Raw genomic sequence first — 144179 nt, forward strand, 5'->3', positions numbered from 1 at the left:
TCCAAGAACACTGAGTACAGACTCGTGTTCTTTTGGAGTCTGGTCTTTGGAGTCTGGTTTTGGGAGTCCAGACTCTCGAGGATGCAGGACGGTCTTTCTGGTCTTGTGACGTCATCACATCAACTGTTCTTGCGCATGAATTTACTCAAATTATTCACTGTAAAATAATTTACAGTGGAGTAGAATGTGTTGCGGTGTTCACTGTTGTTTGGCGTAGGCTACGAATAAACGATAATAAATATACAACGTCTCGTAGCTTTCCTGACCCAGGGTCGCTACAATATGAAGTTATGAATCTTAACCCTCAGTCAAATTGACGTAACGTTATCTTTTAGTAAATAATAAACTCGTTGTGCTCTTTAGATCCTCAAAAACCTAATTATATCTCATGTTTAGCCGCTACGGAGACGTCAGAGACAGCGGAGCATTTCAAAAAGTCCTGCCGAGATCAGGCTTCTCTCGGCGGCCACACAGCGCGCTGACTGCCCGGAGCTCACTGGTCCCGCGAGCAGGACCTCAAATCTCCGTCGCATATCCTTATTAGACTGAATCTCGATAAACCGACCACAGATTTGATGCTTAAACAACTAACTTCTCGGCTGAAAACATCCTTAAATTACATTCCGTGACTCAACAGTAGTATTTAGAATGTACAGACAAGAATGCAAAATAAACGCTGTTCGTCTACAGATCCAAGTGCTAGGGATCGATTGCTTCTGTCTTGCTCCCTGACTTGACCAATCCTGTTCAACAATGAGGTTCGGACCGCCCAGCTCATTTGAATATACGGACACGTAAATGTCACACATAAATAAATGAAGAAATACATGTGGACACATAAATAGAGATATAAATAAATGAAGAAATACAGAAATGTAGAAATACATTTATTTAATGATGTCCTGTTGAGTTATAACTTATATATATTAATTGCTGTATTTATTTCTGTATTTATACATTTATTCTTGTATTTATTTATACATTTATTTAAGCATTTATATATACATTTATTTAAGCATTTATTCATTTATTCTTGTATTTATTCATGCATTTATTTATTTATACTTAAGTCATTTTGAGTCCTCCATAGATTGGATGGACGTCCTCCAGGGAAAGCCAGCACTGCTCTCCATTAAATAGCATATCATTGTTTAAAGAACATTTATGGGCAAGCACTTCCTTAAGCAACAAACTGCTCTGTGGATTGCACATTTTGCATGTGCACGGTCCATTTTTTTGCCTAGGCACTCAGATGCACACACAAACGCACAGGTATAACTTAAACACTGTAGATAACAGGATAAATGATCAAGACAAAATCAGATGTCCACAATAATTAAGTTTACATCATCAGTTTAACGTCTGGAAGGATTTGTGGGTGCTTACTGGAGACATCTTATTAATGAATTTACAGAACATCTATTGCTCATTAAGTATTTAATATGTTATACAAATTTAAAAAACAAATGGATATAAATGTACTTTCTTATCATTTGTGATCTTTACTTCTACCTTCTACGCATTACCACTAAGAATCATTATAACATAGCAGTGTTACACCAAACGATGTATGATGAAATGAGAAGCGACATAATTTACACCAATACGAATCTGTGAGTGTATTAGATCGCTTGACTGCCTGCTATTTACTCCCTATTCAGGCGTAATAATTAAGCCTCAGTTCTCTTATCTCTTCCAAAGCCACGTGCCATTAACACATATGCACTGCCTGCATACAAAGTGTGAAACCCTTCCTGACTGCTGAAATACTAAAATATCCCAACTGCAGCGCTGTATTTTACAAGGATACTTTTCAGCTGAGCTTTAATTGTCAGGAAGGCTAACAGTACCAAAGATAACTGCTTCTCGAAAGAAATGAGATGCTAATGTATTGCTGGCCATTCAAAATAAATCTACACGGTGCTCTTTCATGCAGATGTCAGGCACGTCAGCAAAAAAAGGAGTCCGTTTGAGGAGAATGTGCGCAGGAAGCCTTTGGGCAGGTTTGCTTTGACATCCCTTAATCCCTCAAGGCTTGTGTGGTCAAAAGGGTATTACCTAGAAACAAAGAATTTCATTCTGAAAGGGCATGATTTAGATATCATCGTCTGGGCCCTGGGTGCCAATCAACTTTAAGAAGTTTAAAGAAAGACCCCTTGTTTAGCTCCACCTCGGTCCACTACAGCTACAACTCTCGATCTCTCACACTTACATATTCTGTCAAAGAATATCTTTCTGTCAGCCCTGTTCCCACTAGTCTGCTTTACCTCCTTGTTTCAAAGCATAGGCCTACATATTCTCTTTGTTGAGTGGCTCAGCCTATCGACTTCTGACATCAAAACCCTCATAGTGCATCCATAATAAGTCAAAAGGCCAGCTTCAGAAGGTTATACCACAAAAGACAAAGGGTGAAAGTGCATTGCGAAGTGAACAATTCATATGGAGAGGCACAAATGCAAATCAAACACTTGTTGGGACAGGGACGTGTTACACCCAGACCTTCTGGGTAGTGTTCACTGTCTGTTTCTGTTGTGTTGTTTGTCACTCACCGTGTCTCTCGTTTCAGACTCCTCCCTCCTCGTGTGCCGCCCTCCTGTGTGATTGCAGACCCCGTCCTCATTGTTTCCACCTGTGCCTCGTTTCCCTGTGATAGTCTGTGTCGACCCCTTGTTCTGGTCCAGTTTGTCTCTAAATGTTTGCAGAGTAAAGACCTTGGTTTTTGAATCCGACTACCTCATCTTGAAGTCTGCTTTTGAGTCCTCTCCCCGTGGTTCCCAGCCATTACCTAACAGGACGTCTCTTTTGTCTAACCGGACTCCAACAGACTGCGAAGCTTATGCCACAGTAAACAGGAATTTTAAGTCGGGAAGACTTGTTTCAATCTTCTGCATGCATTCTGACTCAGACCCAGCAAAGACTGACTTAGTGGTGTAAATTGTCACTATCGTGTAGTTTGAGAGAGGAATAGCCTGCTGTTTAGAATCTTTAGGATTGTGACACACCCTAATCTGTTGTTAATCAAGAGGATATCTCCATTGCTTCTTAGCCTGATAAAAATATTCTATGTATCTGATGTTTAACAAGATAGCATTCCCCCTCAGCCAACACTCGGTGATAAATGTCTTAACCTTAATATTAACCCGGGACAATGCAGAGATGAAATGCATCAGGCTGCAGGCATGGTGCTGAAAGAATGCTCAACAATATGACAACATCATTAGGACTTCTAGCCAGAGACACCGTCTTTGGTTCTGCTCAGTTCAAATGAGACAGCTAGAGAAAATAAACTGACCAAAACAGACACAATTATTCAAAGGCTGCATTCAATAAGTCAGCTCTCTATTTATCTATGACTTGAAGGTCTGTTTAATATGTCAGAGCCTTCAGTTATCAAGCTTCTTTTTTATGGAACCACCTTCAGTCCGGGAGGCAGACACAGTCACCTCATTTAAGAGTAGACGTAAGACTTTCCTCTTTGATAGAGCTTATAGTTGGGGCTGAATCAGGTTTGCCCTGGTCCAGCCCCTAAATATGCTGCTATAGGCTTATAGGCTGCTGTGGGACATTTTAGGATACACTGAGTACCTATTTCCTCTTCTCTATCTACTTTTGGATGAATTACTTTCTGGTACACGGCATTCTCCCTCCATTGCTGGCTTGGAGGTAATGTAATCACAAAATGAATCGAAATGCAGAGCTTTTGAATCAGTCAGAAGAGAAGAAAGGCTTTGAAGTCGTACAGTTAATATTGATGAGAGATATTTTGGATCATTAGCAACAGAGATTTCACTTCTTTCTTTTATTTTGCATCAGCAAGGTCAAATGCCTAAAATGTCACACGTAGCTTACATTTTCCAGTAGCTTGATGGAAACACACATATAGGGCAGAAATCTCTAATGAACAACATTACCTATATTATGAGCGATAATAAAAATAATTGTAATAATTAAAAACAATCTAAAAATAGAAATGAGGAACAAAGAAGTGTCACTAACAATCGATGATGGGGGGGGAAACAAATCTCAGTGTTTTTTAGCGTGGATGTGTGATTGCTAGACTAAATTAAGCTTAATTAAGCACTACACTTAATCAAACATTTTAGTTCTGTTGACATGCAAAAGCTACTACATTAGAACAACTTAAAGTAAATTGTCTGACTCAGAGCAATATGAATATGAAGCTGGAGACCACTGCTCAACACATAGTTGTATAATCCTGGTAGCGCTCTACGCATTGTACTACTTGAGCAAGTTACTTTGCCAGTGTCTCTTGCGATCTGGAAACTCTCTGGGCAAGCGGATCTTTTTGAAGTCCTCAATGCATTTCTTTCAGTGGCGGGCCGTGCATTTTCTATCTAGGCCTTCAATGCCGTCTTACTACAGCTGAACAACCTAATGTAAGATATTAGTTCACCAGTGTTCCGGTGCGGGGCTTTTATTGTGAAGGAGCAGACGGAAAAAGATAAAGTTGTCGTGTTTCTTGTGTTATTAAGTAACGTAAAACCCTCAGTTACACTGAGAATTCAGAGAATCGTATCGTACATGTATATGTATATTTCTATCGATGTATGTGTGTGTATTTATACACACACATACATCGATATAAATATGATGAAGATGAAAGTTCCTGTTTACCCAAACACATGACACAATTAATGAGTCTTTTCAATATGTCCCTCTTGTTCTTCACCTGTTCATTGTGCAGCGCCGTTGCCGCTTGTTCGTTGATCTGTAGATCTGCTCCGTGTCCCCAAAAGTTGTCAAAGCACCGATGCTTGTAGGTGCCGAGTCGTACTCTAGTGTCTCGTTGCTGCCTCGGTTAGACAACTCAAGTTTGCAAAGCCAGTGTGGCTCCCAACACCAAATCGATCACTTGCAACAGGCATCCCCAGCAGTCCGGTGTGCAGAGCTTCTCGGAGCCTGAGCCATCGGTAGCGCTCGTAGTTGGAACTTTGAAAGTGGCGAACGAGCCCCTGTCCCGCCTGTGACGGGCTTTGTAGCGTCGGCATCGGTCTTAAAGTTCGTTGAGAATGGCCTTATAATTATATCCTCGACCAAATCGATATCTTCTCCTCCTTCCGCCATTGTGGGTTGAACAAACAGCTTAGTAGTACGCGAATTATTTCGTTTATCAAATTCAGTTTCCTAGTTCTGAGGTTCTGCATCTACCTGCCCATAGACCCCGCCTCTCAATATTGGTAATCCAATCAAAAGACGTGCAGCACTCCGCCTGCTCGCTGCTCCTGTGCCGGTTCCGGGGCCTTCTCGAAGGCCTAGAGGAGCCAACTCTAAAGCTGATTGGTTGACACAACATCGTCATTCCCATTCACTTGAAGCTACCAGCGCCCGCAATGTTGATTCTGAAGGCCTAAGGGCAGATTTTAGCCCCCTGGCAACACACGATGGCTGAATATGATTGGATAAAAGATCAAAGATAAAGACCAGCCCTCCAAATCTCAACCTGGCGCTGGCAGCAGCGCAACCTAGAGGAACGCTATGAAATTAAGAGAAAAACTCTTACTGTGGGAAATAAGTGAATACATATTTGTGGGCAAATATATTTAGAAAAAAATATATATTCTGATGATGTTTAGGCCAGCAGAGAAGGCCTTGCTGGCCCTGACGGCCCGCCACTGATTTCTTTAGATCCTCCACAAGAATCTTCTTCTCCTCTTCCTCCTCATCCAATCCCGACTGGGGGCCACCGTTCTCCCGTGCAGTTGGCCGCGGCAGCGTCTTTAGGTTAAGGGTGGTCGGACGCTCGGGGCTCTCAGCAGGAGGCGGTGTTGAGGGACTGAAGCTAGAAAAAGGTTTGACTGGTGGTAGAGGTGGAAGCAGGATAGGAGGTGACAGAGGTGGGAGGTCGGGGCTGTCTGCAGCAGGAACATGTGGAGGAGGAAGAGGATGGTCCAGGGGCAGTGGGTTTCGTATGTCCAGCGTTGTGATGCAGCTGGTTCCTGGATAACCTTTGGTTTTGCTGTCGGGCTCCACTATGGATGATTCAATATGAGCAGCATCAGGTTGAGAGGTCACCCCTTCAGTGAGAGCTGGGGTGTCAGAGGTCGTTGTCTTGGAAACCACTGATGAACCACCTGCAGCAGGAGAAAATAAGGACAAAGTGTGTACATAGTATATAGTTTGTCTTTTTTGGGAATATGCTTATTATTTTCTGAGTGAGATTTAACAAGGACGATCAATGCCACTCAAATGTGCGACAAAAAATATGAAGCTCCAAGTAGTTTACAGGAGGGGTAAACAATAAGCCAAATTAGCACAGAAAAAGGTGCTCAGCAAGAGAGGAAAGGAAATGAGAGATGAAAAGAGTGTAGGACAGTTGTATTTAATTTCAGAATTACCTTGAATGTACATAATCGTAGAAGGAATATTATCACTCAACGGATGGCGTGGAACCTCCTGACTGAAGTTTGACAGGTCATTTTTTATCTCATCTCTGTGTGAAGACAGAGCAGGTTTCTCTGGTGCGAATTCTTAGAATGGTTGGAGTGGCACATGCACATTCTGCACCTCTTGGTATTTGAAAAACCCTCAGCAATTTTAAATGGGCCTCTCTGTCTTTACAAACAGCCCACTTGTTTCTCTTTCCTTTGATTTCCACTGTCTATGGTAGACAACCTCAGATTGCCTGAGCAAGTCACAACAAACATAAACCATGTCCACAGTGAAGTGGATACTTTGCTCCTTTTGTCTCTTTTTTTGGCCTTCCAATTTGCACTAATACTGGGTCACGGAGAAAACAGTACAATTAGAAGTCTCTTTATGTGTTGTAGGTTGGATTTTGAAAAGGCAGCCAATCCCAAATCTGACCATCACGTACTTGATTGTTGTTCATTTTCATGCTCTCATGTCAGATCCATTTAGGAAAATGTTGACTTCCTCTGGTCATGTCCGCTTCATAAACAATAAACATTATTCCAAGCACAGCCTCTGGTGGAAAGCGTTACGGCTGCAAATGTCGAAAGGAAGATATTTGGAAACTTGTTGTTGTTGTTGTGGTATTTCAATCCGGGCAACGAACTTTCAGAAAATGCTCTGTGCACAGAAACATACAAAAATGTATCCACATGAGGTTGGTCTTACACCAAGTTACATGACCAAGCTATTGCCCATGCACTCTCATGAAGTACATACAATGGCAGTACATGGAAATACACATGCTGAGATATTCATGTACAATATGCCACACACAACCCAAACATACACACACAGACACACACACACATGCACTCAAAAAAATATACATTAAATACAACATGAACCAGTTCAATCGGAAATGAAATTTGATTTATTCACATTAAGTCTATTTAATTGTTTCACTGGATTTAATTCGATCAACCTGAGGCAGGCACGGGCACACCATTCTTTCATCCCAGAACCAGCAAAGCAACAGACCTCGTGCGGATGGAAGGACCGAGTTTGGTAAGCTTTTTATCCATTTTAGTTAACTAGAAACCGATTATTAGATGTCCACATACTTAATGGGTAAGAATAGATTTGCTGTAATATAAGCGTTTCTTTTTTCATTAAGGCGAGTTATCTAGCACTGTAACTAGCACTAGCTAACGATTTAGCTAGTGCTAATGATTTAGCTAGCTAACTAGCTGGGTAACCTGGCTGGGAAAATAGTCATGAAACACCATAAATATGCTATGCATTGCTTTCACAATGGTATCACAAATCCCTTGTCTTATGTTGTGCAATGGCTTGTGCCCTTAGTATTGTGGCATGGTTTACGTCAGGTGGCTAGCACTAGTTAACGACAATGAGCTCTGCCAAAGCACCTAGCCTCCCAAAAGGAGCAACCACTGCAAGCCTGGAGGAAGAAAGAGTTGCCCTCTTGACCGAGGTGAAAAAGAAGAACAATGAGGCTGTGATCAAGGGCAAAATGCATCAGACCTTCTCCTACAGGCGACAGGAAGTGGTTCAGGACATGCCAATGGTAGCTGAATTCCAAAACAGATGGCCTGCCCTGTTTACAATGAGCGAAGTAAGTAAGTTATATAACAATTCAAAAGTTAAAATGTTTCAGTTCTCAATTCATTATCTGATGAATAGTTTACATTCTTAGTTGTGATGAGGTGTACCCACTTTCCTCTTCCCCCACAACCTCTTTCTCACAGCGCTTTGAGCATCTTATTAATGGAAAGGTTTTTTAATGCAATATATTATAATAACTCCAATGCTGCCTTTTTCTTTGTTACTTTTCTCAGGTTAATGCAGAATTCATGCGGATCACAACTATGCCTCTACAAACCAAGTTCATGGCACAACTTGACAGATACTCAGCTGACCTAACCAAGCTCTTCAGCAAGAGAGGCGGGACTGCTGGAAAGAAGATTAGACGCATCATGGAGAGGACGCCTCAGGTATATGAACTTTGCCATTTAGTAGTTGACACTGTAAGAGCCTAGCCTGTCCAAACATGGAACACGGAAGGCAAAGTCGGGGTTAAAATGCAGAGATATGTTTGTTGCACGAAGACAGGTAGGCATCTAAATAATAATAATAATAATCAATCACTTAAAGGTAATAACAGAGCATGAATCAAAACAACTTGTTTTTTGTTTCTTTTCCAAATTCCTTGATTATATGGTTCCTTGTTGTCTAATAAATATGTTGAATCGCTCTAATGTATGTCCTACCTTCTAATTTCTTCGCAAAATGATATTTAACTAATGTTTTTGTAAACGGCGATGTTTACTTCAAAAGTAGAGTTGGATACCTTCTTAGTCAAGCTCAGTCCAGTGTGTTGTTACCATCTCCAGGAAACAACAGCACTCCAGCTTAGTCCTCTTTCAGTTCTTCTGCACAAAAGACAAGTTGGCCTTAATAGTGAGTTGAGAGAAATTCACCAGCATGATGGTCGGCAATTCATAATAGGTTAAGCCTGATATCTGCTGTCCCCTTCCGCAGCTCCATGTGCCTCCCAGGTCTTTCTCTTCTTGCTGGCTGCCCTGGTACCTGCCCTGGCACCTGCCTTGTTTTTTATGGGATAGTAATCATAGATATTCTCTGTTAAATTGCAGTGTGATGACATAAACTCCAGACGAGAACGTGTCCTAAGAAGCCTCTGTGTCTACCTCAATGAGGATGATGAAACTCTCATCAAGGAATACATGGTAAGTAGATGTTATTTCACTCTGGTCTTTGATTACTGATCCTACTTGTTGGAATCTTTTTAGTATTTAAGCGGCACTCGGGTCAATTTGTGGTTTCTTGCCCATAGAACCGCAACGTGGAAGAAGTGGACATAGGGAGTCGGCCACCATGGGACTTCATGTCGTTCGGAAAGAGGGTGCTGATGCAGGGGAAGAGCCTGAGCATGTCGGAGTGGTGATCGAGGGTGTGGAGCTGCTGAGCAACCTGGGAAGCGTTTCTTTTGGATTTTCCATGCTTTTTGGACTGATTTACTGTCTCAACATGAGCTACCCACAAGGGCTCAAATTCACATTTGAGTTCCTCCAGAAGGTGCTGATGAACTTGGATGGCAACAATCTTTCTCCTAAGGTTCAAGCACTTAAAATTAAGATGCTCCAGTAAACTCACTTATAGGTCTGAAGGCCTCATGTTTTGTTTTACATTTTATTTTAGATCTTAAAGAGCAATCAGGATTGTCTTTTTCTCTCTCTCCACTTAAGGAACCAAAACAAACTTTAATTTGTTTTGACATTTGCTCATTAACAATATTATTTGTGTTAGATAGTGGTATATTAAGACAAATCTTGTTCATGGGTCAAGATCATTCCCTTTCACTGACGCCTGGTGCTAATGTTCGGTGGTCAATATTATTCCCTCACTGAGGCCTGCCATTTATTCCAGAAGCTTCCAAATTGTGTTCATTTAAGTGGTATGGCGAGGCAAAAAAAAACTGAAGAGTTGTGATGTTAATAAATGTTTGACTTTAATTTGACATGTGTGGCTTTTTCAAAATATTAGGATCATGTAATCTAACCAAATACATTGGGTTCATGCATAATATATAAATAATAATAATATAAAAGTGTATATTATTATTATTAATACCTGAGTAAGTGCAATTTAATTGATTTAATGTTGAGTTATCTAATTTAGTCATGTTGAATGAACATGATTAAGAAAGATGGATTGAAAATATTAGGTTAATCCAAATACATTGGGTTCATGCATAATACCTGAGTAAGTGCAATTTAATTGATTTAATGTTGAGTTATATAATTTATTCATGTTGAATGAACATGATTAAGAAACATGGATTGAAATTTGATTTTTTTACATTCGAGCTATGTGATCAAAATAGATGGAAAATTGTCATGTAATTGAAATGCATCCATTTTAACTTTTGGGCTTAAATATTTGTTTGAGTGTGTGCACAGACATGCGAAGACGCACAAGTGCCTCTTTCGCTCTTGTCATAAACCTTCTTGTATAACTGGAAAAGCTGGTTGTGAGAATATTCTCCCACTTTCTTGGCTTTTTGAATACAAGTGTGTGTATGTGTATTTGTGTGTCTGCGTGCGTGCATGTGTGCGCTTGTGATAGAAAAGGGCCTGTGTGTGAGATTAAGTGAGTGTCGTCTTGTGCATTTGTGCATTCATGTACTGTATGTTTAGGTGTCGGTTTGCGTGTGTGTGTATGTGTGTGTGTGTGTGTGGGGGGTGGTTGTGTGTTTGTGTGTGTGTGTGTGTCATTATATTCTGTGCATGTACTGGCATTTGAAAGAAGGGCAGATAAAGACATTGAGAAAGAAAGAAGATGGGGGATTGGCAGGCACATGTTCACCACTGTGTGTGTTTGTGCCCTCCATTCATTCAATGTCTCTCACAATAAATACATGTTTGAGGGCCGCCTGGACGTAGGAGGTGCTATTGGGGCTTAGTAGTGTCGTAGGAATAATCCACTGGGGGATGGGCTCCATGTTTTCCTCCACCACTAAGCCTTGTGGAGGAGAACAGCGAAAGAGAGCACTCAACCCGTTTCCCCGGGCCACTTCTCCAGGGATATATGCAAAAGCCAGAGCACTTTCTTACACATCCTCTGCTCTCTCTGGCTCGTTTCCATCTGTTCAGTGTGACACATCCCTCCGTTGTCATCATTACTGTTATTAACACTAATGTACCACTGTTGCCAGGGTTTAGCACCTCTGTCACAAAATGTCTCCTTGACGGTGTGCAATGTCTTTTTTAACCTAACCTTCTCATTGGTGTATTATTTGGTTTGTGTGTACTTTTTAGATTGGTGCAACATCTGTGTGGAAGGGCACTAAACAACCTTGTTAGCTTCATTGTTGCCACTGACAGGTATTGTGACCAAGGAAAGGGGATACTGGCAAACAAGAGGACAGCATCATCTCCATGGTAATGACAAAATGTTGTGCAGGAGTCAGAGCTACATGTATGCATAAAAATGTCTCTCAGGCTGAGAGGAGCCTTTTAGTGTGAAGTTGAACGTATACGGCTCTATCCTGCTGTTCCAAAGGGAGCTCACGCTCCATAGTTTCAGCAATTACTGCATGTTCTAATCTAATGACCTATTCAGCTCAGATATCTCAACATCTGCTTTGTGAAATAGCACCTAATGACAAAGTGGGCCTCACCTATACTGCCTGCATTGTCTTGAAAGCAAACAGGGCTGTAATCAGAGACACAACTACATTATTCTGACTAAAAGCAAAAGCACAGTCACAATCACTGGAGTGTGCACACAAGTCTCTGAGCAATTACATATCAGTCCGGGAGGCAGACACAGTCACCTCATTTAAGAGTCGACTTAAGACCTTCCTCTTTGACAGAGCTTATAGTTAGGGCTGAATCAGGTTTGCCCTGGTCCAGCCCCTTGATATGCTGCTATAGGCTTATAGCTGCCGGGGGACGTTTTAGGATGCACTGAGTACCCATCTCCTCTTTTTTCTCTCCTTAAGGATGAATTTTCATCTCTCAATCACACGTTACTAACTCTGCTTTCTCCCCGGAGTCCTTTTGACTTCACGTCTCATGGGGTCATCGGACCCTATGAGACGGCATAGATCCTATCTGCCTGATGGATCATCGAGGTCTGGATCGTGGAATTCCTGCTCCTGACTACGCCATTGTCCTATTGAGACTCCGCCCACTGTTGAGACTCCGCCCACTCCTCCTCCCCACCGCCATCTGCCTGATGGATCGTGGAGGTCTCCATCGTGGAATATGCCTACTATGAACTATTCATACACTCTGTCACATTCATTGAATGTATTTAAACTCTAAATCTGTCCTTCTGTACACATTACATCTATTGCACCTGTCCATCCTGGAGAGGGATCCTCCTCTGTTGCTCTCCTGAAGGGTTCTTCCCTTTTTTCCCCCCTGAAGGGTTATTTGGGAGTTTTTCCTGGTCCGATGCGAGGTTTTGGGGCAGGGATGTCTATATGTACAGATTGTAAAGCACTCCGAGACAAATTTGTAATTTGTGAAATTGGGCTATACAAATAAACTGAATTGAATTGAATTGAATATCTGTCAATCTACATAACGTAGAGGAAATGCGTGACATAAACAGCTGAAGACCCGGGGATCCGCTGAAAATTGTGAAAAGCAAAACCAGGGAGAAGAGGTTCGAGGAATGAAAAGAGAAATGAGAATTATTTGTGGTTTGAAAAACTCTCTTATATGATTTTTCTATTTGCAGACTTGCACAAATCTACAATCTACTTCTTGTCTTCTTGTCCTGCTCATTCGGCTGCTCCACTTTATCTTCCCCTGCTTTAAACACCCTGAGCTTCAACCACAACACATTACCAGCCTGACTAAGCGCCCTAAAGCCCATCCTGGCAACCCTCAGCCCTGCAGAGTCTGCAGCCCCCCATGTAACCTGCTTCTCATCTCCTGCAGGATTTCAGCAAGGGTCCAACCCTGCTCAGGACTGCAGCACTCAGGACAATTCTGCCTGTCCAGATTACTGATAATTAGAGGGGTAGATTAGAGCCCAAGTCTCCAGATGGCCGTGGTGAATGCTGTCCTATAAACAGAGTTGACAGACACACTGACAACTCACTGCTGAAAGCAAGACACATTCGATCAACAAAGACAAAGTGACTGCTCGCGGCTTTGTTACATTGTTTTCATTACACTGATTTACTGTGTCATATGTAACTTTAGTGGAAGGCTGTGTTGATTTGTTGTAATTTGACACTAAACCTTATTAGCCAACATTTTATTTAAAATCTCTTCAGCATATAAAGATTACTTGTTCTCCCTCCGTCAGTGATTGATGGCTTGCAATTAAAACGCATCAAATTGGAGTAATTTATGTCAACTGCAAAGAAAGAAACTGTAGCATACGCTATAAACAGATTATGAGCCAATAGGCCACAAACATAAACGCACCAATTTCTAAGGCTAAATGTATTTATACATATGAGCATACAGTGCTCTGCTGATTACTGATTAACAAGACATAATAATATCCATACAATAAAACCATAGATTCAAACAACATAAAAACAATCCAGAAATACAAATCCAGAAATGTAAGTAATTCAATTCAATTCAGTTTATTTGTATAGCCCAATTTCACAAATTACAAATTTGTCTCGGAGTGCTTTACAATCTGTACACATAGACATCCCTGCCCCAAAACCTCACATCGGATCAGGAAAAACTCCCAAATAACCCTTCAGGGGGAAAAAAGGGAAGAAACCTTCCGGAGAGCAACAGAGGAGGATCCCTCGCCAGGATGGACAGGTGCAATAGATGTCATGTGTACAGAAGGACAGTAATGCATGGTTTCCCCTTACAAAGAACCCAAAGTTGTAATGACATTTCTGGTGAAGACATATTATGTTGACTCGCTGGCTTGCAATTGTATTTTTTAGGATAATAGTTAACAACATTTTTTTAAACTATAAAAAATACAACTTTATCCTATTCCCAGTGTGTTTTTCATTCTTGATATTTTGGTCTTGAACATTTTAGTCAGCTACAAATGTCTTTTTCGGCGGTTGGCTGTGTTTAGCTCTATCCTCTCTTCACCTCTGCAAAGAAAACGAGATGGCGACAGCCAAAAGGATGGCCAAAATGTTAATCTCAAGGATTTCAAACAGCAGTACATAAACAATTGGGGACGCCACAGAGACAACATCAACCCCTTATATACGAACACATAGAGGCTGTGGCTTTAAGGGATAAAACCTGTGGCAAATAAAACGGTTCTCCGTAGAATACTCTTGATGGATGGATTTTAGATGAAATCCTTTGAACAAAAAAAGGTTCTTTGTAGAACACCTTCATTAGGTTATTGACAGCACCCTTAGAGGGTGGACACGTTCTAGATAGACCCTCTTGAGAGAGTTACGAGTAGAACCATTAAACCTTAAAAAGATTGCGGAACCTTTACAAATGGCTCTATCGGGAACCATGAAGGGACAAGCAGAAGAACCCTTTATGGTTCTAGGAAGCACTTTTATGAGTTTCGCTCAGGAAGTTCAACTGTCTTCTACTTGTTTCCTAAGTCAGTTACTGCCACGTTGCTCAATTAGGCATTTCTCTTTTTCTCGGTCCTCTTACCCTCTTTTCTTTTTAACGCTCACAAATACACATTCTCTATGGTACTGCCTGTGAGGAACGTTGCCAGTTGTGTTCTCCTCCTTTAGCTGCTTTCCCTTTAAACCCTAGAACTTTAACTTCCCTTTAAACCCCTACAACTTTTTGAAACTCTGACTCACTCCTTCAACTAATCTCATGTTCCCTCATTCCCTCATTGTATTTCCACACATCCCTCATGCTTTCTTCTGTCACTTATTCTTTCTGTCTTGGACCTCAAAATAGAAAAGAAACAATTGTGTAGTCAAAGAGAATAAAAAGGGGCAACATGGAGAGAGCGAGAGAGTTGCAGATGCAGATACATCCATGTTGTACACATCTGACTCCATGGTTGTCTTACTATAAATAACCCAACACACAATGAGATAGAGATGCCCTGACCCACCGCTACTGTACTCTGTGCATTGTCGGCATACCATGTTGTCGTCAAGGACAAACACAGTAGGGCTCGAACTCCCATATGTGTCCAATTAATCAGACAAAAAGCATGCAAAGCTCTCTGCTTACTTTCACACATAACATGCACACATACATTATGTCACATACTGATGGAGAAAGTGAGGCCTTAGGCTGCTGCATGCTCTCTCCAGTTAGCCATTACATGCTCTTATGGGCCAATGCTATTCCCAGGTAATTAGCAGCAATAATGCTTTTCAACACAAGCGTGGATTTCTCCTGTCTACTGCTGTTGAGAGAGCATGCGGGATGCAAAAGGCTTGTGTGCCTGCTAATGCCTTTTTAACTGATCACAAAGAAGAGTGAAAAGATGGCAGCCAATTAGATCTAAAACCTCACAGCTCCGAGTCATTAGCCTCGCGCAGGAAGGCTGGTGCACATCTCCCAGCAGCCTCCCTCCCTCTGTGCATGTATATGTCTGTGTATAGAGAGGCCTACTGCCGGGTCAGCATATTTGTGAGACAGAGAGTGCAACTCGTTCATTACCCTCTTGGCCCCCATACCAAGCCAGCTCTATCCAACACAACGCACACCCAAGCCAAAACCCCACCTAAGCACAAACACCACAACAAGAAAATCAGAGCCAAAATATACTGACACACAGATTCAAAAGTCAACAAGAAATCAGGGAAGACATAAACAAGTGCAGAGCCACAGATGGTTGCAACAGAAACAGCAGAAACAGCTCATCTGATAGTCCGACCGATCTCAGATTTTGAGAAAATTACTCACTGTGGCGTTCTGTGCTGTCACTCCAACTCATGCTATTTTAAAAAGAGACTGCATTCAGGGAACCTGATCTGGTTATATTCTATTTAAAATACACAACTCACAATTCACCTCAATATGAGGATGATATTTTTTTTCTGTTGGAAATTATAGATTTTCCCTTTTTTTATGTAATCAAACTCAATATTAGTCCCAACCATACTGAGTAATCCCATGGTTCTACATCCGTCTGGTTCAACTGAATCCCTCAGTGTTGACAGAGCACACAATACAGCAAGTGAGGGCTTTGCTTGTCAGGAGCGTCAAGCACCTCTCTGAATAACAGAACATTTCACATTGCCCAGGAAGAGAGATACGATGAGAACCAAATCCATCCTAGTGAAATAATCTCCCACTCTTATCTAACTTCTACCTGGTTATCTGTCTCACTGTCTCTCTGCTTTCTTGCCCCATTTTCCCGATCCCTTTGACATACATCCGTTCCAGTTCTCCTCTGCTCTCCACCTTTCTTTTTCCAAATAAGGGAAATGATGACCCAGCTGGCTACGAGACAAGGCGGTCATTACAAGAGAGGAAAGGCTTGCCATGTAGAGTGACAATAGCACCACAGGGACACGACGTAGGTCAAATCACTGCCTCAAGGTAGAGAGAACAGCCTTGTTCTCTCATGGTGCATTTCCTTTTGCTAGTCATGGCAATATTTTCATAATGTATTGCATGTATTACCTTGTGGTAGGAACACAAAAGTATATATAAAACAAAATAATGGATTTATTAAGTCGATTGTGTGCTGTGTGGTTATAGCTAGTAATGCAATCTGCTATTTAGAGGGTTTTTTCAAAAGCAACATTTCAAAATATCTTTATTGTAAGACTTGGATATAACAGGAACACCACTGTTGACACAACTATAACCTGCTTCTTGTTTGGCACACAAAACAGTGTGGTACACTTTAAGGTTTCACAACAAAGTGTTTAAACCCAGCAGCATTTTCATCACAGCCTGTCTCGTGAACCTCGTTGATGCTTGTCACACATCTATTACTGTGAATGTTGAGTCTCTTAGAGACTCATGGAGTTAAAGAGTGAGAGCGGTTTGGGACACCGATGGCTGAAATTTCACACAGTAGGTGTGTTTCTCCATGCCTGTGCAAATGACATAACTTTGGGCTCCCGATAGGTGTGCTGGAGGACAGTGACTGAGGAACTTTGTCTGTGACTGTGTTGGTTTGGACTGAAGACACACTGCAGGCACAGTATTGTCAACAGGGATTCATCACAACATGGATGACCTGCAAATTCCTGTTGTTAAACTCTGACAAAACTGAAGTTATTTTACTCGGCCATGAACACCTCAGAGATCAATTATCTGGTGATTGCCCTGGCATTCAACACCACTGTATAGAATCTTGCTGTTATCTTTGATCAGGACTTGTCCTTTAACTCTCACATGAAGCAGATCTCATGGACTGCATTTTTTCATCTACGTAATATTCCAAAATTAGACACATCTCGTCTCAAAAAGATGCAGGAAAACTGGTCCACACGTTGGTTACTTCTAGACTAGATTACTGCATCTCCTTATTATAAGGCTGCTCTAATAAGTCTCTTAGGTCCCTCCAGTTGATCAAAAATGCTGCATCTCGTATACTCACTAAAACTAAGAAGAGAGATCACATTACTCCTGTTTTAGCTGCTCTGCACTGGCTCCCCGTAAAACCAAGAATCACATTTTAAATTATTCTGCTCACCTACAAAGCCTTGATTGGTGATGCTCCATGATATCTTAAGGAGCTTGAAGTACCATATTGTCCCACTAGAGAGCTGCGCTCACTAAATGCGGGGCTACTTGTGGTTCCTAGAGTCTTAAAAAAAAGGATGGGAGCCAGAGCCTTCAGTTATCAAGCTCCTCTTTTATGGAACCAGCTTCCACCTTCAGTCTGGGAGGCAGACGCAGTCACCTCATTTAAGAGTAGACTTAAGACTTTCCTCTTCGATAGTCTTATAGTTAGGGCTGAATCAGGTTGGCTCTGGTCCAGCCCCCAGATATGCTGCTATAGGCTAATAAGCTGCTGGGGGACATTTTCTCTACTTATGGACATTTTTTTGATAGAGCTAGTTAGGGCTGAATCAGGTTTGCCCTGGTCCAGCCCCTGGATAATGCTGCTATATGCGTATAGGCTGCTGGGGGACGTTTTAGGCTACACTGAGCACCTACTCCTCTTCTCTCTCTACTTTTGGATGAATTTTCATCTCTCCATTGCACATTACTAACTCTGCTTCCTCTCCGGAGTCCTTGTGACTTCACGTCTCATAGGGTCCATTGGACCTGGCTAGGTCTGATGCCATGGCCCTGCTGATGCCCCGCCCACTCCTCCTCTCTACCTCCATCTGCCTGATAAATCATGGAGGTCTGGATCGTGGTCCATGCCTACCACCAACTATCCATACACTCTGTCATACTCATTGAATGTGTTGTAACTCTGTAATGATTCCTTCTTTACATATGACATCTATTGCAACTGTCCATCCGCGGAGAGAGATCCTTCTCTGTTGCTCTTGTGAAGGTTTCTTCCCTTTTATCCCTTTGAAGGGTTTTATTTTTAGGGAGTTTTTCCTGATCCGATGTGAGTTCCTGGGACAGGGATGTCGTATGAGGCAAATTTGTGATATTGGGCTAAACTAAATAAACTGAATTGAATTGAATCACGCATTCCAGAGGGCAACAAAAATCATCTTCTTTTAGTCTGACCTGAAGCTCATTCAGGCAAGACTGAGATAAGGTTTCAGACTCTCAAACTAAGCTAATTAGAATGTGCTAATCTCTTGGTATAAAACTGCCTCATCTAGATAAACATAACCCTGGTTGTTGTCAAGCGTAAAGTATGTCCACTGTTGTCATTGTTTTTTTTATAATTTATTTTTCAATGACAACAGATATAAACCAAACAAATCTTATGAAGCCTAAACAAGTTTCAAGATGTTTTACTCTAAATTGTAACTAGGTCAATTATTGGCAACATAAGTGTTTCGTAAGCTGCTTTAAAATAGGCTGCCATACATATGCATTTCCTCATTTCTATCTCAGCTCGACCTTTTTGGTCAATTTGTAGAAAAACAAAAGACCAGGCTCAGTAGAAAAAGAGAGAGAAAATGTTTGGAGAAAAAGTGTGAAAGCAGATGGGAGGGGGAGAGAGAGAGAGAGAGAGAGAGATTGTGCCTGAGGTTAGAGTGTTGAACACTTAATATAAGTAGCTTTTGTGTCCAAGGACATATCCTTGAATGGGAAATGGTAAGGCTTAAATTTGAATTGTTTTACTTGTGATTCAGTGGAATTACTGCTGAAAATAAAAAAACGGACACATGGTGAATACATGTGTCACTTTCTTTCTGGTTTGTATTTAATATAATTCAATACAGAGAAAACATTTAGTCATGAATGGAAAATACAACCCGAATAGAAAGAAAACATCTTTTATTTGACAAATCCACTTTGTTTATTCGCTGAACACTTTATTTCAGTGGTCTCTGGCTGCAGCGACACACTGCAGCAGGTCTAACATATGGACTCAGATCTAAACAGCACTTCATCACACTGAAACACAACATTAACCTTTCTAGACCGTTTCAGAATACATTTATTGTGACTGCCAGAACAACAAGCTGGTAGCTTATAGAAGAAATCCTGCACTGTGCTGCTCAATGGCTGTTTCTCAAATTCATCCTCTTCTTCATAATCTTGTTACAGCATCGACAATTGGGATATTTTCATAACTCCCGTCTGCACTTTCAAGTCATCAGCTGGATTTTGTGTGCCTTTATTTTGTATTTTTGTCTGAGGTAGGCTATATGATGTGCAGGCCTGTCCTGAGGCTGTGTCTGGAACAACCCTTGATCATAACTTGCACCTAAAGTCATACCGGCTTGCCATAAACTGCCCTCACAGTGCCCTTGCTCCAGGAGAGAGAACACATTGGGCTTGTCTGGCTACGGCGTAATCCTACCTGTTCTTGTGGTTATTCACATCAACAAATATTCAACAGCGTAAACTAATACCAAACTGGGTATTAAGAATAACATTATTGTTTAGAGAACACTCAAAACATTATCCGCTCATGTGACTACCACATTTTTCTGGGAACAACATGTCGTTGTGGTGTAAGCCTCAAGAAGCGCTTCACAACCTAAATGCTCCTAAATATTTTATTGAGCAAAGAAATGTCAAAGAAGCATGAGTGAAACAAATAGAGCAGTGGGCTGTGAGTGACGTAACAACATTTCCTCCGCCCTCCCAGCGAGAGTTATTAAAATACTGAAAGCTCTATTGCACAATCAATACACACAACTCATCCGGCAACCATTTTTTCTTTTTTCTTTCTGTCCAACCACATTTTGTGACATTTGAGATTACATTGTTGTTTGTCAAAGCCTGCTGCTTGTTCATTTCCAATCAGCCTATTTTTGAGAAGGAGACTCCACACACCTACAATCTACTTATCCCTTTCAAAATAAAAAGCTCAATGCATTTTCCTCGCTGTCCATGTGGCTGTATTATCATAAATCGTGTTCACGCATAACAGCAGCGGAACAGATTACTACTGTACTGTAGAAACGACTGTTCATAAGTGCATGGTACTGGACACAAGAAAAACTGAATTGTGTTACATTTATTTTCTATACTTGGGCTGCTCACGTCCCTCAAGGCTGATAAGATGTCCAATTATTTGGTAATTTAGTTCAGAGAAGCAGGAGAGAGTCCGATCTGCTCGGGTGAGCAGCCAAAGTATACTGTACATCACGGCCTCTCTATAAAGCCCTTTAGCTTACGCCCTTTAATAGTCATGTAGACACACCAGGGTGCTTATTTAACAAAATTAGCTCTTGGATACAGTATTATGCTTCACCTAGGCAGATACAATATATAGAGTACAAAAGGAGAAACGTACATAGAAGGTATCAGTCTCTGCAGGAAAGGCTGTGGGGTCGCTGTGGTCGAGGACCAGGAACTACAACTAGATGGCGCAGTGGTTTAAACAAGGGCCAACCAGATTCGACCTATAAAGAGTCAGAGCAGCAGCTGGATACCGTCTATAGGATAAAAACTGGCGAGGCTGCAGAGAGATGGAGGGGCACAACATCTACGGTACATCTACTGGTGCAGGAGCCATCAGAGAGAGAAGGACAGGATGGCTGGAGGCTGGAGGGTGGGGTGGGGGGGCACTTGGAGACAGGGTGGGGGACCAGGGGAACAAAGCCGGTCTCACTCACGGTAGAACACATATTCAGTGTAGCTGGTCCAGATCTTGTCGTCCGTCTGCTCATGAGCAAAGGCGCAGGTCCCTGTGGAATTACAGGCCACCATATGGAAGCCCGCATCCGCCAGCTTGTCAAAAGCCTGCTCCAGAAAGGTGAACTTCAGATAGTAACGGGACGTGTAGCGGTCAGGGGAGCGGTCTGGGTCACGGCTCTCGTTCAGGGTCTCCCCAAACACCTCTTTGACCAGAGAGGTCTTCCCACACACCATGATCCGTGCCACACGGCGGAATTTGGCATCAGTTTGGCTGTCACGACCCAGGGTGTATGAGCCTCGGTAGCCAATGGTGATGAACCCGGACCGCTTGGTGTCCATGGAACTGGGGACCAGGCTGGCACAGGCAGCGGCTGCAGCCCCCAGAGAGCCAAGGTTACGGGACGTGTCAATCCCTGGTGAGGAGTCCTCTGGGTCGCTCTGACATCCCTCGTCGCCAAGGGAGTTCTGCTTGCTTATTTTGGGTGCCAGTAGCTTGACAAGCTCTGACAGGTTGAAGAACTCAGCCTCCCTTTGCAGTCGCCCGCGCTCAGGGAAGTGGTCTGGTAGAACTAGTTGCTGGTCCCGCATGTAGTCCAGGATGTAACGGAACAGGAAACCATCACGGTCAACAAAGAAGCGACCCTTGGTGTCCCTGGCCAGTCCTTTGGCTGACTTTCTACTGAACATCTCCCACAACAGGGAGTCTGGCACACTTGTGAGGGTAGAAAAGCGGGTTATGTACACCTGACCACCAACATTGAGCTCTATAATCTCTGGGAAGGGTACTTCCTCCCCAGATATGCCACTGTCTGGTAAAGCCATGGTTTATTCCTGCCTCACAGGTGAAATTAAATGCTGCTTTAAAATGTTTTATCTCAGTGGCAGTGAAATTTCAAATGACAGGGGTTCAAATATGATTTTCAGTGGAACCCTTTACAGTGGTTGGTGAGGCCTGTTGCTCAAAGATTGTAGGTCCTGCTGTGTGGATCGCCCGCACACTTGGTATGCGGTCAAGAAAAGCAGACAAATAAAACAGTCTCACAAACGCACCCTTTATTCTAACTACGGATTTTTCCAATAATCACTAACACATAGCGCAGAGTATTTCAGGCAGCGTTGAATGGAGCGGGTAATGTCCACGTCCTTTACGCGCCAATATATGTGATTAAGTTAAATTCTGCTTTTGACACCAGTTCTGAGCAGAAAATGGACGATTGGCACAACTGACCATAACGACTTATCTTTCTCTAATTTCGATCGGTTGTCCTGCCGCAAACAGGATCAGGTGGCCCAACTTCAATTAGGCAATCCATAGTTGGTGATATCTGTGGGGGTCCCGCAAACGAAAAGCCACGTGACGAAGAGGATGGTGCCAAAGTAGTGAGAGAAGAGGAAGCTGTATAAAAATACCTCCAAGGTTTCCATCACTTGCAGGTCAAATTCGCGCGAGGTGGTCAGCTATTCAGTCCCTCCGCTCCTCTTTCCTGTCAGACTGTCCTGTCTGCTGCAACCTAGCAGAGGGTACAGCGTTATCCACTCCAGTTAGCCACGCCCACGCGCGGTGACGCGAGTCCGCTGTGATCCAGGTCAGAGTATCCTGTTTTCTTAGACGGGTATAAATGATCAGGCGAGGTCCTTTACTGTATATGCTTAAAGACTGCATGGGTAAATGCGTTCTGACCATTTTCCTGAAAGTTTAATTATAATAGTTGTCTTAAATAAATACATAATGCGATAGAATCCATTCAAAGAGAGTCTCATTTTTGGAGTTGGTCCTGTAATTGTTTCTTGGAGTGAATGAACAATGAACTAAGAAAAGAGTATCAAACTGGCTAAATATTATAACACGAGAGTCTCATTAAAACCAAGCGCTGACTTCGAACTGGGTTTGCATTTAATTTAGATGCGTTTCATTTTGGCAACACATTTATAAATTAGTGCAGTCTGGCTCTAAGAGAAGGATGGGATAACAGTGACATCTAGTGACTACTCAGAGTTTTTTGTTGTCTTCCAAAGCATTAACGATGGATTCTCATCAGATATTTAGCAAACATGTTGCTATACGCTAATATTCTAGTTAAAGCCCCCCCACCCACCCATCCACTCAAAATGTGTCGTCTTACTTGGATGTTTTACCATCAATGGGCGGATTATGCATGAGTTTGATGACAAAGGTCTGTTTTCAAACTGAAGGGAAGTGCTTAAATCAGAGTTAAACACGTGTCTGTATGAGCATGATATGAGTCATTGAAAGTGGATTGGTGGACAATCGTGTTCTAATAGGCCCTTTGCACAGCTGCCATATGACATGTCATAGCAGAGAAAACACAGGTGTGAGTCACTGTGTATTCTGCCACATCAAATCCAGCGAGCGGTATTGTGCATGCATATTTAGTTATCAAGCTCCTCTTTTATGGAACCAGCTTCCAATTTCAGTCCGGGAGGCAGACACAGTCACCTCATTTAAGGTATAGACTTAAGACTTTCCTCTTTGACAGAGCTTATAGTTAGGGCTGAATCAGGTTTGCCCTGGTCCAGCCCCTTGATATGCTGCTATAGGCTTATAGCTGCTGGGGGACATTTTAGGATGCACTGAGCACCTATCCTCTTTTTTTTTTCTCTCCTTAGGGATGAATTTTCATCTCTCAATCACACATTACTAACTCTGCTTTCTCCCCGGAGTCCTTGTGACTTCACGTCTCATGGGGTCATCGGACCCTATGAGACGACATAGATCCTATCTGCTGATGGATCATCGAGGTCTGGGTCATGGAATTCCTGCTACCAACTACGCCACTGCCTTGTTGAGACTCCGCCCACTGTTGAGACTCCACCCACTCCTCCCTCTCTACCTCCATCTGCCTGATGGATCGTGGAGGTCTCCATCGTGGAATATGCCTACTATTAACTATTCATACACTGTCATATTCATTGAATGTATTTAAACTCTAAATCTGTCCTTCTGTACACATTACATCTATTGCACCTGTCCATCCTGGAGAGGGATCCTCCTCTGTTGCTCTCCTGAAGGTTTCTTCCCTTTTTTTTTCCCCCTGAAGAGTTATTTGGGAGTTTTTCCTGGTCCGATGTGAGGTTTTGGGGCAGGGATGTCTATGTGTACAGATTGTAAAGCACTCCGAGACAAATTTGTAATTTGTGAAATTGGGCTATACAAATAAACTGAATTGAAATGAATACCGAGTCCTAACAGGGACATCATTAATGTTATTAATTAATTAATTAGAAGAGAAAAAAGCTTTTTACTAGGGTACCACTGAGTTGATACTCAAGTTCCACTTACTGGCTTTTGGAAATCCTTTTTCAGGTGGAGTTACATCAAATGACACATCCTATAGTCAAAGTGCAAACACACCAATAAAGATCATTGAGGAGTCAGAGAGACCTGCAACAGACGGCTTGCCATGTATGCTAGTATGTCTTCCCCTTTTCTCTCTTCAGTCATGTGTCGTCCACCATGTGGTCCTTTCTCTGACTAATTGGCCAATTTTGCCCATCTCCCAAGTATTCTGGCACTGATTTCCCTGAAGACCTCGCAGTCTCCAGCTGGCTTGCAGCACTTACAGCCTTGTCGTCAACAATCTGGCTCGGCCCACTCTGGTTATGTGGGCCACCGCAGGATCTGGGGGTAATATGGCAGTGGTGTCTGCCAATGAGTAGAGTCAATGATTACTGGAATATGCATGAAAAATGTGTTACGTAATCTCGCACAGTTCAAAACAAGATAGCCAAAATATAATCGGGTTCCAAAACCGTATCTTAATATTAGAGATTATTGTCAACTATTAACCCATACCAGTCATTAAAAATGCTTAAATTACTGAAATATTTTTTGGTGGAATCCCAGCACATCAACGTGTGACCCCGGATTTTTCTGTCAGTTTCATCATTCTAATCGCATTCAGACAATAGCTTATTAAGCCTCAGAAAAATAGACAAATGACTACATCAAACAAATTAGTTTGACCTTCTGCGGAGACTGGATTATCTTTGTACATTTGTCAATTTTCATCACAGAGATGGCATTCAAAGGCTGTTAGGTGTGCATGTGTGTTGATGCTCCACTGATCCAGAGATCAGCCAGAGAAGAGGCTTAGGAGAGAGAAAGTGGTTCGGCATACTCAGACAGGAAATGGGAAAATGTACTGAGTGACTGTCACTGCTGTTGCTAAATCGCATGTATTCAGAAAAAAACAAACAGGCACACTCATGCTAAATTCTTGGATAAGTGCTGTGCAAATTGAAAAGTGACTGGGAGGATTTTATGGTTACGTCTGCATATTGATCTCTGTGGTTCCTGCTGACAACTACAATAGTTAGTGATTTCTGAGATATTTGGTGCAATCCACAAACAATTAAATGGTGTTTTATAAACATAGTTCGGATCGAAGGCCACGCCCCATACTCAGCCAATCATCCGAGCCCTCAGTACTTAAGCACGTCGAACCTGTTCACTCCCTCTTCGTCTCAGCTCCGACATCCCTCCCTCCCAACCCCATTCTTGTCTTCCTATTTCTCTCCTTCAGGACTACAGGAACAATGGGGGACTCTGCACCGCCAGAGCTTCAGAAGAGACAGCCTCCACCCACAAGTCTCCACCCCCGCCGTTCCCTCTAACCACCAGAAGCCAGCAGTCTCCAATCGCACCCCTCCAACCCGCTCTTTACGACCCCTCTACCCTTCTCGTTCCGGCCGATAATCATCCCTTCATTCTGTAAACTCATATCACTATTAGCGTGGTCTTTGTTAGTGAACAGGCGGTTGCATATTTTTGGTGTTTGCAGTGTCCATGTGAATTCATCTGGACAGCCTCATTTTCCTCAGTGGGAGGTATCACATGGAGGCGCAATAAGACACGGCTGCAACACATCTCAACTCGGTGTCAGTGTGTAGGAGGAGCCAAAACCCTGTGAGCCTCCGTGAAGAGGATGAAGTTGTTTATTTAATCGACAGCAGTCACTCTGAATGATGAACAACACACATGAAATTAAAGTGGACATTTAACCTGGAAGGCCGCCTTGCCTCAGCAGCCCCCACACACACTCCAAACTTTTGAATAAAATCCATTTACTCCACCGTTGCTTTTGCTCTTTTTCTATGATCACACCCAAACCATGGAATAATTCAGTTTGTTTCCTCCTCCTCCTCCAAGGCCCCTCCCAAATCAATCACTGCGGTCAAGCCAGCCTCCACTTCGAAAAACAGTCAAGCCAGCCCGCCGGATTTTTTTCAGTACACGTATATACCAGGCATTACGGTACGAGCGTGTGAAAACTGTCTTCAAAATAAGAGCAAACTTCCGGTGAACGTGATTTGACGAAATACGCCTTTAAATACAGATGGTGATAGATTAAACTAAATGAATGGTTGAAAAATCATGAATTGTATGAATGATGAATTAAAGAAATGAAAGAAGGTAATTATTCCAATATTGCGATATTCTGATTTAGAATGTCAAATTAAAAGATATAGAAAATCACATTCATGCGCAAATGTGTCTAAATTCAGAATAGATTTAGAACGAAATGGTGAATAGTTGCAAACAAATTTCACTTCTGATTCATAGTAGAGCACCTCAAGGCGTCGCCCAGAGACAATCAAGACATTCTGACCATTGGTTTCTAAATGAAAGCACGTCATGAAGAAAATAATATTAATATTGTTCCAATATTTGACATTTCGTTAAAGCAGCATTCTAGTTATTGGTGACCTCTGCTATGCTCCTGATTATTTTCAGAAGATATTACTGTATGTATTGTCAGGAAATGCAAGTTAAATTTGGCTAAAAATAAATATTGTTAATATGTTTCTAATATTTGAATTTTCTTTAAAGCAGATCATTACAAGTCTTGACAGAAATGACACTGCAGACTTGTTATTGGTGACCTCCGCTAGGCCCATGATTATTTTCATGAGATATTACTGTACGGATTGTTAGGAAATTAAAGTTAAAACAAACTAAAAATAAATATTATTAATATTTTTCAAATATTTGACATTTATTCAAAGCAGATCATTACAAGTCTTGACAGAAATGACACTGCATTCTAGTTATTGATGACCTCCGCTAGGTCCATGATTATTTTCATGAGATATTACTGCACAGATTGTCAGAGAATTCAAGTTAAAGTCAGCTAAATAACAGGACCTCAAGTGGGAGCTGAACATCAGCTCCATCACGAAAAAGGCACAGCAGAGGATGCAGCTGAATTCAACCTGCCAAAGACCATGATGGTGCACTTCTACACTGCCATCATCGAGTCCATCCTCTGCTACTCCATCAACGTCTGGTACGCTGCAGCCACTGCCAAGGACAAGGCCAGACTGCAACGCATCATCCGCTCTGCTATGAGGGTGATCTGCTGCAATCTGCCGTCCCTCCAGGACTTACCTGCTTCCAGGACCCTGAAGCGAGCAAGGAAGATTGCAGCTGCCTAATTAAACCTTTCCTGAAGAAGCCCACTCTGGATCCAGAGGTGTTGGCTAACTACAGACCGATCTCTAACCTCCCCTTCCTCTCTAAGATCCTTGAGAAAGTGGTCGCAAATCAGTTGTGTGATTTTTTTACATCATAATAGTTTATTTGAGGAGTTCAGGATTTTATTTACCTTATATATGCTTCCTTTGGTCGAGATTATCAGGAAACATTCCATAAACACCTCAGAGATCAATTATCTGGTGATGTGGTTTCTGTAGATGGCATTGCCCTGGCATCCTGGCTGTAAAGAATCTCGGCGTTATCTTTGATCGGGACTTGTCCTTCAACTCCTTTAGCTGCTCTGCACTGGCTCCCCGTAAAACCAAGAATCACATTTAAAATTATTCTCCTCACATACAAAGCCTTGATGGGTGATGCTCCATCATATCTTAAAGAGCTTGTAGTACCATATTGCCCCACTAGAGAGCTGCGCTCACTATTGCGACTACTATTATCACTACTGCGCTACTTTTGGTTCTTAGTCTTAAAAAATAGGATGGGAGCCAGAACCTTCAGTTATCAAGCTCCTCTTTTATGGAACCAGTTTCCACCATCAGTCCGGGAGGCAGACACAGTCACCTCATTTAAGAGTAGACTTAAGACTTTCCTCTTCGATAGTCTTATAGTTGGCTCTGGTCCAGCCCCCAGATATGCTGCTGTAGGCTAATAAGCTGCTGGGGGACGTTTTCTCTACTTATGGATGCATTTTCATCTCTCAATTGCACATTATTAACTCTGCCTTCTCTCTGGAGTCCTTGTGACTTCACGTTTTATAGGGTCCATTGGACCTGGCTGGGTCTGATGCCATGGCGCTGCTGATGCCCCGCCCACTCCTCTTTCTGATGTCAGTGGGGAGCTCATTCCACCACTGAGGAGCAACGACAGCAAACAGTCTGAATTTCGAGTGATTAGCTCGAAGTGAAGGATTTACAAGTCGATTGGCTGTTGCCGAGCGGAGCGAACATGCCGGGGTGTACGGTTTGACCATATCCCGGATGTAGACGGGGCCCGATCCGTTCGTAGCACGGTACGCAAGAACCAATGTTTTGAAGCGGATGCGGGCAGCCAGTGAAGAGAGCGGAGGAGCAGAGTGGTGTGGGTGAATTTCGGGAGGCTGAAGACCAGTCGAGCAGCAGCATTCTGGATGAGCTGCAGAGGTCGGATGGCCTGAGCAGGTAGACCTGCCAGGAGGGAGTTGCAGTAGTCAAGGCGTGAAATGACCAGAGCCTGGACCAGAACCTGTGCCGCCTTCTGAGTAAGAAGAGGACGTATTCTCCTGATGTTGTGCAGCATGTACCTACAGGAACACGCTGTCGCAGTGATGTTGGCCGTCAGGGAGAGTTGACTGACTAGTGTCACCCCGAGGTTCCTGGCAGTCAGGGTAGGGGCCAACACAGAGCTGTTGAAGGTGGTAGTCAGGTCATGGGTGGGGGAGCCTTTCCCTGGAAGGAATAGTAGCTCGGTCTTGTCAGGGTTGATTTTCAGGTGGTGTGCAGACATCCACTGAGAGATGTCAGTCAGACAGGCAGAGATTCGCGCCGCTACCTGTGTTTCGGACGATGGAAACGAGAGGATCAGTTGGGTGTCATCAGCAAAGCTATGGTAGGAGAAGCCATGCGAACGAAGGACAGAGCCGAGATAATTAGTGTACAGAGAGAAGAGGAGGGGACCCAGGACGGAGCCTTGAGGAACCCCAGTAGTGAGAGGACAAGGATCAGACACAGATCCTCTCTAAGTTACCCGGTAAGTGCGGTCGTTGAGGTAGGATGAGAAAAGGGAGAGTGCAGTGCCTGAGATCCCCAGGTCCTGAAGGGAAGAAATAAGGATCTGGTGGTTCACTGTGTCAAATGCTGCAGAAAGGTCTAGAAGGATAAGGACAGAGGAGAGAGAGGCTTCTGAGCTAGCAGAGTGAAGCTGCTTAGAGACAGCAAGGAGGGCAGTCTCTGTTGAGTGTCCGGCCTTGAATCCAGACTGGTGAGGGTCAAGAAGGTTGTTGCTGTGGAGATAGGAGGACACTTGGTTAAAGATAGCTCGCTCCAGAGTTTTGGAAAGAAAAGGAAGAAGAGAGACCGGTCGGTAGTTGTTGACTTCAGACGGGTCGAGGGGGGGGTTTCTTCAGGAGAAGGTTGACTCTCGCCTCCTTCAGAGAGTTAGGGAAACAGCTAGTTGAGAGGGAGCTGTTAACAAGATGGGTGAGAAAGATAAGAAGGTCAGGAGCAATAGCCTGAAGGATGTGAGACGGGACAGGGTCAAGGGGGCAGGTGGTCAGTCGAGCGGAGGTCACCAAGCTAAGAACTTGATTAGGAGATAGGGGGTGAAAGAGGAAAGAGAGGGGGACGAAGAAGACGTTGGTGGTGATGGAGTGATAGAAGATGGGTTATTAAAGGAGCGTATGTCATCTATCTTGTTTGTAAAGTAGTCGACAACGTGGCTCGGCAGAAGGGTGGAAGGAGGAGTTTTTTGGGGTTAGAGAAGGAAGACTGAATTTTGGTTAGGTAGAAAGAGCTTTTGGCTGCAGAGATAGAGGCAGAGAATGAGGAGAGAAGAGATTGCTAGAAGAGCAGGTCGTCCGCTTGATTCGATTTTCGCCATTTCCTTTCCGTCGCTCACAAGGTGACTCATTCGGCACGCACCGAGTCAGACAACCACGGAGCCGGAGAAGACTAGTGAAAATGTAGTCAAGGTGGTTGCCGGCTTTGTTAGTAGGAGGGGAGGGACTGAGTTAGAGGTCAAAGGAAGACAGTAAGCGTAATAGATCACATGATTTCTCTGTCTGGATGTTCAAATCACCCAGAAGGATGAGCGGGGGGCCGTTTTCCAAGAAGTTCAACAGAAGGACGTCTAGCTCTTCCAAGAAATCTCCCAAAGAACCAAGGGGACGGTAAAGAACAACAATGTTTAGCTGAACCAGATGAGTAACTGTTACAGCATGAAACTCAAAAGTCAGTGGGGTAAAAAGTGGAAGCGGGGAGAGAGATAAACACCATTTGGGTGAGATGAGTAAACCTGAACCTCCACCCCGACCAGAGGGTCTGGATGTGTGGCTGAAGGAGAAGGCAGAGAAGAGAGCAGCCGGGGTATACGTGTTGTCTGGTGTGATCCAGGTCTCAGTGAGAGCCAGGAAGTCAAGTGACTGCTCGATGGCGAAGCCAGAGATGAAATCGACATTGCGGTTGGCTGACTGACAGTTCCAGAGGCCTCCTGTGACAAGGTGCTGGGTGTGTGTAGAACGGGTAGGAAAGATAACAGAGTAGGGTTTCGGTACATGAATGAACGAGTCCTATAGTATCTACGAGTTGAAATACGGACAGGTGTGGAAAGCAAACGGTGTAATACTCAGCCACCCCCGAAGACTCCAACGAAAGACTCCTTATGTCTTTATCCTCCGAGTCTTCGTCCAATGAGTCACGCTGACGCTAAAGAACTGATCCGGTTATGGACCCGCTAATTGCCCGCTAATTACCTCCAGCTGTGTTAGGACCTCCCCTAGTCTGTCGGTATTCAAATGACTGTCAATTGAAACCAGGTGGCCTCAACAACAACAGGAGCTGAGCACTCCCCCAATCACTGGAGATACAGGTGATAGGAAACAACTCTCCACCAGGATAAATCCTAAAACAGTACAGACTAACAATCTAGCAGTTTCAAACAACAAATACAACAGTGCCTTAGCAGATAAAACTAATTTAAAGAAGATACTTAGCCAGGATCCAAGTAGTAGTCTCGCCTCACATGTAGAAATGCACACTTGCAGACATACTCCTGAAGGTTTCTTCCATTTTTTTCCCCGTGAAAGGGTTCTTTGGGATTTTTTCCTGATCCGATGTGAGGTTCTGGGAGAGGGATGTCTATATGTACAGATTGTAAAGCACTCTGAGGCAAATTTGTAATTTGTGAGAATGGGCTATACAAAATAAACTGAATTGAATTGAGCCTCTTCTTTCAAGAATAAATACTTTAAAGATAAGTTTTAGTTTCTCAATATTAATTATTTCTGCTTATTGAGACTTAACACCTGGTAGGGTAACATGTTGCCATGACAAGAGAAAGAAAAGTGTAGAACTTCGAATCCGTAAAGTTGTGTATTTTGATACATCGACAGATTGTCAGTGAACTAGATATCTTCTTTCTTACTAAAGTTAAAATGAATACATAATGTGGCGTAATGTAAAACGTTTGTTAAACGCATACTTATGTCTGATGCCTAACTTGTTATTTTCTATATCCAATGTGACACATGCCAGAAATGGTTCCATAAAGAATGCCTCAACATGGACACTGAAGGCCTGAATAGAGCCAAGGCAGGCAGCAGGAGCTGCAGTTTGCGCCCTTAATTTCCAGAAAAAAGATATCCATCTATGAAACTATATATTCAAAATGTACTAAATAATTACTTTAGTGTGATTCTGTAGTGTTTTAGGAAACACAAAGAAGAACATTGTAAGAATGCTCGAAAACATAACAATTAGATACCACTAAAACGTTTTAGGTTTCTGAAACATAAATTATCACATTAAGATAAGATATTAAAATACTTCTTATTTGGGTCAGAGTAATGTGACAACTAAACAAAAAGAATGAAGCAGTATACTCACTATGGCATTCCATTAAAAAACTAAATTAAATGTCCTGGAAAAGTTGATAGTTTGTGACAATATACTGTTTTCTTTCTAATCGAATCTGAAGTTAGACATAACTTGCCTCATGAATTTATTTGAAGTCAGCTCATAAAGGACATTTTGACGGGCTTTCATTTTTAAATCAAACATCAGAATTTCTGTATTCTCACTTATTATGCATAGTCGACGCGTAATAAGTGGGATTATTGTCAAGGGACGTTTAGAATTAAGCCAAATAGCACGAATCGGGAGACTGAAATGCAAATAAACATGTTCCAACGGGAACAAAACTAGCAGAAGTAGATAAAGTTAATCTTAAACACTAGAGGGCTTGGGTTGGAGAACACAAGACAATCTGGCAGAGGACAAGTGCAAGTGAGGGGCCCTAAGTAGACAGGGACTAATGAGGGAATGGGCAACAGGTGAGATGGGCATGATGACCAGGTGAAGGGAAGGAGGGATTGACTAGGGATTGATCAGAGGCAGGTCAGAGAACAGATGAAGGGAGTTGGACCGACGAGATGGGAAGCAGGATCTGGAACGACATGATAGTTAGTGAAACAGCTAGACAGGATGAAAACAACTAATAAAAGGAAGGTGTGGAGCTAAACTGTTACAGATTATGTAACTATGGGTTATTTCCTTTCTAATCTAAAATTAGGCAAATAACAAGATTGCAGTGTCATTTTTGTTAAGATGTGTAATGATCTAATTTAAAGAAAATCCAAATATCAGAAAAATATTAATATTTAGTTTTAGCTGACTTTAACTTTCTGACAATTTGTACAGTAATATAACATGCAATTGATCATGGGCCTAGCAGAGGTCACCAATAACTAGAAATTATGTTGTAACTATGAACCATTTCGTTCTAAATCTATTCTGAAATTAGATAGACATTTCCGCATGAATCTAATTTTCTATATCTTTTATTTTGAAATTCTAAATCAGAATGTCCCAATATTGGAATTTGTACCTACTTTCATTTCATGGATTCATCATTCATGCAATTCATGATTTTTCAACCATTCATTTAGTTTAATCTATCACTATATCTGTATTTATAGGTGCATTTCGTCATATCACGTTCACCAGAAGTTTGCTCTTATTTTGAAGACAGTTTTCACACACTCGTAACGTAATGCCTGGTATATATATGTGTAATGAAAAAAATCGGGCGGGCTGGCTTGACTGTTTTTCGAAGTGGAGGCTGGCTTGACCGCAGTAATCAATCTTATCCTTCCTATTAAACATAAAATATAGACAACTTTTAAAATGTGGTTCCACATTACTCAGCATTTTCTCTTACTGACATTTTTCATCGCTATTACCAGCCCTGTCCGAATTTGAAGAGAGTACAATCAAATGGCAACCAGGGGTCAATATATTATCTAATTAAATAAATGTGTGGTTTGTAGATGTTACTTTTTGTAATCAATGAAGTTTTAAAATTTTCCAATTCTTTTTTTTACTGAAGACATTTTGTCATTTCACATTAGGAAAAGGTGTAAATGATAACATCAAATAATGATGCTATAGTTTGAGGGTCCTACCACTGCTTTGCCACATATATATAATATACATATATTATTGGCTGACATTATTACTATCTGTAATTTAATACTGTATCCAAAACTGTACATATTTGCACCTTTCTTAACACACTACCATAAGAAAGAAAACATAAAATAAAAAACTAATGTTTTATTTTAAACAAATGTTGTCCTGTGGGACGGAGACATCAACAACCAGACTGATAAGCAGAGCTATGACAGAACGAGTATGAGGTCCTCCGAAAATTGGCTGAAACTCACTCATGTGCATGTAAGACCCAGAGCAGACTCGAGAGCGGTGCATCTGTGACAGCTCTCCGTGAGAAGAGTATGGACTGTTGCTTTTGCAAAGCTAGTGAGGCTCTAGTCTAGTCTCTCTTTCAGCCACTTGAAAGACCTCCACTTGTGTATGTATTGCATCTACTTGTTGGGTTGGACTGCTCTTAATGTATCATTGCATTTGGAAAAAAGGAGTTAAAGTCAAAGTGGAAACACGCTTTAGTTTTTCCACCTGTGGAATCTTTAAGATTTTAGTATCAATCTCACCCTTTGGCAAATAAAGTGGAAAACTAAACTGTCTGCTGGGATAGTACTAATATTTTGGTTGTACAGCTCAGCCTCCTCACACACTAAATCCTACATTTGTGCACAGATGTGTTGGAGGATGAGATGATATATACTTTATGATGGTGATAAAGCGGAATTTTGAACGAACAAACAGCTTGTTGGCTGCCATATTCCACTTCTCAGGTTGACTAAAGTTGTCGTCACAACAAATGTGTGGTCTGTGGCTGTGCTCAGAACTGATGAACTTACTGCGACAACTAAAATGCTCAATCCAGGTATTACAAAATAAGCAGCCTTGCTGAAGCAGTTGTAGAAAAAGCAAATTTTTTAACTTCCCAAACAGGACGATTGAGAGATGGGTGCTTCATTTTTATCTGCCTGGAGAATTTCACTGGTCAAGATGTACTAACGAGCATGGAAGTCAATCAAATGTGTCTAAACTATAATTCCGCATGATGTCCAACTTTATCGGCTTATAAATCTACTAAATGAAATAACAATGTCTGTAATAATTTTATATGAATGAAGTCCCTTCCTCTCAGGTGAATTTGAGAACAATCGGTGATACAAATGTAAAATCACACTTGACAACTCTTCAACGAAATACAGATTTACTATAAACAACCGCCTTTTATATATACAGGACTGTCTCAGAAAATTAGAATATTGTGATGAAGTTCTTTATTTTCTGTAATGCAATTAAAAAAACAAAAATGTCATGCATTCTGGATTCATTACAAATCAACTGAAATATTGCAAGCCTTTTATTCTGATTTATTGCTGATTATGGCTTACAGCTTAAGAAAACTCAAATATCCTATCTCTAAATATTAGAATATCATGAAAAAGTATACTAGTAGGGTATTAAACAAATCACTTGAATTGTCTAATTAACTCGAAACACCTGCAAGGGTTTCCTGAGCCTTGACAAACACTCAGCTGTTATAAATCTTTTTTTTTACTTGGTCTGAGGAAATATTACAATTTTATGAGATAGGATTTTAGAGTTTTCTTAAGCTGTAAGCCATAATCAGCAATATTAAAAGAATAAAAGGCTTGCAATATTTTAGTTGATTTGTAATGAATCCAGAATGCATGACATTTTTGTTTTTTTAATTGCATTACAGAAAATAAAGAACTTTATCACAATATTCTAATTTTCTGAGACAGTCCTGTACATATACCTGTGTTAAATGGTGATACTGACTGGGTCTTTACGATGTCATGGAAAGATAATTCCTGTTTGCGTAAAAAGATAATTGTATATTTTACCCCACCAGTAGTTTATCCACAATCAGACTGAAAGAAAATATAGACTACGGTATACATAATGCGGGGGATTTTTAATATATACCATAATGAATTTCATGGAGACAGCATATGTGCATACTTTAAAGATTAATTCTGACCAATGACTTCAAGGGAATAATCCAATGTTTGGGATTGGGCTGATTATTTAGGACTGCAGGACAAGGGTCTGGTAAACGTGTTAGTGAACACAAACAAAACACAAAACCAGATTACTTTTCCATAGAATAAAACAATAAATGGTTGACCACTTCAATGTGAATTCAGTTCTGATGAAGTAATGGATCGTGCTTGAGATAATAATCTTTACCAACTTGCAAAACTCTGTAGTTGTTTATTATCTAGGCTTTCTGTTTATATATATATATACACATACATATATGATATATATACACATGATATATATATACACCGATATGTCTATATCTATATATATATATGTACACACACGTAATTAAAATATATATAACAAATAATTAAAGTGCTTTCTACTGACTCAAATGCACAATCTCAGAGAGAAAGGTATTGATACAGCATGTTTGAGTTAAAAAATCACTTGTTTTGGGATTGGCTGTGTTCATCAGTGTTTAAGGGGTGAAGACCAACAGATGTACGGCATGATTGCAATCAAATTGTTAACTGATCAAGCACACCTGTGCCATAGGTAACATTACACATATCCAACTTACAGTGGGAGTCGCAAAGCCAACCATCTGTCAAGTTCATAGACTAATACACCTGTGAACTTTCACCACCATCATAAAATAAATAAATATACACTTTTATTAATCCCCAAGGGGAAATTAGTTCTCTGCATTTAACCCATCCTTAGTTTTTAAGGAGCAGTGGGCTGCAGTGATGCGCCCGGGAAGCAACTGGGGGTTCAGTGCCTTGCTCAAGGACACTTCGACTTGCAACTAATGGGGAGAGCGGGGATCGAACCCACAGCCTTGCGGTTGCAGGACGGCCCTCTTACCCCACTGAGCTACAGCCGCCCCCATAGCAGATACAATAGTAGCCATCTGAGTCAGAAATGTACTGTGTACACAAAAGGGATTTTGTTTCCTATTAACATACCAACCGCACCATTTATCGTCATTGGACACTGCTGAACTGATCAGAAAAGGTTTCTGATCTAACTTCTAAGACATATTGAACAGAACACAGTCTATATTATACATGATTAATTTAATAGAACTCCAAGTGTTCAGACCTGGCAGGAAAATCCAAAATGATGGAAGTTAAACAGTTTGATTTATAAAAGATCTTTTTAAGGTGCGTAATGCGTCAACATCACTCAAAACCATTTATGAACTCAAGAATGGGCCAACCCCTAAAAACCAGATAGCATTGAAAACAAATGTCAGGATAAAAGCTGGTTGATAGGGAAAAGAGATACTAGTTGGTACTATGGAGGTAAACTTCTCTGGTGCTCATTTCACATCATCTGAAGAACTGGCATGACGTTCACAAAGCACCACTTTCTGTTTTACAGGACACAGTCATCATCTTGCAGCATTTCAGCTGAGTGGGTATAAAAATATAGACATTTGAGACCCTGAATATATGTTCATATGTGATTTTCTGCAACAAAACAAAACACAATTTACAGGTGTCCCACTCAGAGTACACACTGTCTATTTTTAGTCTTCACCCCCCATCTAAAACGTGTTCTTGCATTACCCCTGGGGGAGGGGGTTTACACCCATAACATCACAGAACACACAACGGCAATTATAATGGTGTCGTCTTCATTAACAGCATCGGCGTCATTTTTTTGTTAATACACTAAAATTTACCTCTGGGTTTGTGACACAGATTTAGTCAGGAAAAAGGAGTGTGTTTGTGGCCCAATGGCATCACATCAACATGTCTTTGTGATGCCTGGCTATGTGCTGGCTTTTCTCCGAGGGCCTCCTAAAGCCCTTGGTGCAGTAGTCGCAGCGGTGCGGGTAGTCCTTGGTGTGAATGGAGATGACATGGCGCTTGAAGCCAGAAGCGTCCGTACTGTTATACTCACAATACTGGCACTGATAAACTTTTCTACCGCTGTGCGTCTTCATGTGCTTCTTCAGCTCAGCGGGCTGCCGGAAGCCTCGCCGGCAGCGCTTGCACTTAAAGGGGAGGTCCTTTGTATGCAAGGACAGGATATGGCGACTCAAAGTGAAGGTGTCGGAAGCGTTGAAGTTACAATGACGGCACTGGTGCACCTTGTTGCCCTTGTGTGTCTCTGCGTGTTTTTTCAACTCCGAAGGCCTGTGAAAGCCTTTCTCACACACATCACATTGATGGGGGAAGTCCTTGGTGTGAACAGAGATGATGTGTCGTTTCAGGTCACTGGAGTTTGTGCTCTTGTGCTCACAGTGTGGACACTGATGGGTCTTGTGGCCTTGCACCATCTCGATATGACGTTGGAGTTCCCGTGCATCAGCGTAAGCTTGGGGACAGTGACTGCACTTGAAAGGCAGATCTGCGCCGTGCTTGCTCTTTATGTGAGTCTTAAGGTTGGACTGATCTGCACAGCGGAACTCGCAGTGCGGGCAGTGGTAGGGCTTCTCCCCTGTGTGGGTCCGCATGTGCTTCTTAAGCTCCGATGGATGGCGGAAGCCTTTGGCGCACTCGACACACACATGTGCAAAGTTCTTGCTGTGTACAGCCAGCAGGTGACGGTTTAGTAGGCCTTGTTCAGCCGTCTCATAATCGCAGTACTTGCAGTGATGCAGTTTGGGCTCTCGGTCCTTGACGATCAGCTTATCAGAGCCCAGGGGGCTGGACTCGTGGTAGCGGCGTGTGTACTCGCTGTATTCTGAAGAGCGCTCATTGTTGTGACTCAGCAGCTTGTGACTCTCCAAGTGATTATGGAAACTGACCTTCTTGTTGGTGGTAAAGTCGCAGTCTGTACATTGGTACTTCTTTTTAAGCAGGTGGTCCGGGTGGTTCTTCATGTGGCATTTGAGGAAGCCTCTTGAGCGAAATTTCTTTCCACACAAGTGGCAGGGGTAGACTGTCAAAGGCATACCGTCTGGTCCAATTATAACAGCTGAAAGAGATGGTTGAAAATGCTGTTAACCTTTTAAAAATGTTAATTTATCAAATCATGAAGATTTTAACATCCATGAACTGTATGCTGTTCATACCAGTCTGACACTGTCGTGTATCGCCTTTCCTCTTTTTCTTAGCTTTGGGTTTGAGGACACGGTTGGCACCCAGCCCCTCTCGGATTTGAAGATATGGTGTAGCAGCTCCATTCTTCACCTGATCAATGGTATTACCTGCAGACAGTTCAGATTAAATTATTGGCAGGATAAAAGACTCTACTCATGCTAAAATGTATTTGAAAATATGCTTCATGCCACTGCCATGTACATGTTTTATATTTCAAGCCATGACATCTGCTGTACTAACTACCCAGACAGACAACAATGTTTTGTTGTTGAGTAAATCAAAGAATGCTGTACAGCAGCCCCCTGATCTCCTTCCAACAGTCAAAGACTGAAGGGCATTAAGGAACATACTAATGTCATCATCCTCATCTTCATCACTGTCGTCCTCATCGTCCTCTTCTTCTTTTGGATGGTTCTTGACTGCCATGTAGACCATCTTGTCACGGCCAACTCCCAGTCTGCCTGATGATGCAGCTTCCAGGTCAGGATGGCCGTTTTGGTAATCATCCTCAGTTATTACCTCTGTTCCACCTGGAAAGAGAGAACATGACAATGGAATCAAAGCCATGAACTTCATTCATTGTAACGCATTAGTTGCATCTAGTCTAAATGGGTTAGAAGAGCGGCATCTACTGAAATTATTTAAATGATTATACTTAAAGTCACTTGCCTAAATCGTCATCCGCTTCAGCTTTGAAAATGTAGACTTTGATGACCTCGGAGCCGTCCTCCTCTTTACATTCCTTGTCGTCCATTACCTCAGTGCTGATCTCCAGGGGAGTATCTCCTATGTCCAGCTTCTCTCCCACCTCATCCACTAAAGCAACATAAATAGCCACAGTTATCAAAAATTAGCAATAATAAAACATGGCATTGCATGAGAATAATTTGTATTACTATAAGTTATCATATGGCAAGCTGTCTTACAGGAGATCATGAGGTAATCCTCAGAGCTGCTTCTTGCATCATCATCATCGTCATCTTCCTCCTCCTCCTCCTCCTCCTCGTCATCTGTCTGCAGGTGAACAGCCTCAGCTGGCAGTTGTTGGTGGATTATGGTCTCGGAGTTGGCCTCGGTCACCATTAAGCCTTCTGACACAAGCTGGTGGTCCAAAGTGTTGTCCTGGTGCTCAGACAGTAGCCTCGCCACAAACACCTGGTCTGGCATGTTATCATGGTGGTGGTTTGAGTCCTGGATGAGGTCTGAAGTTAGGACATGATGATGATGATGGTGGTGGTGATGATGGTGATGATGATGGGGGTCCAGATCTTCCTCTATTGCAACCTCTGTGCCCAGAATATTCTCAGGCATGATCACACTGTGTTCCGAGGACACCATGTCTTCAGTGGTCATTTCATGGGCTTCTACGCCCTGAGACTGCATACTTTCAACGTCTATCTCCAGGCCATCAACAACCTCAGCTTCCAAACCTTCCACTTCCACCTCTTCCTCAAGGCCCTCGACAACGTGAGCTTCTAGGTCCTCAACATCCACCTCAGTTACCAGGCCCTCCACCACATGCGCCTCCAGACCCACCACTTCCACCTCACCCTCTAGGTCTTCGACAATATGAGCCTCCAGCTCAACCACCTGTGTCTGTAGCTCATCCACCACTTCTGCCTCCAAGCAGTGAACATCTGCATGTAAGCTGTCCACCACCTCAGTCTCCAGTTCTTCGACCACCTCAGTCTCTATGCCTTGAACCACCTGAGTCTCTAGGCCTTCCACCTCAAGTTCGTGCTCCAGGAGGATGCCCTCGTCCGTCATCACATCAGAGAGAAGCATACCCTCGGGCACAGACACCACAATGTGCTCGCCATCAATGTGAGCCAGACCCCCCATTCCTGCAACTGTAAACACAAGACACAGAGCAAGGTGTATGACAAAGAGTTTCAAGAAACAAACTGAAAAGTAATGCTAAAAACAGTTTTTGCACATTCTAGCTACAGCAAACGTATTTGAAAAGCGTAACAAATGTTTGTGAAGGCGTTTCATTTTAATGTTGTTTGTATGCTGTGAAGATGTGAGGTCCTGGGACAGGGATGGCGTATGTGTACGGATTATAAAGCCCTCTCAGGCAAACTTGTAATGTTGGGCTATACAAAATATACTGAATGTCAGACTGACCTTTTTATGTCACTGTGACTTTATTATTTAGGTAGATGATTCAGTTAAATGGCATTTACACTGTCAACTTGGCAGCTGTGACGGTGTAGGCGTGTGTCTCTCATCATGGTATACAGTGATTACATGCTTTTAGGCATTTACAGTTTGTATGTATGACCTGTAAGCTTTAGCTTTACTTGTGGGGTAATGTATCTTGGAATACATTTTGTAGTGAGATTATTGGTTCGCCGTCTCCCATTTTACCACCTACCAAAATCTTGCATGATCATAGCGTGGGGCATCTTGAGCTCCTGAGTGTGCAGCTCCAACACCCCTCCTCCTTGATCCATGTCTTCACTGTGGAAAATACTGAAAATTGGAGTGTACACTGTGTTAACCGGTTTCTTGACCTTTGTGCATTACTGAAAGGTCAAGCACCATCTAAAAAAGCCGGTATTGAATACATACCGTCACATTTGATGACAAAACCCTTGGAATACAACCAATAGGATAGTTGATGTCCTTCATTCCATCAAGGTAAAATAATAAATCCCCCTGACAAAGAAAACAAAAATATTTTTTTTACTCTTAAGCATTGCACTGCATGAGAGAGAAGTTAGGTTGTGACTTCTTGCAACTTGACTTCTGTGTGTAGTAATAGTTCTACAACACTTAAGTGTTGTAGAACCATTACTACACACAGAATTTCTACAGAGGCTCAGGTTTATAATAAGGACACTGGTGCCACCATAAATAGTGGTCTCTGTATGAGAAACCTTCAAACACAAGGCAGAAGAACTCTGTCCGTTGCCACTGAGAATGGGGGCAGTTTTGTTGTTGACCAGTGGCTCCATCCATTGCTTATGAAGAGTACTACAGGCAGCTTCAACCTGAGGATATATAGCCAGACACCTGGAGCTGGTTGAGTCTGATGGCTGCAGCCCAGCCGAGACAAAGAGCTGTCCCGCTCAGTGTGCAGGAGGATGAGCTCGCAGACAGCGGGTCTGATTGCTCCTAAAAGATGAGTCCTGCATGTTTTTAGGAGAGGATGTGCATTGCCGTCACATGACAGCTCCAAATGAGCCAAATATGTAACTGCCTGCAAATATCTGCAGTGACGATAACGGTCCCATGGATATATTGCATTACGGTGCAAGTCATACGGTGCTGCCACTTTTTTAGTTTAAAAACAACACCGTACTCGAGACTCTGCATGAAACTACACATGCTCCGAGTTTATGGCCGCCAATGAAAGTACCGCAGACCTTATGCAATGCAAACTTAGGCGGCTACCGCCCTCCACCCACCAGAGCTAACTAGCAAGCGAGCTAGAGCTGTTCCTGTCAGCGCCATTTTGTTTTAGCATAACTGCTAATTCAAGGAACGCAACAACCGATATTATACAACCAAAGCAATCTCTTCGTTAATTCACTAATACAGCTATTACCACAAGCCACAACCCACTATGCCTTATTTGATCCTTTATCTTGCATTGCCGCTCTGTTTTGCGTCACGACGGTCGGCCGATCGGCTAGCTAGCATGCTAAGCTAGGTGAAGCCGCTCGTGCCGCATTATCTTCCATGTTGTTTTTCCAAAGGGCTGAAAGAGGCCCGCTACGGCCGACTAGACCCTTGCGTCTTATTCCGCATGCCTTTCTAACCGACTTAAATTAATTTTACCTGATAGCGTCGTCTTCTGACTCTATCGGTGTTTCTCCCCCTTCTCAGTTTTGTCTGTTATTGTTTATTTTTGACGGTAAGCTAAGTGCGGCCTGCAGTTTTGGATCCCCGGGCACCCTTTGCTAGGCCTCGGCCAATCAGCTTGCTTCCCGACAAGCAGAGGGAGGGCGGGGGACAGACAATGCGTGGCCTCGTTTAGCGCTGATCCCTTACTATTTGCGTCATGCATAAGAGAGCAGTTACATGAACACAAGCTTTCTCATAATAGGAACATATCTACGCCCGGGTTTGAGACACATAATTCAAACAGTTTCACATCAATGATATATTTTGTAATGTGGTTGCAGACTTCACTAAGACTTTGTATGCACGGATGAGGCCTGTAGGCCATTTTGTCACAAGGGGTGGGGTAGTCGAGATTTGTGAGGCGTTTGGTCATGCACCCAGGAAATATCCGGGAGATGCTGATCGTACTGCTGCTTCTGCTAGTGCTGCAGATGGATTGCAGTGTGAATAAATGACCCGTAATGTCAACAGACCACAACTCGGCATGCATGGATTGTATAAAAAGTAAACAGAAATGCAACTATAGTTTCAGGTCAGACTTTATTATTAATTTTCATTACAGCGCCTAATTGTCAGTAGCACTCTGCATGAGGGTGCATAGCTGTCTTAAGGCACAATGCCTTAGTGTAGACACATTTTCTTCATTACAGTGGTATTCAAAAGCACACAAATATTGATATGCAGTAAAATTGCCTGCAAAATGCAGCACCATAACAGTACCTTTAATGACATAAGATTCTTCTGGAATTGGAAAGAGTTTTGTAGCTAAAATGCGCATTGGTACAAACCATATTTACCATTTTTTGTAGTGTGGGCAGTGTGGTTCACAGATGTTGCATTGCTGTGTAAGCGAAGAGCAAAACACGAGTACAAAACAAATCTAAAGATAATCACAGGATGAACCAATAAAACATTCAGAATTTCACACGGATCATATTGCAGTTACATAAGGATAATAAAAATAAAAAAAATCAAGCATGCAATATTCAGCACCTTGAAAGAGTAGGAATGCACACAGAAAAAGAACAAACCACCTATATCTTAATTTAAATTGCCTTCATATCAATTTAGATCAACTTCACAGGAACAGTGATACAACCCTTAATATTCCAGCAGTTTCTCACAATTACCATAGAAAAATAAGTATAATTGACACAAACAAATTTTCTGGAAGCTCAAGAGTTGGTCTATATCACAATTCGAGTGTGCATGTGTGCCTGCCTAGACATCCACTTTGTGTGGGTTGACAATGTTTCATGCGAGGGAAAGGGATAAGTCTCGACTAGGATTCCAGTGCAGCCCAGCGCTCCATTCTTAAATGGGGACCGAAAGGATGTACGACCTCACAGTGGCCGTGTTCTATAAGAGGTAAAAGGGAAGAGTTCAGGTAAGGGTTGCAGCAGTTGACATCCTTCATCTCCGGCCAGGCTCAGTAACAGCCATCTTTCCAGGATTCATCTGACATTTTAGTCATGCCCAAAGACCTGTCAATAAAATAGAATTAGTCTTCATTCCAGAGCCCAGGTATCAGATTGTGATGATCCAAATAGCATAAAAGCAAATTTACCATTATTGAAAAGACATTTGACTAAATTTCTTAACATTCCTCCACAGCTTTTCGATTGAGCACTCACCTCCTTGGGGGCTGTGAAAGTTTACTCCGAGTAGATGCCTGTCCTCGGCCGAAGGCAGACCTCCCTGCCCCACCGGAGGCTCTTCCAGGTATGTAGGATCCGCCATTGGCAGAACCTGGTGACTGGACTCTGCGGCCCCCTACTGCAGGCTGTGCTTGGATAACAGGCAGACATCTGGAAGGCTGACGAGCAGCTGCCATAGAGCCCACAGGAGTAACCGCTTTCACTGGAGTTCGCAGGGAGAGAGGTGACTGGCCACTGCCCCGCAGTCGACTAGAAGCCATACCTTAAGTGGAAGAAAGGCACAGTGGTACAATAGCATCTCAACCAGCTATTTATTTCAGACAAGGGAAATTGAATACATGTTTTTGATGTATACATAAGATGAATGTGCCGATCCAAACCCTGTGTGTGGCATGTAGGATTTGTAGGTAAGCCTTTTAGGAGCAGCACTGAATTATCAAGAATACATTTGGAGGTAACAACTGGAATAATCATGTGAAGGGCCAGTTGACTGTTCATTACCTGGGGTATGTCAGGGAAGGACAAGGGCAACATATGGGATGGCTTATGGAACTCCCAAGTACTTGTGAGCCATACTGTATAGTATATAGTATGAGTTTGTCATAGATTACGTGACTTGTTAGGGTGAGACGGTCAAGGTTAGATCGATACATTCATTTTGATGTATTAGTATCTATAGGAAATGTATCTGATATCAGCATGTCCATCAAAGACTTGCACGTTGAGTTTATTCAATATTTATATTCAGGAATTTTCTTTTGACGTGAAAAAATCAGAGCATGTTAGATTTTTTGATAATGCCACTATATTATGCTTTTTCTGTTGTTGCTTACTGCATTATATTTGTATTGAGCACATGACAACTGATTGTAAACATTACTATTAGTCACCTACAGCTTCTTTTTTTTTCTATACATTTACAATGATTGCATTACTGATTTTTAACTTTCTGTTCGCATTTGTATTTACTGACCCCAAACTAAATGCTAAAACATTTGTGAAGACAATTTTCCAAAAATGTTGAAACCTGCATTTAATCTTTTTGTTTGTTAGCAGTCTTAACATCATTTGTCAGTGCACTGCTGCTTTTCTTGGAGCATTACTACTATCAGTAGATTCATGTATAAAAGTAAAACCATTGCCAAGTATATGTATCGTATCACCCATGGGCAAGAAACAAGAAACTGGGGACCTACTGACCACTGTTGAGACTCCGCCCACTCCTCCTCTCTACCTCCATCTGCCTGATGGATCGTGGAGGTCTCCATCGTGGAATATGCCTACTACGAACTATTCATACACTCTGTCATATTCATTGAATGTATTTTAACTCTAAATCTGTCCTTCTGTACATATTACATCTATTGCACCTGTCCATCCTGGAGAGGGATCCTCCTCTGTTGCTCTCCTGAAGGTTTCTTCCCTTTTTTCCCCCTGAAGGGTTATTTGGGAGTTTTTCCTTATCCATTGTGAGGTTTTGGGACAGGGATGTCTATTTGTACAGTTTGTAAAGCACTCTGAGACAAATTTGTAATTTGTGAAATTGGGCTATACAAATAAACTGAATTGAATTACTCATAAAGACAACTGCTCAATATCACTAGTAGTGGTCACATATTCCATAAATTATCTTTAGGATGATTCTTCCAGAATATTGTTCAAATCTGTGTTCATGCAGAGATTCGAGAGGTTAAGGTGGTAGGCTAGAAGTGACACGACAAAGGGCTATAGACAAGGCAAAGGAAGGTGCCATTATATTGGATAACAGGTGGGGACCAGGCGAAGAGGGTAGGGTTACCTGTGGAGGGGGAGTGAATCAGGTGGGACATGCGGTTGCCAGAGCTCTGGAGGTTAGCCTCCATGCTGCGACTGTTTCTGACTGCCTCCAGGGAATGTAGGCTGGTGCGGGGAGCCAGATTAGGCATGCTGTGCCTCAACTCTTCTGGAACCACACATACAATACACAATTAGCAACATCATCATGTGGGTCATTACAGCTTTGGTCCAACAAAAATCTATGATGGTCACTCTGATCTTCTAGACCGAGGGTATGACTGCTGAATTATTGGCTATAGCCTACCCTCACTCTTGGCAAACGTAAGCAGGTCTGCACTGGGGCCCTGGAGGGATCGTCTTGGTGCTCTTGTGCGTGGAGCCCCGAGTCGGCTGCTGTATTCCTGACCGTGATTGGAGGTGGAGGGGGACAAGCACCGGGGCGAACCTAACGGCGAAGGGGTGAAGCGATGTTGTCGCTGGGGCACGGAGCAAAACTCGTCCTCTTCGTCTTCCAGGCTGTAACTGTCAAATTCCTGATCGCTGTGGGTGCCACCCCGGCGCAGGGACTGTAGCGAGGCTGTGGAGCTGCGGCGTGATGCAGATGCTGAGCTGCAGGCATAATCCTGCCTCAGACCTGACACCAAAGTTATAAAGTTAAAAAACGGCATATACAGCCAGCCGTGGAATTTAGAATTGGGAAACACAATGTGACATGTGATGTCCAGCACAACGTGTGCACAAAACCTCTACTCACTCTCTTCCTGTAGGCGAGCCATGATCTGGACATCAGTGAGATCCTGCAGCTTATAGCCCATAGAGATGGAGTCATCGGATGTGCTGAGCTCACTGTCTATGGAGGACTGCGAGCTCAGGGCAGAGTGCATGGTCGTGACACCTGTTGAAACACAATAGGCACATTTTATTATTATTTATTAGACAAGCTGTATCCCACAAATGAAAGGGAACAATATTAATCACACTTAATATGACTATTTTGGGCAGAATTATTTATAATTCTAAAATAAAAGCAGAAACTGAAAAAATATTATAAATAAAGGCCAGGGTAAGGAAATGCGGAAAAACATTTACCAAGGCCGGTATTATAATAGTTACAAGCTCTCCAGATGGAACTTAACCTGGTCAATCTGCACAACCACATGATTGTGCCAACAAATGATAAAACTAGCTTTCAAACCAGGATTGCCAAACAGAAAAAGGATGTCAGCCCCCAAAAAATAATGTCTTGATTAATGGGCCCCTCTTTAAAGCCATCAAATGAGAATGAGAAATGTTAGACCACCTATGTGGGAACTGAATTGATCAAAAAAGATGTCACACCAACTTGATCTGCCAGACTCTGCTTAGGAGATGATAGGGACCGATCGATCAGGTTCACACAATGGTATTATCGCCTTCAGGTAACCAGGCAGTTTACACATTACAAAAAGATTTATGAAAATAGTTTTAAAAGTTTGGAAGTAAAGGAGATCAGCAGCTCAATTGGTCCCAATCAGCTGAAGGTGTCTGAGGTACTCACCCCACAAATTTAGATTTAAGTTCAATATTCACCAGGTGGATACGCATTTTATGTAAACTATCAGACTGACCCGGTCAATATACAAATTTAAGGTGTGACTATTTGCGAATCACATTTCGTATATGCCCAGAAAAACTGTGCAGGAAAGGCGTGTCTGTCTGACACAGGCCTATCTTGCACATAAATAGGAAGTTACATCATCCAGAGGCATTTGCTTATGTAAAAAGTCTGGGATTAGATAGGGTCACCACCCACAAGCCAAGCATTTACATGTTCATGCAAAGATTTGAAAGTGGATTCAGAACAACATCAGCATTGTTGATCTATGCACAAATTGCCAGGGAAATGTGAAATAATGTGAGGAATAACGAAAGAGCAAAGTAACTAACAATCACCACAAAGTCAAGATCACCAGCAGAACACATTTCACACAGGTTAGTCGCATTGCCTAAAAAAGTCCCGAGATGCAGACCCCATGTACATTATCACTGAATATCTTCCAAAGTATACCAGTGTTAATTCAGTTTATTTGTATAGCCCATTTTCACAAATTACAAATTTGTCTCAGAGTGCTTTAAAATCTGTACACATAGACATCCCTGTCCCAAAACCTCACATTGGATAAGGAAAAACTCCCAAATAACCCTTCAGGGGGAAAAAAGGGAAGAAACCTTCAGGAGAGCAACAGAGGAGGATCCCTCTCCAGGATGGACAGGTGCAATAGATGTCATGTGTACAGAAGGACAGATTTAGAGTTAAAACACATTTTACAGATGTGTCGTAGGTGATGCATTCATGTGTTTACTATCGGCAACCTTTGTGATGCAAGAAGATACCAAATACACATTTGTCTTTTCATGACAAATTTTCTTTTTTCTTTTCTAAATTCACTGCTGTTCATCGGACCATCATTTAGTCTGTGATGTAATACTCCAGTAATAAAATGAATAGTAAACAAAGTCTGCCTGGTAGAAGTAAAAAAATCAATCTAACTTATCATATGTTGAGATTTCTTTTTAAAGTGCAGTATATGCGGCACACAATAAACTGGGTAAAACATGCAAAAAGTCTTTAGAAATTACCATTCAGATCCCAAGAGAACAAATTGTTATGCATTAGTGCACACATATCAACTGACCTACATCCTCACAATAACTGGAGTCAATCCCACTGTTGTGTCGAGCAGAAAATGAGGAGCACATTGTGTTAATGCCATGCCATACCTGAGCTGCCACAGGTTAGTAGGGATTTGTTAGTTGATTTGTGGTACCCAGGAGAGATCAGGCCTGAGCCTGTCGAGCCTGCCTCTGCTGAAGGGCTACTGTACATGTTCCTCCATCGTGAAGCTGCAGGAAACAGAAGAGAAGAGATTACTCACATACTCACTTCTAAAAAAAAAGATGACATTCTTCAATGCATTGTTTGTTTTACTAACATGTAGAATTGTGTTTATGTGAAACTGTTTATGCTGCCCTATTGACCAAGACTCCCTGGAAGAAGAGATATTGCATCTCAATAAGACATTCCTGGCTGAATAAAGGAAAACATCATATATATATATAATAAAGGTATGGTTGAAAAAACGTAAATTCCATTCAAGGGCCCCATTTTTTTGTAGAAAGCGGTAGATCCTGTGCGCACATCTCTCAACATGCACCAGCTATTTTGTTTCTTGTAGGTGCAGAAGCACACCTTCAACAACAGGTCACACAAGACAACAGGTCAACAAAGGAAGAATCAGACCTCCAGGAAATCATGTTGTTGTCTGGGTCAGTGAACATCATCCAACACAGGAGCTAGATCTGCTGGCAAAGTCTTTGCAGCGAGGGCCTCACGGTGCAAAAAACTGTGCGTAACATTAGGGCTGCAACTACAGATTATTTTGATAACCGATTGATCTGTTAATTATTTTTTCGATTAATTGGGTAAAAAAAACAAAAAAAACTGTAATTTTCAACCCTTTATTCAAAACAGGGTTCATACGGTCATGGAAAACCTGTGAGTCATGGAATTTTTAAATGGCTATTTCCAGGACTAGAAAAGTAATTGAAAAAAATATAATCCCAAAATGTTTGGAAAAGTAATGCAAATGTTTTATATTCAAATGTTAATTTACACGGAATATATAGAGCGTATTCACTCACGTGACCACAACAACCTTTGGCGGCCATGTTGGGGTCCATGCAAGGCATTGTGTTGCTTTATTTTATGCCGCTCTTCTTTAGAAATGACCATTATATCCTGAAGGAGACACAATTTCAGTTCAAAGCGGTGTGCCTTGTGATTATGGTACTGTGCCTCATTGTTGGATGTGGGACTAATGATTCAGAATATGGGTTTATCAGCTCAACAAGACGGGCTATTACTTCAACTTGTCATGCATCTACTTCGGCTTCACTCGGCGTATGAGCGTTAGGACTGTTCTCATGTGTTTCTGTTGACACATCGGGTTGTGGGCACGTTTCCATTGACACACTCGTCAACAATCTCTTTTTGCTTTTTCGCCGAGCGAAAATCAATGTCTTTCACTTGCACAAAAAGAACTGTGGATGGAAACTTGGGAGGAAGCCATGAACATGGCAACTCCGTCGGGCGATCTCTGTGATTCATTTCACGGTAAAATAAAACACTGGCTACATGGGAACAGCACTCAGCACGGCCAGCCAAACAGTCACTGCTGGTCCTGAAGGAGCTGGAAGCGGCTTCATCCAGACACTCGTCCTGGAGGCGGAGCTGTGCGACTACGGATCATATATGAACCCAGACACGGGGCACTTGATGTTCCGACATTTGTGGTATTTCTACAACAGATATAACGCAGAAATAGTTGTTAATGTCCCATGGTCGATAGCGGAAATGAAAACTGTTTTACAGGAATGTGACCGGGCTATGTGCTGGTAACTAGGGGTAACTAGCGAATTAACCACAAAGTGTTGAGCGAGTAAAATCAGGTAAAAAAGCGTTGCGAATAATCAATTCCAACCGCTGAAATCTGTCTTTGGTAATGCAGAAGGACATGAGGTTGCTGGGCTCTCGCATAATCAAACAGCGGACACGATAGCCAGGTCAACTTCTTCTGACATTTAATAAGTGGACCCCAAGATGGCGCGATTGAGATGCTGACGTCACGTGAATACGCTCTATACTGTATGCGTCATACGTGTCGGTGAGGGGGCGTGGCTTATCTCCGTGGAAAAATATTTTCTGCCATCCGCCAGGGAATGAATAACCACTTTTTCTACGTTATACTTCTTGTGGAAATGCCACACACGTCGTAACATCTAACGCCCTGGTGTCTGGGTTCATAACATCACCTGTAGGCGCACACAGCTCCTTGAATGTCACTCCGACGATGTGAATGACTTCCGCTTCCAGCGCCACGAGAGCAGCAGCAGCCAATTAGCTTCACTAATGGAGGAGCAGCTCAGCGCTGATTGGCTCTCACAACGCAGCGTTCTGTCTGTCCTCTCCCTCCGCTCCGATAGTTTCTCCTGCGCCACTCTGCGCTCAAATCTACTTTTTTTATACTCCGCGATTTATTGAGTGCCGTAATAATCGCACGACACAACGAATCGATAATGAAATTCGTTGTTGCAGCCCTACCGACAATGGTGATATTAGATAATTTCCCACGGCACACCTGATGATCTCTCACTGCACACTGGTTGAAAATCACTGGTCTGGGTGATGTGAACACACACTGCACCTCAACACTGCAGCCAGAAGTAGAAGTTGTGTCTTACTTTTAAGAGGAAGAAAACATATAAATAATTGTTTGGTTAAGAACGTTGATACGATTTGCCCAATGCAATGCTTTTATAAGTAATAATGTTTACTGTATTTCATTTAGAAAATGATGACATTAAATAAAAATGTGACAGCAGCATTAAAATCAAATAAGACCTGAACGGATATTTTTATTTTTTAAAATAGCTGTGAGGCACATTACTGATGAACTCCAGTAATCTAATGTCTCCTACATAAATAGACAGAAGACCGAGCTATAACCGACCACTCATGTGTAGAGGTGTGTGGCTATTTTGTAGCAGCCGGATTTATTAAATAAACACAATGCATGGCCGTGTGTAACAGCACCTTTTCAGAAAGCTTTACCAGCATTCCTGGTTGAACAACAGTAATGCACAGTTTGATGTCCAGGGTAATTACAGGTGCAGGTGTAAATTATGTATTTTTAAAGCTTTGAGAACTAACAGTGGCATAAGTATGTGCATATACTAGGGTCAAGTTTAGAAAAGATCTTTTTTTAAACTCACTTTTTAAAGTCACCTTTACTCTGCTAACCATTAAGTTTACTGCTAACCATGGAGTCTCTATGCAGAAAGGCAGTTTCAATGCCAGCTGCTGCCTTTTAAAAAGGAGAGCAGACCTGTGGAGAGAGGGGGGGGGGGGGCTTGACTTCATGTGGTCATTCAGCCCTGGTGTGAATAGCTCTGTTGTTCCGGTTCTGCAGTGTGCAGGAAGTCGGAGCTGCGAGCAGGGTAAATAATATGTGTATCAGACACAAACCTCTGTCCACATGTAGAGACGCACACAGCCCGGACACATTTACTGAGTGCTCGGACTTTGTCATCTCTGGAGGCAGCAACATGTGACCAAAAGACCATAACATACAATAATCTTATCTTGAAAGCCATTTCAAATTTGTTATAGTTAATTTTAGGGCGTATGGGAATAAATACAAATACAGCATAATAAATGTTTAAAGATTGAGAATGGAAAAATGTACGTGTTCACATACTCTGGTCCAAGCGGCTGATCAGGGTTCGACAAGCAATTTCTGTCTCGGGGCTGCGATGGTCAAGAGCTTGCCGACACCACTTCAATGGAGACTCTGGGCCTTGATCGTCCATTTGCTTTTTTGGTGACACGTACAACCTGTAAAGAAGAGTGAGACAACGACAAAACAATGACAAGATGCAAAAGGCGATTAGGAAAGACACAACATAGGATAGGTGGGGCTGACCACAAGCAGAATAACTCCGAACCTCTGAATGAAACACTGTGAAGCAGAAAATAAAGACCTCACAAAATAAAGAAAACAACCAAGCTGGTTTGTTTAAAGTTAATGACATAATCCGATCAAACAGGGAGTGAGCAAATACTTTATGTAATACATCTTTCAACATCTTCATCACAAACATGACTGCGGAGACAAATGCTCATTGGCCTCATTTACATCCGCCGAACATATAAAGCTCATCCTGTCATCACGGGCCAGTCAGGTGGACAAATCTGAAAATTACTATTTTAAATCTAAAGTTGTATTTGGAAACAGCTGCCACAAACCATCACTTCAACAAACGACCAGCCAATGCTCGATTTTCATGCAGCCACACATGGTCGCCATATGAACTGTGATGTATCCAGTGTTTCCCCAGTGAGAGTAAACGGCAATCAGTTCACCACAAGCTTTGAACTGGCAGTCACATGGGCAACCGATTCCCTTTGAGTTTGACAAACAAAGGCCCGGACTGACTGGTTCTTGGCCAATCAACGACAAATCATCTTCCCATTGGGCAAACACAAAAGCAACCATTTCCCACTGGAATGAGCAACAAAACAGAGCAATAATCAGGTCACACATCCTGCCAGTGAGCTCAGCCTCAGTGTGCGTTTCATTTCTGCTCAATCAAAAATAATAAAAATAAGTGTTTTTTATAATATTAAAGAAATAAGTAGAGCAGCATATGTGTATGAAGTCTACATTAATGTATGTATGTTCTATATTTTTACAATTATTCTATATATACAATTAAAACGAACCCTATAGTATTGATTGTACAGCTATCATACAACAGGTGTTTTTCCTTTCATCATGAAACCAAGCAGTGCCCTATACAGCGATAGGATGGATAACTTATGTCGATGCTGCAACGTCAGGTTTATTTTGCTTGTCTGCATCACTGTGTGGAGAGTAAGTCAGAGGTTTTAAGGGTAGGCTAGGGTATGATTTAAAAAATCAAACAGGAAAATTACCAGGATTTAAGACCAAATTAATCCTGGTCCAATCAAGTATTTAAACTATTTTTTTTAAATGGCATTCTTTTTTTGCTTTCTCAAAAACATCAAACAAGACCTCCTGAAGTTGTTCTCAACTCCAGTGTTTCTGTCCAGGTTTCAGCTGGTCCCACAGGGGGGGCCCTCAGATCACATGCTGTGCGATCCCACTCAAAACAGTTTAGCCATGCAACATCATCTAGCCCAGAGGAGAGCAGATTAGAATATGTCGCCGGCCGTTAGGATTACAGGATTTATTGGCTATGATAACCGCCCAAAGCACATATGGTGTGGCTAATGATGCGAAACTGAACATAAATCGTGAATGGTCTGACTTTTAAGCTGCTAAAGTAACCACCAGGAACACAATATGGTACCTGTTGGAAGCAGTGCAACATACACAGAATAAACAAATATGCCTCGACTTGAACTTTTGGCATGATGTTAACATATATTATTTGTAATTAACTGTAATAATTGCCCATTTTTGTGACATTCTGCCAATAAAACTGGGGGAAATTAGCAAAGTTCAACTTGTCCAACAACAAACCGACTTTTTATAAGCTTCAACCTGGCCTGCATTCAGGAATGAACTAATGCAGATATTAGTACATTGTGTAACGAGGCTTAGTGAATGAAGAAACATGCCGGGTCAACAATAATAGCAGCAGTGAAGGGACGTGAAGTAGAGGTCTCCTTGCTTGGACCACACTGGTCTTCAAAACGTGGTCTTCATTTTGAGCGTAACACCTGTAAGGTTTTAAGACAGCATTTGCACAGTTGGGACGTTAATGTGGCGATAAAATCCATCCACCGAAATACTAAAAGCGGGCTTCTTTGGTAGTTCCGTCTCCTGGACCCACTTTGCCACGATGACACACCCAAAGAGACTCACACGGCAAAACAATACCTGCCTGTCGTGTCTGGTAAAGAAAAGGCTTTGTGTTCTTCATTACCTGCCAAACGGGTCGCACATAGGTCACACAAGTCTGACAGCGCAGAGTAAATTTTATGGGACAACAAAACGTCTCTCACTTTAGTCGGCACGGCACGTCAACGGCTTCTGAACTCATTCTCTCCGGCTAGCTGCCCATTTATTTTACGCCTCCTTGTCAGTCCAGTGCTTTTCTTCTCTCTTCCAAAACACACACATTTCCTCCCAATTACAGTAAATATTTACTTAATGGTAAAAAATGTTTGCCAAAGTTAAGCAAAGCTCTGAAAATACAAGAAAAGACTCCTTGATTCTGTGGATAAGGGGAACACGTGGGTTGTCTTTGCCAAGGATTACCTCTAATTTTAAATCCAAATAACCTACTGCTACAGAAGAGTGCATACTCACTTCCTGTAGGGGAGGAACACAGTTCTAAAACAGAGGTTAAAATGAAAGAGCGCAACTCACTCATCTGGCTGAAGGGCCTCCTCTACCTATACACAAGAAAACTCAAAATATGGCATCGCTGTGGCCTGTGCTGACATAAATCTACTTCCCCTGAAGATACCTCTTCAACATATTATGATTGACTTGCTTTCTCTCTCACATCTGCAAATGTTAGGATCCTGCAAACTGATCGGTCCAGCACTGATATCTCACCCAAACAAGTGGGATAGGGGGAGACTTATCAAAAAACATGACCAGAGACAAGCAGTTTAGATAATAAAACGTACCATCTGTCTTCGTCCCCTACGTCTTCACACTCATCCTCCAAATCAAGGACATCCAGTTCATCCAGTGCAGTTTGGTCCACCCCTGAGTCGCTCTCTGCAAGTGTTTCTGACTCGTAACTTTCCTGAGAATGGCTCTCTGGGTTATGGGCTGCCCCATTACTGCAGGTCAACATGAGAACATCCCCACATGGACCCTGGTCCTCCTCTTCATCCTCTCCCTCCAGCCTGTTGGCCCTGGGCAGAGGGGACATGTCTTCACCACTGCTGCTGCTGTCCTGAGTGGGTGACAGCTCAAAGTCTGCTTTGCCCGGCTTGCCACCGTGCTCCAATCTGAGGTGGGAGTTGGTCACCTTCTCGCAAGTCAGCCTCTCGCTGATGTACACAGCGTCTGTGAGGTTGCTGTTGCTGCTGACTCCTCTGAGGACGATAGTCTTGCTCCCCCTGTTGCGCAGGGTTTCGTTCTGGACCTCCAACCTACGAACAAGCTCCTGCAGCTTTCGTACCTCCTCCAGCTCCCCCCCTGCATGTTCCGGACCCCCTTCTTCTTCCTCCTCCTCCTCAAACCCAGGCTCGGAGCTCTCCTTGAGGCCAGTAGGACTGCCATTGTCAGCCTGGGGGACCACGCCGGCACTGTCCGGGACCACCATGCTCCTTCTCTACCGGGAGGAAGAGAAGGATTATAATGTACACCATGACAACACACCACATGTCTTCATATTAACGCATTGGCCCCAAGCTTCATGGGAGCTCACGGTATGTTGCCGACTACACCTTTAGTGACTGGGCACTTATGAAACAGCAACTTAGCACTTGCTTACTGCAGCAAAACAAACATGAGTACTATAACTATTATTTCGATACATCGATCAGATGAGGAGCTTAGGACGTGAATTACACGTAACTCAGGTATCAGTTCGCCACTTGAACATTAACGTTACCTTAGCTAACACGAGGCGATTTCAGCAAAGACTAAATTTTCATCTAACGTTATTTACATTACACAGAACACCTTTTCTTTCTCTCTTCATCACGTTTCTAAGTCTGCAGCTGTAATTTCCGCGGCAAGAAGCGACTACTAGGATGATGTTCAAACATCAAACCCGAGCTGTGAACTTGCAGCAACCAACAGTTATATCCTAGTATATCATTTAAATAAAAGTTTACGTTGGCTTGGCTAGCATGCTAACAGCAACAACAAGCGTACCGGTGAGTGAGCCGTGTTGTTTCGTCCAAGCGAGCCCGCCACTCGGAGCTCAAACCGCCGTGAGCACCAGCGACCGCATGGATGGAGCAGCTAATTACCACCACCTGAAACGGTCCTTGTCTCGGTAATGGTTGTCAACACAGGAAGAATATCAGTTAGCTTGTCCATGTTTTCTTGATGCTCGAGCATCACCGATGGCGTCCATCGCATCGCTCACAGCTAACGTTAACTAGCGTGTTGATGGACTAGTTAGCCCAATGAACAGACCAACAGTGGCGCCGCTCGCTCCTCCCCTTGTGGAGTTTCTGTTAGATGGCGCGCTCTATGGGAGAGGTGTGGTACTGCAGTGCCATGTTTTGTAGGCTGTACTGTCGCCGTTGGATGTCGCTGTTGCATGTACACAATGACAATGATCCGCAAAGATAAATGACTGAGAAAGAACGATAGCCGAAGAAAAAACTAAAACCTAGTTTAATGCAGAATAAGTATGACAAGTTATTTCATACTAATGTTTTGGTCGTTTCGCAATAGTACTCAAAAAATGTTCTTCATTATGCTGTAAAAGAGAAGGTAGATTGTGAGTATTTTGTTGGACAAGGGTAATTTAAGGAAATATTCATGCTACTAAATGTACCTGTATAACTTGTTTTGCACGAACAATAATCATGTGCACTTTAATTATCCCGTAATCTTGACAATGCAATGCATTATTTTTTTTGGAAGCTGAATAAAATTAAAATAAGTCCGTTTCTACCTCCTATCATTTAGTCGTATACCTTTGCTTCTGTTGCTGCAATCTCTAGTCTGTTGTCAGTGCACAGACATTACAGATCCTGAAAGACCATTAGAAAAGAAACCAATATGCATACACTTTTGCAGATACGTGAAAGCAATCAGCTCCTTCAATTTATCTTTTCAAGCTTCCTTACAACCGAAGGGAATTTGTACATCTGGATTAGTCTGTCATTTTGGTAACATCGTTCTTACCAGCCAATTAGATGGTATAAAGTATGTCTTCGCTCTCAAATACCTGCATGCTGTTGTATGAGCATGTTTCAACAGGCTTGTTTTGAAAAAGCACAGCCTGCAACATCTTAAGCAATCTACAGTATGAAAAAAAGGGCCCGCCACTGTTCCGTGTGATGCATCCCCAAAGGAAGTTCATATTGCAAAGATACAAGAATAATGTGAACATTTTGCAACACATTATATGCCTTTTTATAAAGTATAAATGTGACAACCCTGCATATTAAAACTCAATGTTCCAACAAAGATATTGCATGGCAATGTGGAATGTATAACACCTGCACCAGATCCACTCACTTTTTCCCTAGCAGGCTTAGACTTGTAACTGCAGGAAGGGTTCACTCCATTACAAATCACATTTAAATATATGTGGCTCATGTGCAGCCAAGGAAAACCAGCTAGGCATGCTCAAACAAAGGCAGTTTTATTTGAAGATTTCCAACGAGCTTTTTATAATTACAACGTGGGTACTATACAAATGAATAATGTTTAACTTCACTCCATTTTACCACCACCCCGAGTTCCAAGCTCATTTTCCAGCAGTGGTCCATCATTTCACTCAACTTTCTCCGGTTCTAGGGCTGTTAGTCTAACTACAGATTATACTTCCGAGGGGCATAGTGAAACCTAACCCTGCAATAGGACAATTTGTACATGAGCCATAATACACTGCGTAGAAATGAAGTGTATGGAAGAGGCCTGAAGTCGAGCGATGGCTTTTAACTACATAGAAAGCCCAGTTCTATGGAAGTACCACATTTCAGGCAGTTAAATAATTCTTTAAGCAGCAATGTTACTCCTGGCTTATGGTCTGGGATACACATTACAATAACTTAAATAGCTATTTTTATTATGACAATGTTTGACCATGTCCAGCACTTGCATTATAGATACATTTGTCCTCAGAAAATCTGTGCTAATACTTTAAAAAAAGATAGTTTGAAATACAAATGTTACAAAACATGTTTGATACATCCATTTTTATTAAGAAAAAAAATCATCATATGGATTATTTTTCATTACATTTACTGAATGTTAACATTTGCAAGAATACTCATTATATTGTTGACAATGCAACATCTTATATGGCTTCCCATTGGTACAATAATTCATCTTTTTTGCCCTGTTGTAAACCCTTTCTAAACAGCATAGTAAACTCTTTCTAAACAGCATGGAAAAAGCATATACATGAGATTACAGATCTTACCCCTTAGCATCAGCCCAAACACCAATTTTAATCAAACATGGCGGCACAGAAAACCGGCAGAGGTGATGCTGGACGAGCAGGTAATGGGCAGGGCAAAAAGCGAATCATGGCAGATGCATTTCAGTTACTGGCCTTTCTTCTCTTCTGCAATATCTGTGTGATCAAGAGAGAAAGATGAGGTGCTCAACCGATCACTTGTGCCAGTCACCACAGATTAGTTGATTGTTAGTCAGATAAGAAAACAAACCAATCCAGCATGGAATTTAAACATTAACATCATTGGAAGAGAAATGCAGTCTTCAAATCAAAGCTGCAGAGATATTACACAGATTAGTGTCTAGTATGAGGCAAGCTCCCAAAACACTGGATAATTCAACCCAAAAAAAGAAAAGCTGAAATGCAACAGTAGTGCCAAGTGATTCAGTGCTTTGGTTCCTCCCCAGTGAAATAACTGCCGGGGCTGCTTGCCACACTTTAACCTCTTTCTGCTGCTTCATGTCAGTTTAGCATGAAGCAGAATAAGGACAAGCTCCCAGGAGAACACTTAATTTAAGCATGTGTCAGATAGACCTACCTTTTGCAGTTGGAAGAGCATTTTTCTCTTTGGTTTCAGTCTTCTTGAGCTTGTCTGGATTGAACTTCTCCACCTCCGCATTCATTGGCTCTTTCTGAGCTTTCTAGAAAGGGAACAAGTGGGAGACAGAGCAAAGAAATTATTAAAATCAAAACACAGATTTAGAAAAATATGAGAAAATGTTGAGAATATACGGAAAACAAACAAACACACAATCCCAACATCATTTCAGAACTTTAGTTGCAGTATGCAATCAAGCTCCATCTCAGTTTACAAATACAGTACTGGGCTCTGGAGTTATGATAGCCAGTCACAAGAAACATGGACCTACTTTATGAAGCAAACCACAGGGAAGTAAACGCAGTTTGAAAATGAAATGCTTTAATTTTGCAGTAAAAGAGTGTATGCATCAATTAGAATTCCAGGATATACAAGACTAAAGCATGTGATTTATGCTCAGTTCCTGTTTGTACAACTTCAGAGTTCAGGAAAATCACAGAAACCAAGTAAGAGGCAGATGTAACTGAGAAGATTCCTAACTGAAGGAAGCGCAGGACTGAACGAGAGGAATTTCGGCAGGTGCGTTCCAGGTACTTGCCTCTTTGTTGGCTTGCTTTTCATCATCAATTACTGTGTGATCACAAAAAATAAAAAAGATGAGGGGACCAATCTATAACTGAGCCATCAAAGATCAGTGCTAATTTGTTGACAAGAAAACAAATTGACACAGTACTGTGTATACATTATCATCCTGTAATAATACATTTAACACACCAACTCTGATGGACACAACACCGAACAATGCTAATCTAAAGCATCAACTATGGTGTGGAAGATTATCAGATGTGTACAGACTGCATTGAAAGTAGTTAAAAAAATACTGCAAAGTTTGGAACCTTCGAGGAGATTCTAACCTGCACTCAGTTTTTGACACAGGCGTTCTGAGATTAATTTTTAGTCTTCAAATCTAACCCACATCAGATTTAGACAAGAGCCAAAAACAATATTCTCACTGGGTTCATAATGGGACTTTTTGTAAGAACATACTGCCCTTACAAAGTATGTGCTGTTGCATACAGTATGCATTCAATTAGGACATGGTGCTTTGTCATAACATTACTCCTTGAGCTTTGACCTTCTTGCTTTCATACATTCGCTGCTCAAAGGATTGAGAGTCAGAATAGCATGCCGATTTACATACTGCAAAAATACAGTCGGAAAATTACGACATCCTGGTATTTTTGGCATAACACATGTGCCATACTATGTAATAAAAACATACTAAATCATTTTCTTGCATAATAAATAGTATGGTACAATGGGTATTAAAAACTACCAGGATACAATGGTTTTCACAGGTTATATAGTACTCTCCAATAAAATATATGAGGACGTCCCTTTAATGTAATGTCTGTCTATTATTTCAGCAGGACTGTACAACACAAAGCCAAACAAGGAGTGGAAGAAACATGATTAAGGGCAGATAAGAGTGTTAAACACCTACCGGCTTTAGTTGGAAGAGGGTTTTTTTCTTTGGTTTCAGTCTTCTTGAGTGTTTTTGTATTGAACTCCCCCACCTCTGCATTGATTGGCTCTTTCTGAGCTTTCTAATGGAAAAAAAGAGACGGAGAGCAAAAACAAAACAAAAAGATTTAGAAAATTATTATGACAAGATAACAAAAAAAGGTGTAGAGAATGTATGAGAAAAAAAAACGCACAATGCCATCGTTATTTCATCACTCGAGATGCAGTATGAAATCAAGCTCCTCAGTTTAAAAAGACAGGACTGAGCTGAACTCTGGAGCTATTATAGCCAGTCATAAGAAACAAAATGGACCAACTTTATGACTTTCTGGCTCAAGAAGAACAAAGGGCTTTTATGTGGTGTCATGTTACACTATACTGATATTTCCAGGTATTCAGATCCACATGCATATGGGCATTATAGGAAAATGTGCCGTATTGAACCTTGAATCATGTGTAGTAATTGAATCAAGTTTATTTTTCTAAACTTAAACCTTTCAATGCTTTGTAGACTATTAGAAGGGGTTTCAGTACAGTGCCTAATTCTAAGCATGTTTATAAAAAAATATTTCTCTCCATTTTATCCTGTGTCTTAGTTTTTTGTAAAACACTTATTAAATTAAATGCATTATTCTTCTTCAGTACAGGAGTGATATTTTCAAATATAGAGAATGTGTAATGTCTCTGGCTGCTGCATTGTGAGTAGGATGGAGCTCCGGTTCTGGTGACGCGATTTTCCAAATTGTGATCAGAATCCAAAATACCGCGGCTTGCTCAATCTATTTTACGAACGCGTGTCTGAATGGCAAAAAGTCGTTTACTGAGAACATAATAGTTCCAGAAGTTGTTTTTTAAAATGTCATTTAAAAAAAGGACAGACTATGTTTTGGCTTGCAACACTACACTGTTGAGAAGTTCACAGAAAACCAAGGCGGAGGTGATGGACAGGATTCATAATTAGAGTAAGAGCAGGTAACAGCAAAGGACTGAATGAAAGAAATCATGGGAGGCATGTTTTAGGTACTTACCTCTACGAGGGCAATCTTCTCATCATCAATTACTGTGTGATCACAAGAGACAAAGATGACGGAACCGATCTATAGCTGAGCCATAGGTTCATCAACTATCAAAGATCAGTGCTAATTTGTTGTTGGGACAAGAAATTAAATGGATTGGGACATCCTGGTATTTTTAGCATACTGCATGTGACAGACTAGGCTGCAAGAAAATGATTTTGTTTGTCCCAATACATAAACAGTATGGTATAATACGTATTGGAAACCACCAGGGTACAATTGTTTTCACAGGTTGTACAGTACTCTATGAAAAGTGAACTTCTTTTCGTGTACAATCCATGAGGTGCCCCTTTAACCCTTGTGTTGCCTTAGGGTCATTTTGACCCGAATCAATATTACACCCTCCCCCCGCCTGAGGATTAATTTGACCCCATTCAATGTTTAATGTCGGTGTTCTTTCGGTAGTCAACAAACAAACATAAAGTGCCTCACACTTAAACTTGGAAAACAATATTAATTAGAATAATTTTCTGGAGGTTTTAATTGCTGGCGTCAAATTGAACCCAAAGGGTAAAATATGTTAGTAAATATAAAGGTAACAGGAGGGTGAAACATTGAATCGGGTCAAAATGACCCTAAGGCAACACAAGGGTTAACATAATCAGTCCATTACTTCAGCAGCAATGTACAACACAAGGCCAAACAAGGAGCAAAAAAAAGATGATCAAGGGCAGATCAGATAGTTTTAAACACTTACCAGCTTTAGTCGGAAGAGGGTTTTTCTCTTTTGTTTCAGTCTTCTTGAGCAAGTCTGGATTGAACTTCTCCACCTCCACATTTATTGGCTCTTTCTGAGATTTCTAGAAAAGAAAAAAGTGGGAAGACAGAGAGCAAGGAAATTATGATTTAAATCAAAACCCAGATTTAGAAAATTATAAATTGTTGAGAATGTAGGAGAAAGAATAAACACAATCCCATCATCTTGTCATCACTCGAGATTCAGTATGAAATCAAGCTCCTCCTCAGTTTAAAAGGACAGGACTGAACTCTGAAGCTATGATAGCCAGTCATAAGAAACAAAAAGGACCTACTTTATGACTTACTGGCTCAAGAAGAACAAAGGGCTTTTATGTGGTGTCATGTTACACTATCCTGATATTTCCAGGTATTCAGATCCACATGCATATGGGTATTATAGGAAAACGTGCCGTATTGAACCTTTAATCATGTGTAGTAATTGAATCAAGTTTATTTTTCTAAACTTAAACCTTTCAATGCTTTGTAGACTATTAGAAGGTGATTCTGTATTGTAGCTGGAGCCAATGAAGGGGTTTCAGTACAGTGCCTAATTCTAAGCATGTTTTAAAATAAATATTTCTCTCCATTTTATCCTGTGTCTTAGTTTTTTGTAAAACACTTATTAAATTAAATGCATTATTCTTCTTCAGTACAGGAGTGATATTTTCAAATATAGAGAATGTGTAATGTCTCTGGCTGCTGCATTGTGAGTAGGATGGAGCTCCGGTTCTGGTGACGCGATTTTCCAAATTGTGATCAGAATCCAAAATATCGCGGCTTGCTCAATCTATTTTACGAATGCGTGTCTGAATGGCAAAAAGTCGTTTAATGAGAACATAATAGTTCCAGAAGTTGTTTTTTAAAATGTCATTTAAAAAAAGGACAGACTATGTTTTGGCTTGCAACACTACACTGTTGAGAAGTTCACAGAAAACCAAGGCGGAGGTGATGGACAGGATTCATAATTAGAGTAAGAGCAGGTAACAGCAAAGGACTGAATGAAAGAAATCATGGGAGGCATGTTTTAGGTACTTACCTCTACGAGGGCAATCTTCTCATCATCAATTACTGTGTGATCACAAGAGACAAAGATGACGGAACCGATCTATAGCTGAGCCATAGGTTCATCAACTATCAAAGATCAGTGCTAATTTGTTGTTGGGACAAGAAATTAAATGGATTGGGACATCCTGGTATTTTTAGCATACTGCATGTGACAGACTAGGCTGCAAGAAAATGATTTTGTTTGTCCCAATACATAAACAGTATGGTATAATACGTATTGGAAACCACCAGGGTACAATTGTTTTCACAGGTTGTACAGTACTCTATGAAAAGTGAACTTCTTTTCGTGTACAATCCATGAGGTGCCCCTTTAACCCTTGTGTTGCCTTAGGGTCATTTTGACCCGAATCAATATTACACCCTCCCCCCGCTTTAGGATTAATTTGACCCCATTCAATGTTTAATGTCGGTGTTCTTTCGGTAGTCAACAAACAAACATAAAGTGCCTCACACTTAAACTTGGAAAACAATATTAATTAGAATAATTTTCTGGAGGTTTTAATTGCTGGCGTCAAATTGAACCCAAAGGGTAAAATATGTTAGTAAATATAAAGGTAACAGGAGGGTGAAACATTGAATCGGGTCAAAATGACCCTAAGGGAACACAAGGGTTAACATAATCAGTCCATTACTTCAGCAGCAATGTACAACACAAGGCCAAACAAGGAGCAAAAAAAAGATGATCAAGGGCAGATCAGATAGTTTTAAACACTTACCAGCTTTAGTCGGAAGAGGGTTTTTCTCTTTTGTGTCAGTCTTCTTGAGCAAGTCTGGATTGAACTTCTCCACCTCCACATTTATTGGCTCTTTCTGAGATTTCTAGAAAAGAAAAAAGTGGGAAGACAGAGAGCAAGGAAATTATGATTTAAATCAAAACCCAGATTTAGACAATTATAAATTGTTGAGAATGTAGGAGAAAGAATAAACACAATCCCATCATCTTTTCATCACTTGAGATTCAGTATGAAATCAAGCTCCTCCTCAGTTTAAAAAGACAGGACTGAGCTGAACTCTGGAGCTATGATAGCCAGTCATAAGAAACAAAATGGACCTACTTTATGACTTACTGGCTCAAGAAGAACAAAGGGCTTTTATGTGGTGTCATGTTACACTATCCTGATATTTCCAGGTATTCAGATCCACATGCATATGGGTTTTATAGGAAAACGTGCCGTATTGAACCTTTAATCATGTGTAGTAATTGAATCAAGTTTATTTTTCTAAACTTAAACCTTTCAATGCTTTGTAGACTATTAGAAGGTGATTCTGTATTGTAGCCGGAGCCAATGAAGGGGTTTCAGTACAGTGCCTAATTCTAAGCATGTTTTAAAATAAATATTTCTCTCAATTTTATCCTGTGTCTTAGTTTTTTGTAAAACACTTATTAAATTAAATGCATTATTCTTCTTCAGTACAGGAGTGATATTTTCAAATATAGAGAATGTGTAATGTCTCTGGCTGCTGCATTGTGAGTAGGATGGAGCTCCGGTTCTGGTGACGCGATTTTCCAAATTTTGATCAGAATCCAAAATATCGCGGCTTGCTCAATCTATTTTAAGAATGCGTGTCTGAATGGCAAAAAGTCGTTTAATGAGAACATAATAGTTCCAGAAGTTGTTTTTTTAAAATGTCATTTAAAAAAAGGACAGACTATGTTTTGGCTTGCAACACTACACTGTTGAGAAGTTCACAGAAAACCAAGGCGGAGGTGATGGACAGGATTCATAATTAGAGTAAGAGCAGGTAACAGCAAAGGACTGAATGAAAGAAATCATGGGAGGCATGTTTTAGGTACTTACCTCTACGAGGGCAATCTTCTCATCATCAATTACTGTGTGATCACAAGAGACAAAGATGACGGAACCGATCTATAGCTGAGCCATAGGTTCATCAACTATCAAAGATCAGTGCTAATTTGTTGTTGGGACAAGAAATTAAATGGATTGGGACATCCTGGTATTTTTAGCATACTGCATGTGACAGACTAGGCTGCAAGAAAATGATTTTGTTTGTCCCAATACATAAACAGTATGGTATAATACGTATTGGAAACCACCAGGGTACAATTGTTTTCACAGGTTGTACAGTACTCTATGAAAAGTGAACTTCTTTTCGTGTACAATCCATGAGGTGCCCCTTTAACCCTTGTGTTGGCTTAGGGTCATTTTGACCCGAATCAATATTACACCCTCCCCCCGCTTTAGGATTAATTTGACCCCATTCAATGTTTAATGTCGGTGTTATTTCGGTAGTCAACAAACAAACATAAAGTGCCTCACACTTAAACTTGGAAAACAATATTAATTAGAATAATTTTCTGGAGGTTTTAATTGCTGGCGTCAAATTGAACCCAAAGGGTAAAATATGTTAGTAAATATAAAGGTAACAGGAGGGTGAAACATTGAATCGGGTCAAAATGACCCTAAGGCAACACAAGGGTTAACATAATCAGTCCATTACTTCAGCAGCAATGTACAACACAAGGCCAAACAAGGAGCAAAAAAAAGATGATCAAGGGCAGATCAGATAGTTTTAAACACTTACCAGCTTTAGTCGGAAGAGGGTTTTTCTCTTTTGTTTCAGTCTTCTTGAGCAAGTCTGGATTGAACTTCTCCACCTCCACATTTATTGGCTCTTTCTGAGATTTCTAGAAAAGAAAAAAGTGGGAAGACAGAGCGCAAGGAAATTATGATTTAAATCAAAACCCAGATTTAGACAATTATAAATTGTTGAGAATGTAGGAGAAAGAATAAACACAATCCCATCATCTTTTCATCACTCGAGATTCAGTATGAAATCAAGCTCCTCAGTTTAAAAAGACAGGACTGAGCTGAACTCTGGAGCTATGATAGCCAGTCATAAGAAACAAAATGGACCAACTTTATGACTTTCTGGCTCAAGAAGAACAAAGGGCTTTTATGTGGTGTCATGTTACACTATACTAATATTTCCAGGTATTCAGATCCACATGCATATGGGCATTATAGGAAAACGTGCCGTATTGAATCAAGTTTATTTTTCTAAACTTAAACCTAAACCTTTCAATGCTTTGTAGACTATTAGAAGGTGATTCTGTATTGTAGCCGGAGCCAATGAAGGGGTTTCAGTACAGTGCCTAATTCTATGCATGTTTTAAAAAAAATATTTCTCTCCATTTTATCCTGTGTCTTAGTTTTTTGTAAAACACTTACTAAATTAAATGCATTATTCTTCTTCAGTACAGGAGTGATATTTTCAAATATAGAGAATGTGTAATGTCTCTGGCTGCTGCATTGTTAATAGGATGGAGCTCCGGTTCTGGTGACGCGATTTTCCAAATTGTGATCAGTATCCAAAATACCGCGGCTTGCTCAATCTATTTTACGAACGCGTGTCTGAATGGCAAAAAGTCGTTTAATGAGAACATAATAGTTCCAGAAGTTGTTTTTTTAAATGTCATTTAAAAAAAGGACAGACTATGTTTTGGCTTGCAACACTACACTGTTGAGAAGTTCACAGAAAACCAAGGCGGAGGTGATGGACAGGATTCATAATTAGAGTAAGAGCAGGTAACAGCAAAGGACTGAATGAAAGAAATCATGGGAGGCATGTTTTAGGTACTTACCTCTACGAGGGCAATCTTCTCATCATCAATTACTGTGTGATCACAAGAGACAAAGATGACGGAACCGATCTATAGCTGAGCCATAGGTTCATCAACTATCAAAGATCAGTGACAAGTTGTTGTTGGGACAATAAATTAAATAAATTAGGACATCGTGTGACAGACTATGTATTGGGACGGGAAACCACCAGTATACAATTGTTTTCACAGGTTATATAGTACTCTCTATGAAGACTTAACATGCATAAAATCTATGAGGTGCCCCTATATTATAATGTCTGTCTATTACTTCAGCAGCAATGGACAACACAAAGCCAAACAAGGAGCAGAAGAAACATGATCAAGGGCAGATCAGATAGTTTTAAACCAGGGGTGCTCAATACGTCGATCGACCGGTCGATCGCGGCGACCTGCCAGTCGATCGCGGCGTAGTATGGTAGATGACATTAAAAAAAATTGGCCCGCCCCTCTGACACTTTTTCTATAGCGCCACATTATAGCAGAAGCATGTCATTTCTGTCTCTACGTGTCGCATTAACAGTCCTCTGCCCGTCATCTCGTGCGCCGCAAAGCTCCGACACCGGTTTGCAAAGGACGGAGCAAAGAAAAAGTCACTAGCATCCCCCCCCCCCGTCGGTCAATCGCCTTGACTTGGTCACATAATAAGTAGCTCGCATGCTGAAAAAGTGTGAGCACCCCCGTTTTAAACACTTACCAGCTTTAGTTGGAAGAGGGTTTTTTTCTTTGGTTTCAGTCTTCTTGAGCTTGTCTGGATTGAACTTCTCCACCTCCGCATTCATTGGCTCTTTCTGAGCTTTCTAGAAAGGGAACAAGTGGGAGACAGAGAGCAAAGAAATTATTAAAATCAAAACACAGATTTAGAAAAATATGAGAAAATGTTGAGAATATACGGGAAAGAACAAACACACAATCCCAACATCATTTCAGAACTTTAGTTGCAGTATGCAATCAAGCGCCATCTCAGTTTACAAAGACAGTACTGGGCTCTGGAGTTATGATAGCCAGTCACAAGAAACATGGACCTACTTTATGAAGCAAACCACAGGGAAGAAAAAGCAGTTTGAAAATGAAATGCTTTAATTTAGCAGTAAAAGAGAGAATGCATCAATTAAAATTCCAGGAAATAAAAGACTAAAAGCAAGACAAACATGATTTCTGCCCAGTTCATGTTTGTACAACTAAAAAATAAAATTCCCAGAAAACAACTAAGAGGCAGACATGACAGAAGATTACTAATTGAAGAAAGAGCAGGTAACAGAGCAGGAGGAATATCAGCAGGTACGTTCCAGGTACTTACCTCTTCGTTGGCTTGCTTCTCATCATCAATTACTGTGTGATCACAAGACAGACAATCTATAACTGAGCCGTAGGTTCAGTAATTTATAAAGATCAGTGCCAACTTCCTGACAAGTAAACAATTTGATGGAGCACTGCGTTTAAACATTATCATCCTGTAATCAATTAACAACTCTGATGTACACAGCACCAAGCCATGATGATCTGTGTCAAATACTCTTGATGGGTGCACAATTGTAATATGCAATACATGGTGCAACAGATAGTTCCACTCTGACCACACACACAAGAAAAGCGATGGAATAAAGTTTCACTTTCTAGAAGAATGTCAAGTCACTAGGTAAGTACACAAGGAAAGAAGATGTTTTAAATGTTGCTGTCTATTAAAAAAGGCAAGCTCCAAAAACACTGGATCCTCCATCTCCCATAAAGCAACCCAATAGTATTCATTGGAGACAAACTAGTGCAACAGTAGAAACTGAGGTTGCTTGGAGTCAGATTGAGAATGAGCCAGGCAGCAGGGAGCCTCTCTGGAAGGATAGAATGAGCATTTTGCCAAACATAAAAAAAGGAGGCACTGCAAACTTTGTGTTACTTTTTACACGTTTGAGCTGTAAACTACATGATATCACTGTACTGTGATTAGACATATACATGCTGGTGTCAATACTGACATTTCTTACAAACAAGGGAAAACAAATTGTATAAAGATAGAATGATAACGCCCACTAATCAGAGGCCAGCCACTCTCCCTGTGTGCACGTACACACACAATCTCAGGCGAGGCCTTTTTATTGTGCAGTACAGCCTGGGTCACCGATTTATTGATCTAATAAAGTGACTACAATTTATTTTTAGCATGAAGCGCCATTTGCCGTATAACCTCTTAATAAAGAGAGATCTTTTGATAAATGTTCATTTGAACAGGTGACATTTAGCAGAACAAGGACGAACTCTCAGGTAGCTGGGTGTGTACACGCAGTTAATCAGTAAAACAATGTTTGCAGTCGAAGATAGGCAGGGGTATAACTGCGACAAACAAGGAGCTAAGGAGAAGGTGAAACCTGGCACAGGGAAGGTTTTTCTGTAACACATACCCTGAATCGTCGGAAGAGGGTTTTTTTCTTGCACCTCAGTCTTCTTGAGACTACCCTTTTTAAACTTCTTCACCTCCTGATCCACTGGACATCGAGTGCTCATTTTGGAAGAGTTCTACTGGGGAAAGGTGTGCGAGAAAGCAAGAAAAACACGATACCATTAATATGTCATCACTAAAGACGTTGCCCGCAGTTGTCTACAAACCCACACAGATATAAAAATTAAGCCAGACATCGGTTTAAAAACAGGCAATACTCGGCTGTGACCGTGGAATTATTTTAACCAGTCACCAGCAATAACCTCCCGACTTCTCGCGATTAACAAACGCATAAAAGAAAACAGCTTGCGAGCAAAAAGCCCATCAGACCACACCCTACAGTATAACTGGGGAAAGGTTTGTTGAGTAAAGTGTTTGGCCTGTTGCAGAAATGTTGACCAACTTAAACACACACAAAACATTAATGATGTTTGCAGTACGTTACAATGTTGTTGTGTGTGTGTACGAGTTAATAAACAGCGATAATTCAGAATAACTTTACCCGGTGCAGAAGTGCGCAGCGTCCTATGCAGGTAAAATGCTTCTGCGTAAATAGAAGTCGAAAGCCAACGCTTAAAGTAGAGACAACACGCCCTTCTCCAAGCTAACATGGATACCAATGCTCGCGCTCCTATTGGCTCCCAACGCACAATAGACGGATTTTGATTGGACAATCTGGGTGTCTGGGCACAGACGACAGCTGTCCCTACTTGTTGAGGAATGTTGCAATCATTTGGATCAGTTGTTCCTCCCCTTACCTGCGAAGAGTAACGTACAACTGCTGGACATCCATTTTGTTGGAGCGGGCTGTTTTTATTTTACGTGCACACACATCATCTAGTGGACAGCCGGTGACATGACATGGTTTGACAAAAATCTCTTACATTTGAACAAAAACTTCAAGTCTAGTGTCACATAAACGTTTTAAATGCATGATGAATACGAGTCATTTATAAATGCACTTTGAGAGAGAAAAGTCTGCATTCTGCAATTATTATTATTATCATCATTATTATTATGATTATGTTATCCCCTGTTGATTTATGTGGTGGACATGTTTGTATTATCCATCTTATCGTCGTTCATTAAGTCTTTTTAAACTGAAATAAGAAATACTGAGCTAACATAACTTGTTTTTGTTGGCTTGATTATTTGCTGCAACAAAGGCTCACTAATTGTACAGAGGCAGTCTGCACAAACAAGAACCATTTAAAACACAAGTAGAGCAAAGGTGGGAGTTCTTAATTCCTGAAAACACATCAATTGCTCATACAATAACTTGAAAGTAGACATGGGGTCAAATGTGTGAGATGCAAACAACAGTGAGATGTCAAAGCGAGAGGCCGTTCTAGTGCACTTCCTAGATAATTGCAGAATCAGACATGGAGTGCAGAAGGGAGGGGTGAGTAGCAAGAGCGAGAGCGTGCTCGGGTACAAGTGCTTGTTTGTGGCAGGAACTGAGTCTTGTATCATATGCAAGCTCAATAGAAAATAATGTACCATTACATTTCACAGGTATACTTAGAGGTTACAGACAGGTGGTAGACCCAATCAAACATTTAATGTAAACAAATTAAAAAAACAAATAAAACCTATTGTTTATTGGCATTTCTTAAGTCTGAACGTTTCTGGTGCCTATTATAGATAGCAGTGGCGATTCCCCATGTAATGCATGATCTCAAAATAACCAGTGAGCCTCCTCTGTACAGCAAAGCCACACTCTGCTGCCGAGATTCCCACAACATCCTCCAACAAGCCATGATCCCTTTCACCTCCCCTCCCACCTGTGCCTGCATGTTTGCCACCAGCACAGAGAGAGGGTAAAGAGTCAAGCTGATGGCCATGGAGGTCAGCGTCCCTGAGATGAAGGAGGAAACCCCTGGAGAAAGCCCCTGTGCCTCCACGGCAGCACACAACGGGCCCTTCAAGCCAAAGTATAGGGAGCTGCCTAATGCATTGCGGACTGTGATGGGCAGAAAGGCTCTGTAGTACCCCAAGGCCAGCCTCTTTGCCTTCAGCCTGTCAAGAACACTCTTCAGCGTCGGTACATGGCGGTCATTTTGGCCGTTTTGCAACACATTCTGGACGCGCTCAAAGGGGGTAAAAACCACAGCTTCTACCAAACCTGCACCAAAACCAGCCAGAGCAGGTAGGGCAGAGGAGAAGATGACTTGTTGGGATGACAGGGAGAGCTGGTGGAGGAGGGTGTCCTGGAGGCCAAAGAGCAGCGTGCCATTCAGGGTCCTCATCAGTAATGGCGGGGCCACGCCCCTGTAGAGCTTTGCAGCTCCCTCTTTGAGGAGCTGTCCCACTGCCCGGTGAACCGATGTGTTGTGGATTTGTTGACGGAAAACAGTTTTGTAGACCGGGAAGACAATTAAGGTGGATATCAAACTGGAGGTTCCTCCGTGCAAGTAGCTGTGGAAACGAACCATTTGATCCCTGAGGCCCCCTTCATCTTGTGTACGGTCAGGGCTTCCTGCCATCCTTGAGTGGAGCAAAAATGTAATCACAAATAATGTCAGTGTTGCCCTAACAAATGGACAGTCATACTGATACTGCCTACTGTCAAAGAAGAAATACAACTGGAATTTAGAAGACCACAGCCAAAGACATGACACTTAAATCATATATTAATGTACAGACTTAACATATGAACGCTAAGTAGTTTGAGATCATAAAACTCTGAGATGCATTTTACTTACTTAGTCAAGCAATCGGTAGCGAGTAAGGAAAAAAAAAACTAAATATATAGCATGCTTAAATGTCCTCCCTCTACTGCTGAAAGATGAAGGCAGCATGCACTTCTATTTGTTCTCCTTTCACTGCGCATATAGACTTCATTTCAGGTTATTCTCCTCGTTTCTACCCTAAAACCGGAAACATGAACTGTCAGACCTCATCCAAAAAGTGTAACAGCTTCGGTATCAAGGAGACAGGGCTCAATGAGCATACACTGCCGGTGTCGGGGATCGGCCCGCCTCTTCTAGAATAACTATTGGTCAAGACGGGGTACGTCACGTGGTTGAAGATTGGTTAATATGTTTTTCAATCAAAGTGTTTTCTTCCGAACATGGGTGTGTTTCATGTGAAAAATCCCAACAATAGGCCTACTACTGCAATAGTTTTATTATTTAGTTTTCCCTTCGACAGACACAGACGTCATGGGTTTAACAATATATTTGGATTTTAACAGTTCAATAATAATCTAAATGTTTCAAAGCACTTATTCTCGACACCATTAAGTGCTGCCTGGGGGAAACTGAGGCATTTGTACATCATTTAAGACATCTATCTAGGCTTCAGATCAAAATTAGTTTATTGCCACTGCAAACATGTATTGTACTGTTTTAACAAAAAACTCGCGGCTACTTTAATAACAGTTCAAATATTGAGAAAGTGTAGGAGTAATCATTTCATTTGAGCTGACTTTCAATTAAAAACTAAAGTACATTAGTGTAACTTCATACGTTATGATAATGTTCTTGATTTGTAATATCGAATTGGACAAACCATTTGCTTAAATATGGGTCTATCTCCTTGCTTTTTGGCCTGTACAAGTCCCTATACCGTAACAGAATGAATAGAGGTGCATTACATTTCAAGCGGCGGATCACTTGACCGCAGTATTTACCTTCCTTAGCATTCTCGGTGCTGCTGTGGGAGCAACTGGGGGTTCAGTGTCTTGCTAAAGGACACCTTGACATGCGCACGGTGTGGAGGACATATCGAACCTGCCCCATGAGCCACACAGATGGGGCTGAATAGTTGTGTGTTTACACTGGTCAGTATTTTGTTTCTCTTCATGAGATTTTTATAGAAACAAAAAAGGTGTCAGTTTTAAGATTTTAGGCATATGTAATTTTTTTATTTAGAACGCATCCTCAGATAACCGGTGCATTCACCCTACTAAAGTAAACACAAAGCTTGGGAACTGCACATTGACAAATTCTTCCTCCATACAAAAAGACCAAAAGGAAAAGGAGAAAAAAACCAACGCAAAAACGCAGGTGAACATTTCTTAAGGACGCTCTAGCCTGCAGAGACCCCAAACTAAAACCCCAACCAGCTTCTCTATAAATAGCCCATCAAGTAAAAGCTCCCTGGCCACACCGCACTCAAAAGTTTAAATAAACATCCCAGAACATATGTTACTGCCTAAGAAGACACAAGAAAGTTATTTATCCAGTGAGACAATGAACCCAGCTCAATGGGAGGAACAGGGTGGGCAGGACATTTCAGACTGCTGAGGCACACTTGGGTTGAGTGGAGCTTCAGTGGCACTGTAAACTAGTTTAATACACAGTCACGTCATCAATTAGTCTTTTAAACCGCAGAGAACAGAGGAGCAACATGAACAACGACATCCGTTCATTGTAACAAAAAGCAATGTAACAGCTTTATATGGCAGATGCATCTCCTGACCATTGGAACCAGACAGGGATATTCATTACAAGCTCCTTGAACATACATTGAAAAGAAACCCGAGGGCTGTACTATGAAGCGAGATTAGTGGGTTAGCAAGACATTGAGCCCAAAGCCAGAAATTACTGTTACAAAGATGGCTGTTTTAACCTGGCTATATTGCCATGGGAAGTCATGCTGCAGACCTAACCTGGTTCAGAGCACTTTAAGCTTGACATTAGCTATAAATCACCTTTCACTCATCAACTTCTTTTGGGAATAGTGAGCCATTACTAGTCTGAGAGATTCTTATCTGAGGGAATACCTTTATGCAAACTTGTAGAGCCATTATGTTACATTATTGATGAAACTGAACTGTCATGCTATTACACAAACTGTGTGCATCGCATTGCCACAGGAACCTATATGCATTCAGTTGGTGATGCAGAAAATCTAAGTATGAATACAGCTATTTTTATTGTATTCGCAAGGTTGTTGCAGCTCAGTAGTGTTATCTGGACATTTGCCCACATTGGCTTGAAGAAAAGCCAAAGCAGTTCACAATATTATTAATCAGTATGACCTCTACTTGCATATGAAGTGCAGTACAATGGCTTCAGACCATTACGTTACAAATTTGGATGTTTGGCCCTGAGTTGTGGAAGTCTGTTTTAAACCACCGGTATTGCAACGAATACAACAGATTAGAGAATATAGTAATCTATTGGCATTCAACATCATTAATGTTCAATCAATCAAATTAATTTTAAATGGTTTTGGCCAAAACCGAAAATGATCTCTACCAATCCTTCATTACGGTATGGTGTGAGACCTAAAAGCTGGAGTGTGAGATAGAGCCTGAGTCGACAAAGCAAGTTGAGGACGTATTTCCTGTTATCTCTGATCAGGGTTTGTTTGTTGAGTCAGCTAAGGCAAAGAACCCTGGCCGTTGAACCTTCTTTGTAGTATAACTCTCTGGAAAGGAGAAATGGTCAGGAGAAACTCTGTACCTAAATGTTATGAAGGGGGAACAAAGTTCAGTGGATAAACACCTATTTATCCTAGTACAATAAATATGCTGGCCTAAATTGGTAGGTTGCGATGGCTTTAGTGCCCAGACATGAAGGGACTTAAGTGAGGGGGTCAGCATTAGTAACAAAACAGACATTTTTCCCTTTCTTTTTTCACAGTTGGTTAGCAGAACATCTTTGCGAATGGATGCGTTTGGGTTGGAGAATTCCCTCTTCTCTTATTTGGTGTAACAGCACACAGTAGACATCATTTGTTACAAGGGAACGTGGCTGAAAAGGTACGACACAGATTCTCCGTTGTGAGTTCTACGGATGGCCTCGGCAAGGATCATGGCGATGTCAATAACCTGAGAGGGAGAGAGGATGGGTTGTTGTGAATATAAAAAGAATGGATATTAGCTTACTGAATCAAATAGAAATACCAAAATCTAGCTTCTCAAACTGAGGAATGGTACCTTTATTTTACAAAACTTTAAATAGAGGTCTATGTTATGTATATCTGCATTTCACAACTCTGGGTGACACTTAAAAAGAAATAGGTAATACAAATTCTAGATAATGTATCCTGACCTGTATTTTGGGACAATGCTTCATCTTCTCCTCCTGAGGGATTGTATTGGTGACCACCACAGCTTCAAAGCAGGCATTGTTGATGCGTGAGATAGCTGGGCCAGAGAAGATGCCATGGGTTAGGATGGCATACACCTTGGTGGCACCAGCAGAAATTAATCTATAGAGAAAAACAGAATAATGTTCCACATGACTGGTTATATCTTAATTTAATTATGATCCCTTTCAAAAGATAGCTTGACATCAGGACCCTGCTAAACATAGGAGCCCTCTTGTCTGGGATCAAGGCTTTTTATGATGAAATAGTCAAATTTTTTACCACAAGAGGTAAATAAAATGGCTTACTTGTCAGCAGCATGACAGATTGTGCCACATGTGTCAGCCATGTCATCCACTAGAATAGCGACCCGATCGGTCACATCGCCAACGAGAACCATTCGGTCCACCTCATTTGCCTTCTTCCTCTCCTTGTGAATAAGGGCAAAGTCCACATTCAGCCTGTCTGCTATGGAGGTGACCCTACAAAGGGAGAGAATAATGTCCACGAGTTAAAGCTAATGTGCATGCCAAAGATTAGAAGGCTGTAAACACACATCCAATTAAATCCTTGTCAGAAATGAGTAAAGCACACAAAAGTTTAATCTTAAAGCAACACTATGTAACTTTTCACTTTTGGCGCCCCCTTCAGGTTTGTAGGTATTTAGGTAGCGATTTCAGTGTCGTAAATACCCAGTGACGATAGATGCAGCCTCGCATACACTTGTATTGAGTTGGGATCATGTGTTGTCCTGTATTATAATATTATTATTATTTGTACGTGTCACGGGTTATAAAAGGTGACGAGGGGGAGGTGACGCGAGGGTTTTTTTGTTTGGAGCGCGCTGACCGACGGCGGACTCAGAACGGCAGCAATCCGGCGACTTTCTATTTTGGATTCATACCAACGGGTGGGATCACTAATAGAAGACTGCGCAGGAACACTGTGAACTGGCCCAGCACCGACCGGACTAGGGTGAAGGAGCGCGGGGATTGAACGCGGCGCCTCGCCACGTCTCTGCCTGGTCATCAGCTGTTTGCCGGCTTTTGGGGGGGGGGGGCGCGTGCAATCATTTCCTTTTGTTTTGGGGGACTGCAAATGTGGAGTCCGTGTGATCGAATACAATATTGTTGACAACACCAAAAAGCTACATAAAAAAGCTACCCTTATACTGGAGCTGCGAGCGTGGAGTGGCACTATATGACATTGCGTAATCACTGCCAGAAAGCAGGTCGAGTACATCCGCCGGATATACCGGGCGGCTACAGAATCTTACATAGCGGAGTTATTTCCCCACAGACCCCCGATGGCAATAGCGGAGATGCAAATCGTCATATTAAAAGTCATTGTAGCGGTATGGCACGTCTTACTGGCATACCTCTTGGCTCCTCCTGCATCGGGGGAAACGATGGTACAGTTTTTCCATTCAGGGATGTTCTCTTTGATCCATTTCAGCACAGCTGGTTCTGCATATAAATTATCTACAGGGATATCAAAGAATCCCTGGAAAGAGGTATATGGACTTGAGTTATCAGAGCTGAACACAGAGGACCAACACAAGGCTCATGTCTCCCTTTGTTGACATGTACAAACCAGGTTATGGAAGTCAAGTTTCTAAGGTAGGTCAGAAAATATCACCCAAAGGACAGATTATTGGCAGGATACTGAATAGGATGCACTTCTTTAAGTCTACTTTTGTGCTACTCACCTGTATCTGTGAGGCATGCAAGTCCATGGTAATAATATGGTCAGCGCCTGATACCGACAACATGTTGGCCACCAACTTGGCAGAGATAGGTGCGCGGCTCTGCAATAAAAATGTATCTCTTCAGTCACATGGAAAAAGTAAACTGGCCAGTATTGCTTGTAACTAAAAATAATACTCAAGCTTATTCATTCAGTAAAATTCCCTCAGCGTTGTCATTTATTTATTTTATCATCGGTAGGTACCAGAAGTTAAAAATAAATGAGTATCAATAACCAATCTCTCACCGGTAGGTACAACAGTCAACATTAAAGATAAATATGATTGGCCCAACTGCACAATGGCTTTTAACATATACACTAATGGCTATATAACAAACTTGTGAAAAACCTGGGTAATTTCTGGTTTTGCATGACAATAAAAACAATCATTGTGATTTGGGAATGAAAAAGAAAAAATATTCCCTTCATGCAATATCAATACAATGTTGGAATGGGAGTAAATAGCAGGCAAATAATAAGAAGCCAGGAACACAAAAAAACGGAAGTGCAGTTGATTCAGCAAAGCACATAGAACAAGATAAAAGAAGAAAAAAAACTAATTCAAAAAAGAAAGCACATATGCCTTGTCAATAGGTTACGGATGGGCATGGCTGAGGGCTTCTTGTCATGATGCTGGGTGGCAGATGGCATGACATCGGTAATTAGACAGATATCCCTCACCCCCACCTTGTCCTTCTTGTCTTGCCGGGCATACGGAAAGCAAGGGATGACAGCCGAGACCCTGGATGCAGAGGCAATCTTGCAGGCGTTGATCATGATCAGCAGCTCCATCAAATTGTCATTGATCTCCCCACAGCCACTCTGCACGATGTAGACGTCCTCCCCACGAACGCTTTCCCCGATTTCCACGCTGCCAGAAGAGAGGCGATAAGACAAACAGAACTCAGTGAGTTGCCTCACGCCGTGGCAAGCAGGATATTACGAATGGCGTGTGATATTAAAGATGTGCTACATTGGGGAAGATGAGATAGTATTATAACTACAGTTTACTGAGGGGAGCAAGATGGCTTGGTTAGCATTCTGAGCAACAAAGCTCAGTGGTCATGCGCGGACTACAAGTTCCGAAAAACACTGCGCGGCGAATTTCACCATGACGCCACGTTTCTAATTAGCTAAATAACGCTATGCATGTCCAGAATATAACGTTTGCGCAGCGGGTACACGTCCCCTTTGGCTGTACGCGTTTAGACAGTAGCACCACCTGCACACAACTCACCATGTTTCTTGGTTGCTAAATTTCTTCGTAACGACCTTCCCTAGCTCGAGACCCAGGCGGTCTGCTATTTTCTGAGAAAGGTCCGGATGTGAGCTCCCGCTAAATAATTTGATATTCGGCATTTTTTTGCGGTCCAGGGCGTCGTTCAGTCCGAGCGGGCAGCAGCAGCTGTCGAGTCCGCGACAACAGGATATCGGTTAACGTTTTATGAGCAACTCTTATCGAGCTGTGGACTGTTCCTTAGCTATCCACCATTATGTCCCACACATCACGCGTGCGGCTCTTCAACCCGAAGCGGCGCGCACGCTTTCCTCTACGTTCTGCCGCGATGACGTCATTCCGGGTAGAGGGGGCAAGTGAGCGCGCGAGCGAGGTACGCCAACGGATAGTCGTCGCCATTGCAAGCTTTACATGCTATTGCAAATAAAAATTAGAATGATTGTGAATGAACGCAAATACAGTTTTGTACATATACACCGAGTTTAAACGTCCCTTTGTCCTGGAGTTGTTGTCGTTATTGCCACAAATTTGTAGAATTATTTCATAAAGGTTTAATAACAATGTTGGCATTAATGTAAAATGATCAGCCAGGGGCGGACTGGCCATAGGGGATACCGGGGAAATCCCCGCCGACAGGGTTGGGGCCGGCCCACCTTCGTCATCAACCGGTGTGCGGGATTAACTGGTTTTTGAATTAACTGGTTTTGGTACGCGTGCATGAGGCAGATGTGCCGTAGGAGTGGCCTCGAGTTGCCTCTCAGGACCCGTCTCGACTAACTAGGAAATGCACATTTCCATCAATTAGCCTCTCTGTCACGTTCTTTTTATGTAACGCTAATGTTTTAAAGACTAAACACGGATGACTTTGCTGTAAAATGTGATACCTGTTCGGGAGGCTGTAGTCGAGACGCCGAGGACACGGAGCGAGGACAAAGTAGGTGACTCTGCTGATGCCTGTTCAATATACTACTAACTTCAATAAATACTTGACAAAATGCTCTTGTTGTCAGTCTGATATTTATGTTATACGTCGTTATCTGACGTCAAGTCGATGTGAGACCAGTTTACTCTTCATACAGTGTGTAATGAAGCATGTAGCCCGTTGTTTACATCCAGCTCGCTCACCGCTGTCAGCTGGGAAACTGTGATCAACTCCGATTAAATTGTGATACAACAACAACACTTTGTGCTGTCTCACATCTCTTATGTTTTATATTCGAGACTACGGATCAACATACACTACCGTTCAAAAGTTTGGGATCACTTAGAAATGTCCTTATTTTTCAAAGAAAAGCATTGTTTTTTTCAATGAAGATAACATTAAATCAATCAGAAATACACTCTATACATTGTTAATGTGGTAAATGACTATTCTAGGTGGAAACGTCTGGTTTCTAATGAAATATCTCCATAGGTGTATAGAGGCCCATTTCCAGCAACTATCACTCGAGTGTTCTAATGGTACATCGTGTTTGCTAATCGCCTTAGAAGACTAATATCTGATTTGAAAACCCTTGAAAACCCTTGTGCAATTATGTTAGCACAGCTGAAAACTGTTTTGCTGATGAGAGAAGCTATAAAACTGGCCCTCCTTTGAGCTAGTTGATTATCTGGAGCATCACATTTGTGGGTTCGATAAGACTCTCAAAATGGCCAGAAAAAAAGAACTTTCATGTGAAATTCGCCAGTCTATTCTTGTTCTTAGAAATGAAGGCTATTCCATGCGAGAAATTGCAAAGAAACAGAAAATTTCCTACAGCGGTGTGTACTACTCCCTTCAGAGAACAGCACAAACGGGCTCTAACCAGAGCAGAAAGAGAAGTGGGAGGCCCCGGTGCACAACTCAGCAAGAAGACAAGTACATTAGAGTCTCTAGTTTGAGAAATAGACGCCTCACAGGTCCTCAACTGGCAGCTTCTTTAAATGGTACCCGCAAAACGCCAGTGTCAACGTCGACAGTGAAGAGGCGACTCGGGATGCTGGCCTTCTAGGCAGAGTGGCAAAGAAAAAGCCATATCTGAGACTGGCCAATAAAAAGAAAAGATTGGTATGGGCAAAATAACACAGGCATTGGACAGAGGAAGATTGGAAAAAGGTGTTATGGACAGATGAATCCAAGTTTGAGGTGTTTGGATCACACAGAAGAACATTTGTGAGACGCAGAACAGGTGAAAAGATGCTGGAAGAGTGCCTGACACCATCTGTCAAGCATGGTGGAGGTAATGTGATGGTCTGGGGCTGCTTTGGTGCTGGTAAAGTGGGAGATTTGTACCAGGTAAAAGGGATTTTAAATAAGGAAGGCTATCCATTTTGCAACGCCATGCCATACCCTGTGGGCAGCGCTTGATTGGAGCCAATTTCCTCCTCCAACAGGACAATGACCCAAAGCACACCTCCACATTGTGCAAGAACTATTTAGGGAAGAAGCAGGCAGCTGGTATGCTGTCTGTAATGGAGTGGCCAGCACAGTCACCAGATCTCAACCCCATTGAGCTGTTGTGGGAGCAGCTTGACCTTATGGTCCGCAAGAAGTGCCCATCAAGCCAATCCAACTTGTGGCAGGTGCTTCAGGAAGCGTGGGGTGAAATTTCAACAGATTACCTCAACAAATTAACAGCTAGAATGCCAAAGGTCTGCAATGCTGTAATTGCTGCAAAAGGAGCATTCTTTGACGAAAGCAAAGTTTGAAGAAAAAAATTAATACTTCAAATACAAATCATTATTTCTAACCTTGTCAATGTCTTGACTATATTTTCTATACATTTTGCAACTCATTTGATAAATAAAAGTGTGAGTTTTCATGGAAAACACGAAATTGTCTGGGTGATCCCAAACTTTTGAACGGTAGTGTATATCCTCGTAACTATACTCTACCCTGTGCAGCACTCACTGGTCCAGATTTAACATGACTGTTACCTGTTGCTTTGTTACGATAAGGACACACATTGAATAACTACACACAGGAGTTAGCGTGTCTTTAGATACATGATGGGTGAGCGGCTTGCTCCAGCCTTCATTTAGGATTTCGACGGCATTAATGAAACGTTTTCCATCTTCATGACGAACATATCATTTGTTGACTGGCGATAAAATAAATTTAAAAAATGGATAAAGATTAACGCCAAGAATCGAACCCACGACCATAGGGCCTTCTAAGTGGCATCCCAACTACCATTGAGCTATAGCTGAATATTGGTTAATTACAGTCAGTTTACGTTTTAGATTAATAGATAAATCACTAATAGTGATAATCAGTAACTGCGTTTCCTATTGTCGCATCAACTTTAATGCACAGAGCGGCTGTTGCCTATGCAATCACGTATTTGAGTTAGGTGGGTCTATGATGTAAGAAGAAAAGGCAGTCGGTGTTAGAATATATTATATACATATTAATGTCTTCCAAAGTTACTATATTACTTACCTAATTTGCTCAAAGTCAGTTTTTGTTATTGTAAAGTTCATTGTAATGTAAATCGAGTAATCAGGTGAAATACCCTATAGCTCAATGGTAGTTCACAAGCAATGAACAGAACAGCAGGTGCACAAGTCGGCTGTTCGATTCTTTGAGAAATCCGTGTTTTTATTATTTTTTTATTGTCGTTTTAGATATTTTTTTATCACCAGTCAACAAGTGATATGTTCGTCATGAAGGTGGAAAACGTTTCGTTAATGCCGTCGAAATCCTAAATGAAGGCTGGAGCAAGCCGCTCACCCGTCATGTGTCTAAAGACACGCTAACTCCTGTGTGTAGTTATTCAATGTGTGTCCTTATCGTAACAACAGGTAACAGTCATGTTTAATCTGGACCAGTGAGTGCTGCACAGGGTAGAGTATAGTTACGAGGATATATGTGGATCCGTAGTCTCGAATATAAAACATAAGAGATGTGAGACAGCACTCAGTGTTGTTGTATCACAATTTAATCGGAGTCGATCACAGTTTCCCAGCTGACAGCGGTGGGCGAGCTGGGTGTAAACAACGGGCTACATGCTTCATTACACACTGTATGAAGAGTAAACTGGTCTCACATCGACTGGACGTCAGATACCGACGTATAACATAAATATCAGACTGACAACAAGAGCATTTTGTCAAGTATTTATTGAAGTTAGTAGTATATTGAACAGGCATCAGCAGAGTCACCTACTTTGTCCTCGCTCCGTGTCCTCGGCGTCTCAACTACAGCCTCCCGAACAGGTATCACATTTTACAGCAAAGTCCTCCGTGTTTAGTCTTTAAAACATTAGCGTTACATAAAAAGAACGTGACAGAGAGGCTAAGCGATGGAAATGTGCATTTCCTAGTTAGTCGAGACGGGTCCTGAGAGGCAACTCGAGGCCACTCCTACGGCACATCTGCCTCATGCACGCGTACCAAAACCAGTTAATTCAAAAAACAGTTAATCCCGCACACCGGTGTTACGGTTCAACCTGAGACCCTGTTAACTGGCGACCTTCGGTCGAATGCGTCTGTTGTTGTCGTAGTTACGGCAGATGTTGATAATAGCAAGAGAACACGCAGCTGTCCTCGCGAATGCCGCATTGTTTAGTTCTACAGTTCAATGAGAAACCTTCTCGTGTCGTTTCTGGTCTGAAGAAACCGGAGGAGACGATGTAGAAGAGAAAGCGTCCAGCGACTTGAAGCGTCGCGTGTTGTTTATGGGTTGAAACAGGAAGTTAGCAAACTGCCCTTCCTTTGAAATACATTTGGTCAAATAAATAAACACTTAATCAACATACAATTGGGAGTCTGTTTTGTGCAAACATGTATCACGTAGCATAACTCTGTAGTACAAAAAGCACAACAAAAAATATATATAACTAGAATGGGCACTCGGTAGAGCGCATACCTTCGCATATCACAAGATTGGGCATTGAATTATGAACATTTTGGCATTAGTTGCATGCCAATTGGACAAAAATGTATCGTGCTATGGTAAAAAAAAGATTTTGACCTTTCCATGACCTTTACCTTGACCTTTGACCCGATTGATCCCAAAATCTAATCAAATGGTCCCCGGATAATAACCAATCATCCCACCAAATTCCATGTGATTCAAGAAGATTTGACCTGTTCATGACCTTTGACCTTGACCGTTGACCCGATCGATCCCACAATCTAATCAACTGGTCCCCGGATAATAAACAATCATCCCACCAAATTTCATGCGATTCGGTTCAATACTTTTTGAGTTCTGCGAAAGATTTTGACCTGTTCATGACCTTTGACCTTGACCTTTGACCCGATCGACCCCAAAATCTAATCAACTGGTCCCGGATAATAAACAATCATCCCACCAAATTGCATGCGAATCGGTTCAATACTTTTTGAGTTTTGCGAATAACACGCATACAAATAAATAAATAAATACACGGCGATCAAAACATAACCTTCCGGCATTTTCAATGCGAAGGTAATGATGTTACGGGATTCAAACTCATGTCTTTGGGAGGAAAAAAGTGTAACTGACGGAGATCTTACCACTAGGCCAAGATCAACACGATTTACTCTGTTCGCACAATTAAATAACCTGCACTGCGGTCACTGGTCACCACGAAAAGCAGAGAACCACCAGATCAACTTGTGACCAAGCACACTGCCGACCACCATGGAGCATGTTGACGTGAACGAAGGAGCACTCCACAATAGTGATGGCTTCTCAAACAAATATTCAGCTGTTTCAATTCAAAACGTCTTTAAAGGGCTGCACATTAATGAGGAAATGTTTGTGTTGTTGTCATGAGGTAAAACATACACAATATGGACAATAAGGCCAGAAATGGTCATACATGTATGAATATACAAACATTACACCCATATGTGATTGTTTACCATCTGTCCATAGACCATGGGCATTGACCACATTACGTTTGTCATATTTACTTTGCCTTATTGTGTATGTGATTTATGCCACTTAAATAAAGTAAAAAAGTGACCTGTACTGTTTGACTTCTCTGTGTTCTTGGCCGGCCACACAATTAAGAATTCAACCAGCCAAGAACACAGAGAAGTCAAACAGTACAGGTCACTTCTTTAGTTTACTTTAAATATGACAGATGGTAAACAATCACATATGGGTGTAATGTTTGTATATTCATACATGTATGACCATTTCTGGCCTTATTGTCCATATTGTGTATGTTTACCTCATGACAACAACACAAACATTTCCTCATTAATGTGCAGCCCTTTAAAGACGTTTTGAATTGAAACAGCTGAATATTTGTTTGAGAAGCCATCACTATTGTAGAGTGCTCCTTCGTTCACATCAACATGCTCCATGGTGGTCGGCAGTGTGCTTGGTCACAAGTTGATCTGGTGGTTCTCTGCTTTTCGTGGTGCAGTGATCGCAGTGCAGGTTATTACCTTCGCATTGAAAATGCCGGAAGGTTATGTTTTGATCGCCGTGTATTTATTTATTTATTTATTTATTTATTACCTTCGCATTGAAAATGCCGGAAGGTTATGTTTTGATCGCCGTGTATTTATTAATTTATTTATTTGTATGCGTTTTATTCGCAAAACTCAAAAAGTATTGAACCGAATCACATGAAATTTGGTGGGATGATTGTTTATTATCCGGGGACCAGTTGATTAGATTTTGGGATCGATCGGGTCAAAGGTCAAAGGTCAAAGGTCATGAACAGGTCAAAATCTTTCGCAGAACTCAAAAAGTATTGAACCGAATCGCATGAAATTTGGTGGGATGATTGTTTATTATCCGGGGACCAGTTGATTAGATTTTGGGATCGATCGGGTCAAAGGTCATGAACAGGTCAAAATATTTCGCAGAACTCAAAAAGTATTGAACCGAATCGCATGAAATTTGGTGGGATGATTGTTTATTATCCGGGGACCAGTTGATTAGATTTTGGGATCGATCGGGTCAAAGGTCAAAGGTCATCAACAGGTCAAAATCTTTCGCAGAACTCAAAAAGTATTGAACCGAATCGCATGAAATTTGGTGGGATGATTGTTTATTATCCGCGGACCAGTTGACTAGATTTTGGGATGGATCGGGTCAAAGGTCAAGGTCAAAGGTCATGAACAGGTCAAAATGTTCTTGAATCACATGAAATTTGGTGGGATGATTGGTTATTATCCGGGGACCATTTGATTAGATTTTGGGATCAATCGGGTCAAAGGTCAAGGTCATGGAAAGGTCAAACTCTTTTTTTACCATAGCACGATACATTTTTGTCCAATTGGCATGCAACTAATGCCAAAATGTTCATAATTCAATGCCCAATCTTGTGATATGCGAAGGTATGCGCTCTACCGAGTGCCCATTCTAGTTTATTTATTTATTTGTATGCGTGTTATTCGCAAATCTCAAAAAGTATTGAACCGAATCGCATGAAATTTGGTGGGATGATTGTTTATTATCCGGGGAACAGTTGATTAGATTTTGGGATCGATCGGGTCAAAGGTCAAAGGTCAAAGGTCATGAACAGGTCAAAATCTTTCGCAGAACTCAAAAAGTATTGAACCGAATCGCATGAAATTTGGTGGGATCATTGTTTATTATCCGGGGACCAGTTGATTAGATTTTGGGATCGATCGGGTCAAAGGTCAAAGGTCATGAACAGGTCAAAATCTTTCGCAGAACTCAAAAAGTATTGAACCGAATCGCATGAAATTTGGTGGGATGATTGTTTATTATCCGGGGACCAGTTGACTAGATTTTGGGATCGATCGGGTCAAAGGTCAAGGTCAAAGGTCATGAACAGGTCAAAATGTTCTTGAATCGCCTGAAATTTGGTGGGATGATTGGTTATTATCCGGGGACCATTTGATTAGATTTTGGGATCAATCGGGTCAAAGGTCAAGGTCAAGGTCATGGAAAGGTCAAACTCTTTTTTTACCATAGCACGATACATTTTTGTCCAATTGGCATGCAACTAATGCCAAAATGTTCATAATTCAATGCCCAATCTTGTGATATGCGAAGGTATGCGCTCTACCGAGTGCCCATTCTAGTTTAATTGTGCGAACATAGTAAATCGTGTCGATCTTGGCCTAGTGGTAAGATCACCGTCAGTTACACTTTTTTCCTCCCAAAGACATGAGTTCGAATCCCGTAACATCATTATATATATTTTTTGTTGTGGTTTTTGTACGACAGAGTTATGCTACGTGATACATGTTTGCACAAAACAGACTCCCAATTGTATGTTGATTAAGTGTTTATTTATTTGACCAAATGTATTTCAAAGGAAGGGCAGTTTGCTAACTTCCTGTTTCAACCCATAAACAACATGCGACGCTTCAAATCGCTGGACACTTTCTCTTCTACATCGTCTCCTCCGGTATGTTCAGACCAGAAACGACACGAGAAGGTTTCTCATTGAACTGTAGAACTAAACAATGCGGCATTCGCGAGGACAGCTGCGTGTTCTCTTGCTATTATCAACATCTGCCGTAACTACGACAACAATAGACGCATTTGACCGAAGGTCGCCAGTTAACAGGGTCTCAGGTTGAACCGTAACACCGGTCTGACAGTAACTCCCTGGCCACTTTATTCCCCCAGTCCGCCCCTCACAGCGGAAAAGCACAGGTGTAGCTATATTTATTGGTATTAACTATGGTAGCATCCAATTTAGCTTAGTTGAGTTCCGTTTGTTTGCTGGCCGGCTCACTAGAAAAGCTAATCTGACACCTAGAAAAACTGAGCCATTATTAATGTTTTCAGTTTCACCTGTGCATTTCCTCCTTATAATGTCTGCCTTAGAACATGTCTATATATTATGAATCTGCTGTAAATTTAGACTTTTATATTCACATGCTTGACTGATACGCGGAGGCCACTGCAGTGAATTTGTAGGCCAAAGCACGCTTTTGATATAGTTCTATTTAGCCCGTCTAGATTCAGAGGTAACACAACTGCTCATTCCCCTTGCCATTAAAGCTAAATCTCTCTGACATGTGCCTGGCTGGCACTCCCTTCAGGACCTCAGCAACAACCTGGCACACTTAGGGACTTTAACAAATGTGCTTCACCAAAATGCAGAAGTGGTAAGTAGGCTTATATGCTGTCTCACTGGATTTTGTTTATCCTGTCAAAGTAGGAAAATCACAGGTGTTACTTTTAACGTCAATTACAATGTCCCAGTAGGTCTTATACGCCCAGGTAGTGTGACGGTGAGCCAGCATGCCCATTACCAAGACCTCCTACTGTGACATTTCACATTGACTTCAGTCAATAACATAAAATGTATTTCAATTGTATGGCAAAGAGGCGCAAGAGAGTCTGGGGGCTTCGTGTCAATCTGTTTATAATTTTTTGGGGAATATATATTTTTTAAGTAAACCTATATAAATTGTCAACAACACAAAATCATTTTACTGTCAGTGGTTGGTGTTGTGTCCAGGTTTGACATGGTGAGTCAACAACAAGCAGCAAGAACCTGCTCGACTTTCGGTCTATTTATCTTCCCGTGGACGTCCTTTGCTTGAAGCCATTCTAATGAACACATCGTCACTACGGAAAGTTTACTGCATTCAATGTAATTTCCAAATTCTCTGAAAGACTTTATATTATATACTTTATTGCTCGTAAAACATGATTTAACTTTGTACACAGACAGAAAACCACAGTGACGACAAGACCATTGACTGTAAATAAAGACATGAATGAATAGGTGCACATAAAGAAACAATAGATTAAGCCGTGGCAGGCTCATTGTGTGAATGAAACATGGACAAGTCCACAGTTTATCAAAGCAACTGAACAATGACAAACCACAGAAAATGTTTATCAGAATCTTAAAATGTTCAAGAGCTTATGAGAATACACTTTCTGATATTGTTGTTTAAAAAAATAACATGCTCGATATATACTCATTAAAATATATGTTTTGCTATTAGTCTCTATGTTACATTACTACTATAAATAATTACCTTACAGACATGTCTTATCTTTTTCTTTTTACAAAAGAGTGAAGAGTTTGGATACATTTTAATGTTACAGGTAATGTTTAAAAAGTGTCTTACTATTTACATCTGTGTAGAATAATACATTCCAATACTGAATATCATCGGCAAAACATTAACATATTTATTTGTTGCCTGTTTTTTCCACTTTAGAAATGGAAAATGATCTATACAATCAGTATCATCACCTTCAATTGTCAAAGTATTTGCCCCTGAAAGTCTAATACATAAAGGAAAACATGCAGTACAGTGAAAGAGAGAACACTGAATGGAAATTCCACATCAACAACAAAGGACCAACTGTTAAAAGAGAGTGCTTGTCAACACAACAATGGATTCTGAAACCAAGTAAAGAAGTACAACAAGGCCCAAATACTGAAACATTCGAGGTCAATCTCTGTTTAAAATTAAAAAAATTATAGTATTGGGAGCTTTATTGATAAATTGAAGATAAATCACACGCATAATAATAAACAATCATCAAAGCTGAAAACAAGTGGCTCAGATTTCCAGCAGTATGAAGGCATAATTTAGCTAGAAAATATCTGATTGGTGTTTGGCTATAAATTAATCAAATATCAAACACTTAAATACTTTTACCCAGGCTGGATATTAACCTCATAAATAGTGTTTTATAAACCTTTGCAGTTCATTAGACAACCACATTATATCCCAAAGAACTGACTAATACATTTTGTGCAAGAAACAGCAATATTGTGTTTGTTATCTTTAGTATTGTGACAGGCCAGATTGATTTGGTTTCACAGCACTCTCTTTTGACAGTATGTCCAGTTTACATGGCAGGCCAGTACATAAAACATCTCCTTGACTAATTTCAAGGAATAACAAGAGGATGAGACACAAAGAAGGTTTCAGACAAGAAACAGATGTGTTAGTTTTATTAAAATACATAGAAAAGTACTTTGTGTGTTTATTATATATTTGCTAGAGTGCACAATGTATAACAGCACAAAGAAAGCAAATGAGTTTATACTTTATCTGAAAACCTGAATTAAAAACAAAGGATCTTTCGAAACTGGTAAACTGTAGCTTTGAGGTGATCGATTATGTAAAACTGGTAATGTGGACTCAAGTGAGGTTTTCAGCAGCAGTGTGAATAAAAAACACTTAATAAAACATTAAAAGATACATTTCAACTTCAGAGCTAATTTCAGAGGTTGTGCACAATTCTAGTGGTAAGTCTACACACTTACAAGTGGATGGCTATAATTAAAACTGTATTTTAAGAAAAGTAAGTTGCAAGTGAAACATGGATCAGTGATGGCGTATAATACACCGTGCATTATTTAGTACAGTGTGGGTATCTCTTCTTTACAGTTGAGTGAGGTAACAATACTCATTACTGTATAGTGGATAAAACTGACTTGGGTCTCTGCTACATTGTCTGCCCAGAGCGGGTGTGTTTCATACCTGCACTGTTATGGTGCAGAAGGGGCCTCTGACAGTCAATATAGTTAACAATTTCATAGTCGTCGTCTTTCAGCGGTTTTCATTTTCCAACACTGTCACTTAAATTTTGACTTGTGTATCACTGCGCCAGACATAGTCACCATAGCCAACAAAGATCTCCATTTTGCATTACAACAGTTAATATTTTTTAAAAATCAAACACATCACCATCTAGCCAGCCATCGCTTTGACTACGCAATTTACAGAAGTCGCTACTTGACGAGAGCTCTGAAGAATTTTTTCCAGAGGAAACATTTATCGGATGATTTATTATAATCTTTATATTTCTATAACCTCAATACATTTCAAATATATTCTTCACTTTTTTTCATCACAAAACTTTATATTATTTGCTAAGTAGACACAACCCAAATATACATCACATATAAAATACTATACTTCAATGACTTATGTATATTGTGAATGTTGATATAAGGTGATTAGCCCTGTATCACCCAGTCTGTTATAGGATTCTTATTCCATTGTGCATTATTTGGGGTATCTTTATATTTCAAAACAAGATCCACGAGGCTACCTCAGGGCCTGTAAACATGAGATGGAACAGCTGCATTGCAATTTTTACTGAGGATGAGTCATTGCTTGTCTTGTAAAAATTGTAAACAATAAACAAATAATGAATATGGATAGAGTTGCCAACCACATTCTGGACAATTTTGATTTACGACCCCCTGCCAGATGTATTCTTACTGTTCCGGCAGAGTTTTGATGGGTCGAGTAAGTGAGCTCATGTTATTCGTGTTGGAGGAAACTTGAGGGCTCACTGATTTTGTCGGCAAGCTGCTCGAGTGCCCCATTGATTCTTCTGCTGCGCGCAGAAGCAACGTGTAGTTGATAGCTACTTCCTCAACCTTTCTCAACAGCTGCAGCCTTTGGGTTTCTGAACGAACCCCCCTAACCAATTTGATGAAGGTCTGAGTTAGTTCACACAACACTTGAAAGCTGGTTGTGACAACAGCAAGCATACGTGTTGGGCTTTTTTCAACACTTGCCACTCGTCGACAAGATGCTCTGAATTCTTTGAATCGCACCGCCAGCTCCTGTTTGTACTCTGAAATCTGTGAGGGCTGAAGTCGAGCCTCGCCCTCAGTTTGGGGGCTGTTGGCACACTGACGCAGAATAGCGAGTAACTCATTAGCATCCAACTGGGCATTTAGGAAACCATCAGGCAAGCTGAAACTGTTTCCCTGTAAAGCCTGTACCCGTGCAAGGCTCCCCTCCATTGTATCACAGGCTCTCAGGTCAATCTCCTGTGTCTGTGGCTCCTCCTCCTCTTCCTCACGACTGCAATCCTCTGCATCAAGAACATGGAGCATTTTGCTGACTACAGGAAAGGTATGCGAGTCCAACTCTATGCCTGGAAGGACCTGAAGAGGTATGGAGTATGAGAGCTCATCCTTTTCACTGCTTTCATCTGCGACCTCACACTTCCTGTAGCAGAAACAGAATGAGCAGCATTTATCCTTGTCATCACTGTCTTCACTCGGCAGGGTCAGCGGCACCTCGCTAGTCCCTTTACTTTCACGCAATAGCTCTTCTCCCTGAATGAAAAATACACCCTTTTTACCCTTCCCCTCTACTTGGAAAGACTGACTGTGGACCGGCTCTACTGGGGTGGGGAGCCTCAGCCCTGTGGCCCTCACTCTCTCCATCTCTTTCTCTAGACTCTTGGCTTTGGGTTTCACCTCAGCATACACAGCCGTGCTAGTGCTGTTATCCAGCTCTCCAATGCTGTATCGCCTCTGGAGCGTCTTGTATTGTGGTGCTCCCATGCAATCGGTTGGAGAAGTACAGATGGGCAAGCAGGAACCCTGCTCTCCCCTAGGCTCTCTTGACTCCAGACTGGTAGAGCGTATTCGTGTGGTCTTAATCTCCAAAGTCTGAGGTCTTCTTGAAGCACCTTGGATATGAGGTGCTTTGGAGACGGTTGGAGGGGTTTTAGAGATAGGTCTCTCTCTACCTCTGTGTTGTGTCTCTGTTGTGGATCCAACTGGTGTGTCAGGTAGTCGCATGCCCCTACACATTCTCTTACAGTCACAGCTTCGTCGCTGCTCCCTGGATATACCTGGAGCCTTTATTACAGGGCTGGTGCGGAGTTGGCAGGCACAGGGTGTGCCCGAGGGCACAGGTGAGGATCCCTGTGGCAAAAATTCTCCTTGGGATGACTTGGGTTTCAGCAGTTCCTCTAAGAACTCTAATTCATACTGCCGGACTTTCTGCAACTGAGCCCTTCGCTCATCTGTTTCTCTTCGCATTCGTGCTGGGAAGGTAGCTGAAAGAAGGTTTCTAAAGCTCAAGAAAGGAGCGCTGCGCGGGGACTTCCCCTTCCTACTACATTGCTTCTTTGAGTCTCTGACAGGGAGAGTGGAGACTTTATCTACAGAGGGGCTAGGTGTTGTCAGATCATCTAAAATAGGTAACGATTTTATGGGACATTTTTGTGACTCAGGGTGGGATTTGCCCGGAGCACTCTCAGACTTGTTTTCAGCTGCCTCTCTTCTCTCTGCATTTACAAGCAAATGAGGGGAATGCTTGGTTTGTATTTGAGGGGTGGGTTTTGCCAAGCTAGGATCTGCTCCTACTCTCACTTCATTTTCTTTGCTGTTATCAAGCTGAAGGCCTTTGGCCTGAAGACGCTCATCATCTGTGGGGGAGGAGGACTGGAATACTGCTATCTTCTGAACTTTGGGGTCTTTTAGTCTTAGTTGAGCCCCAGGCTCCTGTTGCACTGAGCACGTGCAGAAAAGTTCATCAACTGGCAACAGTTCTGTAGAGCTTGAAGGCTTCATGGTCTCACTAGAGGCAGTCTTGGCATCTTGGCACATATTAGTGGGAGAAATCTTGGCAGAGGCAATTCTTTCCACAGGTAGGAGGATATGTAAGGCTTTGTTGCTAGGGTTTGTTATAAGAGGTGTGGTTGTCTTCCCCATTTTACCATCTGAATGATTTTGGCTCAAGGTCTCCCCAGAAGAATTTAATAGCTTCTGCTCTTTACTGACTTGAGCTGTCAAAGAAGCACCAGCCACTTTAAGTTCATCAGTTGACTTAGAAGGGCGATCAGGGCTGTTTGCTTTGGTGGACTCAAGGTTTTCTTCCGTCTCTTCTTTCTGTTCCGTCTGAGTCTCTTGATTGCCCCCCTGCTCTGTTACAACTCTGACTCCTGCAGAGTCTGGACTGGGACTGACTTTAAAGGGAACCGTCTTGCTTAGAATTACTTGCTTGGGTGGACATCCAACACGAATCTGACCCACAGAGAAGGCCCCAGTCCCTATGGTCTTTGCAGTGCAGCCAGGGATTGCCAGAGGAAAGTCACGGCGACAGAGTATATGTTCTTTGTTGATGTGATGAGCCAGCAGGTAACCCTTGTTCTGGTTCTGCTTCATAGCTGACACCACCTCCGAAACATCAGTTAATTCAGAAGAGTTGGTCTCATGGCCTGAGTCCAATGATGACTCAGGTGTAATGGCAGCTAAGACAATCAGCCCTGAGGATGAAGACAAACGGCACACTGTTAGGAAAATCAAAACATAAAAAATATTAATAACACAGAAATATTGAAAGTTTATATTTGTATTTACTCTAGTCCATAAGTTATTAAACCATTTTCAGTTGATTGGATTCATGTGCATTATAAGACAGCAAAAATATATTTAGGAAATGTTTTAATTTGTTCCCAAAATCAGTGTTTTGTGGTCAGATATTCAACCTCCTTCCAGGAAGATCTATACACCAGTGGGCTTGCCTCACCCAACTTGAAAGAACATCTGCTTTTCCATGCAGATACATATGTGTGCTGGATAAATATTCCAGGACTAGAACATTTTATTACTCATGATATTGACTGGCAATTTTTTATTTATAAAAAGGTTTATTTTGATATTGGGGCCTTGTTTTAAAAAAAGTTTTTGAGACACATGACATTATGTATGACTTCAATATAATTCTAGTTTGGGCTATTGGTCGCTCTGTTCAGCGACCTTCAGTTGTCTTGAACCTTCTACCTTAATTTATGTTATTTTTTCCCAGGTACATGCATTGCTACCAGACAATTAAAAGATTACAGGATGGTCTTGCCATTTCACAAGATGATAAAAAGACAGTGTACTACAAATGTACTGCACTACAAATGTACTGTGTAAAAGTGAAACATTGGAACACTATTGGAACAGAACTACTGTTAATACTGTGTGTGAGATGTGAGCTGTGGCATGACTGAGGCTTTTGACCTGCAGTCTGTGTTGGCTGTTGAGGGTGATGGGGGTAGTCCTCAGAGGCTGCCAAAGCCTCTAGTGCCTGTAAGGTAGACACCAAGGCATCGTCAAGCTCCTGGGCATGATCTCGGACTGTTCTTGTGGCCACATTATCAATTAGTGTTACAAGCACATCTTCCTTGGCTTGGGCCAGCTTCCCAGAGGCGACCCCAGGGCTGGCACTGGTTTGAGCCTTCCTGCCTCTCTTTGGGTCATCCTCATCTGAACTGTTGTCCCTGAAGCCAGGTGGTGGGGCAGCAATAGCAGGTGGTGGTGGTTGCAATTTCTCTCCACCAGCATTTGCCTCTTCCTCCTCTTCAATTCCTGGGGGCTGAAGGGCCATGAGGTCAACAGCGCCTCCAGCTCGGGAGGCACAAGCACTTGAGCAGTGTTTCCCCGAGCTCCCACTACTGTTCATTGCTGTTGACAGACCCTCTGCCTTATGTCTGGTTTTGCAGGAGTCACAAAAGTATCGTGAAGTTTTCTGGGATTGACGCATTGTTTGGGCTCGAATTCTGAATCCTGCATTCTCCACTGCTGGGCTCTCTAAAACATCAGCTATTTCCTCTGTACTCTGCTGGGTTGCGTCTGATTTAGTGTGGGGCCGCCAAGGGGGCTCATGGGAAATAAAGTTTTCATTGATGTCGAGTTCAGCTTCAGCGTGTGTTTGGAGCTCTTGAAATTGCTGTTGTTCTCGAAGGTGGACATGACACAAGCCCAGGTGCTGGGGCTCGGCCGGAACTAGGGCCCTTGAAGACCCTGACTCCCTGTGTGAGCTTTCCCTCTCGTCCCCTCGGCGCCCTCCACTTGGCAAGCTGGTTGCCCCAGAACGTGGGTGAGCATGGTGGGAGCTTCTGTAATCTGAGGATAGAATTGTCAGAGCAGTGGAAAGTTTGAGGTGGTAAAAACTAAGGGGATAGAGAAGATCCAGATGGGAAAGCAGAGGTGACAGCTGGTGGTCACATGGGGATTATTTGTTATTTCAGAGATGGATGTTGATAGTTGAAGTTTGTTTAAGGTTGGAGAGTTTGATTCTGGTGGAATGTGATGGTATGATGATCCTCTTTATATGTGGACTACAGGTTGTGACAGCAGATGGCAGAAGATTTTTTCATGTCTGATCAGGGTATACAGGACTGTCTCAGAAAATTAGAATATTGTGATGAAGTTCTTTATTTTCTGTAATGCAATAAAAAAAAAAGTCATGCATTCTGGATTCATTACAAATCAACTGAAATATTGCAAGCCTTTTATTCTTTTAATATTGCTGATTATGGCTTACAGCTTAAGAAAACTCTAAAATCCTATCTCATAAAATTTTAATATTTCCTCAGACCAAGTAAAAAAAAGATTTATAACAGCTGAGTGTTTGTCAAGGCTCAGGAAACCCTTGCAGGTGTTTCGAGTTAATTAGACAATTCAAGTGATTTGTTTAATACCCTACTAGTATACTTTTTCATGATATTCTAATATTTAGAGATAGGATATTTGAGTTTTCTTAAGCTGTAAGACATAATCAGCAATATTAAAAGAATAAAAGGCTTGCAATATTTCAGTTGATTTGTAATGAATCCAGAATGCATGACATTTTTGTTTATTTAATTGCATTACAGAAAATAAAGAACTTCATCACAATATTCTAATTTTCTGAGACAGTCCTGTATATGTGTGTGTGTGTGTATGCGTGTATATAATATAAATAAATAAATATATATATATATATATATTATATTGCTGTATATCAAACTAATAACCTGTATAAATCCATAATATTAATCTGTCTTGGGAAAAGAAATATGGAGTATCACATTCCAATGAGACAAGATTGAGGTGAGAGAAGAGACAGCAGAGGGCGCCGAGGGATTGTAGTTCCAGGATAACCTGGTTACTACAGGTAATGATTTCAGCCAATGAAGAAGCAGATCAATGTCCATGTAGACTGAACATAAATGAAAACCAATTATTGCCAGACATGCAGTGTCTAATATGATGCCGAAAGAAAGACACTTATTCAACTCTAAATGGGTGACATGAACATTTCATCGTAGGCTTTTACATAAACAATGTTTTCTGTAATTTCTGTATATTCCTTATTTAGAAAATGTGTTTAAAATGAACCCCTACAAGTCAAACAGCTTTCTAACATACCTGCTTTGGTCAGCTGAGACTGACCAGGGGTCCGGAAGTAGATGGTCCGTTTGGGGTCTACAAACAGTTTGTAGTAGCCAGAGATGAGGCATGCAAAGTTACTGGCATCAGGCCATTCCATGAGTAGGACCAGGGGCTGCAACGGGTGGGAGGGAGGGTAATTAGGAGACTGTTTAGGGGACAGGCAATGAGCATTGCCTGCACATTTTGTAATGACCTGATGAAATGATAAAATGTATAAAACTGTTTAATTTCAAAGAGAAGGCATACCAAATACATACTTGCCCTGCTGCAAAATGGTGTCTTGTGATTATCAGATATACTTATAGTGTACATCTTTAGTGCTGTAGTACCTTGGCCTCATGGATTGTCACCTCGACACGAGCCACTCCCTGGCTTTCTCGGTAGAGCTGGATCTTGACAACCCTACTGAACTCAGCCAGAACTGTTGTGAGGTTGTTTTTCAGGTCAATAACGTGACTTATACCATGTCGAGGACCCACAAGTAGTGTTGTAGCTGATTGTTTTTCATCCTGTTGAACACAAGAGGTTTACAATAAATTGTTTATATTTATTTGTATATCGGAACATTGCATAATACCTTTAAAAATCAGCTGTTTATATAATTCTTGCAAATGTTGAACAGGTGCATTAAAGAAGCATGCTCCTTGTGTGAAAACATGCACACCTTCAAAGACATTCTAGGAAAAGAGATACATTTGCATTTTAGTGCACAAAGATTCAAACATGTATTACCAGTCCAACAGTGTGAAACAGTATGCCACCAAAAGGTGGGAGGTCGTTGAGTACACGCATATACTGCAGCTTTCCTTGGAGAGGAGGGACCTGTTAACAGAATAATAAACAAGAAAAGCTAATCTTTGAGAGGACTTTCCACATCCTCCTGGGGGCAATGTTGAGCCACAGATTTGGCTCATAAATTGTTATACAACAGCTACATCTAGGACTTCCTAAAAGAAAAGACTAATTATCAAGTAAACATTACCATAGAAAGCAATTAATACAATTTTTCCCGAAAGAAGCAAAGAAAAATATTGAAATTTAAATGTCAATAGTAATCAGAGTATGCCAATATGGTGAGAGGTCTGTATTGCCTAGATGTGTTTTAGAGGGATGAACCTTGTTTCCCGACGGTGGTGGATGCTGGTAGGTCTTCAGCAACTGAGACAGGCTTTTGCACACATTCTTCTCCTTGACTGTTGGAAGCAAAGTGAGGGGAAGAAAAGGCTCTAGTCCCCACTCTTTCCTAGGATCAAGAGCAAAGAGAAAGATGGAAGAGGATACACACAAGAGAAAAACAACAGCGAAGTGGTTAATCAGAGTCCTGGAAGATGTCCACACTGAGAACACAAAGGTTTCTTTTTCGTCCCACAGGAAGACACAGTGAACCAAGCAGACACCGTTTTTAACTACTGGCTCGACATGGCCAACCTAAGTCTATTACAGTGGATCTGTTCTGCTTCTGTGGTTGTGATGACAAAAGCTAATTTCTTGCTAGGTTGAGGTTTTATAGTATAAATGAGCATATTGAGGGAGAGATGGAATTTCACAAAGCAACAGATTTCTTTGTCTCATAATGACCTAGAGAAAATGACCCTTGAGTAATTTGAGTTTTTAATACTATCGGGATTAATTATTAATCATTTAGACATTATTGAATGAACAAACTTCATTGTGGGACTCTGACATGGTACACAGGATTAATAATGAGGTAAAATGCAATACATTACTGTTAGTCTGTAATTTTTCATGAATTCATTTGAAGGCTAATCTAGTTTGTGGACTTACTCAACATGCTTGAGAGAGATCTTCTGATTAGGCCGCGCGGAGGACACAGTGATGTAGATATGAAGCGCAGCCAATCGTAGCGTGATGTCAGATTTCCAGTCCATGCCAAAGCGTTCCTTGATGACGTCATTGCGACTCTGTTAGGGCATGTTGTATTGTTGTTTTGTACAAAGATGACAGTAAACAAGACTGGAATAATTATGTTAGGCTGAGCACTCGTTTATTTGCCAGGGACTGCTTCCAACTTCATAAGGCTGCTTGGATATCTGAAGTTAACCTGAAAGCGTTTTTCAAGAGCCTTCAACAGGCCCATTCTGCATCGCCTAACTCTGGAATATGCAACCTTTCTAACGATAAAATGAGTAAAATAAGGCCAAGCCCTTGCTTTTCAAGGAGACGGCTGTCCAACAGTGTCATATTTAAATGACATCCTTGAAAATCCTCCTTTTAATCCAGGGCTTTACCTGTATATAGAGGTACTCAAAAGCAGCAGGGTCTCTTCTCAGCAGGTCTGCAGGGTCCTTCGGGAAGAAGCAGATGCGGAACAGACACTTCATCCCTTGGAAATAGGTTCTATGCACCACCTGAGGGAATACAACAATATCAGATAGATAATAATAATAATAATAATAATAATAATAATAATAATAACCTTCAATCTTATATAGTGCTTCTCTAAGTACCCAAAGTCGCTTGACAGAGTCCAGAGTCCAGTAGTCATACACACACACACAGTGATACCGGTGGTGGTAAGCTCCATCAGTAGCCACAGCTGCCCTGGGCAACCAAGTCCTTCTTTGGCATTAGTCGTACATAACAAAGTAGAATTTCTGTGAGGTGAACAAGGCACATCGTTGGTCTGCTTATGCAGTCATTAATTTCTGCGACCGTCAGAAACTGCACATAGTGCCAGGCATTGGGGGAAATGTATTAAGAGTTTTGCATTAGTTCCTATGTCCACTTTGCAGAGTGTGTGTGCTATACATGCATAATGTTGCTTAAAATTAAATGTAGAACACACAGTGTAAAATTCATGTACATTAGATTGTCACATGAGGCTGACTTCCTTTTATATATATATGTATATATATATATACATACTTTATTTATCCCTAGGGGGAGATGTGTTTGAAGCAGCAGCAAACAAGACATACACATTTTCCAGTAGGTTGCGGTTTGACTGAGTGAATATTGGCATGCAAACAATTGCAATCGGCAAAATATTTATAAAAGACTTGCACATGACTTTTGTGGAGTCTAGCGTCCCTCACCGAACACAAGGACACATTAATCCCCCAACCAGGCTGGCCTTAGCTGCTCTCAGGAAAAAGCCCAGGTGAGCTTCCCACCCCTTTTTAAGCTCTGCCCCTTTTTCCTGGGTCCTTAATTGAAAGCCGTCTTTGGCCTGCCTTACCACCATGCATAGTAGCTGTATACGTTATAGCCACATGTCCCATCCACACAACAAACAACACATCTCTCGGTATATCAAGGCTCCACCGTCACAGAGACATTCAGGAGCGGGTCAACAAGCCTACTCCCTCGAAGTTATCAACATGTCAGATAACATTTAGTTGTGGCAATATCTCACCATATTAGGTAATTTTAGTTGAGCCAAAAGGCGCATGCATACACAGACATGTAATTACACACATTCCCAAATAAAGCAATATGAACATTGATGGGCACCATGGCAGCAGTCTTATGCATATAAACACTCCTTAACCCTTGTGTTGCCTTAGGGTCATTTTGACCCGAATCAATATTACACCCTCCCCCCGCCTTAGGATTAATTTGACCCCATTCAATGTTTAATGTCGGTGTTCTTTCGGTAGTCAACAAACAAACATAAAGTGCCTCACACTTAAACTTGGAAAACAATATTAATTCTAATAATTTTCTGGAGGTTTTAATCGCTGGCGTCAAATTGAACCCAAAGGGTAAAATATGTTAGTAAATATAAAGGTAACAGGAGGGTTAAACATTGAATCGGGTCAAAATGACCCAAAGGCGGGGGGAGGGTGTAATATTGAGTCGGGTCAAAATGACCCTAAGGCAACACAAGGGTTAAGTGCACACGCCTTGTCTCGATTTAATTTCTATGGCTTTTCTCACCAATTTTGAGATGTATCTGAATAACCTTCAAGGAGGTTTTAAAAGTACACAGCCTGTTACCAGTAGGTGACAATATGACCATCAGTCAATATTGGCTCCGAGATGTGTTTCAACATAGACTCTTCTCCAGCAATTTGGAGCAGATTGGACAACTTCCTGTTTCATGGCGCAAATTTCTTTTTGCTGCCACACCATTGCTATAGTTCCATGAAAAGTAATATTGTTCTGGCAACATTTTAAGTCGATCTGCTGAAATCTTTTTGATAGAAAAAATGCCTTGAATAAATATTTATCTTAAAATGGCTCGCTTCTTGTATGTCCCAACATATGAAATATATTTTGTACATGTAGGTGAAATATACTTCTGGCGCTGCTTTGTAAAAATACTGCAGTGGGCGTTATCAACCATTTATCTACACCTATGAAAGACAATAGTGCCACAGCATCCAAAATCCCTGCCTCAGGAATATTTTATGATTCAATTCAGTTTTCAATTCAGTTTATTTGTGTAGCCCAATTTCACAAATTACAATTACAATGATAGCTTGGGGTTACTTGTTAATGCTTTCATACAGTTAATCTTGCAAACACATTAACCAACTAAAACTGTTTTTTACTCACGATCCTCCACACATTTTCCTGTTTTGGGTATCTTACATGTGTCAGAGGCTGGCTCTCCTGTAGCAGATGCAACCTTGGGTTCTGGTCCAAACCACCTGCCTCTAACACCAAGGCAAAGTGCTCAATGTAGCGCAGTGAGAGGCGGTCCTGCAGGGAGGAGATCACATCCTGAAAGAAGATACATGGAAACCGATTAGAGATTGAAATGTTCCCATTAAGAATACATTCGATTGCACTTTAAAAAAGAAAAGAGCCTATTTTTTTACCATGAATTAACAAAGGATAAATGCCTGCTCCTTTGCAGATCAGCATCTATGAATGATGTAGAGCTTTTCAATTAAGTTTTGTATAGCCCAGATTATACATTTGCCTCAGACGGCTTTACAATCTGTACACATACGAACCCTTTAACAGGGAAAAAGGGATGAAAGCTTCAGGAGAGAAACAGGAGGATCCCTCTCCCCGGATGGAAGCAATAGATGTCATGTGTACAGAATGAACAGAGTTACAACACATTCAATGAATAATGAGTCTTTTCTCATCTATCCATTATCAACACCGCTTCATCCTCATTACGGTCGCGGGGCGCTGGAGTCAATCCCAGCTGCGAAGGCAGGGGACACCCTGGACAGGCCGCCAGTCCATCTAGGGCGACATACAACCATTCACACCTATGGGCAATTTAGACATCAATTAACCTGCTGCATGTCTTTGGACTGTGGGAGGAAGCCGGAGAACCCAGAGGGAACCCACGCTGCCACGGGGAGAACATGCAAACTCCACACAGAAGGACCGCCCCGACCGGAATTGAACCCTCGGCCATCTTGCTGTGAGGTGACAGTGCTAGCCACTACACCACCGTGCAGCCCAGCCTTTTCTCATCTCCTTTCAAAATATAGAGACAACTTTCTGGGGGGCTATGCCTAGGTTAAGCCTAGTAAGCTATGACTAGTGTAAGCAATAAGGTTTCATTATTGTTTTGACATTTTAATATATCAGAGGCATGGACATTTAAATGTATCTATTGTAGCAATATGTTGCTGTAGTTTTTAGCTGTGAGTGGAGGCTCATTAAGAGCAATTTAATTTCTCACGTATTGTTGATTTTGGATGTAACCTAAGCAACTGCTGTCTGAAAAATGTGAATACCCAGTTTTAACAGTCTTGCAGTTTGACAAGAGTAGCTTCCTCCATCATCCATTTTAAGTGCTGCAGTGTTTTAACTTTTCTCCCTCAGTTTCCCTGCATGAGCAGAGGAGAGATTTGTGAAGTCTGTTTAATGAGTCTGCTCAGAGATGTCAGATTCATCTTAGAGGCTGACAGAGAGAGATAAATGAACTCTGTCTGATTTAATTCATTTGTTGATTGATGGCTCTAATCACATCACTGAGATTATAAATTCCCAAAACTGCGATGGTAAAGTTTCCCAAAATTAAACTGATTTTTCTTCTTTGTTTTTCAAAACAATTACTTATTAAATATAAACTTGAAAATGAGGACGCTTGACTTCATTTATGGTTAGTATTCAGTTGTTCATCACAAACACGAAATCATATGTGCCTGAGTTGTATTAATAATCAATCCACATGAAGCTCCAACACAATCATAAATATACAGTTTTAAAAATCCATCAAAATTTCCCCTTTTAGAAAGGAAAAGCCATCAACAATGATATGCATACGTTGGGTGCATTTATAATACGGCAAGTCTTAAACCTTTAATATGCTTACAGATTTATCTTAGGGAACTTGGGGCAGCCCATCAAGCTGTAAACATAACCATGACATATTACCGCCTCATTAAGTTGTAATATCTTTTAATGACATAATTCATTTGAAATCACTCTCCGTCTCACTCTTTTTTCGTCTTTACCAGCCCCTGAGAAATGTAGCTAATTAGCTGCTAAATGTTCCACTATGTTTGCTCGCGAGCCGCCATCTTTGTCTGTCTGCCACTTGGTGCAGGGCAGGTAATTTAGTTATCCTTTTTTTGGTGGAAAAATGTAGGTAGAGTGAACAAAAATAGAAAGATTTGTAACTAAAATCCTCCATAGAAATGACAAGAACTGCAGGGTTGTCTGATAACTTACCTGTGGGTGTATCACTATTTAGATCATTTTTAATATGAATATAGATTGTAGAAGCTTTATGTAAACATTTTGAAATTCAGTTGCCTTTCCCATGTGCACAGCTATATTGAATACATACCCTAACAGTGGTACGGTTATCAAATGTAAAGGACTTAATCTGTCCATTCTCCAAGAACACCTTCAACACATTTGGTATGAGTAGCAAGGAGTCGTCCTTGAGCATTGTCTGAAAGAGATTAAGGGAGAATACACCTTTGGGTTAGTACAGAAAACAAAGGAATTATTTGTAAAATATAAATACAATGTGCTGTAATTGTAGTTCCCCACTCCGTCTCATTGTGAACAATGGAGAGATACTAGAAGGTGCACCACTCTGCCTTATGAGGCCCAGATCATGCATTGCATCAGGATCAAAGAAGGGCTTATTAAGTTCCTCCAGTCTACCCATTCAATATGTATGACATGCAAAGCACATTTACTGGTTGGATTGAAAGCATTGACACATTTCACAAGTGGAGGCAAAAGGATTCAAGGTTACTCAAAGCCTTCGTTAGAATAACAGTTATGACATGCAGTTCAGTTCATTATTGCTAGGATGTGATGTGATGGGCAGTCATCTTTTTTTAATCTTGCTTTTTAAGAAAATGACAAACTCAAAGAACCACAGTTGTGACCAGAGGGAAGGGATGTATCTACATGTTATAAGATAGATTTTAGGGTTTTAATGTGACATTAAGAATGCATAGCAAGGGTGCAGCCCAGTTGTAATCTCCCCTAATTGACTCCTAGTTAAGTACTTTCGAAACACAGACTGTCCAATCATAGCATTGCATTGACCAGCTTAGTTTGGGGGGACTATCAGTCTCTGCTCCACAGACTCTCATGCAATTGTCTCAGATTTTCTTTATTGTCAGGCTTGTTTTGTGGATTCCGAGCTAGTAATGGTTAAACGTAATAGTGATACTCATTACACTGAGAGAATGGAACCAGAGGTATGTTTCTAAAACCTTAGGTTTTAGGTTTGTAAAAAAGACCTGCAAAGTTAATATTAGTTCGGATTTCACAGAGCTATTAAAATGTATACTGAATGTATACACATGCTGCCTTTGCTTTTTAACCCTTGTGTTGCCTTAGGGTCATTTTGACCCGAATCAATATTACACCCTCCCCCCGCCTTTGGGTCATTTTGACCCGATTCAATGTTTCACCCTCCTGTTACCTTTATATTTACTAACATATTTTACCCTTTGGGTTCAATTTGACGCCAGCAATTAAAACCTCCAGAAAATTATTAGAATTAATATTGTTTTCCAAGTTTAAGTGTGAGGCACTTTATGTTTGTTTCTTGACTCCCGAAAGAACACCGACATTAAACATTGAATGGGGTCAAATTAATCCTAAGGCGGGGGGAGGGTGTAATATTGATTCGGGTCAATATGACCCTAAGGCAACACAAGGGTTAAGAAAATTAATGAACATTAATCTTACATGGTGCATCATCGTAAATCTGATTAGACAAGCCTATGTTTGTGCAGTGATTTTGTTTTGCTGCATGAGCACTTCTTGGACTTACAGATCATAGTCATGGTAACACAAGGGTTAATGTCAGTGAATAAAGACCTACCTGGCTTTAGTATTGTTCCTTTTATTTATTCTTTCTCAGTCTCAATCTCAAGATGATGTTCTGGTTCACTTTTACACTGATCTGTCTATTTACTCTCTATCTTTATCTATTTAGCCTGTTTTCACTGCTAAATCAGTTTGACATCCTGGATTGATCCATCAGATGCATATTTAAGACTCCCTTTCTCCGTCTTTCTGAAATAGCTCTTTTTGTTTTTCTGAAAACTCAATAATATTCATTCAGAGTGCAGTTGGTGGTGTGGGCTCTAAGGTCTGACAGCTTGACAAAGTAGAAACAGGGGGAGGCTAATTTATGAACCAGTACTAAATCAAACTATCTGGCATGGATGTCAAGTGTGTGGGTGTGTAGGTGTATGTTTGTATTCATGCCAGTTTACTAAAAGGGGGTGTGGCAGTGAGATAACAAAAAGGTGTATAATTCGAAAACTGATTCATGTATCATGACCAAACTCATGAACTGTTTTTGAAGACTCTTGTGTGCGCAATCTATGTTCTCAGTAGAAAATTCATTTTTTCATTTTGACGTGTGGGATTTGTAAGAACAGTAGGCAGACATTACTCATGACACTAAAGGGATTTGGATTTACTGCAACGATGTATCTCAGCATTCAGTTTAAAATGGAGAGCTGTGTCCACAACAGATGCCCGGCAGTCTGTTTTTAGATAACTTAAATACTCAGAAAGCTCAACAAGCTGTTCTTCCGTGCAGACTGGAAGCGACTAAAGCCTGAGTTGAGTGAACAGCTCTTTCCCCATAATGCAGCCTTAAAGCAAGGGTGAACCAGTGAAGGTCTATGTGTTCACATAAAAAGCTATATTGCTTCCCATTACAAGCCACTACCTTTGTTCTTGTTGGTAAGGGGGAGGTTTAGCCATCACATTAAGGGAAAAAGTTAATAGAGGCACAACGCCATAGCCTCGTCTACTTCCCCCTTTCTTTTTCTCAAGAAACACCATGCAGGCTAGGTGGTCAAAACTGATCAGATCTTCAGATGATCAATAGCAGCCTGTGGCTCCTGATTAGAAATGTCTTGCCGCATGCATAGGTGGTGGCTGAAACCTCTGATCATTGCCAGTCATAACAGTTCCCTTCTACTTCAGCATCAACAAGGCCCTGTGTTTTTTTGGAGCTATGATCACTTGGATTTACAATTCTAAGAGAGATCGGGGAGGCTTGAAACGCAGCTCTCGTACAGTATTGCTTTTGCCAGTAATAAAGCCGCTGGCCTTGGCTGATTTGTAGGGAATAACTCTCACTTGCACTGAAGTCTTATTTTTTTATATCAGAAAGGACATCTGTGTTCACATGACTAATGATGCTGCCAGGCTAGTGTGAATGGTGAAATCAGCTGTAATAAAAGACAAGTTAGAGCTGTCAGCCTAACAATTTGCATTGGCTTCACCCAAAACTTATAAAAGACCTGGTGGTCCATGTGATCCTGTCCTCTATCTCCTCCATTTAGTTCAGGTAGATGGAAAATGGACTGACGGAATAGCCTGCCAGCCAACTTCTGATTCTTCATTGATTGTCCATCTTCTTTATTTACAGTACAACCAACTGTATATTACCCCATATGTGTTTGAAACCTTTGAGGTAACTATTTTATCTCTCTATATTATAATTAATACAACAATATTAAACAAAATATCTGGGGAAAGAAAAGACAAAAGCCTACCTTTGGCAAAACACCGAATTACAGTAGCTTCTCCTTCCTCTGACCTCCCTCTCTCCCCAGTACTTGATTTGTGTACATTGTCTTATGTCATACATATGTCACGATGCAGGTCTAAATTGAACAATATGAAATAATGTACGAGATATCAGTTGCTTGTAGATTTGAATTAGTCATGTATGAAATCTAAAACATTATAAGCTCTTTCATATGCAACCAGAACATTTGCGGTCAAACAACCAAACATATTTCAAGGAGACATTATAGCTGTTTTTAAAATGTGTGATTATCTTTTAAAAGAGTTTCAGGATGCACCTGTGATAATTTAAATCAGTCAGGAAAGCAATTTATTCAAGGATGAACTGCTGGACCAAAAGCTCACAAACATTAGAAAAGCTCAGCCTGAAATTAGAGGATGGAGAGAGGACACTTGAGGCCTTTGCGATTTCTAATCAAACAAAAGAAATACACAACCAGGGAAATGGGGACAGATTAACAGGATGTGTTTGCATGAACATGTTCCAGAGAAACACGAAAAGTTTAACCTACTGAGTCTGGGTCGCTGATGGACACGTGCTCTGAAAAGCGCACTTTCGGCGGGTTGGTTCGCAGGCGGGCCTTTTTGGCTGCACTTATGAAGGCAGACTTAGGTGACTGAGGATAAGAAGAGAGAGAGACAGACACACTTAAATCAGCGTGAATGAAGAGACACAAAATAAAAAAAGCCCCTTGTTACTGCCAGTGCTAAAGAGATGTGTGTTGGAGAGCTGCTAATGCTGCTGCAATCTGACACTGCAAACTTATTTCCAACATAAAAATTACTTGCTAAAAGTTTAAATATTTTTTAAAATGTTGTTCTTATTACAATAAAGATGTGAGAGCAGGGATGGATTAACCAACGGGCCTACCGGGCCCAGGCCCAGGGGCCCATGAGCTCAGGGGGCCCCTGGGCCTGAGCCTCCGCGCGTGACGTCGCTGTGATTAACATTGTATTGATATGAATATGATGATATGACACGATGCGCCGTATGCCGGTATATGCTAGGCTTAAGTCATTCATGTCAGTAACAGGGCCCCAATAGTCCTACTGAGGGATGGATTACCGAACGAGCCTACCGGCACCAGGGGCCCATGAGCTCAGGGGGCCCCTAAGCCAGAGCCTCTGCGTGAAGTCGCTGTTATTAACTTTATATTGATATGATGATATGACACGATGCGCCATAGCTGGTATATGCTAGGCTTAAGTCATTCATGTCATGGTCATATAATTCGCGTTATGTTGTCTGCTCAGCTCCGGTATCGTTGTTCCATACGGACTGTTTTGTTAGCGATGTTTAAAAAAAAAAAAATATGTAATTGTTTTTTGACAATTTTTTTTGTGACAATTTTTTTTGTTTTTTTTTTGCGGGTGGGGGGGGGGCCCTTGACACGTCCAGGCCCAGGGGCCCGTGGTTTCTTAATCCGTCCATGTGTGAGAGCCAACACATATGGAAATTCCTCCAGAACTGCTCCTCAAGGTTCCACATAATTCAATTTTAAAAAAAGAATCTACATTTTAACATCAGTATTTCCTCTTCTAAAATGATCCAGTTCAGTTAGTTGTCTATATAAGTGCTATATTTATTCTGTATGGATAGATGAGGGATCCTCCTCTGTTGCTCTTCTGAAGGTTTCTTCCCTTTTTTCCCCCCTGTAGGGTTATTTGGGAGTTTTTCCTGATCCGATGCGAGGTTTTGGGGCAGGGATGTCGATGTGTACAGATTGTAAAGCACTCCGAGACAAATTTGTAATTTGTGAAATTGGGCTATACAAATAAACTGAATTGAATTGAATTGAATGCCCACAAATATTTGATTTATTAAGGTTTTGTGTAAAGACCTGTGTTTTTATAGGTATTACTAGAAAAACAAGTTACTCTAATTGAAGGCATGCCCTTGAAGAGTAATGTATCTGTGCGCTACAATAGTGTGCACTGTTACCTACACAGAATACTGTACAGTGTTTCTTTTTGATTCAGAGAGACGGGACAAGACTGATGAAGAGTAAGATGATTCCTAAGGTATGAGCACATGAAAGAGAGAGTTTCCCATTATACTACCTGATGGGGCTGCAGCACAGTGAGAACTATGGTGTCTTTGCAGCGTCTATGGAAAGACAAAAGAGAGTGGAGTAGGATTAGATAACGCCACAGACAGCATGGTATTTGGAGAGCTTCTCCAGTTTATTCTGTATCTGCCACATCCTTGTTGTCCTTCAGCTGCAAAAGGACTGTCTCGTCCACAGGTTTGTGTTGATGTCAGGCATCACCATCAATAAGAAGCAGTTTGCTACTTTTGATGCACCCTTTTCACCTATGTCCACTTTCCACTTGCCTGTGTTGCTGGTCCCCTGGCCCATACCCTCCTTCTAGCCCTCCCTCCCTCCCTCCTGGGACAGTAAAGGATGTTACCTTACAAGGTCTATGACTCTCTCTCGGGGCGCGTCGCTCACCGTCTCCTCGTTAATGGCCAAGATCTGGTCTCCAGGAAAAAGCTTGCCAAAGGAGGGTCCGTCTGCAGATGAGATTGGACACATAGCCAGTATACACAGTCATAAACATAGAATAAAAAGGAAGGTTTTAATTTGACTCATCATAGGACCTTTTTCTCTGACAAACACGCACACACTAACCAGCAGAGACAGAGCGTACAATGACAGGCCTCTGGCTGCCTGCAATAAAGCCGAAGCCTTGAGTCGGGTGGCGCTGGATGGTGACCTGTCGAGCTGAGACAGGACTTAGGGTACCACTGTCCATACCATCTTGGCTCTCCTCTAACATTGCAGAGCTGCAGAGGACATGCACACATTCATAAATAAGAAGAGACATGAAGATACACATGCCTTTTTTAATATGATACAATATTTACAAGATCAAACATTATATATCCTGTTGGAAATTGCTGTAAATATTGTCTTTATGCAGAGAAAAAGTGTCACGGTCATGTGTAGCCAGTGGCGGGCCGTCCGGGCCTTCTAAGCCTTCTCTGAAGGCCTAAACATAATTACGAAGTTATAGCTATTTTATAATTGTATTTTTTCTTTTCTCAATTTTTCTTTTCTTATTACACTATTGTCTTCCTCTGTTGCTGTGCTTCCATCAGGCAGCGCTGCTTCTAGTCCAATTTATTTTAACGGGAGCTTTTATACATTCAGATTTCACCTCCACAGTCTCTATGCACTCAAAAAAACGATTCAAGTCCTTCTTAGAGGTGACACATTTAAATATTGTTTGATACATTTTAATAAATCAATTACAAAAATAGATATTTATATTTAATGGGTGTAACACAAAATGTATGAATACTTTCATTTATTAGTTTTATTTAGGTTAGATGGTGCGCATATCAACTCAAAATATATGTGTTTCATTGAGGACTACCCTTTGCGCATGCGCCAGCTGAAAATCAGTTGTTTACATGAGGTGAACACACTTTCAGGGCTGTACGGTGGTGTAGTGGCTAACACTGTCGCCTCAAAGCCAGAGGTCCGTGGGTTCAATTCCCAGTCCGGGCATTCCTTCTGTGTGGAGTTTGCATATTTTGTTAGTTAGTTAGTTTATATTTTGAGTTGGACAAACACAAATTAATTTAATTTAATGAAAATCGTTATTTTATTTTAGATGTATTTGATACAAATGAGTTGGACAAACTTAATTACATTTTATTGCACTGATGTGCTAAATTTGAGTTGGAGTTGCATATAATTATTGGATGGAAAACCTGCCAACAATTTAATTGAGTTCATCCAATGAGTCATTTCTTTGAGTGTGGAAGAAGAGCAGCTCATCTCAGGCCTTCACACAGGCCAAGATAAGTACAGCCTGCTTGAAGTACATGGGGACCTTATCGTTGATTGACATAATCTTCAACCAATCATATCGTTAGTTTGACATACTGGGTGTATTTTTTTAGGTCTTTGGCCTTCTGGAAGCTCATGAAAGTACGTCAGATTAACATGCGCTGTGATTGGTTAGTGGGCCCGCATGCAGTTCAACTGAGAGGAGAAGGAGGTAGATTAGCAGGGGTCAAGAAGTCAAGAAGTCACCAAAGTTTTAGGTTTTTGCTTTTAACATTTCATGGCGGAAGGAGGAGAAGCGGACTTCGTGGCGGATTTAATCTAGAAGCCTTTCTCAAGGAGGACGTTTCAGGAAAAGAAGGACATTATAACCAACGGCCGTCCAACCCCACAGCTAGATAGCTTGAGCCCGACCCCACAGTTAGCTAGCTTGAGCCAGCAATTTTCAGCCCTGAAAGAGATTAAGACTTAGGCTATTCCAGAAACGCAACTGGGGAGGCTCGACTTTCATCACTGGCGTCCATGGCCATCAGAAGGAGTTGTTAGTGGACTTAAAGCTCAACGACAAACTCTACGACCGCGTCATTTAGATGTATGTTGCCAAAGAGAGGAGGATGGACTTTAACTTTAATTGAAGGGAGTTTGTAAGTGAGCTTCTTGTTTGTGTTCTGCAGTAGCGTTGTGTTCATTTGTCTCTGTTGTTTTTATTATATGGTTCTTTCTGATTCTATTGAGTGAGGCGTTTTAGTGCCACAGTTCTGTCTGATTGTGTTGTCATGTCTTGGTATATATAAATGTGACTGGTTCTTGTAAATGTGTTGTTGTCATTGTGTTTGTTACGGTGGTGTGGACTACAAGCAATGTCCGTTAATGACTCAGCATCCCGTCATGCACGTGTTTATGTATCTGCACTCTGCAGTTATGTATTTGTAGGTGTTGCACTTCATGTAACATTTTATTCCACTTGTTGCAGCGTTATGTGAATACGATGTGTTTACACCAAACCAATAATAACTTGTAGCTGTGGTGTCTAAATAAGGTTATTAGTGTAACTGAGGGTTTTACGTTACTTAATAACACAAGAAACACGGCAACTTTATCTCCTTCCGTTCCTCCTTCACAATAAAAGCATAGCATCGGAACACTGGTGAACTAATATCTTTCATCAGGTTGTTCAGCTGTAGAAAGACGACATTGAAGGCCTAAAGGCCTAGGTAGAAAATGCATGGCCCACCACTGTGTGTAGTACATATTTACCTGTCAAATGCATTCGTCTGTCCATCCTGGACCTTTGCCATCCCCTGAAAGGAGGGAGCAGCATGGGACAGGGTCACACTGCAATGGCCGCTCTCGGTTTCGCAATCATTCACCTGCACAATTGACAGGAGGAGACAATCTCAGAAATAATATACCCTGCTTTCTTCATAGTTCATTCTCTTTTGAAGCATTTTCACAGCTTTTCAGACCAAATCTTGGAACACTGTTGCACAGAAAAGTTAAATGATAGATGTGAAGGTAAAAAAAATGGAACATTAAAAATATAAATCGGATGCATTTGGCTCCTCAGAAGGTTCTGCGTTGAAGTGAATATGCACAAGATGGAAGAAAAAATGTAGGTACTTTTGTTGTAAAAGCAAATGACATTTGAGGCCTGCCTTTCTGAGAAACTGCAATAATGAAGGACCTAGAACATTCAGATATAATATAGAGTATTTAAGACATTAATGTCTCTAAATCTGCCAACCTCTCCCAGTGTGGACCGAGCTGCTGCTGTGAACCATACATGCTCTTTTACAGATGACAAGACACGACTGCTGAAAGACGTTTGCTTTTAATTGGCACCTCTCTATTAGATATTATCAATGTGTCTTTGCTAACAGGCCATGTACCACATTCCTTCAAAGTAGCTGCAATTAAACCTCTCCTGAAGAAGCCCACTCTGGATCCAGAGGTGTTGGCTAACTATGACCGATCTCTAACCTCCCCTTCCTCTCCAAGATCCTTGAGAAAGTAGTTGCAAACCAGTTGTGTGATTTCCTACATCATAATAGTTTATTTGAGGAGTTTCAGTCAGGATTTAGAAAACACCACAGCACAGAGACAGCACTGGTGAACATTACACATGACCTCCTAATTGCATCAGATAAAGGACTCATCTCTGTCCTGGTCTTCTTAGACCTTAGTGCTGCGTTGGACACTATTGACCATGACATCCTATTACAGGATCAGTCGATTGGCATTTCAGGCACCACACTAAGTTGGTTAAAATCCTATTCATAAGATCGATCTCAATTTGTATTTGTAAACGATGAAGCCTCGATGACCACCAACGTTAATTACGGAGTTCCTCGAGGTTCTGTGCTTGGACCAATTTTATTTACCTTATATATGCTTCCTTTGGGCAATATTATCAGGAAACATTCCATAAACTTTCATTGTGAAGCAGATGATACTCAATTCTATATATATCAATCAAACCAGAGGAGATCAACCAGCTCACTAAAATCCAAGCATGTCTCAAAGACATAAAAACATGGATGACCTGGACCTAAGTTGTTTTACTCGGCCCTGAACACCTCAGAGATCAATTATCTGGTGATGTGGTTTCTATAGATGGAATTGCCCTGGCATCCAACACCACTGTAATGAATCTCGACGATATCTTTGATCGGGAGTTGTCCTTTAACTTCCACGTAAAGCAAATCTCAAGGACTTCTCTCAAAAAGATGCAGAAAAACTGGTTCACGCATTCGTGACTTCTAGACTAGATTACTGCAACTCCTTATTAGCAGACTGCTCTAATAAGTCTCTTAGGTCCCTCCAGTTGATCCAGAATGCTGCAGCTCGTGTTCTGACTAAAACCAAGAAAAGAGATCACATCACTCCTGCACTAGCTGCTCTGCACTGGCTCCCAGTAAAATCCAGAATCACTTTCAAAATTCTTCTCTTAACCTACAAAGCCTTGATTGGTGATGCACCATCATATCTTAAGGAGCTTGTAGTACCATATTGCCCCACTAGAGAGCTGCGCTCACTAAATGCGGGGCTACTTGTGGTTTCCTCGAGTCTTACAAAGTAGGATGGGAGCCAGAGCCTTGAGTTATAAAGCTCCTTTTTTATGGAACCAGCTTTCACCTTCAGTCCGGGAGGCAGACACAGTCACCTCATTTAAGAGTAGACTTAAGACTTTCCTCTTTGAGAGCGCTTATATTTAAGGCTGAATCAGGTTTGCCTGGTCCAGCCCCTTGTCATGGGCTGTGTCTACTACCGGACACTTGAGCACTTCGAGCACTGACTTTCAGTGCTTAGGGCGCCACACTGACAAAACCAGCAGAATTCAGTGCACTGAAAGTACCCGGATGGTGCACTGCAAACGGGCAAAAAATGTAGTGTAAAACGATGGACACTACTCGCCCTAAACGGCCGCCATCTTGGCTACGTAGCGGAAGAGGAGGAGCCCTTTCGCCAGCTTTTCATTTTATTTCTAAAACAATGGCGGACGAGATGGCTACGGTAGCACAAGCGGTAGACCACGGAGGCTCCTGCCGCGATTGTGGAGGTATCGCAGTTTCCACATGGGGTGGAGAAAGGGGTAAACAAGGGACAAAAAGAGGGCAAGAAGTGCATTCATTTTGTCAATTTAAGTTTCGCGGGTATCGCAAGCAGATTTGCATACGTCACTCCCGGCTTAATTTCGCGGGTGCCGTGAACAGATTTGCGTCCGTCACTTCTGCCAAGTGGTTAACGTAAGTGTTCCATTTGATACAGCACTTATCAGCGACGCAGTGCACTACAGATGTCAGTGCACTGTATTGCAGTGCACTATATTGCAGTGTACTTCGTAAAGTGTCCGGTAGTAGACACAGCCATGGTTTGGGCTGGGCTCGTCCCACTAATTGACCGGTGCAGCTGCAAGCCATTCTCCAATCAAGCTCTAGGCTTGATATTCGCCAGCCATGCACTCACTAGCCTGCCGACCATTCCTCCAGCCTCCTTGCCAGATTACAGCCCCTGGTTATTTCATGATAAACACTCTAAAACCATTTCTGCTCTCAGTGTTCTGCTCTTGGGTCCAGCTCCACAAACAACATGACACCCCTAAATATGCTACTATAGGCTTATAGACTGCTGGGGGACGTTTTAGGATATAATGAGCACCTGTCTCCTCTTCTTTCTCTACTTATGGATGAATTTTCATCTCTCCATTGCACATTATTAACTATTCTTCCTCTCCAGAGTCCTTGTGACTTCATGTCTCATAGGGTCCATTGGACCTGGCTGGGTCTGATGTGCCCCACCAGCTCCTCCTCTCTGCCTCCATCTGCCTGATGGATTGTGGAGGTCTGGATCATGGATCATATGCCTACTACCAACTATTCATACACTCTGTCATATTCATAAAATTTATTTTAACTCTGTAATGTTTCCTTCTGTACACATGACATCTATTGCATCTGTCCATATGGGGGTGGGATCCTCCTCTTCTAACCTTTTCTCCCCGTGAAAGGTTTTTTTCTATTTCTTGGGAGTTTTTTCTGATCCGATGTGAAGTCCTGGGACAGGGATGTCGTATGTGTACAGATTGTAAAGCCCTCTGAGGCAAATTTGTAATTTGTGATAATGGGCTATACAAATTGAATTGAATTGAAGAGATGCCTGTGTGGGGGGCAGTGAAAGCAAGATTACTAAAATACTTTGTTTGAGTGTGTATGTGAAACATGGGTTTCTGTTTGATCCAGAAAAATTGATGGAAATGATTGTGTGATGGAAAGAGAGCCAAATGATTGTTGTGCTCATATCGTGATCTAGAACTCAGATCATTGCTGACTATAGATGAGGCACTGATTGTGATGTTAATGGTGCAAATGAGTTACAACATAGACACGCATAAAAAGCATGACAGTCATGTTGATTATTATGCAGAGATACACTGTTGAGAGCAAATATCTTTCTCTAGTGCCATCGGCAGAAAACAAATGGCCAGGAACAGGAGGCTGAGTCACATCAGTCAATAGTTCAGATTTATATTTTTGTCACTTGCTGTTTCTGATAACAGTGGCTGTAGCATGGCTCATTTATAATTCCAGGAATGCATAGCTGATCTCTACCTTGTATCATGGTATCAGACACGGGTTGATGCATTGCAGATTGGCTAAATATTGAGCTCAGTCAATGAGAAAAAATCTATTACATTCTGTTTGCTTTGATTTTCAATTATGCTAATCATTCAAAAGGATTACATTTTGAAAACGACATTCTGTATTCATATTCAAATGGCTTACAAAAGAGTATCTGCCTGTATTAAAGGTGCACAGAAGTGACAAATGACACTTCACCAGCTGGGTTTGCCTCTAAAAAGGGTTAGATATTTTTGATTGAGAATTAGATTTTTTCCCTTAACTTTTCCCAATGGTTATGACAGTGCTCCCCATTTATTAGGGTCCTCGGGACGACTTCGTCGTAGAGGAACCTATTGTTTTTGATGGAATTATTATTATTCTCTCCAAAGAAACGTTGAGCGGCCAAATCCCTCATACCCCAACCAAGTGAAATTTAGATTTTTGAGTTTTCGTGTTTGTTAATAAAGATGTCTCTATAGCGCCCCCTAGAGTGTTTGTACCCACGTTTTTTGCCCCCAATGACCGAGTGACTTGAAATTTGGCATACATGTCCGCTTGGACCTTCTTTACAAAACATTACATTATGACCATAAGCTCCGCCTCCTTAGATTTCCCACCATTTTGAATTTTGTAAAAAACACATTCTTTCCAACTTCTCCTAACTGCTGGGTCCAATTCTTATAAAACGTTTCTTGATTCATTATTGGATCAATTTTCATCAGAAATTTAAAAAAGATTGTTGATATCTCATTGCGTTCAGAAGATATAGGCCAATGAACATATAAGGGGTGTGGCCTAATATGTAAAGACACCTAACTTCGAAATCACTTGGCCTATCATCACCAAATTGCTAGATTATGTTCACATAGCATGCATAAACGTCAATTATGTTTTTCAGAATATTTAAACATTATGGGGCGCTGCAATAAATCCGTATTTTTGCCTTTTTTTTACATTTTGGGGAGTTATAAAAGTCAACTCCTCCTAGAGCTTAAACCCGATACATTCCAAACTTGGCCAGTCTGGTTTTGAGACCTTTACAGTGAAAAATCTTTGAAAGATTTTAAAAAAATTAAACTATGTGCGGTCTCCAGACCGGCAAAGGAACACCATTCGCCATGAAAATGCAAGTTTTTGTAACTCAGCCATACATTATCTAATCTGCTCCAAAGTTCTCATATGTCATGACATACTGACCCTGAATACTTCCATAAGTTAATTTGTACTTATAGTCATAGCGCCACCTATTGGCAATAGGAAGTTACATGTTTTCTACTCGTATACCCTTCTCCTCACAGATTATTCAGATTCCTCTCAATTTATACCAGAATAGACTGAAGACCTTGATAATGCTTCCCTGTGAGGATCGTAACGACACGTTGAAGTGCGGCGAGTCAGAGCATCAGTGAAGTTTGATCCTTCGCCGTGAACAAATAAACAATGTAACGAAATGATTGAAACATGACTAAACTTGGCACACACATTTAAAGTCAAATATGTAATACCTGATAATATGGCTTGATAGCACCCCCCAGAATGAATGTTAGTTCAAAAGGCCACGCTTTTTGCAACCAATGACCCATTGTATTTACATTTGGCATAGATGTCTGCTATGACCTGCTCTTCAAAAAATAACATTTTGAGCATAAGCTCCGGCTCCTTTGATTTTCCGCCATTTTGAATTTTGTAAAAAACACATTCTTTCTATCTCTTAAACGCTAAAACCGATTCATACAGTACCTGCTGTGGTTCATCATTGGTTCAATTTCATCAACAATCTTTAAAAGATTGTTGATATCTTATTGCGTTCAGAGCATATGGACCAATGAACATCTAAGGGGTGCGGCTTATTATGTAAAGACACCTAACTTCCAAATCACTTTGCCTATCCTCACCAGATTGCTAGTCTATCTCCACATGGCAACCTTTATTGTACCCTAATTCTTTCATAATATTTGAACATTAGGGGGCGCTACAATCAATCTCTTAATATTTGAATTTTTTTGCCTTTTTTCATGTTTTGGCCAGTCTTAAAACAGTCAACTCCTCCTAGAGCTTAAACCCGATTCATTCTAAATTCGGGCAGTATTGAATTCTAGTTATAGCGCCACCTAGTGGCCAAATAAAATCAGCCTAAAATTCATCAGATTGACATGTAATTTACATGACGTGGTCTAGACTTAATGTAGGTACACATGATGCATGTATATGTTTACATTCTCACAGAGCCACCTCTTGGCTCAGCTGGACTTGCCCCAAAAGTGTCATGCTTATTACAAGTCACAACCTGACGATATCGACGAGCCTATTTTCACTCAGTCAAAGCACCACCGGAGTGGCTCAACTGAACTTGCTCGAATCTGCTCTAAACTTGTCAGGCTTGTTACAAGTCATGGCCAGAGGATATCAACAAGCTTATTTTCACTCAGTCAAAGCGCCACCGACTTGCAAAATAAAATCAGTGTCCCGTGACGGAGGGTAAAACGCCCGACCGGTAGGCCTGCGCTCTCGGCCGAGGGAACCGGAGTCTATCCAACACCCCCGACATGCGAAGGAGGAACAAGTACCCGCACATCGCTGCTCGCAGCTTTAATTTCCTTTCTTTCTGTTGCACGAATGTCTTTGTTTTTCCACCGTCTTTCTTCCTCTCCAGTTACTGGAAGGACCTCCATTATGTTGTATCTTCAAGGAGTTGCCAGTGACTAGCTGTTCATTATGTGTGTGTGCCATTATGAATGTCAGCGACTCCTCACCACCTCTTCTCATGTGCAGAGTCGCCAAGATTTGACCTCATCAAGGATACTTTTACATCAAGCTCAAATAGGGACACTGACAGCTGAAAATGATGAAGTACCACCGTCATGGTCGTTATACAAACAAACACAACTGTTATTTAATCAGTAACAGAGGAATATGTGATCCTCTGATTTATTCTCCTGGAGCTTTGTGGAGGCCACCCATAATGTACAACTTCTCTTAACTTAATTTAGATAATAGTTTTAGCATTCAAAACAAGTGGTGGGGAGGAGCTGAACAGAAGGGAGAGCGATGAAGGTAGCCGGGGGTACACTGTGCTAAACAGATAAACAGCCATTCAGCAGAGAGGCAGACCTTTTACTGAGAGAGAACACAGAGGAATTCTGTCAAGAAATTATCCACAAGGGCATCGGCAGGACGGCTCGTTGCTATGGCTACGGTTATCGGTAGCTTGTTGAAGCTTGTGTGGACAGAGGGATAGTGGGTGGATGTGAATAGTGATGTGGCCGCTACGAGGAGAGAGCGGAGTAGCCACACGCTCTTCGATCACCCTGCAGCCACTGTGGCCAGATGCCAACATTTCCTCGAGCACCAGAGGTCAGGTGATCATAAACCAGTCTAATCATGTGAGAGATACAGGTTGATACAGCGTTAAATTGCTCAATCAATCAACCAACCAACCAACCCGTAAGTCAGTCTTTATACACTTATATAACCACCTTCCAGTTTATTGGCTACATCGGCACTGCATACAATCCAATAATGTCTTGAGAAATATGACGTTTAACATGTACTCAGACATGTTGTTAAAACTTTTAGGTCAAGCTGGAGGCTTAAGTTTGTTTTTATACAGAGTTTCTAATATTTTAGAAACACAGAGATGGGTAGGATACGTTTCATAAATAATGTATGTTCATTGGTTTTCACTGAATGCAGCTCAAACTCTTACCTTTATAATCTGGCAGCTCAGAGTATACTATAACTTGTATGTGCAGTTTAAAGTGGTCAGACTTGATTAGATTATAATCAATCCAATTACATTAACATTACAATTAACATATTAATCAACTTTAACAGCCTTTTCCCTTTCTCTCTGGCTTTCTATTTCCCTTTACCCTTTTCTTTTTACTCTTCCTGTCTCTTTCTTTCTTTCTTGTTCTTAACTTAATGTTCCCAAAGTTTTGGTCTACTGTGTTTATGTTACAGGTAAGAAACAGCTACCAGATGACCTGGTACATATCAGACATGCACTTGGGATCAGAGACATTTTATGTTTATATACCATTCAAAATATCTTCAAATCGATTCCAGGGAGGACGTTACTTAGACAGTCACACTTGTGAGTTTTATGTTTGAAAGGAAAACAATATTCCGTATGGCTAAAAAAGAATCAGATACCAATGGCCCAATGTTCTTTATTAGATGTAACTACACAAGTGAAGCCCATTGGAAAATATGTTTTAATGTTTCTGTGGGATTGAATAGCATTTTTGTGAAGATTGTAAACTGGCGGTGAAAGACTTACTTTGAGAGCAAAGATGAACAACAGCTTAGCTATTGTGAATACAAATAGTAAAGCCTGAGAGCTGCAGTGTGTCTTTGACATAGCACTGAGAACCCTTGAGGACAGGGTAAACAAGTTGCCCTACGTTATACTGATTGTTGATCCTTAGTCAATAGAGGATGCATGTGTTTAAGGGCATATCAACGACAGAAAATATGATCAATTTAAAATTAGTATATAATTCCATTTAATAAGAAGATGCTTTTCAAAAGAGGGTAGAGTTGGTTAACATTGTTAGTTCTTAATCATGGCTAATTCTTTCCAGCACACAAACAAAAACAAAACGGTTTAGCCTTAAGGTGAATTAAGATTTTATAAATTGTTCCAGTAAGTTGGAGAATATGTTAAAATAGATTCAACATGTTTATCTTTCTCTCTATCTCTCTGTCTTGCCTTTTTGTTCAAAGTTTGAGACTATATAACACTAATCTCAGAAAACATAAATTGTGTTAAAGAGGGCAAAACTGAAATTTGAATTATAAATGTTTGGAAAAACTTTAGTTAATTAGTTTAGCATGGCACTTCATCATTAATGATCTGGCGTCTTACCCTGTTGATGCTTGAGAAATCTTCACTTATTTTACTATTGCACTAATGGTAAAGCTCTCTGATTCACTGTCTGTTAAATACAGGAATTATACTTTGTAATTTGAATCATTGATGGAATCAACTGCAGACATTTGGGAGTTGTGCAGCACTAACTGGAAAGTGAAGAGTCATAAGTGATTGTATATTATTGCATCATTACCTTGAAAAGCCAGGCAATATGTGAATGCTTTCCCAGTATTATATATGACAGACAAACAGGGGAACAGGCTGAGTTTCTGTCCTCTAGCTGACATAATAATTCATGAAAATGAGAATGCATTGGCAACAGCGCTGGCATTTTGTCAATTTAATCTAATATTGGTTTTCCTTTATGAGGAATTTGGGCTCTCATAGTTGTATACTGTTCTGTTGGTTAGTTCTGGTGGTGGTTAGAAATGACCCGAGGTGGACTTATATTACCTTTGATCATGTGAACTAAAGCTATTCATGGCAGCAGTAATGTCCGTCATCTTTATTGGCTGGTACATAGCTTAGTTAAGAAGGTTGCTGTCTGCAGATCTGAGGTTGCGGGTGGGAACGTGTCGGTGCAGGAGGTCATAAAGGTATGAAGTCTTCATGTGAAGGAAGGGCTTTGTAGTTGATGAGGAGAATCTTAAAACGGTATTATTTGCTGTATTTGCCAGTGGAGGTTTTGAAGGACTGGGGTGATGTGATCTCTGGTGGAGTGGGAGTGGAGACAGGCAGCTGAATTCTGGATGTATTGTAATTTGTTGATTATTTGGGTGGATGTGCTATTCAGTCGAGAGGTGATGAAGCTGTGGATAAGTATCTCAGTTGCTGAAGAGGAGAGGAGAGGAGTAGATGGGCCATGTTTTTAAAATGAAAGAAGGTGTTTTTTGTGATGTGCTTGACATGGCGCTCAAAGGAGAGGGTTGGATCAAAGATGACACCAAGGTTATGTGCGAAGCTGGAACAGAGGTGCCATAGATGCAAAGAGAGAAGTTGTGGTGCAATTTGTGTCGTGATTTGGCCAATGATGAGGATTTCAGATTTGTCTGTGTTGAGTTTGAAGAAGTTGTTGTGTGAACGTTTGACATTCATGGTCCCCCAGACAATGAATCCTAATAATGTTGTTGATCCCGTGACTTTAACTCTCGTACCATCATCTGTGTCATCATCCAATACTTTGATTTATCACCTGTCTGCAAAACTAAGAGTGTTCCTATCCACCTCAGCAACACACTCCACTGCTGTGCCCTAGTATAGCCTCACAGATTTGGTAGCATAGCTGTGGATTCTTTGACTTGTCTAAGGACATCCATATTTTTAAAATGTGATTAGCAAATGCAAGCAAAAAGAGGAATGATAGTTTATTTGGTGCTTGAGCAGGGTCAATGGGTTATTGATAAATTACCCGGGTTGGAGGATAGCCAGACAATAAAAGAGGACATTAGGCTTACTGTATATTCAATTAAATTCAATTAAATTCAGTTTATTTGTATAGCCCATTCTCACAAATTAAAGATTTGGCTCAGAGTGCTTTACAATCTGTACACATAGACATCCCTGTCCCAAAACCTCACATGAGATCAGGAAGAACTCCCAAACAACCCTTTAGAGAGGAGGAGTGGGCGGAGCATCAGCAGGGCCATGGCATCAGACCCAGCCGGGTCCAATATGTGACGTGAAGTCAAAAGGACTCTGGGGAGGAAGCAGAGTTAGTAATGTGCAATAGAGATATGATAATTCATCCATAAGGAGAGAGAAAATAGGAGATAGGTGCTCAGTGTATCCTAAAATGTCCCCCAGCAGCCTATAAGCCTATAGCAGCATATCAAGGGGCTGGACCAGGGCAAACCTGATTCAGCCCTAACTATAAGTTCTGTCAAAGAGGAAAGTCTTAAGTCTACTCTTAAATGAGGTGACTGTGTCTGCCTCCCGGACTGAAGGTGGAAGTTGGTTCCATAAAAGAGGAGCTTGATAACTGAAGGCTCTGGCTCCCATCCTAATTTTTAAGACTCTAGGAACTACAAGTAGTCCCGCATTTAGTAAGCGCAGCTCTCTTGTCGGCAAATATGGTACTACAAGCTCCCTAAGATATGATGGTGCATCACCAATCAAGGCTTTGTAGGTTAAGAGAAGAATTTTAAAAGTGATTCTTGATTTTACAGGGACCCAGTGAAGAAAAGCTAATGCAGGAGTGATGTGATCTCTTTTCTTAGTTTTAGTGAGTACACGAGCTGCAGCATTCTGGATCAACTGGAAGGACCTAAGAGACTTATTAGAGCAGCCTGATAATACAAAGATACTGTGCCTGTCACATGTCTGGGCTCTAGGAAGCTGCAAACATTAAAGTCATTCTGGTAGCATTGTCCCCACTGTCTTTAATCTGTTATCAATTGCTGTGATGAAACCTAAATATTTGTGTAGTTATTTGAAAGGATTTGTGACTGTGAGCCAATCAAACAAAGCCATTGGCAATGAGCCTAATCCTTTCTGTAACTGGAGGCAGTCCCGGTCAGTCCCACAGGACTCATGCACGACAACACAACCCATGCATTCTGTGGGGAAGGTGAAGGCTGATATATTCTCATTCTCGTTTGGCTCTCTCCGAAGGCGGTCACATTTTTCTGTCCCTCTCCTCACCCCTGACCTTCCCTGCTTGGCTCCTATCGTCATGTCTTGTCTTGTTCTATTCTTGAGAGACTCTATCCCCATCGCTCTTCGAACTAAAAACCATGGATTTGATCAACTGATCTCTCAACGCAATTGACACCATCTTCTCGACGAGAAGCTTGGGTTTGGGGAAAATGCCTGACCTGCCGGGACGTTGGCAGCTGGTTACACGATAGACGCGTGGGAGCGTTGGCGTGTCGTGTGCCTAGCGGCCCTTTCCGTGGAGGACGTAGACGACATCTACCTATTCGGAACTATAATTATAGGATTTCTGCTGTTTGGATTTGGCGCTGCCCTGGCTTATTGGAAAATGAATGAAATGGTGACAGCTGTTAAAAGCCCCCCAAGGCTGCCCGAATCGATTTGAAAACCTATTGGAAAATGGGAAGAAAATGGTGGGATAGTAGTTGCGCAAATTGAATGCAGCTACGACAAGACCAAACAATTACTGGAACAACAACTCCCCTGAAATTCGATGACGTGAGAATCTCTCACATTCTAACCCCCCTCTCCACAGACACCTGTGGACTGTTGAACATTCCTGGGACCTTTTCAAGGCTGTCTCCATGGCAACGACCATCTTGTGAACTGAGAACAGTCTGATTGTGGCCTGGGGGAAGACGACAACACAGGCCACTCATACACAAACTTTCAACACACTGATATGCATTCACTACCCTCACCCCCCATCCCACGCCTTCGCCTGTTTCCGGTTGCAAGTCATGTTTAAATGTATGTGCTTATGTGCTGAGGTGTGTGTTTTCCTGCTCCCACACTGTCCTCCTATAGGAGCGTAGTCTGCGGGCTGTTTCTTCTCGCCTCTCTACCCTCATGTTGTGCTGTAATCTTTCATCCTTTACGTCACTTCAGGGAGTGAACGCTGGCCCGTTTAGCTGCCGCTGCTCTCCGGTTGTCTTAACTGTAACTGTTTTAATGTGTTGTACGGCGACCTTGAGTGCCTTGAAAGGCGCCTTATAAATAAAATGTTTATTATATGAAGGTCAGTCCTGGACTTCCTTGAAGATTAAAACGTCTCATTGTTTTTTCTACAGAATCTACAGTGTTAGATCATTAAAAAAAAATTACGACCTTTAGTCCTCAAATTGATTCCAGATCACATTTCCGTATTTTTTTACAAATACTTCCTCTTCTGTAGTTCACCATTATTATGAAGTTGTATTAAGTCTCCCAATCAAATACATGTACACACACTTTCACACCAGTGCATACACATTGACAGTCTCTCTTTCCTTAATGTATCTCACATCTAATCCACTTCACACAATATTTCTATCTCTTCCAGGTATAATTCTCCAGCAAACCCCTCTTATCCCTGCCAAGAGGTAATCAATAAATCTGCTCTCTGTAAGCCTTAATTGACATGCTGGATGCCTGCTTTCTTCCAAACAATTGTATTATTGGTCACATGAAATACAGATAAAGACACAAAGATGTGTGCTGCTGCAGGATAATTCATTCCTCTGTCTGAGGGCTTGACATGGCTGCATCCTCTCCTCTCTTTACACAATTAACTTCCCTGCTAGGGCCAGATGGCATCCATTTAGCGAGTGCTTCTGCTTCTTACTTCTGAGCTTGTTGCCCACCTATATTGTTTCGCTTTTTTTCTTTCTGTTAATCTCCATGTTCCCCACTCTCTCTGTCGCTGTCTGTCTATCCGTCTATCACCACCTCGTATTTCTCCTCTGACATCCAAAGCTGGCTGCATATTTGAAAATGGATCGTGGCTGTGGGTAAAAGCTGCATGAGTGGTGATTGTTACGCAAAGAGAGAAAGAACATCAGTTCTTTAGGGTGTATTTTCTGTGAAAATGTCCACTAATTGGTTTGCTTTACTTTTCTTGCCTTATCAAACAATTAACCACTTTCTTTATTTGCTGTGTTCAATGATGGGCCAGCAAGCCTAAATGATGTACAAGTTAATTAGGTTATAAATCCATGGTAAAAGATTATTATGTTAGACGGGTGGCTTATGTTGGCTTGAATTGTAAAGCACTCCGAGACAAATTTGTAATTTGTGAAATTGGGCTATACAAATAAACTGAATTGAAACTGAATTGAATTGAATTGAATAGGTGTTCACAGAATAATCGGCATGTATGTATATGAGCATGCCTTCTGATAATATGTGCTGTATGATTACGGAATTGAGAATATCTGAGTGTCCCTGAAAATTGCCTAGTGTTCATTTATAGTCAACATTTTTAAATCAACATATGTGAACATGCCATGTTGTGTTGATAAAGGAGTAGCTGATCTCACCAGGATGCACATCAGGCAAAGACATTTGGGAGCCACTGTTCTCTAGTATCTGATTAATAGGTTTGATTATATAAACTGCCAACATGCAAGACACTGCTTGATCAGCACAATGTTCTTGTTTGGGTTCCTCAGAACTCCCACTCAACCATTGATCACCAAGTGTTTAAATGACCAAAGCAGACTGTACCACCCACCCGGGCTGAAACACCAGTCAAGAATCTCCAAGTCACTGAAACTAAGCAATCAAAAGACGCAAAGTTTTTACAATATTTATGTGATCATCACACCACATGACCTTCACCACAACATGAAAATTAATGGGTCTGCAAACTTAATCCCACAACCTCTCCGGTAAAGTGTAGCCATATGCTGGTGCCAGGTGCTCTGATGGGACCTAAGTTACAGCAGTCTCTTATTCTGATTCTGAAATGGCATACTTGTTTTGTGGGTCATGTCGGGCTAAAACAACTAAAGCAGCTCATTCAACATGAGGTTTTGATGCTTCTTTTATGATTGTAAAGTGAATATATTTGTGCTTTTTGGACTGACGTTTGGCTAAAACAAGTACTAAGAAATGTCACCTGGACTCTGGGGATATATAATGGTCTTTTTTTCTGATTGGTCTATAATCATTGAGCTTAGGGATGTCTCAAGAGCTGACATTATGTCTTCTCTCAGGTGAAGCTAATTATTGTAAATGGAGCTAAATAAATTTGGAGATTGATTGATTAATTGGTTGACATACAATAATTTGCAAGAATCTTGATATTTCTTTTATAGTTTGTCAACAACATTTGAATATTAACTCTTTTATATTATTGTATAATTAATATTGTGATTTTTTGTTATTAAGAAAAATAATTGCCAGATATATAATAATTAAATAATTGATGACTCCAACATGCACAACGGGATATCATTAGTCCCTATATATGCACCATAGCAGTAAACCAGCTGTTGTTGATCATAGGCACATACCCTGAGAATAGTTATTGGTGTGTTTAGTCCTGCCTCAAGTGATATGCTTTACATTCAGTCTACATTTAGAACATATTAAAATTTGACCAAGCTGTGCCATGAACATCGATAGTGAATCATCTGTAATTTTGAGAAGGCGCATGCTTTTTTGTTGTTGTTGTTGTCTAGCTGCAGGTCACTCTGGGTTTGAACCATATTGGCTGTTGAATTCCATTTTTGTACTATATCCCTCACTTTCACGTATTCCTGAGAAAAAAAAGTTCTGGTTATTGTGTCTTTTTTTCTTTTCAAGGAAATGCTCTGAAACTATCCTTTTGTAGTGTTTTTTTGTGGAGCCCCACAACCCAGCACAGTCCTTGTTGCAATGTGACATAACTTGTTTTTAAGAGCAAGTTTCTCCTTTAGGCATCGTCAGTTAAAACATTGCTTTTTTGTAAAAACTGTGTGCCTTTTTCATTGGGTTGAGTTCAATAGCTCAGCCTTCTATCTGGCACACAGATATTACATTACATTACATGTCATTTAGTACGCTTTTTTTATCAGCGACGACTTACAATAAGTGCACAGTAACTAGAGTACAAAACAAGAACAACAAGAAAACAGGTTCCATTCCTTCCTCAACATAAACTACAAAAGTGCCATAAGTAAAGTAAATCTTATCTATGCTAATATTGTTAATCCATGTTTTAATCGTCGGAAAGGTGTGTTTCAGTGACTTTCGGGATGATGAGATGAGATCCTGGGGTCCTGATGTCAGTGGGGGAGGTTCGATCCACCTCCAGGGAGCCAGGCAGTCAAAGGCCTGGATTTGTGGTTGGATTTCGAGGATCGATTGGAGGTTCGATTGCGGAGAAATGGAGAGAAATGGAGAGGAGGGACAGCAAGCTGTGATGGTTTAGCACGGTGTCACTGAGAAACGATGGGTGAAGGAGGTTAGCCAAACAGATGTTCAGCTCTGATGATCTCTGCTGGTCACTTTGCAGAATCTTCATTGATAAAAGGCAAATTAGGTTAAGATATTTAGCTCATCCATGTAATAGCTGGTTACCACTTTCCCTTCCCCCCAGGCCATAAAGACAATATTCATTGAGGGCAAAGGGCACACTTTAATGCTGTCCACAGACAGCGACACCCCTGTAGAGAACATTTATACCAAGGTAAACAAGACGGTGTTGTCTGAAAGCCAAAACGATGACTTGTTTTTATTCCTCTGCATTGCCTTCATAACTACACAATATTCAGACACCTTCACTGCTGAATACGCAGGTTTCTATTTTTTTTTTTACACACAATCGATAATGTTTTGCTTTTCATAACATAATGCCCTATTCGCTGTCCACTGTGAGCTGCATCTAAATTCCATCGGGGAGAAAATAATTTTAAACTGAGTTAGTAAGCCAAGTATAAAGCTATACATCTCCATATCACTGGGGTTGGGTGAATACCGCAGAGGCAATTTTCTTAACTGTCCATTTGGGTTTACTTCCATCCTTGAAATGGCACACTCTTTGGTCTGCTGAATTGTGCATGAAAAATAAACATACAGTATAAATGAGGCAGACATAGAGAACCATTTTCCAGTCACCCTGAGATATGCTGAGTCAGATGTTTACTTGTTAGCTCAATGATTATGGATTCAATAAAAAATAAAATGAAAGAAAACGGGCACACATTGCTGATTATTGAATTAAAACTAATATGATTAAATATATTAACCCTTTATCTTTTATACATCTTAACATCAACACTTATCTCTCTCTTTGTGTGTGTGTGCATTTACTTGAATGTGTTTGCTTGCTTTTGAAATCCAGTGTGGTGAAGGTAAAAAATAGAGCGGTATTTTTCTGACACAGGGCAGTAAAACAGAAATATGTAAAATGAAATATGGAAGAGGAATAGTCAATGAGGAATATTTCACAAGTGAAATGGTAGAGCAGGAAAATAAATTCATCCGTCATCGTTCAATAATCCTCCTTAGACAGCAAGGAGATGCAGTTTCCCTGGCTGGTTAGTTCAAATCTATGTTCAGGCTGGGAGGTTCCACTTGACTATGTTTGATTCATCAGTCAGGAGCTGAGAGGAGAAAATCAGGACTGCGTAGCAATATATTCTCTCCCCAAAGTTTACCAACCAGCCTGTGCTTTGATGGGAATCTGCATGGTACAGATTGTGTGCCTATATTTAATTTCATTCCTGATCTATTTCTTTCTACTGACCTGACCTTTTAAGTTATATAGATACGGTAAATAAGACAGATGTTGTAAGTGTTTAAATGTGTGTCCGAGCTCCCACCAAAGGCTAATACAACTGACCTTTACTAAATTAATTCCAGCCTGCTCCATATTTTTTGTGTAACGAGTTTTATAAATGAGACCATTAGCTAACAGTTGGCTATAGCTTTCACTTACATTATAAAAAAATGACATGATTAGCCACTAAGGTCTTGCAGCCGGTTACACCAGCCAGCTGCCCACATCGGAAAACTAAGAGGCAGAGTGTCCGTGACAGTGGTAGTGCGGTTCTGTCTCTCTGCTGTCACCCTTCAGTGAAGCACACAGCTCTCAGCAGCTCGCCTGAAAGCGGTACGACACAGTGAGTGATACTCATTCTCTTCGAAATACAGCCCGGCTGCCTCCCCCTCCTCTTCATATTGCTTTCCCCGATGAGAAATTACCATCACGCCCCTCCCAAATCCTCCCTTTTATGACTCTTTTGTGACTACCAACAAACCAACTTTCCCATTTTCCATAGCCGTGCTTCTGACAAACATTCAGCTCTGCATTTCACACATTGTAAACGAATATTCTGACTCTGGACACATTGTCAAACATTCTCTGTCTGTAATATTAATTCATGCATTGTTTTGAACTGCTGTCTGGTCCTGGCCGGTCTCTAGCAGCTCCTCCTTCCCATTATTTCTCTCCGTCCGCTGACTTACTGCTGCCTTATCTAGTGCTGGTATGTTCTAAAGGGTGTGGAGCGAATACCAAGCGGCAGTTTCATCAGGGTGTGTAATTATCTTGCATGCTGTCTGCCTGCTTGGGTTCAGCAAGGCCACTTTCATCCCATGCCTAAACTTGGACCAAAGTCCACCACTGTGCAAAATTTGTGTAGCATTCGTTCTCTTTGAGGCTTTCTAATGTGTGCCTCCGTCCAGCACAAAGCTTGAGCCAGTTGAGACACTGGCTTTATCTGCAGATTATAATGATGATGACAATATCTCATGTCTGGTACATCAGCATCCTGTGGAAGTGCACCAGTGATCTATAACCACTACAGCTGTGTATCAATCCCCAATCCCTAACTTTCAATCAGTCAGCATCAGTGTAGTTGGGTTGATGTTATATTAAGGCAGAGTGTTCATCCATCAGGCTCCTCCCACTGTACCCATAGCATCATGTTGTTGAGGATGCAGCCTGTGTGAGTCAGAACAAAGGTTACTATATAGTTAGTTCTATAAGCACAGACGGCAGTGTGAAATGCTTTATACACTCTGGGTCCGAACACATTTGATAGTTCCGATTGGGCAGCTATGTATCACCAATAGAGACCTGTATTGCCATTTCTGATTATCAATTTATCAAATTATGTGCTCAATTCCACATATAAACTCATGTGACACACTGTAGACAACATCAGCCCAATCTTTATTTCTAACGTATGCTTAACTTGAAAATCATGCCATTGAACCAAAAGCTGACCAGATTCAAATGATATTCAAGCTTTTAACACAGTTTCTTGGCCACCACATTTGAATACATTGTTACTCATATCTTTTCTCACATAGTAGTGTCGTAACTCCTGCTTATGTTGGGCAAAAAGTAAACAAACAGTGCTGCATAAAAGTTGCTGAATGAAGCAGATTGTATTTACTCTCAAAATGTTAATATTATATCTTTGATCTGGCGAGATGGTCCAGGGACTTTGTGACACTCCATAATTTGCTGTCTGCGGCTCTCACTCTGTGTGGAGGAAATGAACATATGCTTGGCCGCTCTTAGCGCTTTAATCCATTTAATGCACCCTGGGAATAGGAAAGGAGAGAGGAATATGTAGCCGGCTGTGGTGCACATATCTAAAAGAGCTTGACTACATGCAGAACCGCTGACTGTATACAATTTGTGTACCGGCTGTCATCGTTATTTACAGTGGGTACGGAAAGTATTCAGACCCCTTTAAACATTTCACTATTTGTTTCATTGCAGCCATTTGCTAAAATCAAAAGAGTTCATTTTATTTCTCATTAATGTACACTCAGGACCCCATTTTGACATAAAAAAACAGAAATGTAGAAATGTTTGCAAATTTATTAAAAAAGAAAAACTGAAATATCACATGGTCATAAGTATTCAGATCCTCTGCTCAGTATTGAGTAGAAGCACCCTTTTGAGCTAGTACAGCCATGAGTCTTCTTGGGAATGATGCAACAAGTTTTTCACATCTGGATTTGGTGATCCTCTGCCATTCCTCCTTGCAGATCCTCTCCAGTTCCGTCAGGTTGGATGATGAACGTTGGTCGACAGCCATACAGGTCTCTCCAGAGATGCTCAATTGGGTTTAGGTCAGGGCTCTGGCTGGGCCATTCAAGAATGGTCACAGAGTTGTTCCGAAGCCACTCCTTTGTTATTTTAGCTGTGTGCTTAGGGTCATTGCTTCTTGGAACGTGAACCTTCGGCCCAGTCTGAGATCCAGAGTACTCTGGAATAAGTTTTCTTCCAGGATATCTTGGCCGGATTCATCTTTCCTTTAAGGTTGTCCTGTCCCTACAGCTGAAAAACACCCCCATAGCATGATGCTGCCACCACCATGTTTCACTGTTGGGATTGTATTGGGCAGGTGATGAGCAGTGGCTTGTTTTCTCCACACATACCGCTTAGCCACCAAAAAGTTCAATCTTGGTCTCATCAATCAACTCATCTCACGAGCTGACGGCAGTGACCCGCCATCAGAGCGAGTACCGGGAGTGTAGCCTCATGGTGTTAACGGAGACTTGGCTCACGGAGTTCACTCCGGACACGCACGCTGCGCTCGACGGGTTATACGAGCGGACAGGACAACGGAGAGCGCGCTACTGGCCGGCCGGCTGGACGGAGGCGCTCGATGTCCCCTCGGCCAGTTCCCCTGTGGGAACATAAGCGAGTGTCTCCCCCAGGCTTTGCAGTGCAACGGGCAGAAGGACTGTCCGAACGGAGCCGACGAGCGGCGCTGTGGGACAACATCGGATGGGCCGACTTATTTGGCCAAACACTCCAAGATGCCAATGATGTAGACATTTTTCATTTTTCATTCATTTTTCCAACCCCACATTGGTATTATCCTTAGACTTGTTTAAATGTTCAGATGTAGAAATGGATCACTTTAACCTGCTGACAATTCACTTTAATCACTACCTTGTGTATATATATATTTTGTATTCCTCTGTACATTTAATATTGTTATTGTATTTTGTTTATTAATGCTCTAATGTGCACCCGCTGCTGTGATCCTGAAATTTCCCCATTGTGGGACTAATAAAGGATTATCTAATCTAATCTAATCTAATCAGACCAGAGAATCTTATTCATCATATTCTGGGAGTCCTTCATGTTTTTTTTGTCTAACTCTATGCGTCTGGCACTGAGGAGAGGTTTCCGTCGGGCCACTCTGCCATAAAGCTCCAAATGGTGGAGGGCTGCAGTGATAGTGGACTTTGTGGAACTTTATCCCATCTCCCTTCTGCATCTCTGGAGCGCAGCCACAGTGATCTTGGGTTCTTCTTTACCTCTCTCACCAAGGCTCTTCTTTTTTCTGTCAAGATGGGGTGCTGAGTGTACATTAATGAGAAATAAAATGAACTTTTTCGATTTTAGTAAATTGCTGCAATGAAACAAAGAGTGAACAATTTAAAGGCGTCTGAATACTTTCCGTACCCACTGTATAATTTGGTTTCTAGTATTAGTTCCAGGATTCAATATCCAAAAGAAACGGATACTTGATATCTTACAAAGAGTAAATTAGTATGCTCAATTAACTTCTGTTAGCACTAACCCACTCTTTTCAATCAATTACACTGTCTTTTTGAGCCATGTCACCACCAAATATGTGTTTGTTGCTGGCAATTCAACGTGGCACGGTGCCGAGTCCAGTGAGATTTACACTTTTCTTTTCTTTAAGCGTCCAACCAACACAATTATTGGAGAGAGTATACATATTTCTTTAAAGATAGCATCTCATACATTTTCCTCATTTCCTTTTTTTGTTTTTGAAAAAAAACGTATACTTCAGCTTTGTTTTATGGAAGGCATCTGGTGTAATTTGTACCTGTTGATGTGTTTTCCAATTGAAAGTGCAGGTCAACCACTGAGTGATGGCTTCACCATGAGTTGTGATCATTCAGGCTGCAACTCTGTACTCTTGTCACTGTTGCTTACCACAGCTTTCTGTCTATTTCTTATGGAGGACAGAATATAGACTGGCAAACGCATCATCTCTCTTTTCCGGTAAAAGTATTGCATCTCTTCCGGTTACCAAGCTTAGCAGCGAGCATGACTTTTTCCTCTTCCGTTCCCTCTTACTGAGTGTGTCACATGTCTAGCTATTCCCCTGCCTCCTTTAGTGATTAGGATACATGCAACAAGTGTAGTTCATTTGCTAGGTTGGAGGCAGGTCTAAGTGAACTGGATGCACGGCTCCGCACCATCGAAGCTCAGACAGCTACGCTAGTTAGCCTGCCCCCTCCCCTCACCGGTGCAGAGCTAATAGACGTAGCTTCTGCTAGCTGCTCCCCGGCAGCCACCGAGCAGCCGGATCGCTGGATAACTGTTCGCAAGAGTAGACAGGATCTCGCTGTGCGCCAGCCTCGGCCGCTTCACGTTTATAACCGGTTCTCCCCACTCAGCGACACACACGCTGAGAAACCCATTCTGGTTATCGGGAGCTCCATAGTCAGGAACGTGAAGTTACCGAAGCCACGGTCCACAGTCGTGTGCCTCCCAGGGGCCAGAGCGGGCGACATTGAGTCCAGTTTAAAACTGCTGGCTAAGGATAAGCGTAGATACAGCAAGATTGTAATACACGCCAGTGGCAATGACTCCCGACTACGACGGTCGGAGGTCACTAAAATTAATGTGGAATCTGTGTATGCTTATACCAAGACAAATGTCGGACAACGTCGCTTTCTCTGGTCCCCTCCCCAATTTAATCAATGATGAAATGTACAGCGGGATGTCATCATTCAACCGCTGGCTGTCGAGGTGGTGCCCAGCGAACGATGTGGGCTACGTAGATAACTGGAAGACTTTCTGGGGAAAACCTCATCTCATGAAGAGAGACGGCATTCATCCCACTTTGGATGGAGCGCGTCTCATTTCTGCAAACATGACCAAGTTGATCAACGGACAGCGAGCTGTGTATTCCTAAAGACCTCAGTTGTAATGACTTTATGAACTTCTTTAATGAAAAGATTTTAACTATTAGAGGCAAGATTAATAATCTCTTGCCCTTAACCAGTGCCAATCCATCCTCAAGTGGAGTGGCCTTGGAAACCACTGTATGCCCTGGTGTATATTTGGATGGCTTTTCTCCCATCAACCTGGACCAATTATCTTCAATGGTTTCTACTTCTAACACATATACCTGTCTCTTGGACTCCATCCCGACGAGGCTGCTTAAAGACGTTTTGCCTTTAATTGGCGGCTCTCTATTAGATATTATCAATGTGTCTTTGCTAACAGGCCATGTACCACATTCCTTTAAAGTAGCTGTAATTAAACCTCAAACAATTAAAAAAATGTCGGACTTTTACTGAGAAAAATCTCCTAATTGCGACAGTAACATTTATTGATTGCCAGGGTAATGGAAGTCAGGGACATCCTGAACACATCTGCATCAGTCGCTGCCTGGGACTCTGAGGAAAAACATATATAAACCACCTCAAACATTAAAGAAATTACCGATTTCTCAAAAAAATGTAGGACTTTTACTTTGAAGAATTTCCTAATTGATACATTAAAATTGTTTGATTGCAAGGGAATTCAGATATGTCTTGAACACATCAGCATCAAACATTTCCTGGAACTCTTGGGCAAATATATTTACAGGACTTCAAATAATCAGAAATGTGCTTTTTTAACATACAAAAGTCGGTCTTTTATTTTGATAAACTCTTCCTTGGTACAGTAAACATGTTCTAATGTTAGCATAATTTAAGCTAAATCTTAGAAACCATCTATCTATATATCTATAAAGACACATAATCAGTTCATTGTTTACTTTTATATGCTAGTTTATGATTTGTCGACATCTTATTTTGAAAAACGGATGTTATTTCACGTGGTTCTTTCCGCTAACTCTGCAAAACCGGATGTTGTTTCACGTGAATCTTTCCGCTAACTTTGTTAAAACCCTCGCGTGCTCCCGATCGAATGCGTTTACCGTGAACATCAGTATATAGGTTCACACAAATGTAAGTGTCGGCTGATTTGACTACGGAGATCCGAGTGTCGGCTGAGTTGACCGCAGTTTCAAATGACAGCGACCTGAACTCAGTTAGCAGCAGAGGTAACAAACACACTTCGGTGTTGTTGTCTCAGCAGCTCGTTGCAGATAAACAAGTGTAGGATTCACACTAAATCGGCGTAATGGTGAGTTGTATTTTTGCACTTTTTGCCGGTCGTATAATTTTATGACGTCATATTTATGACGTCATATTTATATTGCCGGTCTGTGAAACAAATTTCTGACACGGAACCGGTCCGTGGCTCAAAAAAGGTTGGGGACCGCTGCTCTAGGTAGTCTGTCATATTAAACCTTTTATCGGACCCTTTGAAGGGTTCAATCATCAACATCTTCTGTATGAAAAGTGGTGCACTGGGAACATTTGTGTCATGATGATGAAGGCAAGAATAAGAGAAATTGGAGTATAATCACAGATAATACATATAGGTCTCTTTTGTGTAAGCTTGATACTTTGTAGAAATTTCAGTTCGGTTCTTTTACCCAGGAACATTATTTCCCTTTTCTACTGCTCTGATGACACACTAAATTGCATCCATCTTTTTATAATTTGGTGCAAAGGCTATACTATTATGAACAATATTATGGATTTTATGTTAAATGTCACATATTTGTTATAGTAAAGGACCTAAACAGGACTTGTACATGTCCCTAAGTTGTTGAATGGCTGAAAGGTTTTCCCTGGCTGCTCCATGTCACAGCTCATCTCATACCCTCTTCAGCACTGTGTGGTAGTGTGTGCTCAGCCATGTGTGCGCTGGTTCAGAAAGTTAATTGCAAAGTGGTGGAATCCTGACAGGGACACTGAAAGGTTATACAGCATTATGTGTTTGCATGTGGTGGAAAAGGAAGGAAGGAAGAAGCGAGCGACTTAGAACTCCGGGATTTGGCTTGAAAATGGTCTTTCTGATGGAAACATAGGAAGTTATTCATGGGATATAGTTTGTAATAGATAAGAAATCATGGTTGGTGTTAAGCTGTGTTTACACCAAACGTCAAGACATTTTGACCATGCGTTACTTCTGCAAGTTTGACCGCAGGAGCATTTCTGTTTATTCACGTCACTCATGCTATATGTGCCGGAGAGGAGGGGGACTTATCTCCATGTAGATACCAACAACGATGTATCTTGTGGAAGTCAACAACTGTTGTGTCTGGGTTCATAGCATCACACGGAGGGGCTCGATGAATTTCACTTAGCTATATTTGGGGTATTTACCAAGCCATGCATTGGCTGGTTTACTTCATTAACCACTGTTTAGTTAAACTTTGTCAGTTTATTGGTAATACCATAGACAATTTATGTGTACACACCTTTAGTGGAAACATTGGTAGCAATGTCTGGAGCCAGAGATGGGTGCAGGCATGCAAGCATATGATCAGGCCTTTTATTCTGAACCGAGGGCAAACAAACGAATGCTTTCATTAAGATAATTACCAGCTTGTCATGGTGATATTTATATAAAATTACATTTACATTTACAGCCTCGCTGCTCTTCTACTGAGCTCCAGATACAAACACCAAACAGAACACAAACAGTGGCTCGAAGGACAGATTATGTGCTTCTGAATATTTCAAGATGATAGGACAGGTACGACAGAAAAAAGGCCGAAGGGCCCAACTGTAATCACAGAAGCTTACCTGTCAGCAAAATGACTGTTGCTTTTTGTTTCACAGTGACACATGTGCTAAGGCTTGTAGAGTTCAGACACAATTGTTTGTTTTTTAGGCTTAATCTTTAAAGCCACAACTTCACTCTCATCATTCCTCAGGATTGATTTCATGTCGAACAGAACAGTTGAAAAATAATATGTCAACTAAAACTTATTTGATGTGGCTAGAAGGAGAAGAGGCAGAGGGAGAGAAAAGTAAAGATATTTCCCTGTTAGGAAAGAAAACTCTAGTGAAAAGGTTTTGTGTTTCTACAGATACACTGCATGAGCTTTTTTTTCATTTACACATCATGAGCAAGATTGCATCCTTGAGTTTCTCTTTAGGACTACAACATACTACTGACCTGCTGTAGCTACAGAGCCCTTCACTAAGGGTACGTCACTGGAATCCCGAGTCAACCCCACCCGATTTTGGAGGTTTCTGCTCGAAATGACTTACCCAAGCTAAAAAGGGTGTAGCTCTGCAACCACAAAAGCTATTTGAATAATGTTGGTGTTATAATAAAGGCAACACATGTGAGCTTTTGTTCAGATCTGTAAATATTCGTATATATGTTGCTGGTTAAGAGTAAATAAAGATGAAACTTGTATGAAAATAGAAGTTTCAGGTTAGATTAGAAAAGAAAACCAATTTCAGGATGAATATATCCTGGATGGATGCACAGCAAAGGCCTAAAATCACCCAGATAATAACACAACTTGTGAACAGACTCTCTGCAAAGTATGACTCAGAAAAAATAAAGCAGAACAATAGTTGGAGAGTTTTTAGTAAAGAGAATTTAGGCGAGGTCTCTAAAATCTGTGCCATTTGACTTTTCTCATGTACTAAACCATTTATTTCACTTTCACTTTTACCTTTGGTGTTCAATACATCCACATACATCATTCCGTGGCTTTAAAACAGTAAACCAAAGATAAAAAACGATCAAACAATGTGGTGTTGTGCGCGTGCGTGCTGCGCGTAAAGCCGGTTTTTGGATCTGTCACATCGCAGCTGTTGCGCGCGCAGATATCTCCGCCGGGGAAGGGCGGCTTTTAAAGAACAACACGTCACTGGAATCCTTAGAGTCAATATAATCTATTGGTACCAAGAAAGACCAGATTGACAGCACTGTGAGCCAATAGGAGACAGAAAGGCGTCGTCATATTTGAAATGTGAAATCCGTTTAGCTGAAATTGAACTTCCTGACAGCTGACTATGACGCTTCCCATTCTATGATGCCTGATTTTTAAAGGGACATACACACACACTGAAGCCATGCCAGCTAGAATTCAGGGGAGAAACTATTTTTTTCTTCTTCTCAAAAACAAAAGTAAGTTGAATTTGCTGGCTGTAAAGCTATGAAGCGATTCATATTTCTGTGTCCTTTGGCTCATATCTCCGTGATACTTTGGTGCAGAAGGATTCTGTAAAGATATTTAGAATCTGTCTGAAGTCCTCTTGCTTTCTAACATCTCATATTTCACGATAGCACGAAGCTACATGTCGCTAGCTCCAGAAACGTTCTGAGTGGGCCGACTGAGTGTTATAGACACTTTAAACCACAATATCAAAAGTGCACCCAATTGGGTTTGTTGGGGCTTAAGTGGGAGTATGGCCAAGTGCTGCATTACTCGGACTGCACCAGCATTTTAGTTTAGATCCGTAACCAAGAGAAAAGGCTGGAATGGTTGCCAAAAGCTCAGAGGTGACATTTACCATTTTAAGATGAGGGTTGCGTGCACTTAATTAAGAAATAGCAAGGGACAGCAGCCCCTGTCGTCTTCACTGTTCCCTAGGAAAGCCTTTACATCACACCAGCATGAATGGGTGTGGCTGTGTGTGAGAAGCACAAAGTCAAACATACCAAGATGGAAAGTCTTTAAGCATGTAGCTGTATGGAAGAACACAATATGTTTCTTAGTGATATGTGAACAGTGGCGTGTCAAGATGAGTGATAACAGTCATAAGACTATCACATAGTTTATCTGTTCTAATCTTTCATTATTTTTTTTGAAACATAATGAACTACCTGTGGACTCAGTAAGTTATGATTTACATATTCCTCAGGTCAGTGATCACCATAGCAACATGAAGCAAGGATAAAAGCAGTTTTACAATGTAGCAGATGTAAGCTTTAGGGCTGAATGGAGAGAGGTTATGAGTAAGACAATACACTTCATAAACCCCCGAGACTATATCTACAGGCAGCCCTACACCAACATCATCCTGTTACTCTTGCTGATCCTTAACAGTCTCTCTCTCTCTCTCTATCCCTCTCTCTCTCTCTCTATTCTCTAAACATAACTAACATCAGTAAACAGCTGGACAAAGCTTTGAAACCACGGATTTCGTGAGTTTTTGTTTGTTTATTATTTTAGGAAACGTCGAACCAGTTGTGACGTCATGTTTTCAGCAGCGCTAATGTTGTGGTTGATTTATAAAGATTGAATTATTATATAGCAACAACAGTACAAGCGTTCTGATTGGCTAATGGGTCGTCATGCCAGCCACGTATCGCCCTCCTCGCTGGTCTGATATGGATCCGTATTGCCCTCTTACGTCATTTTCAAAATGAGCGATATTGATAGACATCAACAGCCAAGAGCAGTGGTCCTCAAACTAAGGCCCTCTGAACAATACCAGAGTCAGTCAGTCTGGCCACGCAAATCCTAGACTAGCCCCTGTTAAATAGAACGGAATAAGAATTCCCTCTCTCTCTCTCTCTCTCTCAATACCTGAAGACGTACATCAGTTTGTTCAATGTGTGCCGTTAAATTAATTGTTAAACAAAGATGCCATTTATTGTAATGATTAAATTTAGTTTATTGTAAATATGGCATGATGCAGATAGTGTGTGTAAGGCTATTACTGCTCTAATGCTCTATTAATGCCAGATCAGCCTATTACTCATCAGTTATAGAGAAAGATAAGAACAACCCCAGGTTTCTCTTTAGCACTGTAGCCAGGCTGACAGAGAGTCAATGCTCTGTGGAGCCGAGTATTCCTATAGACCTCAGTGGTAATGACTTTATGAACTTCTTTAATGAAAAGATTTTAACTATTAGAGACAAGATTAATAACCTCTTTCCCTTAACCAGTGCCAATCTGTCCTCAAGTGGAATGACCTTAGAAACCACTTTATGCCCTGGTGTATATTTAGATGATTTTTCTCCCATCAACCGTGACCAATTATCTTCAACGGTTTCTACTTCTAACCCGTCTACCTGTCTCTTGGACCCCATCCCGACTCGGCTGCTGAAAGACGTTTTGGCTTTAATTGGCAGCTCTCTATTAGATATTATCAATGTGTCTCTGCTAACAGGCCACGTACCACATACCTTCAAAGTAGCTGTAATTAAACCTCTCCTGAAGAAGCCCACTCTGGATCCAGAGGTGTTGGCTAACTACAGACCGATCTCTATCCTCCCCTTCCTCTCCAAGATCCTTGAGAAAGTGGTCGCAAATCAGTTATGTGACTTTCTACATCATAATAGTTTATTTGAGGAGTTTCAGTCAGGATTTAGAAAACACCACAGCACCGAGACAGCACTGGTGAAAATTACAAATTACCTTCTAATGGCAGCAGATAAATGACTGATCTCTGTACTGGTCTTGTTCGACCTTAGTGCTGCATTCGATTCCAGAGACTGGATCAGTCGATTGGCATTTCAGGCACCGCACTAAGTTGGTTTAAATCCTATTTATCAGATCGATCTCAGTTTGTATTTGTAAACGATGAAGCCTCGATTGGTAATCAGCCAGCAGCCAAGGCATGTATTCAGTTTCTCATACAATATATCATCAAATGATATGTAATCCCTCCTTAAAATATCAGTAAAGTCCTGTCCAATCAATATTTAAATCAGTGTTTCAGTGAAGAGGACCTTTTATGGCCCATTTACAATACTTTTTTTCTGTTCTACAGTAAACAATTCTAAAACTTTTAAGATTAATTCAACATTAATTTATTTCTGTCGAACTTCATGAGTTGCTAATGTGAGCAGACTAGTTCGAACTAGCCTACTAACTATCTGATGTGGATATTTCATCAGTAGTCTGAAGAGCAAAGAATAGGTGACAGTGACACCGTTTTCTCAATTCTGGGACTTTCTTCTTGGACACATGTAAATTAAAGGCAAGGAAATCTTTATATTTTATGAGTGAGGAAAAGAAATTTAACAACATTGGTAGCAAAAAGTGTGAAATTAAACATTTGCAGAGAAGAGGAATTACTTTGTTCAGAGCTTGTCAAACTCCATGTTTGCTAATCCATACCGCTAATGCCTTTAAGCCTTTTATTTCTGTATCAGTCATTTCTTTCTGGGAAAAGTGGTTGTCAAGATGAAACTCTCAGAATACCTAATGACTTCATTAGTGGTCCTTCTCTGTGAGTAATTGGAGTCCTGTGTCACCCAGTGTGACAGAGCCGCTCATTCACAGACAATGTTGTGACAGGAGACGAGAACCATGTTGATGAGTCTGGAGATGATCGCACAAACTTACACGTGTAAGACACACAAACACATTAGTAAGGTGCATCACCAAGCATGGAGAGCCCACTGTGATCAAGAGAAGGATTTTATAATTTGACCTGCTCTGAATTCAGTCAGCTTTTGAAAGAAGTGACAATCTACCTTTGATTAACTGATTGCAATTTCACAGTTGTGCCAGCTTGTGAGAACAACAGCAATCTCTGCCTCAATATTTAGCACAGTTCTCCTCTCGGCTCAAGGGGCCAGAGATAAGAAAGTCCACCGTGTTTGATGGCTGCTGTAAGCTCACCATCACAGAATATTTACCTACAAGGAGCAAGAGAAAGAAAACAAGTATCCACTGAATACACAAAATGGAGGAAGGGAAAAGTATAGAGGTGTATAAGTTGAATAAAGCTTGAGTCATTGTCGAGAGATAAATCGGAACAAGGGTCACAGTGTTTAATCTACCAGAGGTTGAAGGTCAATTTGCTGTTTTTTAACTGGAACATGTTTCACCACTAGGATATCAAGCCATTGATGGGTTTGTCTAACTGAAATGCATCATGGTCCTGAAGCAGAGCTCAGATCTCTATAAAGTTGAACAGCAGACTGAAATTCAATCAACACAACCATTGAAATTGTGTCACTTCCCATACCAGTAACGGAGCACATTTTAGAAAGAAATCTCTTAACCATAATGGATTGCTGATTGAGATGGTGACTCAGTGTTAAACGGCAGCGTCACTGTATTAAAGCACATTTATCTTTGATGAAAACTTTTTGGAAATGTACAGCTTCTGAGAAGGGTCTCTAACCTGCCTCTGGGTGATGGTTCAAAGGGGTCCTGGTTAGTGTTACTGTTAGTTGCCGATGTTGCTCTGTCTTTTTTGGTAGGTAGATCCTATATTTATAGAAAAGTATTCACAAAAGCACACACATTCAGAGGATACATACTAGGTGCTGGATAGCGTGTCAGACATGTGTGGTCTAGATTTTTTCCCGTAAAATCCAACATGTATCCCAAAACCACTATCACCGTATGAATTATCGAGGAAGAAATAAGAAAGTGGAAGAAAAAGGTGTTTTTAACGATGTAGGAGTGGCTTATCTGTACCTTACTATGATCTGATTTGTCAGTCTGAGCTATTAACTTTCACCAATGCATTCAGAGATCATTAGAGGCATGGCAGATCACACAGGAATGTTTTAGCGAAAGTATCACATGCATGCACGCACACACTAACTTTATTAGCTGCATGATCAGTTGTTCAGTCTGTCTGTCAGTCAGTCCACCACTTTTGTCCAGACTGAAATATATATCGATGGATTGCCATGTTTGTCCAATACTTTGGTTTATGCCCCAAAACTAAAAAGTAATTTGCATCAGCCTCGGCCTCAGCTGTCGTTTATGTTTTATGCTTATTTATAAATTAAACCACGATAGTGAACAAGGTAAACACCAAACCTGCTAAACATCAGTATGTTAGCATTGTAATGTGAGTATGTTAGCATCCTGAAGTGTGCAGAAGTACACTCATTGAGACGCTTATTCTGTAGACTCGAAGGGCTATTTAAACAATCGGTATATGGTTTAAAGTGCAACTACATTTTTGCTCATTAAAAAGAAATTAAAAGTCAGGGGTAACAGTCAAAGGGGTAGTTTTATTCTCTTAATGAATCTTTTGTGTGTTTTGGGCATAACATGACTGAAACCAACCAGAATGTCTCTCCTATTCCCTGTACCTGGTGGCTTGGTGTGGATTTGACAAATTGGCCCCAAAACATGGATTGAAGCAGAATAAAAAAAAAAAAAGAGAACATTTTGAGAATTTTTTAAATGATAACATCGATTTTTTATTTTTTATTGAAAAAATGTTGGACTTTATAATGCTCTGGATTTTTTTAACAATCATATGGAATCACCACCGGAATATAATTCTACAGTGAAAATATTACTATTAATATTTTCGCAGCCTAATCCTTTGCCACAACTGTGCATAAATAAAGGGTTTGAACTGTATATATAGCTTTACACCATTTAAATGTTTTACAATTCTAATGTTACAAATGGTACAGCCATATTATATAAGACAATATGTCTTTTATTGATGAATCTCATATGCCATTTTCTGATTAAGAGGGCACTTGTTTTCCTATTTTGTCGCTGTCCATTGATTTCGGCTGCATTACTTATATACTGAGCATGACAATGTAAACTGCAAAATTAAATTGTATGTATCCAGCCATGTTACACTGGGAGTGTGAATGTTATTTTGGTCCTAATTGTGGGTTAACAACTTTAACATTTAACTTGTTTTAGCTCACCCTGCTACCCACCCTTAGTTGAAATTGAAGGGGCACAGCAGGCTTTTTTATTTCAGTTTTCCCTGATGCTAAACAATAGGAATTTTTTGAAAAGCAAGGTTATGAAATACTAACAAACACAACTGGCCACCTTTCTGAGACAATAAGTGTGCCTGTGAGTTGATTATAATCCTGAAACTCTGTGTTGATAGACAACATTTGTTTGTCATTTGTGAATATTAACTTTCATATGCAAATTGCCAAAAGCTACCAATTTTTATATCTTATTTTGCAAAATACAATGTTTTTGGATCCCGGGAATGACACACAACTAAGCAGACGAGCGGCGCGAGGCTCCGGCGATATTGAAACTTTTACGAACTATTCGTGACCTAAAATATCTCTTAAGATACATTTCCTGTGATGTCAAGAAGCCGAGGAAAAGGCCGACATCCTAAGGACGACAAAAAGACAGACTTTGAAACTACACCTGAGGAAGACGCGGAAGAGGTAGCTACCGACAAACTCATGAGGAAGCAAGCAGCAATGAGAGCCAGATTCTATCGGTCATACAGTCCATGAGGGACTATTTTTCCACTAAGCTTCTTGAAGTCATTACCTCCAACCAACAGATAAAAGAAGCTGTAGGTGCATTTTCTGAAAGACTCACAGAGGCAGAAACTCGCATTAGCACTGCGGAAGACCAGATCACTTCGCTGGTAAAACAAACCGATACGACGGAGAAGAGAGTCCACAAGCTTACCTCACAGATGAAAGAGATGGAAAACCTACAACGTCGCAACAATCTAAGACTGGTTGGATTACCTGAGGGATCGGAGATACGTGTACATTCTTAACGACATAGCTGCACAAAGTTCTCAACATAGAAGCAATAGCACAACAACCGGTAACCCTCGATCAAGCCTACAGGCTGGGGAGCATACTGCAGACCCAGGATCAGC

General features: G+C 41.3%; 7 protein-coding genes and 1 pseudogene across 14 annotated transcripts; all 8 read right to left on the reverse strand.

Moving 5' to 3' along the window:
* Positions 1 to 3780: 3780 nt before the first annotated feature.
* On the reverse strand, positions 3781 to 22522 carry kctd12b (potassium channel tetramerisation domain containing 12b). The gene is made up of 2 exons (XM_056439564.1): positions 21026 to 22522; positions 3781 to 6092 (listed from the first exon to the last, which is right to left on the reverse strand). The coding sequence occupies exons 1-2, from the start codon at positions 21867 to 21869 to the stop codon at positions 5518 to 5520; spliced, it is 1419 nt and encodes a 472-aa protein (XP_056295539.1). The 5' UTR covers positions 21870 to 22522; the 3' UTR covers positions 3781 to 5517.
* Positions 22523 to 28399: 5877 nt separating this feature from the next.
* LOC130210219 (uncharacterized) lies at positions 28400 to 29397 on the reverse strand (annotated as a pseudogene).
* A 6209-nt stretch (positions 29398 to 35606) lies between these two features.
* Positions 35607 to 43040, reverse strand: znf711 (zinc finger protein 711). 3 transcript variants are annotated; one of them, XM_056440157.1, is made up of 8 exons: positions 42542 to 43040; positions 41330 to 41416; positions 41133 to 41230; positions 39682 to 40605; positions 39425 to 39571; positions 39106 to 39285; positions 38728 to 38862; positions 35607 to 38630 (listed from the first exon to the last, which is right to left on the reverse strand). In XM_056440157.1, the coding sequence occupies exons 3-8, from the start codon at positions 41209 to 41211 to the stop codon at positions 37450 to 37452; spliced, it is 2646 nt and encodes an 881-aa protein (XP_056296132.1). In that variant the 5' UTR covers positions 41212 to 41230; positions 41330 to 41416; positions 42542 to 43040; the 3' UTR covers positions 35607 to 37449. The 3 variants fall into 3 exon arrangements, with proteins under 3 accessions (XP_056296132.1, XP_056296133.1, XP_056296131.1); XM_056440158.1 differs by having other exon boundaries at positions 41133 to 41218; positions 41330 to 43040; XM_056440156.1 differs by having other exon boundaries at positions 41330 to 43040.
* An 88-nt stretch (positions 43041 to 43128) lies between these two features.
* Positions 43129 to 57203, reverse strand: zgc:66447 (SLAIN motif-containing protein-like). Of its 4 annotated transcripts, none has more exons than XM_056440163.1 (9): positions 56469 to 57203; positions 55265 to 55920; positions 52338 to 52474; positions 48802 to 48924; positions 46796 to 46936; positions 46352 to 46675; positions 46064 to 46207; positions 44242 to 44527; positions 43129 to 44091 (listed from the first exon to the last, which is right to left on the reverse strand). In XM_056440163.1, the coding sequence occupies exons 2-9, from the start codon at positions 55909 to 55911 to the stop codon at positions 44037 to 44039; spliced, it is 1857 nt and encodes a 618-aa protein (XP_056296138.1). In that variant the 5' UTR covers positions 55912 to 55920; positions 56469 to 57203; the 3' UTR covers positions 43129 to 44036. The 4 variants fall into 4 exon arrangements, with proteins under 4 accessions (XP_056296138.1, XP_056296136.1, XP_056296135.1 ...); XM_056440161.1 differs by having other exon boundaries at positions 46064 to 46204; positions 46346 to 46675; XM_056440160.1 differs by having other exon boundaries at positions 46346 to 46675; positions 55265 to 55915; positions 56469 to 57200.
* Positions 57204 to 57897: 694 nt separating this feature from the next.
* On the reverse strand, positions 57898 to 70344 carry tmsb1 (thymosin beta 1). Of its 2 annotated transcripts, none has more exons than XM_056440164.1 (15): positions 70237 to 70344; positions 69697 to 69811; positions 68601 to 68632; positions 67998 to 68100; positions 67283 to 67314; positions 66223 to 66325; positions 65478 to 65509; positions 64395 to 64497; positions 63650 to 63681; positions 62573 to 62675; positions 61828 to 61859; positions 60780 to 60882; positions 59874 to 59905; positions 59276 to 59378; positions 57898 to 58854 (listed from the first exon to the last, which is right to left on the reverse strand). In XM_056440164.1, exons 2-15 carry the CDS (start codon positions 69797 to 69799, stop codon positions 58826 to 58828), a joined length of 942 nt encoding a protein of 313 aa, XP_056296139.1. In that variant the 5' UTR covers positions 69800 to 69811; positions 70237 to 70344; the 3' UTR covers positions 57898 to 58825. The 2 variants fall into 2 exon arrangements, with proteins under 2 accessions (XP_056296139.1, XP_056296140.1); XM_056440165.1 differs by having other exon boundaries at positions 69697 to 69814; positions 70237 to 70314.
* Positions 70345 to 70580: 236 nt separating this feature from the next.
* On the reverse strand, positions 70581 to 72771 carry LOC130209804 (solute carrier family 25 member 53-like). The gene is made up of 2 exons (XM_056439656.1): positions 72440 to 72771; positions 70581 to 72221 (listed from the first exon to the last, which is right to left on the reverse strand). The coding sequence occupies exon 2, from the start codon at positions 72218 to 72220 to the stop codon at positions 71327 to 71329; it is 894 nt and encodes a 297-aa protein (XP_056295631.1). The 5' UTR covers position 72221; positions 72440 to 72771; the 3' UTR covers positions 70581 to 71326.
* Positions 72772 to 72848: 77 nt separating this feature from the next.
* On the reverse strand, positions 72849 to 79171 carry prps1b (phosphoribosyl pyrophosphate synthetase 1B). 2 transcript variants are annotated; one of them, XM_056439654.1, is made up of 7 exons: positions 78760 to 79171; positions 78204 to 78393; positions 77485 to 77583; positions 77155 to 77279; positions 76085 to 76258; positions 75740 to 75899; positions 72849 to 75516 (listed from the first exon to the last, which is right to left on the reverse strand). In XM_056439654.1, exons 1-7 carry the CDS (start codon positions 78879 to 78881, stop codon positions 75424 to 75426), a joined length of 963 nt encoding a protein of 320 aa, XP_056295629.1. In that variant the 5' UTR covers positions 78882 to 79171; the 3' UTR covers positions 72849 to 75423. The 2 variants fall into 2 exon arrangements, with proteins under 2 accessions (XP_056295629.1, XP_056295630.1); XM_056439655.1 differs by having other exon boundaries at positions 78210 to 78393; positions 78760 to 79163.
* Positions 79172 to 88290: 9119 nt separating this feature from the next.
* Positions 88291 to 107145, reverse strand: frmpd3 (FERM and PDZ domain containing 3). Its single transcript, XM_056439911.1, has 11 exons — positions 107081 to 107145; positions 103333 to 103440; positions 101163 to 101294; positions 98855 to 98974; positions 98391 to 98527; positions 97722 to 97848; positions 97338 to 97427; positions 96935 to 97114; positions 96582 to 96717; positions 94410 to 95294; positions 88291 to 93667 (listed from the first exon to the last, which is right to left on the reverse strand). The coding sequence occupies exons 2-11, from the start codon at positions 103435 to 103437 to the stop codon at positions 90870 to 90872; spliced, it is 4710 nt and encodes a 1569-aa protein (XP_056295886.1). The 5' UTR covers positions 103438 to 103440; positions 107081 to 107145; the 3' UTR covers positions 88291 to 90869.
* Between the last annotated feature and the right edge of the window lie 37034 nt (positions 107146 to 144179).

This window comes from Pseudoliparis swirei, chromosome 19 (genome assembly GCF_029220125.1).
Source record: "Pseudoliparis swirei isolate HS2019 ecotype Mariana Trench chromosome 19, NWPU_hadal_v1, whole genome shotgun sequence".
NCBI lineage: Eukaryota > Metazoa > Chordata > Actinopteri > Perciformes > Liparidae > Pseudoliparis > Pseudoliparis swirei.

Bases quoted from the DNA above. Each gene is read 5' to 3' on its own strand.
- kctd12b (XM_056439564.1), bottom strand. From the start codon at position 21,869: ATGGCTTTACCAGACAGTGGCATATCTGGGGAGGAAGTACCCTTCCCA. The intron at 6,093-21,025 runs GTGAGTGAGACC...CTCCTGCTGCAG, and splicing joins CACTGAATATGTGTTCTACC to GTGGTTCATCAGTGGTTTCC.
- znf711 (XM_056440157.1), bottom strand. From the start codon at position 41,211: ATGGATCAAGGAGGAGGGGTGTTGGAGCTGCACACTCAGGAGCTCAAG. The intron at 40,606-41,132 runs GTAGGTGGTAAA...TTGTGTTTACAG, and splicing joins TATGATCATGCAAGATTTTG to TTGCAGGAATGGGGGGTCTG. The intron at 39,286-39,424 runs GCAAGTGACTTT...CTCTCTTTCCAG, and splicing joins TGAAGCGGATGACGATTTAG to GTGGAACAGAGGTAATAACT.
- zgc:66447 (XM_056440160.1), bottom strand. From the start codon at position 55,911: ATGGTGGTCCCGGACAGTGCCGGCGTGGTCCCCCAGGCTGACAATGGC. The intron at 52,475-55,264 runs GTACGTTTTATT...TCTTCTTTACAG, and splicing joins GTAGGGGACGAAGACAGATG to GTTGTACGTGTCACCAAAAA. The intron at 44,528-46,063 runs GTAACCCTACCC...CTTCCACTTAAG, and splicing joins GATTCACTCCCCCTCCACAG to GTATGGCTTCTAGTCGACTG.
- tmsb1 (XM_056440164.1), bottom strand. From the start codon at position 69,799: ATGAGCACTCGATGTCCAGTGGATCAGGAGGTGAAGAAGTTTAAAAAG. The intron at 68,633-69,696 runs GTATGTGTTACA...GTGATCACACAG, and splicing joins CCCTCTTCCGACGATTCAGG to TAATTGATGATGAGAAGCAA. The intron at 63,682-64,394 runs GTAAGTGTTTAA...GTGATCACACAG, and splicing joins CCCTCTTCCGACTAAAGCTG to TAATTGATGATGAGAAGATT.
- LOC130209804 (XM_056439656.1), bottom strand. From the start codon at position 72,220: ATGGCAGGAAGCCCTGACCGTACACAAGATGAAGGGGGCCTCAGGGAT.
- prps1b (XM_056439654.1), bottom strand. From the start codon at position 78,881: ATGCCGAATATCAAATTATTTAGCGGGAGCTCACATCCGGACCTTTCT. The intron at 77,584-78,203 runs GTGAGGGATATC...TTTTTATTGCAG, and splicing joins ACAAGAAGGACAAGGTGGGG to AGCCGCGCACCTATCTCTGC. The intron at 76,259-77,154 runs GTATGCCAGTAA...CTCCCTTTGTAG, and splicing joins GATGCAGGAGGAGCCAAGAG to GGTCACCTCCATAGCAGACA.
- frmpd3 (XM_056439911.1), bottom strand. From the start codon at position 103,437: ATGCTCAAGGACGACTCCTTGCTACTCATACCAAATGTGTTGAAGGTG. The intron at 97,428-97,721 runs GTTCATCCCTCT...TTCTGTTAACAG, and splicing joins CACCACCGTCGGGAAACAAG to GTCCCTCCTCTCCAAGGAAA. The intron at 97,115-97,337 runs GTAATACATGTT...TGTGTTCAACAG, and splicing joins TGTTTCACACTGTTGGACTG to GATGAAAAACAATCAGCTAC.